Below are 142,591 nucleotides of genomic sequence, written 5' to 3' on the forward strand. Positions count from 1 at the left end.
ACAACCACAACTGGTAGAAGAAACCAGATTTACTGGCCGGGAACCAAACACAAGAAGGAGCACTTACATGTGTCATTAGATCTGACTCTGAATTGAAGTGAAGTTGTGGTGTCTTGTGTTTCCTCTTTTAAAATGAAGGGATGTGGGAGGAGTGCAGAGCAGATCGAGTGAGTAAGTTCATCCATCTAATTATATATGCAGCCTTATGGCTTCTGCTGCTACCATGAGGCGGTGATGATGGCAGTGACCGGCATATGATGTCAACAGGAGGGCTTAACCTTATTTATAAGGCTTTGCAAACCTTCAGGAGCAGAAACACTCCGGCAGAAGCCGACAAACCTTCCTCTCTCTTCAGAGGAACACCTCTAATGACAAGAGGAGTGAGGAAATTTTGATTTTCTTTACAACTCCTCATTGGATTCGTAATCAGAAGAATCAGAAGAAGACAGGAACTCTAAAACTGGTGAGTACAAAATGCAAAACAATTAATTGTTGTCATATGTGCACAGGAGGACGGAGACGACTTTGAACAGAGTAAAGAAACCAAGATGTTGGGTTTGTGCTTCTGTCTGCAGAGTAGTCCTTCATAGAAAGAAAATTCTGTCTTATCCACCACATTTCTGAACAGCAAATTGAGAACAGGGTTAGAGTTGAAGTTACGTTAATGTCCAAATCTTTGTATAGAACTATAGAATAGCTTTTAATAGAAAATAATATAATGCAAAAATGTATTTATGACTCTTATTTAGAAATGTATTATAAGCTAACATCTTCATATTTATTCACAGATCCATCCATTTTTAAACATATGACTAAAACTAAATGTAATCCTGCTCCTACCTGTAAATCTAGATCAGGTGGATGTTACATTTATTTGAAAGAGATGGCTCTGATGGCAAATTATCCTGGTCCAAAGAGAACAAAGCGTAATAAAAAACAATTAAAATCTGACCCAGAACCAATAACACTGATTATTGCCCCTGAGCCTGTCTGATAGGGTCAAGATTGGGTCTTTAAGAACTGAGAGAACCTGTTTGGACAAAGTTTTGAGTGTGTTGGCATGCTGAGGTGCCGTTTAAAGGACAAAAGACTGTACCGTACTTGGACAGAAATTTGAAACACTTAAATATTAGCATGGTTATTGTGTTTATTGGTGACTTTATTATCCATGTAGCTTTTTTTAATTTATTTTTCTAAGTACAAAACTGTGACACTGAGCATAGTAGGGACAATGAAGCATGTGTGCTTCATAACAGCTACCAGTCTGAATAGACTAGACAGCTAGTAACTATCAACTATATATGAAGTATAAATGTGGTCTGTGTGAGGAAGAGGTAGTGGTCATTTTGTGTATGAACATCTGTCAGAAATCATAGCTCATAATAAAGCAATATCTGATTTTACAAAACATGGCAGAAAGATAATGCAGGGTTTTGTGTTCATTGAGAAGAAATGCTGTCACCATCAGTTTAAACTATAAAATAGCTGTTAAATACAACGAGGATTTAAAATGATCCACCACTAAAGGAAAGACTGAAGGGAGTGGATTTTTTTTCTACTGTGCTCCGTCACAGTCCCACAGAGACTCGTGTCCTTTCTCATCCTGTGAATCAGAAAAAAAGAAAAAAATTTTAGCTTTTCTTCGAAGAATGACTCCTATCCGATTCTCATGTTATGCTTTTCCTGTCAGATTATTTATGTTTTACTGCACAACACTCCACTGTATGTGAATTCCAGGGAAAACCTGGTTTGCAACTAAAGGTGACTGGCACATGAGTCAAAGATATATTATTCCACTTCTGAGAAACTTGGAGTTTATTTTCTTACTTATTAACATTTTCAGACTTCCCACCAACCAGTAACCATAGCACACAGGAGAAACTTTTATATTACGACTGCATATTTCTGTTTCTATAAGATCTCTTTTACCAATGATGAAAAGTTTGAATTGCCTATGTGCATGTTTTGTGTTTTGGTGTTTTTCAGCGTGGTATTTCAAATGAAAAGTGAAGAGTCTTCTTTTAAATTATTTGGTTTGACATTATTTTCATACTTAGGTCAAGGACAGAAGAAAAGTAAAAAAAATAACCTCATCATTTAATTTCTGAAGCGGAGTTTTGAAATCTGAGCGTTGTGCCATCCACCTTGATTACAAAAGTGTGGATGTGATGAGATGGGTTGGTCTGTTTGTAAAACAGACCATTCATTGGCTAACAATTTGTCATTAGCCAATGAGCATCCTCCATTTTGAAAATCGGTATGACCAAGATCTATAAAATAGATTTTATATTTTGTTCAGTATGATCCAAACTGAGCGACAGTCCTTAAGTTTAGTAAGGTTCTAAGTCAGAGCTCTTTTCCTTATATACTGTACTTTGACAGGACCAGAAGTCTTTTTGCAGTGTTATGAGCAACATTAACGTGGAGACTGACTCAAAAGTTAAAAAAAAAAAACTGGTTATATTTTACTACTGTTAAAATAGTTGGTACCGCAAAGGCCATAAAGAGAAAAACTAGTGTACCTCTCCAAAGTCAGCCTGAGCTATGTCTTTATCCACGCCTCACCAGGTGTGGTTAACAAGCTTTATAGTTTAAGACAGATAGACAATAATATAAGAGAGAAAACCCCAACAATCATCTGCCCCAACCAATTGGGGAGCATACTAGCAACCAACTACAAATGGAGCCACTACTACAAAACTACTACAAAAGCCATTTCTACACAATAATCTCAACAAGAGTGGCTCAGCACCACAAAGTGTTATTTCCATTACCTGGCCAACAGCACTCACAAGTGATCCAACAAAAGTAGCTAGATTATCCACAGCACTAAAGGTAATAGCACAAAGCAATCACCTCATTATTTAGCATCCATCAACACTGGTGTACTAGATCTATAGACATGGCTACAACTACATACTATATGCTAATTCAACATAAGGCCCACCTGCTTCAGCCATAGGACCATAAATAATGCGTGGTCTCAACCTGATCTCTATTTCCTGCAGAGTTCAGTGCCACTGGTTTACTTTGAGCAACTCCCAAATACACCATCAACAAAAAACTTTACCTACCTACTCCTCAGTGGAGTACCAGGCTCAAGGAAACTTTAAACGAAAACTTGAGAGCAGGCAGCAGACCAGAGATGCAGTCTACCAAACTCTGAAGCATACCCCAGGAAAACCCCCAAACATGATAAACTTAAACAATAAAGGAAAACAACAAACAAGTGCTTTGATGCCTGAAACATATCGACTAATGAGAGTTTGCTCAATCACAGTGAACACTGTAACCATCACTCACCCACTAAAAAAAACAATTTTTTTAATCTTTTCAAAAATATCCAAAATAGAGTCCAAAATATCCTGGATGAGCCCCCATCTTATGTTATGATATAAACATGCCGCAATATAAACATAAGTACTGACATCAAAGTTTCAAAAAGCATAGGTTTTATTTTACATTTGCTAAAATAGTTTGTATTGCAAAGAGCATGAAGACAAAAACTGGTGTGTCTCTCCAAAGTCTGTATCAGACATGCCTTTATCAACACCTCAATGGTCAATTCAGCCCAGGCAACACCTGCAGACTCTTGCACAGCCACTGCAAAAAGAATAGGGGTTTCAGAGGGGTGTAACAGCAACCACAGCGTTCACCATCTGGTAGAATAGAAAGCAGGTTAAAGGCATTTCTGCACAGGCTTTACGTTTCTGACCTAGAAGCTGTGTCCATTCTTTATGCTCTTTGTGGTTTTTAGTGAGGTTATTATCTCATGTCTCTGTGGTGCTCATGATCGATCACCACACTGCATCACTAATGAGTTTGTTTTAATGAATTCTTGAGGTTTTTTTGGGTTGTTGTTTTTTTGTTTTCTCACCAAAATTTTACAGTTAGCCTGTTTTCTGTTTTGTGGGGGACGCTCATTCGCTGCTGGATCCTAATGTCTGAGAATTGCCGATAGTGATTCATCCTTCCTGTAATCCAAACTAAATACAAGCAGGTGGTCCTGTTATCATAGACATATTCAGAGACAGCACAGTTTGGTACTAAAGACTGCTTTAGAGAGTCAAATACCTTCAGTGTCTCCCTTTAAATGCTAATCTAATCACAAGCCTAAACCCATAAAGACTGTTTAGCAAGTCAAAACTGCTCAAAACCACTTTCTGTCCTCTCCATATTCTAATCCAGTTTGCTGGCAGTGCAGCACTAACCATAATCAGATCTAATTGAGTTTAGGGACTTGATTGCCTTGGTGGGATCCAAGAGTGACACACCAGCAGATTATGCACACCCATGTGGGGACATCTGCAAAATTCACCCTAAGAGCCTGAGAGGCAGACAGCAGGCGCCTTCCCCTGGTCTCTCCATGATGCTGGTGTTCGGAGCTCTATGCTGCTGTAACATTCATCCTGCTGAGAGTTAATGCCAGAGAACTGCAGGAATGACTTCTGCTGAGCGTTGCTCTTCCTCTTCAGTTACTTGTGCTGACGTATGATATCGTTTTTTTAAGTTGCTGGCTCCTGGTGGGAGTTTAGATGACACATCAGTGAAAACAGGCAGTTGGCTTCGATTAATAAAGCCAACTGAGGAACACAGCTCTCTTTGCCTACAACATTACCACTGCAGACTTCGTTCAAGCCTTTCTATCATTCACAGAACCACACAGACTACACCCATGCCATGTATTTTTATAAAACAGCACAACTCTGTAAAAACTATAAGAACTTATCAGTCCCGACACATATGAAACTATCCTGCATAAACTTTACATTAGTGCAGAGAAGTCATTATAAAAATATACACTATGCAAGAATGTAAACAAAACTTCACTTAATGTCTTTAGAATATTTCAGGATCCCGCTGTTACATAACGACAAAGAAAGTGGCAGTCTAGGGGATTATTAAAACCAACTGTGGAGGCTACTCGTTCCCAGTTAAAGAGCTAACGAACAGCAGCAACCCCACAGACATCCAGCGGGCAGGAAAAATAACTGAAAAAGAAGCAATTGCATTTTTTCACAAGGTTTATTCAAAAAAATTTAAAACGTAGATGATATAGAATAAATATTCTACCATCATTTCAATCTGATTAAAATCACTCTGTAGGGGTACTTTATGTAAAAAAAAAAAAAAAAACATGAGGAAAATTTCAACCTTCAACACAAGGGGGCAGATTTACCCAGTGTGGTTACACAACCCAACTACCTGTATATTCTTCTTTGTACGTTAAAAATTATTTTATTGCTCCTAATTTTCTAGATTGTTTTTCTACAAGCGCATATCATCCAAATATAATAGCAACATAGTAACGCTAATGATAACATTAGCTTGAGACAATCTGTTGAATGGAAATAGTCAAACATATCTATGTAGTTTAAAGTAGTAAAAGAATGTGTTGCTAATTTGAGTCTGTTGCACTTGTTCTTGTGATTTAAGTGTTGCTATCAGTTTGTGGAGAGTGGCTAGCTCTAACAGTGCTAGTCGCAGCAGCCTTCTTTCTTTTTTACGTCACCAGGTTATTTATTAGCTTACTGCGAAACAGTCTTCATACCAAGTCATTACTGTGCATGTGTTGTTTGTAATAATAAAATAGTAAATGTAAAAAATATCATAGATAATGAATAGTAAAATAGTAAAATTTTATGGAGCTTTTCTTCTTATGTCTGACATCACTGGCGGGCGGTGTTGACAGGTGTCTCTGGGTTGCAGTCCTGGTTACTGGTGGGTGGTGTAACATTACAGCTGGTGTTGTGCATTAATAACATATGAATAAGTTTGATTGAGTTATTTTTGTGCCGCTGTGTAATGTCGTGCAGCTGACTGGAACGAGTGTGTGTTTGTAATCATTCCACCTTGAAGTGAGGCATGAACACTCCTGTGAACAAGAGTTGGCCTCACACTCTGAACAGACGTGATGGCACTTGCGCGATGGTAGCTGGAAGACTCGCCCTAAATCACAAAGGAGTTTTCGCTGTGAGGAATGGAGGCCGCGGGGAAGGGTGATGGATGAAGATGAGTGAGCGATGATGAAGAGACCAGGAGTAGTCGCTACCTCTCCCTCGCTCAGGGGTGGCCTTCCCCTCGCTCTCATTTTGACCTCTGGCTTACCTCCTCCTCCTCGCGGCCCTGTCCTTGCTCAGTGGTGACATGTTTGACCTGAGGAATTCAGGAATGTACAGTTTGTATTTGGATGGACAGAAACTCTCAGCCTCCCACCCTCTTGTTTTACTCTCATTCACTTTATACAACCCACGCCCACCACAGGAACACATGCTCCACCACCGTGGTCCAACCACAAACAGTAATTCCTTGACTATGAGAGCTGCTGCAGACAGATTCCCAGAGTTTTCTACTCCCCACCCCAGCCTCATGACCAGCTGACACGATTGGAAATTCACTGCATGCTTATCAGAGTTTGGGTGGAAGGAAGTTGTTTTAAAGAGTCAGGAGAGCCACTGGGCTGCACCAAGGCCTGGTGTGAGATAAAGAAGGATTACTTTGAGCTGTGAACCATACAAAGCTACTCTAGCAGAGTCCAAATGTTTCCTCAGTGTTGTGGCAGGTTTTCTGTTGAGCATCTCCTTAGACACCCCTCACCTGACCGTGTTGTGACGACTTATAGGAGATGCAGGGGCTCTCAGGAGGGAGTCAGGGCCGTGGATGGGGGTGCACGCCAACAGTACATGGCTTTGTGTGTAGAATTGTTTTCAAAAGCAGAGAGGCAGGGGAGGCGGGGCGCCGTCGCACAGATTAAAAGCGGACATTTGTTTTGTGTATGTGGTGCTCTGCCAAAACCCAGCAATTTTCTGTGAATGTAAAACAGCTTTCCTGGCTCAGACCCCACAGGCTGCTTGCTGCCAGGAAAATACTTTTTCTTTCTTGTACCTGTTTACATGCAGGTAAAGTGGCTTTCACAGGCCAAAAGCACATGAGAGCTTTCTTTCCAGCCTCTGGAGGAGGAGTAGGGACATGGACATGTTCCCGCCACAGACCTATGGCATTCCTCTGTTTGTCCTCTGGTGTAAAGAGGATCTGCTGGACTTCGTGTTCCTGAATCAGCTCCAACCAGAGGAGCTCATAAACTGGAAGGAACTCGACTAATTTGCAGACAAACTGTGGGGAAAACGACTCCCCTGATTCCCTCTGGCATTAATCATTCACCATCAAATGTTGACTTGTTTTATACTGCGAGCAGTGACTGGGGAGGGAACAATGGATTCTGTTTATGATCACTAATGAATGAAAAGCGCAGCAGAAAGCTCTGTTGCATCACCGCGTCCAGGGCTCATGTTGGCAGCCTGCAGGTTTAACAAATAATGTGTTCATTGTGTGCTTCTCATGTTCATACAGTGACCTTTACAGTGAAGCTGCTATTTCTGGGTAAAAATCAAGGACGCATCAATAGACCACAGTCGCCAAGCCAAAATGTTTGAGATAATTGGGTAAATTGAAAACACAGCCTGACTCAACTGCACCAGTTGCCTTAGACTCAGAGTCCGTGCTGCAGGGAAGCCCTGATAAATATCTATATGTGCATGAAGGAGGAGCGCAGCTCTTCTGAAACTCCAGGAGGCTGTCAGTAATGTTAGCTAAACATTTTCAGAGCGCACAGTGGGCTAATCTTCACCTTTCATGCTGCTCTTTACGCTTAGAGGAGCTGATGAAGGCTCGGGTTAGCTGGTACACTGATTAAAGCTGTCCCAACATAAACCCAGGTCCAGCTCTTTAAATACAGACAGCCAGCCAAGACAGAGTCTGCATGTAACTCAAGGAGGGTCCAGCTAGGATGTTTTAGCTTTATTTATTCATATCTGTTTGGCTGGACAAGAGAAGAAACATCTAAGAGAGAAGGAGGAAGAAGGAGTGCAGGACAAACATCAGGAGTTACATAAACCAGCATCCATTTACTTTTCTGGCACATGCTCAGTGAGGTGTTTGTTGTGCAGAGAGCCTGAACACTGTCAAGTATTAGGCCATCTGTAAACAGGTCAGCATGGACGCTTCTGTCTCCAAAAAACAATCTAGTGGAGGCTAAAATGCTAACATTGAGATGTGAAAATGAAGCTTAGAAACCCTTGTGTTTTATCACAGTGGCTTCATGCAGTTTGGATGTCGACTTTAGAGAACTCACTATTATACCTCTCACACATGGATTGATCAGCTGATGGTCCAAATGCATCTCTGAGATCTTATCTGGATGTTTTCCTCTTTCTTATTGACAAGACTTTCAGATATCTTTCATCTGCTGTAGAAAGTCTTTTAGGCCTCACATTCTTTTTTTTGTCCTTCACTTGTCCAGTTTCCTCCCTTTTTTAACTGACACTTCACACTGTGCTGAGATATGCTAGGTTTTTAGCTAACAGCTCTTTGGGAATCACCTTGTTTATGCAAAAATAAAATTTTATGTCAAACTGTGTTATCGTTGGCATTTTTCACAGATTCGGCTACAGAAATGGGAAGAAACACTGTGTTTTTCTGATGCTAGTAACAACGAGCCTCAAGATACAATTTTAAATCTGTTCTTTGCTTAGTTGTCTGTGCTATGTAGACACAACACTGGTTTATCCCTTTAGTTAGGAGTCTTTTTATGCTTGAATTAGCCATAGGTCAGAGTTAATGGGCTTAACAACAACAACAAAAAAAATAATTCCTCTGAAAATGGTCAGTACAAGGACTGGACTTGAAATGAGTCGAAAAGCAGCCAGAGTCCAAAGAAGAACTGTGAAAGCCTGGGGAAGTAATGCTAAAGAAAAAAAAAATGAAATACACAAAGTCTGGCTCAAAGAAATAAAAAGAAATGAGGGGTGGCTTAAGACTTTTGCACAGTAGTGTAGATCATGTGGTTTTGATGCTGTTGGTGGATTCATGCTACAATGAAGGATAATTTATAAACTGTAATTATATCTAAGTGGAACTCCTGTTTGGGAATCGGTGCTAACATTCCTGAAGAGAAAGCCAAGAAATGTTTGTGTGCACTCAGACGTCAGTTGGCTGAAACGTCAGTAACATCAATCTCCTGTCTATTGTTTCTAATCATGCTTCGAACCTAGCGTTTCCATGGCGCTGGGTTAGAAAAACTTGTACAATTGCACATAAATCTCAGCTTCAAACATGCGAAAAGTTGATGCCACATGCTCGAGTAAACATTTTTTCCCACCAGTGATTTCCCCGCCACAGAGATAAGACCCGCTGAGTGTGCACTGGGCTGCGTTTTTCTGTGAGATCTGGTCTTAATTGTGGGAAGCGACAGCTGGAACACATTGCTGATATTTCAACGAGTGTCAGTCAGAGCAAGGTAGGGCGATGGCGCTGCTGCCCGCCGTGATTGTCTGACTTACTCTTGTTTGCTCTCACATATGTGGGGGTTAACTTAGGAAACTTGGGGGCTCCACTTGAAGCCAGAAGGTTGATGTATAGATTTGTATTCTGATCATCTAATGTTTACATACTGAGTAAAACAGGTCTGTTAGTTTTCTCAGCGATCAGAACATTGATGTGCTTCACTGAAAAACTGCACTGTTAATGTATTTCATAGATTAAATGATTTTATTTTTTTAAAAAGCAGCAGTTAAAAGTATAAATTCAGCTTACATCAGGTGTGTTATGCACATTTCTCAGACAAAATTAAATAAAACATGTAAATCCGGTGCTTTTGCAAGACATCGTTACTCAAAGCTGTTTTAAACAAATATGCCGTTCAATCCACAAACTATAAAAAATTTCTTCTGCTTTCAGGATGACGTGCCGCGTGTTTTAGCTGTAACTCCTCTGCCAAACCTTCAATAGAATTCAAAATTCATTGCTTCATTTTGGCTCATCAGATTTGAAATTGCTAATATGTCACAAATATTAACAGTTTTAATGGCTTGTCTTAAAGGTTGTTGTTAGAGCTTGAGTGGCAGTGTAGCCAATTCTCAGACTAGCTTAATGAGGTCATAATGTCTAAAAATCACAAAAAAAAGAAAAACTCTAATTCAACTAACTTAAGTTGTTAATAATAATAATAATCTCATATGTGGGACATGTATTTTGAAACATCAGTTTAAACTTCACTCTTGTGTTGCTTTAGCTCTTTTGCATGTCCGAAAATCTTAGAAGGCCTCTCACCTGAGTGCTGGCCAGGTGTGGTGGGTGGAGCTTCACCTTGCATACCAGGCTGCATAGCTCAGGGGTTAGAGCACTGGTCTTGTAAACCAGGGGTCGTGAGTTCACTGTAGCCTAACATTATGGAAAGTGTACTCACTGTTTCCTGGGTAGAAATCCTCTGTGGCTCCTTTATTGTTAACCTTGGTGACGCTTCGAAATGGAGTCTAGAAACTGCTAGGTGGCTATGTCCATCTTTCACATACAGTCTATCCATGGATTTACTATGAGTATTTTTTTTAGCATCATGATGGAAACCAGCTGCTTCAGTAGGCTTTAAAATACAGAAGTGTATTGTTTCCAGAGTGTAAGTCTCATATTTGCATGTTAGGTTTCTCCCGACTTATAAATCTGATCTGTTGTAATTAAACTGAATCATTTCTGTCAGCAGCTCCGTCCCCACACGTTGATCTCTACACCTGATTACAGGAATCTGATCTAATCTGATCTAATCACGTTAAATACGACTCAGCTGGAAACATTCCTCATGTGTGAGGATCAAACAGCCTCAGACCACCAAGACTGTCATCGCTCTTATGTAAGCTCGGCGTATGGAGCTAATGCAGAGCTACACTAGATACAGATGAATCTGAACTTTTCCAGGATTTTTATCTTTATTTTACGTAACTTTAAGGTTGTTAAACTTCCCTTTTCTACTCTTAAGAACAAGTCAGCCCATGAAATATTAGAATTAAAAGTTAATGAACTTTACAGTGAAATGTTATCAAAATGTATATAATTTAATTACATCCCATTTGCAAATTAAGATAGATGAAAGTACAGTTTTGCATACTTGTTAACGGAGACTCTATAGCGTCTCACTCACAACAATATGAAACAATAATGGACCGCTCGACTTTCTTCATAGTTTCAAAATGTCCTGATCTGCAGTGTGTTGATACACGTGATTTGTTTTCTGTGCACGTCCTCGCTGCACTGACAGGTAAGGGCTGAACCTGCCAGACCTCATCACCCTCCTTCGATTTTGTCCTCAGAGGCATCGTACCTGAGACAAACCACCTAACTCCTCGAGTCTAAAGGCCAGTGATGGCTCACGGTCGCTGCTGACACCCGCTGTCAGAGTGGATCGCTCATAAACCATCACCAAGTTTAGGCGCAGCGACGCTGCCATCGCCTGATATCACAGACTTCACCTTTGGTTTTACTGAACTGAATATTGAGATTTAAAAACGAATTACAGTCGAGCTGTGATCAGCACTGAAGAAAAGAAATAAAAAAAATACATGTTCTGCTTTAAGTTTTTCTGACTGGCTGCCCCTCACATGTGGAGGGTTTGAAGAATATGTGGTGGGCTCATGTGCCTCTCATGGCCTAACAAAGATATTCCTGCTATGATGTCATACAGAAAACCGGGTGATATTAAGAGCTTTGTGAGGGGTTGACATGATTTTTTTTATTATTTAATTAAAAAAATTAATCATTTAGTGATTAAATGATGCAGAGTAGGGTGTGGGCTGATTTTCCACTAAAATCCAAAAGGTGTGATGCTATTTTCTCAGTGTGCAACACATTAGCTTACATTAGACACAGAATATATACACTAGTGTCTGAAGTTATAAAAAGTTTCTTTTAAAAATGTGTTTAAATGTCATTCATGTTTTTTACATCACAACAATATCCTTGTTGTGATGATTTAGACCTTGATAACTGTGCAGTGACAGTGTGAAAGGCTGACATGCAGCTGCAGGAATGACTGACTTTAGTAAGTATGTGCTGCCGTCTGTGGCCTCAGACTCTGTGCTGTTGGCACTAACTGACCTCCGTAGATCCAGCTGTGGTTCTTGCTTTTGTTGCTGCTTGAGCGCCACCTTCCTGCCATGTTTCCTCCTCTGCTCCCCTCCCTGAAGGAGGCGTGAGGAGGTCCTCCTCTCTGTTAACAAGTCCTCCCCTTTCCCGTCTCTGACCTGCAGCAGCTCTCAGGCAGCATGCAACAAATGCTCCCATCAGAGCGACCTGCAGCACTGCAGTCGGGTTCACCTTTAACCGCTGTAGCTGCAGCTGGATGACCTCCCTGCTCACTCTATGAGGAGGCTTTAAACTGGGAACAAACCAAAGAGGAGCTGCTGGATGAGTTTTGGCTTGTTGGGATTGCTTTTCCCCCCCTAAAGGTGTCATCACCTGGATTTTCTCCTGAGACAGTTTGAGAAAGGACTCGTTTTCTGTGTTTTCTGTTTCTGTGCTGCTGTGGGAATGTAAGTTTCCTGTGAACTTTTCTTCTCGTGTTTGGGTTAAACTACTGTTTGGTGAAATAAGAGAGATGACTTTCTTGTTTCTTCTCTTTGCAGAAATAATGTTCTTCTCCAGGACGGTCCTGCAGCAGTGGTGCTTTGCTGTCTTCTTGCTCTGCTCTCCGGTGCCGCACTTTGGACGGCCGATTGATGCCCTGAGCAGCAGAATGTAAGTCTGGATTTCATTTTTGAGTCTTTTCATGTGTGTCCAGCAGCTCGCCTCATCATGGTGGGTGAGCTGCAGGCTGGAAAATGTGCTCGTTTGTGTTTAGTTAGCCTTCGCCCACCTGTATGTTTACCCAGAGCAGAGACCATCTCGGTGCGATAAACCCCTCCGACCTCCCTCGCTGTTTGGGAGTGAGTTGGATGAATAATGCTGATGTTCGGCTCGGCTTGGGACCAAACCAAACCTGCTCAGCTGTTTGATGCCAAGCAGAATAAATGCTCCTTCACGCTGCTCGGTCAGAATTTTAAACACACTTCAGGAGCTTTTTTTCCACTTTGGAAAGATCATATCGCTGAGATGGTTTTTGGATGTAAGCGTTGGGAGGATGCTCTGAGCCGACGCTGAAGGAGGAGGAGGAGAGCGGAGTGATTCAGAGCTCCGGGTTTTCCTTAACGGACTCCAGACGTTTCCCTTGCCGTGTGTGATATGTACCTAATGGGATTTTTGGGGGGACAGGGTTCACGCTACCTGGGTGGAAAGAAAAACAAGAGCGCAGTGAAGGGATCAAAAATCAGCCAGCGGTGGGAGCTATTGACCTCTGACCCTGTTTTCCGTAGACTCAATTGTAGTTCAGTATGTTTTCTTTAATATTAAAAAAATAAGTGCAGACGGTTTTCTTTGCAAGCTCCTTTGACTACGATGACCTGGATGACTGAGAACCTTCACAGAAAAAAAAAAAAATTTTCATGGTTTTTCATTTTTAATTTGTGCTTCTCAGGCACGTGAACGTGAACGTTTGGTATTCATGAAGCAGTTTTATGAAAGATAGGTCTCATTTTTTCTGTTAAGGAGTTACACGTTAACAAATGAATGATTGCACATTAATTTGTTTAAAGGTATTTCAAATTTTTAAAACTTAATACTATTTTGTTTTTACATCACCGGGTCAACATAATGACCTCTCGACTGCACTGACTTTATGTCCAAAGCATTTGTTGATTTTAGAGATATTAACAAAGTCAAACCGGAGCTTTTCTTTCTTGTAATACTGTTTTGAATCAGGAGATGGCGCCGTGATTAAATTTAAACTTTAACTGTTAAATTGGTCACCGAGTAAAAGCAAAAACTATTGGTGAAGCCAGAGCGCGACTAAAAAGGGAGCACATGTCTCAGCTAGCGCTGCCCCCTAGTGGTGAAAGTTTTAGTTAAAATCTGCAGCGAGTGATTTAAAAAAGTCCCTTTAAATCTGGAGCCAATAACAATCATAATAATAAAAATAATGATAATAATAATAATAACAATGACTGTCAGGATTTTGTGGTATTCTTCATTTTTTTCTGGGTGTCTTGTGGTGTGGTTGTTTTGGGCTAATGCAGGAATAATTCTAGTGTTTTGTTTGCCGGACAAAAAAAAGTTGTAAATTTCTTTTAAAAGGGGCCGTAACATCAGAAACATTCATCAGAATCAGAGCCGCCCGGTACTGTCAGCCATCAGGGCCGTGAATCATCTCTAACCACTCGCCGCTGCCTTTAGGAAACACTCGTCTTTCACTCGTCTCCCACAGAGAGAAACAATTAAGAGCCGGCAGGCTGAGGACGGGGGGCGCTGGAACGCTGCCACTGCAGGATGTCCCGGCCTGTTTTCCCGCTCCTCCTCCTCTCTGTGGAGTGTTTGATGTGACTGTTATTAAAGGTAAAACAGAACCAGATCGGCTTTCAAAGGCGGCGATTTACAGGAAATATCTGTATGCATATATAAACACAAGCTGCTGTTGAGGCCGCCTGTGTGTTCTGCTCTGGATATTTTTATTATTCAGCAGGAAAAGCTGAATGAGAAGCGGCAGCTCAGTCATCAGGCTTCACTTACTCAGTTTGCTGTATGAAGCAGGGGGTGGAGGAGGGCATCACGGGAACCTCCGGTATCTCCTGCTAAAGCTGTTTGTGTGCTCACACACCTGAAGTGTCTGGGCGGCGTTGGCGCTCAGCAGTGTGCAGCCTTCGACCTGTGTCCGCTGCTCTGTTAGTCTCAGAGACTCGCAGTAAAGCAACATTGCGGCGAAGCCTGAATCCCTCACAGCTTTGTAGATCTTTGATTTGTAAAACTTAACAAGTTTCAGCATTTTTGAGATTATACCTCTGTGCTGTAACAGGGGATCCATCCTCGAACTGAGACCGCAGGTAACCTAACCTGCGTCACCGTGTAACTCTAACTCTACGTTGCTGTAACAGATTCTTTGCCAGAGTTTTTGAATCAGTGAGAGAATACAAGTCAGTGCATATGAAGAGTAATTATCATAGCCTCAGTATAAGGACTCACACGTGTCAGCATAGCCCTGCATGGAGCTCACGGGAGATGCTGCAGTGGATGTGAGGTCAAAAACCTGAGGGGCAAAACAAGAGAAAGCAAGAGTCATAGATAAAAGCGCTGCATGAATGTGTGTGTGTGTGTGTGTGTGTGTGTGTGTGTGTGTGTGTGTGTGTGTGTGTGTGTGTGTCTTCGAGTGGTATGATGATCAGCTGAGGAAACAGGTCCATCTACCCTTACGCACCATGGAAAGCATAAATCCTGACGATGGTGTCAGTCAACTTCTAAACCTAAATCAGCTGTTACCCCGTGTTGCGTCACAGCAGCCTGCCATCACTGTGATTCGTCTTGAAAAAAGTGGATGAACTTTAGGAGAGAAACTTAACTAATGTTGTGGAGGTGAAATTGTGTAGGCTCTGCTTGGATTCAGCATGTTGGTGGTTTGATTAAACCAGCATGAAACTGCTTGTTAAAAAAATAAGATGGATCAAATTTTAAGCTTAAGCTGCTTTAAGATGAAAGCTGAGTTAAACGGGTGAGTTTTAAATATGTGCTCCCTGGTACAGGTGTTATGAAGGAGGAAATTATCCACAGACACACCGTGTCAGGCTGTAAACTCACTGCTGGAGCCTCTGCTGGACGTCAGAGGAACTCCAGCTTCATTTTTTAGGCCTTCGTTCTTCAAACTGTGGAGTTTTAACTGTGGCACTGCTGCAGTTGACACTAAACGATCGTAACGCTCATGGTGTTATTGCTGACTGAACTCCTCCGATGGGTTTTCAGCTAAAATCAGAGTCGATAGATTTATTATGACTCACTTTTTCAGTGTGGAGGAATGTGCAGCTTCATTTCAGAATCACAGCAGCTTTTTTTTTCTTTTTCCTCCACCACATTTAATTGGCACGAAGTGTTTGTGGCAGCAGTTTTTGTAATCCCTCAAGGGTCTGAGTGCCACGAATGTGCCGGTTAACATTCACGCTGATGAAGAGTGAAAGCGTTGGCTGCGCTCATGTTCATCTAAAAGGAGAGAAAACCCTCCTGGACCTCCTCGCAGGGCGGGGATCTTCTGTATCACTTTTAGAAGGCTTGGAAAGCAACGGCACGGCTGTGGTTTGATGAATCAGGTCATTTCTCTGCATGGATGCAACAGCGCTGTCCAAAAACAACTGGAGAGGAAAGACAGCAGCGAAACCTGTGTTCAAGAAATGCCGTCGAATTTATAAAGGAGAAGAAGGATACAGTTTCTCCGGCTGCTCCATTTCAAACTGTTTGCCTGTGCTGCCCTCTGCTGGTCAGTCAGGTCAACACTAAAATGCCAAAAGTATGTGGACAACAGGGAGCAACCCAAAATAATGCACATGTGTTTAGCTTCGTCAATAAGCCTGTAAAAACAAATATTAGACCAAATTTTTCAACAATAAAAATATTATTTTATTTTGCACGGTTCAGTTTGAAGTGCTTCCTGTGGTGTAGATGGTAACACTTTTGATTCCAGCCAGAGTCACAGGGTGTTTTTATTTAAGGAGAAACCTGCAGACATGAGCTCTGAAACATTTAAAAGGGCGTTGTTGTTTTTGTTTGATTAAAAAGCTTCATGTAAACAAACCTTCTTTCTTTCTTCTGTTCAGGAAACGCTCGGTGAGTCACGCTCAGCTGATGCACGACAAAGGCCGGATGATGATGGAACATGAGCGTGTTTTACTCCTGAAGGCGCTTTTGGACGAAGTCCACACGGCAGAGATCCGTGACCTCCCCATGCGGACCACAGGGGGAGGCGGGAGCAGCAGCGACGCCGGAGTCGGGATGCCGGGGGGCGGCCTGGGAATCAACCTCAGCACCACCGGCAGCACCCTGCACTCCAAACCCCCCGGAGGCACCAAGAACCTCCCCATCAGCTTCCGGCTGGAGGAGGAGGAGGGCACCAACCTGCCACAGGAGACCAACAAGTCGCAGACATACAAAGACGGCGTGAATAAAGTGTCGGGCAAAAAGAAGAAGAAATCGAGGGCTGGGAAGAGGAGGGAAGGGGAAAAGAGGAAGAGGAGGGCACGCTCTTTGGGGTGGAGGCTGGAGGATGAACTGGGTAGCGGACTCCACCTGGAGTGGAGGTCTCTGCTCGGCCTCCAGAGGGCGCTGCATTAAAACGCCGTCAGTCTCTGACGAAGGTGAGTCCAAACAGCTGACCTGGTTTTCAGAACATGATCACATGATTAGAGAGTTTTCAGAACACGCGTGTGCCGCATTACAGCCGCAGATACTGCAGAGTGCAGCAGTGCACTGACTCTGTGCTGTGTCAGTGTTGTGGAGCTGAGATGATGATGTCTGAAAAATAGGGCGGACAGTTAGAGCTCTGTAATTCACCCTGATTCACCTGTTTTTCTCCGTCTCTGTGTTGCAGAAACCTTCGGACGGTTGGAGTGGACTCCTAAATGCTCACATTACAGACTCTGTAACTGTGATTGTTTGGAAAGAAATTGGAAAATATTTATTATGTGTAAATATTCTAAATATAGCAGAGTAGATAGCAGAATATGATAAGAAAATAAACCTTATTGACGCTCCGCAGGGCGACAGATTTTACTCTTTGTGAATCCTTGCTTTTCCCTTTTTTAAATTCCAATTATGTTCAGTTTTTTGCATTAATTTATTTTGTCTGAATGGTGTATTTATTTGGTAAATGTATCAAGGTGCTGCTGACCTTCTATATTTTTGTACCGTAATGCACTTTAGATATATAAATATAAATATATATACCATTAATTTTGCTCATTGACTTGTGTTTGTGGGTGATTGAAATGAAGAAAAACGACGGTTGTCTCTCTGTGTTACCTTTCAGTCGGTCTGTCCAAGGTCCAGTTTATTTTTGTTTCTCTGCTGCTGTTTGTTCGATTGTTTTCAGTTTGTTGTCTTCGAACCGCTCTGCTTCTCACGGCCAAACATCACATGTGTACATAAACCAAACACGGCTTCATATTGTTGTTTTTGGCACTTGCACTGAGATAAACAGCCTGTACTGAATGGATTAAACATTTGACAGTATCTTTCTCTCAGCCTCTCGTGTCTTTGTTTCATTATTGCTAACACGTATCATTTTTCTCGACACCCACACTGAACAGCTCTATCTAATAAATGGTTCATTGTGGGCGTGGAGGAAAAATCACCTGTGGTGGATTAAACTTTAAAACTCGTCCTTATGGCTCATGAACTGTTTTTTACCTGTAATATCTTGTCTATGCTGTAAATAGTATTGTTCAACTTGGAATACTTCATTTTAATTTTACATCTCAGTTTAGTTCAGTTTTTCTGTACCTAACAAGTGGTTGATGAGCATATATGACCAATAGTTCACATCGCTCCCCAATGTGCCTTAAAAACCTTTTCTTAATGAGTAGCCATAGACAATGACAATATAGCTATGTAATACAGTTAGCATCATTCCCTGATCCCTGCTTGCCGAGGCAGACCCACTGAGGTTTTGGGATTAGGGTCTTATGTCAGACTACTGCTTGTGCCATGTGGACAGTTGTTAAACAGCTAACAGATCATCTGCAGAAGAATGGTTTATTTGAAGAGTTTCAGTCAGGTTTCAGAGCTCATTACAGCACAGAAACAGCTTTATTGACGGTTGCAAATGATCTTCTTATGGTCGCTGACAGTGGACTCATCTCTGTGCTTGTCCTGCTAAACCTCAGTGCCGCGTTCAGTACTGTTGACCATTGTCAGAGTTTTACCCCTGATACTGCTGAATAAACAGAAACTCACTCAGGAACGAGGTCACACAGAGCTTAAGTTTTCACTCGCGAGAGGGAAGCAGTTGTCTCCAGCCCACTTCAACTTCCTTCCTTCTGCAGGTTTTTTTTTTATTGTTTACACACATGAATATTCATAAAGCATGTTGCTGTGTTAACTAAGAGAAATTACTATATATGGTTACAAATTGTGTTGTGCAAGAGTGGTTATGTGATGTGAGTGCAGCCCTTACATGTTGTCGGTATCTTGTCCTGCCAGGTGGCTTCCTTCATTGAGTAGAGTCTGTTCTTCTCAAGGCTGCTTGTTCCCTTTTTGGAGGTCGTGCACATACTCATAGCTTTTTAAATGGCACCCTACAACACATACATTAAACCTAACAACCATAATATCCTAATAGAGCGATTATAGCATGCTGTAGGTATTGCAGGTGCTACGCTGCAGTGGGTTGTATCATATCTTTCTAACAGACTCCAATTTGTTCATGTAAATAGAGAGTCCTCTTCACACACTAAGGTTAATTATGGAGTTCCACAGGGTTACATGTTAGGACCAATTTAAACATGAACGATTGGTGATATAGACTCAGTATATCATGTATACAGTTATCCACAGAATAGGCTCCACAGGTGAAAAACTGCATAATCTAGGATTCAGGGAATCTCACACATGGACACACTGCACACAGAAAACTACAGACAGCTGTTAGCGTGCTATCTGGCACTGCACTCCTGTCAGCACTTTCGGAGTGCCATTTATCACACATACTGGCCTGATCCCTTTATTCCCTAACATTTGCATCCTGGGTTACTTATCAACACTACAATTACAACCCTCCTCGCTAATGTTATCTCCACATCTTTTGAATGTTTTAGAGAGGGACTCCAGGTTGGAGTGAGACAAAAAAATAAGTTATCATAGGGACCAGTAACTCACTATGACCCACTGATCAGGTAAGTATGGTCCTATTTGTATATTGCTGCATACTGTAGAAAAAAGGTAAAGCAGAACAAACGTCCCAGCCGTAAACCACCTTCACATTTGTTCTGGGCGACCTCTCCCAGCAGGCTGACCCCCTACAGGTATAACATTTGAGTCATCTCTGAATCATACCTTTCTGTGACATCAGTGAATCTCCCACTTCAACAACATAGTTACAGTTTAAACTGTTTTAGATTTGTGAATAAATGTGCAAATAAATTTTAATCTTAATAATGGGTTCCGAAGCAGTACCTAATGTCTAGTGATTATCCACCCTAACAACAAATGTGGAGAAGACGGCTGAGTTGAGAGAGCACAGAAAAGTGACTCGAACATAAACATAAAGAAACACATACACTGTAAATAGACAGTGAAGCTGCTAACCGCTGTGTGGGGGGTCCTCCTTTACACATTTACAACAAAATTATTTGTTCATCATTTAATTATTTTTTTTTTCTTTTTTTTGTGTCCCGTTTGAATCTTTAGCCATCAGAATTGTTGTCTTAAGGCCAAGAAAGATGCCAAGCGGATTTATTTTACCAAGTGGATCATCATGGCCTTGCCATATTGGTCCATTTGATTGACCTTTATTATAATTATGAATTTATTTTATTTTCAGTTGCTACAAACGGGACAGACATGACTGGGGGATAGGACAGGGAGAAAGAATGAAAGAAAGAGAGGGAGAGAAAGAAAACCAAAGGGGAGAAGAGACGGTGAGAAGGGGGGGAAGAAAGGAAAAAAAAACACCTGGGTCACCTGTATGGAGAAAAAAAACAGAAGAGAAAGCAAACAACAAAGAGCAACATAATAAAAAAAACGGCACCATCACAATAAACTAGCTAGCAGTAGATATCAGTAGATACTAAATAATAAACGATATTGTGCAGCACGCAAGATAGACAGCGCACAATGTGCTTTGAGGCAGCAGTCAAGAAAGCTGTAGTCCGCGTCTGTGAATACCCGTGTGTACACCTGTGTGCATACCTGTGTGGATCAGCATGCTTGCATTCCAAAGGTTTCTCCATGTAACGATCTGCTAAGGAGTGTGGGGGGGCCACAGCCCCGTCCTCCAGGGCGTGAAGCAGGTATGGAGGAGATCAAAACTCCAGACATCCAGAGGCCCCCAGAACACAAGAGACCAAGGAAGACCAACAGAGGGGCAGCCGCGCCACTGTCCCGGAAAGAGCTGAGGAGAGTCCCAGATGAGGGCTCACTCAGCAGCCGCGGAGCAGAAGCCAGGGGGAGTTGCAGTGACGCGCCCGTGAGCTCCGCCGGCAGCCAGCTGTGCCTGAGTGACCGAGCCCCAGGCCGAGAGGCCGGGGGCACCCCACCTCCAAAGTGGCCCGAGCGAGCCCCAGGCTCCAGGCCCCGATAAGCGGCCGCCAAGGAGTGAGCCGGTGTGTACCCGGACGCCCACCCCCAGACACAAAGAACCACCAACGCACCGACACCTGAGGGAGTCCCCCACTGGCAGGGGAAGTGGTGGTGGGTGGAGATAGGCCTCCATACCTTGGAGGGCCTGACATGTCCCCAGAGAGGTGGTGTCTGATACCCAACCTGACATATAGACACAGACATACAGGCACACACAGACACAAACATCCATTCCCACCCTCATGCTCTCATATGCACTTACTCCACACTCAACCAACGTGGAGACAGACATAAAGAGACGCTGTACACACGATCACACTCCCCAAGCGTACTCTACAAACCGGGTCTAGGTACCCTTGCCCCTGGAGGGGGGAACCGCACCCAGACCCAGGTGGTGTTACCCTTTTCCCTGCGGTGGGGAGAGGCAGACCGCCCCGACTCCGCAGCAGCAGGGAGGCCCCACACTCCAGACCGCAGTCGGACGGCCAACTCCTCCTAGCCCCCCCGCTCCAGCAGGCCGCAGAGAAGGGGGGTGAGAGAAGACTCCAAACCTCCCTCCACCCGCTCATTGTAGTGTTGATGCATGTGTGTTCTAAGGTGCAATTAAAACCCAGGAGGGCATGGAGCTACCTGCCAGAGAGCAGCAGGTAAGCGCATAGTCCCTCCTGCTAGCCCTCAATGTCTACGTGTATTTAAAATTGAGAGGTGGGCAACGATGCCAGGGGTGGGGTGTACACCCTGATGGTAATTTGGACTCCGTGTATCGTGCCCACCCCTAAGATCCTATACAGGGCTCTAGAGTGCGACCAATTTGGTCGCGAATGCGACCAAATTTTTCAGTGGTGCGACTAAAAATAAATATTTGGTCGCACAGGTGCGACCAACTGTTCCGGTAACAAAAAAAAAAATCTCTGTAACTCTCCGTGTGGTCAACAACAGACACACATTATGCCCCTATCGTGGACTAAACCAATCAGAGATAGTCAGGGGCGGGACCTCTCTGATTGGCCGTGGTCCAGTTGAAAGTGCAGGTGGAAGAGAGAGGTGAGTAGCTTGAATAAAGCGATATCAATTCATTAACGGATTCCACACAAAGACCTAAACACGGAGCGGACCCAACACATCAGAATCAGCTTCGTCTTTCTCGGCTTTCTCACCCGACGGCCTGAACACGGACACGCTGTCGGAGCTTAGCGATTCTTCGGGTCCGCGCTGTGTTTACGTCTTTTTGCGCTGATTCTGAGCTGCAGGTTTTGCCTCTCTCCAACCAAAATTCACCGAGCCTGCAGCAAAAGAAGCAGCAAACTGCGCTTCACATTTGATCAATGTCGTCATGAATTCCCTCTGACTTTTGCTGTTTTGCTTCCATCACGATAAAAATCACACTTCCTGCACAGCTCTCTCTCTCTCTGTACTTCAGGAACAGTTTCCCGTCTCAAATCTGTTTTCTGCATTATTCATTCGCTTATTACCCACCAGTCTAGCGTTGTTTACAGCGCTTTTTCTTTTTTCACTTAAATGACCTCGGACAAGAAAGCCTAATTTCTGCTGTTCAATACTGAAGGAATTTAAATGTCTTAAAATTATGCAAAATTACAGAATATTTTTAAGGTTATCTGCTATAAAAAGCCAGACCAGGAAAATCTCCTTCATGTTTTCCTGTGTTTTATTCTCAGTTACTTTCACACAAAGGCATCTGCTGTGATTTTCACAATTCTGATGAAGTCTCATGTGTATCAGTACTGATAAATGATCAGAATTATAATATTTCTGACTGTCTGAGGCTAAATTGAATCAAATCAGGACTTTGAGAACCGGAATTGAATGGATTATAGAAATCAGTGATGATACTCAGCCCTAGTGAGCAGCCTAGGCCTGAGAGAAGTGGATGTACTGTAGCTGTGTGTAATAAGAAAAGATGAAAAGAACTATTGATAACTTTTTTGTTAAGTTAAGGCCTGATCTGTCTGAAATTCATAGCCAGTGCTCTGACACGGTGCCATCAATATTTGAATGCTGAAAAAGCACAGTGTATCCAGAAAACACATTATATGCTGCAATAAATGCACTGCCCAAGTGTCCCCTCTCCCCACGGCCTTTCAGCAGCAGACAGCAGCAAACAGGTCGTCAGAGGAGGCCAAGATGATGATTAAGTTTTTAACATTTTCTACAATATTGACAAAGCACTTTAAGCACAAGTTTGTTAGTTAATAATTTAGAAATTAATATTGTCTGTATGGACTTCCCCCCCCAAAGAAAGTGCACATGTAAAACTGCGGTGTTAAGCGATGCGGTTGAAAAATTTGAGTGCGCCTAACTTTTGTGCCGGTACGCCTAAATTTTTAAAGTTAGGCGTACTAGTGCGCCCATGTCAAAAAGTTAGTCTAGAGCCCTGCTATATGTATGTGTAATGAGAGTGTGAGTAATGTGAATGTCTAAGTTGTGGGATAAAATTGAGGCAGAGGCAGCCAGAAGGGGACGGGGGGGGGTGGGGGGGTAGCCTCCTCTGCACCCTGGTGACATACCCCTACCCCAAGGCCCTGCATGTGTGGGTGGTTGTGGTGGAGCGGGAAGAGGGAGGCAGCTGGAGATGGGGAGGGAAGGACGGGAGGGGCAGGTTACCCCTCCCTGGGGCCAGCTCCCCCGCTGACCCCAGTAGGCACTCCCATACTCCGCGACCCGCCAGGGAAAGGGGGCCCAGGCCCATCCAGACCGGGGCCCAGCGCAGCAGCACCCCCCGGCCCCACAGAGCCCGGGACAGTCCACCCAACCCCACCACAGAGAAAACTGCACCACCCCACCATCCACTCATCTTCCAGACTACATGAGACAATAGATGCCCAGGCTGAGATCTTTCTCCACCTCTCCTGTATCTCCCCCTCCTGCAGAGAGTTCCTGAGGAGAGGAAAGCTCCTGCAAGGTGTGACAATCTCCCCCACCAGTTGAAGAGCCCCCCAGGTGGCTCGACGCACTGGCGGCACCCTGCGCCAGGGATGGGCCCCCATGCACCCACCCGCCCACAACCCCGGCAACACACAAACCAGGACCCGAGGCCCCGAGGCCCGGCCAGGGCCCCAGTCCAGAGACGGAGCGCCCCCAGAACCTCACGCCCATCCCGGACCCACCCAGGGGCAGACAGGCTACCAGGTCAGTAACCCACGTCCATCAGCACAGACCCTCCCCTAGCCCCGCTGCACGCAGCCACGAGGAAACAGTCACCCGAGAGCCAAAAGAGCCCCCACCCGGACATGACCGCTACCCCGGGTTGAGCCCCCCAAGGAAGATGCCTCCAGGGAACCCCCCGACGCCCTAAGCCTGTCCCTACCCCCACACCAATCACAACAGTGAGGGCGGGACCAAACTATGACCCCCCACCCCCACTAGGTGATGGAGCTGATCAAAGGAGCCCAGAGCAATTGATCTGATGTGGTGGCAGAGGCTGTATCAAGACTAATGTAATCTAATAGATAATTTCTATATTGGTTAGAATTAAGATTATTTTTATTTTTCCAGTTCATGAGGACTGTTTTCTTGGCTATGCATAGGGCAGTGAAAACCATATGGGCGATATTCTTTTCTGAAGTGACATTATCTAAGCTGCCCAACAAACACACTAAGGGGGAAGTTGGAATGTTACATTTCAGACACTTTGATAAGTCTTCACATATCTCGCACCAAAACTTCTGCACTGGTGGACAGAACCAGAGAGCGTGAATGTAATTGTCTGGTGTATTGCCTTGACAGTGTGAGCAGTTGTTGGAAGATGTAAAGCCCATCTTGAACATCCGATGACCTGTATAGTGCACTCTATGTAGTATTTTGTATTGTATTAATTGCAGACTGGGATTTTTAATCAATTTAAAGGTTTTTAAGCAAATCTGAGACCAGAAGTTTTGGTCTAAGCTGACTGATAAATCTGCTTCCCACTTTGCAATAGGAAGGGATATTGATTCATCTAATTTAGAAAGTGTTCTGTATATTTTAGATAATAATTTGGGGGATTTAAGAGTAAGGAAATGTGCCGCACTAGGTGGTGTTTGTAATTCAACTTGACTGAGGTTAAATTTCTTTTTTACTATGGATTTAATTTGTTGATATTCTAAAAATCTTTTCTTGTTGATCCCATATTGTGCAACTAGTCTGTCAAATGGAATAAATTCTGTTCCCTCTAACATATGTTCTAAGTATTTAATTCCTTTACAACTCCATTCTGGGAAATTAATCATATTACTGTTTTGTAATATGTCAGGGTTATTCCAGATAGGTGTACGTTTGCATGGGATTAATGAAGACTCCATTATTTTTAGAAACTCCCACCATGCTGTCAGAGAGAAGCTGATGTTGATACTTTTAAAGCATTCATGTCTTATGTTTGAGCTAATAAATGGTAGGTCTGAAATCTCTAGATCCTTGCATAGTGCCTGTTCAACATCTAGCCAGGGCTCATCTAAGAAGGTATGTTTTGACCATTCTGAGATGAACTCAAGCCTGTTGGCTAAGAAGTATTGGTGAAAATTAGGCAGATCTAATCCTCCTCTATCCTTGGTTCTTTGTAGCGTTTTTAAGCTGATACGCGGGGGTTTATCTTTCCAAAGGAATTTGGAAATATATGAATCCAGAGATCTGAACCAATCTTGTGATGGTTTGTTAGGGATCATCAAAAATAAGTAATTTATTTTTGGCAAGATCATCATTTTTATAGTGGCGACCCTTCCCATGAGTGATATGGGTACAGATTTCCATCTAGTCAGATCGCCTTCTACTTTCTTTAGAAGTGGGATGTGGTTTAATTTAGTTAAGTCTGAAAGCTTAGGAGAAACATTAATACCTAAATATTTAATATTTCCGGATTGCAGTGGGGCAGAGGAAGAATTATGGAAGGAGCAGTTAATGGGGAGAACTGTAGATTTTGGCCAGTTAATTGAATAATCTGAAACTCTTGAAAACCAGTTTATTAGAGTAATTACCTCAGAGAGGTTGGTTTGTGTGTTTTGCAGAAAAAGCAACACATCATCCGCATAGAGACTGATTTTATGTTCTATGTTCTTACATTTTATGCCCTTAATTGTTGTAGCCTGTCTAAATGCTGCTGCTAGAGGTTCGATAAAAATTGCAAAAAGTGAAGGGGAGAGTGGGCATCCCTGTCTGGTGCCCCTCAGGAGACAGAAGCTGGAGGATGTCTGGTCATTTGTTCTGATATGAGCTGTTGGGGAATTGTATAATATTCTTATCCAGTTTATGAAAGAGTTTCCAAAACCAAATTTGTGTAAAGTTGCGAATAAAAATTTCATCATTTAATTCAGCATAAAGGAATTTACGACTGGATCTAGTTTTCTATGTCTGGGTGAGCATTTAATCGGTGGACAACTTGGATGAGACAAAAAGTGGCTGTTATGACTAGTATGGTAAAGAGGCAAAAATAAGCTTCCACTGTCCAGACAAAGAAAATGACCAATGGGGAAACTACCAGTGGATATTTAATCAAAAAAAAGAAAAAACTGTTATCAGTGACTGGCAAATGAAGCCTTTACATATCAGACAGCATGTACCTTGTTACTCTTGTGACGGCCAGTGGGCTGGCCTTGTGTTTTGCTTTTTCTGTTACCTGTTTCTTGCAGGTAGGTGGAGCTGACCCAATTATTGATGCAGCACACCTGAGAGGCCAGTCCCAGTGTGTATAAAGACACCTTGACTGAACCAGCGGGGGCTGGCGTTGGCTCTGGCTCGCTCTGTCTGGCACCCATCATGTTCATTTGGAAGTTTCAGTTATGGCTGTAATGTCCTTTAAATTGTCTTTCAGTTGCTTTACCTTATTTTCATTAAATATGTCTTACAGCCTTTAAAAGCCTGTGTGTGGTCTCCCTCTTGATTGTCATTTCCTATGAGCCGGGTTGTGACACTCTGTATACTTACACGCTGTTAGCTCATGTTTTTTTAAATTGACACAGGAAATGATTAGCAGGGTTTAATGATGACAGAAAAAACATGTTCTAAAGTACAATTAAAAGGACTTAATTAGCTTCATATACATAAAAAGAATTTGTCTACATAATTTTTTCCTGCTGCAGGTAAAGCATTGATTTCTTACAGATGTGTTACAATAGTGAGTGAAAACTCATTATACATAATGCATTGTAGGCAATCAAAATCATCAGCTAATCCTGTAAACAGGAAGTGATGTCACGTCTCAATAACTAATAACATTTAGTGCATAATCACCCCCGTTGGAATACAGCTGTTAAAAGCAACCAATCGACACAACAACATCAAATGCCACACGGGTGTGGCATAGTGCATGGTGTTTGGGATGAATAAAGCTCTGTAATGTTGGAGTATCTTGGAGTAATATTTGCTAAAATCTGTAAACTGTAGTTGCCTGCAGTGTAGGAAAAAATAACTTTGCTTTCATCAAAGTGAAAAGCTTTCGTAGTAGTGAGGTATCACTTATAGAAGAATCACTTTTAGTTTTTTTGGTGCTTGTCTTAAACATTCATGGGTAAAAATATAATGAAGTACCGTATTTTCACGACCATAAGGCGCACTTAAAAGTCTTAGATTTTCTTCAAAAAGTACGGCGCGCCCTATAGCGCAGTGTGTTGTAAGGAGGACGTAGTAGAGAACACCATGAGAACGCTAAAGGGTGAAGTGTGGGCAGTGATCGTATATACCGGACAATCGCACATACCTGTCTAAAAGGACAGGTATGTGCATTATGCGGAACATCGTTGTTTTAACAACCCTGAAAATGGCAAAGAGACACGCTTACGAAGCACAGTTTAAATTGAAGGCCATCAGCTATGCGGAGGAACATGGAAATCGAGCAGTGGCGAGAGAATTTAAGATTAATGAATCGATGGTTCGCAAGTGGAGGAAGCTGGAAAACAAGCTCCGGCAGGTCAAGAAAACGCAGCTGAGTTTCCGCGGACATAAGGCGAGGTGGCCCGAGTTGGAGGAAAGACTCGAGCGGTGGATCATCGAGCAAAGAACGAGCGGGAGAAGCGTTTCGACGGTCACCATTCGGCTAAAAGCAGTTTCACTAGCTGAAGAGATGAACATTGAACATTTCCAAGGAGGTCCGTCTTGGTGCTTTCGTTTTATGAAACGGTGCCATTTTTCCATCCGGACCAGGACTACGGTAGCGCAGCAACTTCCAGCGGATTATAAGGAATAGCTGGCCATCTTCCACTCCTACTGCAGCAAACACATCGGCGACAAACACATCCAGCCCAGCCACATCACAAACATGGACGAGGTCCCGCTCACTTTTGACATCCCGGTGAGTCACACTGTGGAGAAGAAGGGGATGAGGACTTCGATGGGTTTGATTGATGATAAAAATGTGAGTACCAAACTCAGTTTTGCTCCTGCTTTATTTTTAAATACGCACACTTGTATGCTTGTGTGTTGTTGATGATGACGATTACTGGTAATAGAAATGTGAGTAAGGTACCGAACTCAGGTTTGCTCCCGCTTTATTTTTAAATACGCATACGGTACTTGTATGGGCCCTATGATCCAGTGCACCTTATGTGTGTGTTAAATACAGTAATGGCACACATAACTGAGACTGCGCCTTTTAGTACAGTGCGTCTTATGGTCGTGCAAATACGGTATTTAGTTTGACAGCAAGCAAATAAGTTTCCTGCCTGGTACAAAATGAAGAAGCTCCTGTTTTATTCATTTTCATATAAGTTTGAGTTCTTAAAATTCTTGACCATGCATCAGTGCAAATTTTTAGAGTTGATTCTTCTGAAATTGTCATTTGTGCAAAGTCACAAGCTGATAAAATGTTTATTCCATATTACGTTTTAGCCTTTGCATGTAGTAAGTAGTTTCTTCATAGTAGTTTTTCTGTTGCACAAAAGAAACCACAAGTTCCTGTTTTTATAAATTTAACAAGATTTTTACATGTTTGTTAAAAGTTCATGCCCTAAATGGAGTGACTGGAGATGTCAAAGGGTCGCGCCATGTATGGTATGACAGGAGATGGCACACATACACACACATGCTGATGTTGCGCGCAAATGCTTGCCTTGGATGTATGACTGCTTTCACCGAATAAAAGGAGCTGTAAGGGAAGTCAGTTTCGGAGTTGACTGAGTTCGGGTGAAGGGCTTATAACTCTAAGACCCTGATCGGGCTTCCCTTGCCGGCAAGTAAAAGACAAAAGCGCTGTGGTCTTGCTTTGTTCACAAGGATCGGTCTCTGAGACAGCGAGGTCTGTGAGTTTAGACCTAACATAAATCATATTCTGGAGCTGTATAACTAAGAGTCAGTTCAGCAGAGGACTAACGCACTCTTCACTCGGCCTGATGGTAAGTTAGTTTCTGTTTGTATTAGGATGGTGACATATTTGGTGTAGCACAGAATAACCTGTGAACTCAAGCCATGCTGCGATACTGCATTATGTTATTACCTGTAAAGACACTGCAGCCAGTAATAGTGAGATAATTCTGTTTTCTCCTAAAGGGAAGATGATGTATTAAAATGACTTTTTTGTTATTCTGTTTTTTCAGGACGTCCTTTGGATGATTGTCCTCACTGTTGGTCTGCTTGGCTCACATTGTGAGGGCACTATATCCTGTAAAAATGAAACTAATGGTGATGTAGACTGGTAAGACAACATCTGAGCTATTCATTCAGGTGTACTGAATTACACATTAGTAACTTTGGTCTTCAAGTGCTTCAAAGCTACGCTATGGTACCTTTTGCACCTGCGTTTCAACATAGTCATAGATGATGTTCAGACACTGCTACACTATTTTACACTGTTATTATCAGTTATTTTATATATTTCCATTTCATAAATAACTTCATTTGGGCAGTAAGACATAACGCATACCTAAAACTATGAAGACAACACACAATACTGTGACACTTGCCTCCTTTCTCCAGCCCTGCACATCTATTTTCATCACTCGTATTATTCTCACTTTATTGATCAAAAGAGGAAACAGGGAAAGAAAACACTTTGCAAAATTTCACAAGCTTCATCTCATTTTAGCATCATGGGGAAGCCAGTGGAAAATACTATTCATAAAAGGCCCTGTTATTCATAGTTAAAGGTTTTCAGTCATATCTCTGCTTACTCTACAGGTGCTTGTGAGACTCGGGTATAACAGAGTTTGTTATTTTCTTCTTCCATGCTCAGTTAAGCTTCTCATCATTTATTGTTATCTTTGAATTTACTGACTTGTCTCTGACATCACCAGGTTTATTTTGTACAAGAAGCCTGGTGGGTTTGATTATGTTTACATTGATTCAACCGACCAGAACCTTAAAAAGAATAACAAGCCTGTCAACAACCAAGCTGGTGTCCTGGCAAATACCCTGAAGCCCTACTTTGAAAAAGTGAGAATAACTCCATGAGTTTCTGTTATTAGTGTGTATGCACTTTGAGGAAAGACATAATTTATGTTATGTTTTTGTGGATTCTTTCCGGATGAGCAGTCGCCAGATTCTGCATTCATTGCATACAATGATCAAATGCCAAGTTGTAACGCACTACAACAATATGGCCACAGCAAAGGTGGGTAGAAATAATTTTTTAATAATAATAATAAAAATAACATAAGAAATACTAATAAAAACACACCTGATTTAAATGTGCTCTCCTTCACGCTCACCTCTGAGCATCAGAACCACAGCTTCTGTTATTCTCAGATCACTCAGCAAATGTTCTCTTCTTAATAATGACATGAGCTCTTTCATGTTCTTGTTCTGCAGGAGTTGTGATGATGGATAAGGATAATGTAGTCTGGCTTTTACACAGCACACCAAAATTCCCCGAAGGAGATGAAAGCAATAATTTCTATCCTGAAAGTGGGAAAAGGCACGCACAGATATTTATGTGTGTAACACTGCCCTCTGATAAGTCTGCACAAATAGGTAAGGCAGCATGTCCAAGGTAATTCTTCATGTCTAGAGTGTATGTGAAGTTTTAACACAGTAACATGTACGTCCCTCATTTTACTTTTTTTCAGCTCAGCATCTTAAAGACATCAATGCTCATATATTTAAAAAACACAATCCTGAAAAACTCCTGAAAAAAGATTCTTCCAACATAAAACGAACGCTGCCCTACCATGAGGACTTGTTGTCATCCGGTGGTTTGAAGTTTACACGCTTTGTTAAACAAATCTCCAAGAAAAGGGATCCTGAAGGTGAGATTTCTGCTTCATTCATTTAAGAAAAAAATCTTAAACACTGTGTCTTTTGTGAAATCATTGTGACTTTCTGTAGTTTCCCCACCAAAGTTCTGACTCTTATTTACAAGGTGTGAAACATCAAGCCCAACACAGTCCTTTATTTTAACTTCTCTAATGTTTTGGCCTGTGAAACATGAGCTGGGCGACGAGTAGATCTAACTTTACAGAGTAGTTCTGTTCAAAACTCACTTTATTTAGATTTTAACTCTAAAAATAACTCACATATAAAATTAAATAATGATCCTGGTATGAAAATGTTGTGGAAGCTGTAAAATAAATCCTGTGAACACACATGTTATGCTGTAAGTTTGTATTGCCATGGAGACCTTTCATTAAGGTGTTAGTGTGACCCAGCCTCAGTGCAGAGTTAGTGCAGGGGAGTGTAGCAGCAGGGATCATATGAGGTCTGATGTTTGTAAAAGAAATCATTAAATAAGAAGAGCTGGAACTTCCCAGAAACTCTCAGAAAGAGAAAGTAGAGTCAGGGTTGTTGTGAGCAACACTTTTCTCTTTTTTTTTTTTAAAATTCTGGCTTATTGTAACACTGTCTGGTGGTTTCCTGATGTTTGTCTTTACTTTGGCAGGAGATCTTTATGTCACCATTGCTGACACACTACAGACCAATTTATCCATCCAGACCTGGCGCAGTGACCCTGAAGAGAGTGGAAAACGTCCGCTTTTTAAAACTGGGGAAAAAAACGAACTAGTCACCATCATGTCAGTAAAAACTGACGCAGGTGAATGGAGTCATAAATGTGATCATTCCAAATGGTGTGTTTCTGACATTCAAAACTGGATGTGTGTTGGTGACTCAAACAGAGAACCATCCCAGTTCAAAAGGCCTGGTGGTGCACTGTGCATTAATAGCAAACCTGTGGCAGATGCATTTAGGCAAATTAAAAGGATTACTGGCACTGATAGCGTCACTAACAGTAACACTGACTGTAACAATAACAATGTTGCTAGTCCCCGTAAAAGACCAAGATCAGGTTAACTGCAGCAGACAGCCGTCTCGGTCTTGTTTTCTATCTATGTTCACCAGTTTTGAATTTATTGTAAATTTATTTTATCAAAGTGAAGCTGACTTGAATCTGGTGCTGACATCGTCACTCTTGTCAGTGTTATCTAATGTTTCTGTGAATAATATGAAATTAAAAACATTTGATGGATATTTCACAGTGTGGTTCTTTCACCCATGGAAACCATAGAAATAAATGACTTTGCATGAATCTGTCTTGTTTTTACTCTGAGGTCCTGTTTCTGTCTGATGACGTTTAAAAGTATTCAAACTAGCCCCTACACTCAGACATCTTTATTTTTATGGTTTAGTAGATTTTGATTTGCCAAACCAGGTTTTATATTGAGATTTTTCTTCTGTAACAGGTCTTCTTTATTACAAAACAACAACTTTGGCACTTTTATTATTTATTTGTAAAGAAATTATTTTCACAGTTCACTTATTCATTTTTTTACTACATTATTTGTTGGACTTTATGCAAATTAGTGCATATGTGATATTATAACTCGTTTTATAATAAATAAGAAGCACACAAATTAAAATATTAATGTAAATGATCGCCTGGGGAAATTAAGAGCTCATATCAGTTAAGTTTTCTTGTTTTGTCCCTTTTTTCCACTTCCACTAGGTGTTCTGTAACTTTACAGTTGATATTTGAAAGTAGAGTAACTACTAAGTAGATCTGTCTGTGTTGATGCTGAAAGATTTATAATCTGATTCTGACTGTAACTGTTAAGATGATTATTGTGCACGTGCCATTCAGGCCTTCTAACAGCAAAAGAAAGCATTGATACCGGTGGTACATACTGTCAGTATTTAGACGGTGACATGGGTTGTGTAATTTGGCCTCCTTACATCATCACAATTTTTTTTGACTCAAACACTGTGACCGGTGCAACCAATCAGAATGACTTCAGAGCGTGATCACTTTTTTATTCGTTTTATCCATTTGTAATTCATTCTTATGCTAAAAAACGCTCTCAGTATTTGGACAGTGACACATTTTTCTTTAACTTCAGAGCTCCAGCATCTCTAGTGTGAAGTAAATGATGGTCACTGTGTTAATGACACAAAAACACAAAGTTACAGTTTGGTCCAATAGTATTTAAAAAATTGCACAATTCTAAATTTTGTACAGCAACACAAAAATGTATTTTAAGTCCAATGCTCAATAATGATGGATGTGTAGCTTTTCAGCTCTAATCCAAAGGGTATAATCAGAGTACTGTACATAGTTTTTAGGAGTTACTAATATTCTTATAGAGTATCAGATTTTCAGAGGCTTCAAAGTCGTTGGACAATTTGAAGTCTAGAAGCTGTGGACATAACAAAGTGATGCTTTCCTCACTTGAGATGCTCAGACAGGTCTCTTTACCTGCAGTTTTGTCTGAATGAGCATGCTCTATTGGGTTTGAAGAATACCTCATTATTCTTCACTGACCAGTTTTACAGCATTTGATAATCAGTGACAGCATTTCCACTGCAGCCCTGCAGGCTGGATCTAACTGTTTCACAGCGCAGTAACCATGCTTTATTTCAGGCTAATGGTGCTGAACTTACAGAATAAAAATGTTTTACTGGATAAATACTACAATGATTAGAATAACCTTTGTTTGCACTACACAGTTTGAATTAAAAACACACACACACACATTAAAGATAATATGCATGTTCAGACATACAGACGCATGATCAGCTATGTGGTATCAGGTTCACTCCATCCATACAAATAGACACAAACTGAACTTTACCTCCGCTTAACTTACTTAACCGTAAACCTTCATCTGTCCATGTTCAGAGTGAGTGACAGCATTTTACAGTGTCAGAAAATAAGGGAATATTAGAAATGCACAGTGATAGGGACGAGCTGTCAGAGTGCTCACATAATGTTATCTTCATAAACATAATCGCAGTAACCGAAACAAATACTCAGAAAGTCTGCAGTAATCTTTAAATTCATGTAATCAATAATACTTTCATAAAATGAGACATCCAAAAATGTGCACACAATATGACACATTTAACGCGTGTGAAATGTTGAGCAGTGTGCAGAAGCTTTGGTCTTTGTCAGTGCCCTCAGACAGAACACCTCACACCCACGGTGCACAAATCCACAACGTGCACCACTCTACAATGTACATTTACACCAAATAATGTTGACCTTCGAAGCTTGTCTGTCAGATCAAATCCTTGTGACATCACGGTGGTTAACAGTGAGTTTTTATGGTTAGGTTAGAAAACAGCAACAGTGCTGCAGTTCCTGTATGAACTGAACAACTTTGAAAATCTAAGAAACAGTTAAGCTTCTCTCCTCGAAAGCTAAGAGGGACAGACTGAACATGCAGACTGAACGGACTTTGTCACACTGGAGCATGAAACGAGGAACAATCATCAATCAGGAACGATCATATAGCCCTGTCGTCTTATTTGCTGTGATTTAGTGTGCGATTGTGTCCACGGGCAGAATTTTTTCATCTGGAAGTGACCTCATTCTCAGATGTTTCACTGACTTGATCACAAAATCTCTCAAACTTTTCGCCCTTTCAAAACTAAAACAGCTGAGAGAGGTAAAGGTAAGACAAATACTAATGAAACAAATGCAGTTATGCACTTTTATTTTCATCTGCTTTGAAACATGGGTTTAAGAAAAGGCACAGGGCAGCACTGTGTCTACAACTGGTACGTGGCTGCACACAACTTGCACATAGCCCACATACCGCAAAGAATGACGGCCCTTTGGTGGCCCAGATCAGGTTTGCCAGAGCTAATCCACACATGAGCCAGCACAGGACCACCAGTGTGTCTGCAACTGGCCTTGTGCTGGCCCATCTGTGGGCCACCTCTGGCAAACCAGATCTGGGCTAGTTAATGTGAGATGCCAAAAAGTGAGAGGGAGACCTTTCAGTGATGCTTTTCAGAAATCGGAGAAACTCCCCACAAACATCCAGGTTTTGCTCTTTCAGCTGGGCTGAGCAGATGTGAATGTCTGACTGAAGGAACTAATGAAACAAGAAGTAGAAACCTCCTCAACAGGATCTACACTGAGCTCTACATCACAGAGGAACAGAGTGAGGGAGTTTATACCCAACATGAGGTGAGGCAGCTGGAGACAGCTTCCAAGATCCTCCATGACACTCCAATCAGGTGCCAGGACATCTTTAAAGCATTGCCTGACCAACAGAGACCCATCAGAGTGGTTCTGACAAACGGCATTGCTGGTGTTGGAAAGACTTTCTCAGTACTTTCTTTCTCACTTCCGGTATGATGGCGCCTGTGTTTGGCTCTGCCGCTGCCGGTTGTAGTTTGTCGCGCTCTACTACTGTTGTGTTGTTTTTTTCTGCTCTACTGTTCTCACTCAGTTTTAATGATGTATTTGCGGCCCTGGTGTATGATCGCCTGGCCTTGCTATCCATCCGATCCTCTATGATGCCACACGATGTCTCGTCGCCCTCCTCCATTAGCTGGATCCTCGTCAGGCGATTTCAGTGGCCCCTCTAGACCACGGAGAAGGAGAGGGAGAAGAGGAGGTATTCAGGTAAAGCTCAGGATGTACTGGCGGCGTGGTTTGGCTGGTAAGCGACGTCGAGCGTGCGTTGTCTCCTGTGTCCAGAAAAGCTCCATGGAGGGGGACTTGTTTTCCACGGCCTTGTTTGGATACGCTGGGCCCGGCTCTTTGAGACCCTGCCACCTCAGGAGGGTTTATCCAGACTCTTTTGCGGGCTGGCTTTTTCTTCCCTCGGTGAGTGGATTCTATGAGCGGGACGGCTCAAACCCTGTGTATTTACGTCCCTTAACTCGAGCCTCTGCAAATAACGAGGCTTCTAGCTCACTGAATATGGCGCTTTTTAACGCTTGATCTCTGTCTAATAAATCATTCTTGTTGAATGATTTTATATTATCTAAAAAACTCGATTTTTTATTCCTGACTGAGACCTGGCAGCGGGATGTAGACAACTCATCACTTGTTGAACTCTGCCCGGATGGCTATACTTTTATTACCCAGCCTCGGTTGTCTGATCGGGGTGGTGGGCTTGCCGTGGCTTTCCAGGACCGTTTCGCCTGCCGCTCCGTGAAAACTGGACTTTTTCGCTCGTTTGAGCTGCAGCTGCTTAAAATTGGTAACAAGGATCCTTTGTACTGTGCTGTGGTGTATCGTCCACCTGGATATAACAGGTTATTTTTATCGGAGCTCAGCGACTTCTTATCCGCTACTATGAAGCTGTCTAGAGTGCTTATAGTTGGGGACTTTAACATACACGTTGATGATGACTCCGACCTATTCACCAGAGACTTTATGAAAATTATTTTCATTTGACTCAGCATGTGTCCGGTCCTACACACAGCAAAGGCCACACACTGGACCTTGTTTTTACTTTGGGTTTAAAGGTCGTTGGTATTATATATAGAACATGTAGATATAATCTTTCATAACCCAATTGGATGTGTTTAGATTTTAAACCTGGAGCACAACATTACAACGTCCCAGTCACTGAGCTTTTCTCGAAAAAGGAAAAAGTCAATTTTATCCTTCTGTTACTGTGGACCACCATCTTCTCAGTTTTCTACACACTTGAAACACAAGCACATACTACCATGCTGCTGATCCCAAATCGAGTCTTGCACTTTAGAATCAATACATTATAAATGATTTTAACACTACTTCAGACAACATGTTTCTATCAATTATCACATATAAACGTTGTACATGTACAACATTTACATTGTAAAGCTACAATGAAATTTCCAGAAACCAAAGGAATATTTTTGGCTTACATTTTCAAATGTATTCTGTGACAACAAATAAAAACATAAAATTATTACCAAAAGAAAATGTAAAGATTTATTGATGGATGTTGTGTATATTCATAAATTGTATGAGTTAAAATTGTGAAATCAAGGAAGTAAACTGACTTAAGAGTCTCCAGTCTATAGTGTGGACTCTCCAAAGAAAACACGCATCTGTTTAATTCCTGAATTCTACAGACTGTTTTCACTCAAGTCCAGAAGCTTCAGATGGTAAGGATTGGACTTCAGAGCAGACACCAGAGCAGCACAACTGATCTCTGATAAACTGCAGTCAACCAGTCTGAATTGTGGGGGGAAAGAGATAAAAACAATGATGATCCTATCAGATGTGTTCAGGTTTTAAACATGTAGCTCACTTTACTATGTCCTAACCAATGAGCAAATACCTCTATTTCTGTGTTTTCTGTGCATTCATGTATATGTGTGTCTTTGTGTCTATTCAGAAAGATCAGTATTAATGATCAAACAGTGGATTAAATAGACAAAAAATATTTATTCCTTATTCATATATATTCCTTATTCCTTATTCAATACAAATATTTGTGTGTGTGTGTGTGTGTATATATATCCCCACAAACTGCATGCCTTTGGACGGTGGGAGGGAGCCGGAGTACCCATGCATACTTCACACAGAAAGACCCCGGCCTGATGGTGGAACTGAACTAAGGACCTTCTTGCTGTGCGGCAACAGTGCTAACCACCGTGCCTCCACACACACACACACACACACACACACACACACACACACACACACACACACACACACACACACACACACACACACACACACACACACACACACACACACACACACACACACACACACACACAGTGGTCCCTCGCTATAACGCGGTTCACCTTTCGCTGTTTACCGGATTTTTTTGTGTGCAATTTTGCATGCTTTTTTTTTCTTACAGCGCATTGTGTTCTGCATCCTGATTGGCTGTAGACCATTGTCAATCCATCTCGTGCCGTGTCTCCTGTACAGTACAGAATGTGTTCAGCTTGTCAAATTTACATAAATCTTTGATCGCTAGCAGTGACTCTGAAGTGCTGTACTGTAATTTTGTAGGTTTTCTGCCCAGCAAACACAACAATGTCGACAAAATGTTTTGCATCATCAAAGGCAAGCGCCATACCAACCGCAAACCTCGTTTACTTGCATTTGAGTTCATCTTTTCATTTCTTCACATCTTCTAGCAGCTTCAGAGTGTAGGGATTCATGCATTTTCATTTACACGACTGTTTTCTGAGGGGAGACACAAATCCCTTTTTGTGAGGACAACATCATAAAAGCATAGTCACAAAAATCACAGCATAAAAATCTGATAAATCAAACATGCAGGTGGATCACCTGCTGAGGTGAGCATCTCACAGCTGTTTCTTTTTCATTTGCATATTCTGAACCACAACAACTCTGCAGATTATTTCTGTGTATGACACTAAGACACTTGCAGTTATGTATGCATCAATTTGAATTGGTGTAAAGTCTGTGCTCATCACTGTGTTGTTTTGAATTTGAGCGCCACACAGTGGAATGTAGAACTGAGCCAACACAATTTTTGACTTAAAAGTAATGAAAACTAGTCATAAGAACAGCCTTTAGTAAATATTTTTCTTACGAATTCTTAAATTTTAAATGAATGTTTTTTTAATTAACAATTAAAAAAGATTTTTTCTTTTTTTTTTAACTTTTTTGTAAAAGTCAACAAAATTGCTCTAAAATATGTGAATGTTTGTGGTTATTGATCTACATTTTAATGGCAACATATAAGAAGTTTATATATTTTTTAATGATAATCCATGTGTATGTGTGGGGTTGTATTATGGCGATGTAGCCACTGGATGTGAGCGTTGAGCTACTAAATGTTAAAAACTGGCTGTGTGAAACTTTTATTTAAGAAAAAAAATAACCTCTTTTTATTTGTTTCATTCATTTATTCATTTGTCTGTAACTGTTTTGTTAAACTTTTTGTAGTCCTTTGTTTACTTCGTTGTTGCTTAGTAAAATGTTGCAAAATTGATTAGGACTAAATAAATAAATAAACTGCACTTGACCTGTCCAATTAAAAATTGTGAATCTATTTTAAATGCTATAAAAATGTAGTTTAAGAATAATTCTGAAACAATGAGTTATGCACAGTAATGCTATTAATACTAACAAGAAGAATAATTTATACGTTCATATTTTTATCGTTGTGTGTAACCTATGTCTGAGATAAAAGTTGTAATTTCTTGTTTTTACGTGACGGTGTTTTGCCGTTGAACTCCGGGCTTCGTTGTAATGTTTTGTCACGACTGCTGGGGGCAGTGAGGAGCCGTGTGGCCTGAGGACAGCCAGGATTTAGAGCGCAGAAGAAGAAGTCTGTGTTCCACGTGAGCTGGTCAGCATGGCACCTCCGGGAGGAATAAACAAACCGAAAACTGTAAGAAATCCTGTTTTTCCTTCTGTTAGTCGGTTGGAGCCGAGGGCACATTCAGGAAACAATAACGAGTCAGACAGATGTTAAAGTTTTGTTCACACCCCCCTACAGTTATAGTAATGAATCAGTCCTTTGAGACAGTTTCCTCTCCAGTATTGTCAGTTGCGGGAAGTCGAATATAGCCTTAAAACATTTTGAGGAATTGTTTTAAATGTGTTGGTGCAATCCCTTTGTTAGTGGAGCGCATTGTAACTTCAGGAAACTGGGACACCCTGTGGACGGCAAGTAAACTGCATCGATCGAAACGTCACGAGACAAACAACAGCTACAGCTCTAAGAAGAATAGATTATACAGTAACCGGAAGCAGCAAAGGTGCTCTAATGGCTTAAATTATTATTTTTATGGCTGTTAATTTCTAACATGGCAGATGCACAGCTGCAGGTTTTAAACTTTGAAGTAATCGTTAGTATGTTCAGGTCTTTCTTCCACAGCCTGGTGGAGAAATCCTTTTAAGCCATCAATGGACAGTTACGTTTTCCAAGCGGGTCACGTGAGAAACCGTGTCTGTTGTGGAGCTAAACTCAGTTCTGGTCAATGGTACTTTTCTCTCTTTATAAACTGACGCTGGTGTTACAATCAGTCTGTGAAAACAGTAAAAAGTGCAGTAAAACAACAACAACAACATGTTAAGATTATTTAAGCTAAACTGCCAGAAAAGTGAGCCCTGCTACAGGCTGGCGACTATTCCAGGTGTACCTCACCTCTCACCCTATGGTAGCTGTGATTGGCTCCAGCCCCCCTTCCAACCCCACGACCTGGAATTAGATAAGTGAAAGAATATGGATGAATGAATGCCAGGAATAAAAACAAAAAAACTATATGTGCTGTTGTTACTGTGTTCGTAGTTTGAATACTTCATCTGCAGTTTGCAGTTCTCTCACTGAAAAAAAAGAACTGATCATCTGTTTACGGCTTCATATGCATATTACTTGAGAGTTGTCTGCCATATTAAATGTGATACAACCACAAATCACTTGTGGAAGACTCACTCTACTGTGGCAACCATGTCCAGTGTCTATGATCAAGATCAGCGGTCCCCATTTACAGGAAAATGGAAAGTTTTTAAAACTCTGTTGGTTTCCAGTGTAGCTGCTAACACTTTAAACCTAACTTTGTGGTTTCAGTTTAAATCGTCTGCAAGACACATACTGATTTATTTACCACCTGCTTCAAGATTACATTAAATGCATCAATAACAAACTGTGGCTGTGTCTTGATTACATTGGGTTATGTACATCACTCTCTGCTGCAGATGTTTCATAAACACAACCTGTTGGGTCGTTTCTCTGTAGCTTTTCTTGTGTGATAAAGTGTGACTGAAGTAGATGGAGCTCAGTGAAAAGAAACACTTATTACTATGTCCTCAGAATGTCAACTCCAACTTTCAGAACAAAATATCCCACAGAGCATTTTTCGCCCAGTTCTCATCTACCCCTGATTTAGATTCTAACCGTCAGTTTCAGATCTGCATTGTCTCTGAGTTTAAGTTGTTTGAGTCAGCTAATTCAAAGAAAGCCTGGATATGTTTCAGCTGTTGTTGTTTGTTCCTTCATATCTGATGAGGAGCTCTAAACACTCGAGTGTTTCTGCCTTCCTTGAACGTGTCGTGGTTCTCTTGCAGGAGTTGGGGAAGAAGCTTTTCAAGCGCCGGCGAGTTCTGAGCCGTGAGAAGAGGAAGCGGCATCAGATCGTGGGAGCTGTGGTGGATGAAGGTCTCATCACCATCCATCACCTGAAGAAGAGAAGGTGAGTGTCAGCTGACCCCCTCCTTCCTCCACCTTCTCATGGCCGCAGCGCGTTGTGACATTTTCTGTCCCATCAGGACGAGTCCGAGAGCCAACATCACGCTGTCAGGGAAGAAGAAGAGGAAGCTGATTAAACAGCTGCAACACCAGCAGAAGGAGAAGGCCTCTATGGAAGGTAAAGAGTGCCAAACCTTCTGACTGACTCTCTCCTTAAGTGTTTTCAGCATCTCTCAGGTACTTCAGTCGGTGTTAGTGTGCGGCTCTGGTTTCCAGACCTGTGTGGTCCACTAAGCTTTAGACCTAAACATATGAAAGACCAGTTGGGATTGCTCCGTTTATTACTTTACATTAATTAATCTTATTTTGAATTTGGGCATGGATGAAAATTTACATACGCTCTGGGTGTTTATGGAAAAATTGGAAAAATGTAACATCCCAAGAACAAAACTCTCATGCAGTCATAAGATAACCTTAACAAATAGGTAAAGCATTTGGGATGCATTGTTTTTATTATTTCCAGTCTTCGTAATTTATCTCTTCTTGGAAAACTGCAGACTGTGGCAATGCAAAATTATGAAAGTTTTGACTTTTCATTGAAACTCAAATGCATATTGTCCACTCTGCCTCAAAGGCTTAAAGACATCCACGTGGCAACATTGAACGCTAGTCATAGCGCCACCTAATGGCAGCAAGACGTCAGTTTTAGCTGATTGATATGACATTATCACCAGTGTTGGGAAGGTTACTTTTAAAATGTATTCCACTACAGATTACAGAATACATGCCCCAAAATGTATTTTGTAATGTATTCCGTTACGTTACTCAATGAGAGTAACGTATTCTGAATACTTTGGATTATTTAATATATTATCATGCTTTTTATAACTACATTAATGTACTATTGCTGTGTGATTTATTACTAGTACTGAAGGTTACTCGCCAAACCAATACCAACTACATTTTTAAATCCTAATATAAAATGAGTAACAGTAGGTGGACATTAGGTAAGGCTGCACTTTTTGCAGCAATCTTGTATAGAAAACTATACGGCATCCATCCCACTTTGGATGGAGCAGCTCTCATTTCTAGAAATATGGACAAATTTATTAAACCCCCCAAAATATGACTATCCAGAGTTGGGACCAGGAAGCAGAGTTGCAGTCTTACACGCTTCTCTGCAGCTTCTCTCCTCCTGCTACCCCCCCAAAAACCCATCTTCATAGAGACTGTGTCGGCTCCCAAACAGACAAAAAACAAACTAAAAACCAGCAACAAACAACTTAAACATAAACAATTACAAAGAAAGAACAACAAAGTATCCACATCTGAACCAAAGAGTAAAACAGTGAAATGTGGATTATTAAATATTAGGTCTCTCTCCTCCAAGTCTCTGTTAGTACATGACTTAATAATTGATCAACAAATTGATTTACTCTACCTTACAGAAACCTGGTTGCAGCAGGATGATTATGTTAGTTTAAATGAATCAACACCCCGGAGTCATTCTAACTACCAGAAATCTCGAAGCACAAGCCGAGGGGGCGGTGTGGCAGCAATTTTTCACACCAACCTATTAATTAATGAAAGACCAAGACAGACTTTTAATTCATTTGAAAGCCTGATGCTTAGCCTCGTCCACCCCAGCTGTAAAACTCAGAAACCAGTCTTACTTGTTATCATCTATCGTCCACCTGGGCCTTACACAGAGTTTCTGTCTGATTTCTCAGACTTTATATCTAATTTAGTTCTGAGCTCAGATAAAATAATTATTGTGGGTGATTTTAACATCCATGTAGATGCTAAAAATGACAGCCTCAACATGGCATTTAATCTGTTATTAGACTCAATTGGCTTCTCTCAAAATGTAAAAGAACCCACCCACCACTTTAATCACACTCTAGATCTTGTTTTAACATATGGCATAGAAACTGAACATTTAACAGTGTTTCCTGCAAACCCTCTCCTGTCTGATCATTTCCTGATAACATTTACATTTACAATAATTGATTACACAGCGGTGGAGAGTAGACTTTATCAAAGTAGATGTCTTTCTGAAAGCACTGTAACTAAGTTTAAGAATATAATCCACCCACTGTTATCATCTTCAATGACCTGTACCAACATAGAGCAGAGCAGCTATCTGAACGCTACCCCAACAGAGGTCGATTATCTTGTTAATAATTTCACCTCCTCACTACATATGACTCTGGATACTGTAGCTCCTGTGAAAACTAAGGTCTCTAATCAGAAGTACCGGACTCCGTGGTATAATTCTCAAACACGTACCCTAAAGCAGATAACTCGTAATCTGGAGAGGAAATGGCGTGTCACAAATTTAGAGGATCATCATTTAGCCTGGAGAAATAGTTTGCTGCTTTATAAGAAAGCCCTCCGCAAAGCCAGAACATCTTACTATTCATCACTGATTGAAGAAAATAAGAACAACCCCAGATTTCTCTTCAGCACTGTAGCCAGGCTGACAAAAAGTCAGAGCTCTTTTGAGCCAACAATCCCTTTAATGTTAACTAGTAATGACTTCATGAACTTCTTCACAAATAAAATCTTTATCATTAGAGAAAAAATTACCAGTAATCATCCCACAGATGTAATATTATCTACAGCTACTCTTAGTACCATTGATGTTAAGTTAGACTCTTTTTCTCTAATTGATCTTTCTGAGTTAACTTCAATAATTACTTCCTCCAAACCATCAACGTGTCTTTTAGACCCCATTCCTACAAAACTGCTCAAAGAAGTCCTGCCATTAATTAATTCTTCGATCTTAAATATGATCAACCTATCTCTAATGATCGGCTATGTACCACAGGCCTTCAAGCTAGCTGTAGTTAAACCTTTACTCAAAAAGCCATCTCTAGACCCAGCAGTCTTAGCTAATTATAGGCCAATCTCCAACCTTCCTTTCATATCAAAAATCCTTGAAAGAGTAGTTGTCAAACAGCTAACAGATCATCTGCAGAGGAATGGTTTATTTGAAGAGTTTCAGTCAGGTTTCAGAGTTCATCACAGCACAGAAACAGCTTTAGTGAAGGTTACAAATGATCTTCTTATGGCCTCTGACAGTGGACTCATCTCTGTGCTTGTCCTGCTAGACCTTAGTGCAGCATTCGATACTGTCGACCATAATATCCTATTAGAGCGATTAGAACATGCTGTAGGTATTACAGGTACTGCACTGCAGTGGTTTGTATCATATCTATCTAATAGACTCCAATTTGTGCATGTAAATGGAGAGTCCTCTTCACACACTGAGGTTAATTATGGAGTTCCACAGGGTTCAGTGCTAGGACCAATTCTGTTTACATTATACATGCTTCCCTTAGGCAGCATCATTAGAAGACATAGCATACATTTTCACTGCTATGCAGATGACACCCAGCTCTATCTGTCCATGAAGCCAGATAACACACACCAATTAGTTAAACTGCAGGAATGTCTTAAAGACATAAAGACCTGGATGGCCGCTAACTTTCTGCTTCTTAATTCAGATAAAACTGAGGTTATTGTACTCGGCCCTGAAAAGCCTAGAAATATGGTATCTAACCAGATTCTTACTCTGGATGGCATTACCTTGGCCTCCAGTAACGCTGTGAGGAACCTTGGAGTCATTTTTGACCAGGACATGTCCTTCAATGCACATATTAAACAAATATGTAAGACTGCGTTCTTCCATTTGCGCAACATCTCTAAATTTAGAAATATCCTGTCTCAGAGTGACGCTGAAAAACTAGTTCATGCATTTATTACTTCCAGGCTGGACTACTGTAATTCATTATTATCAGGATGTCCAAAAAACTCACTGAAAAGCCTTCAGCTAATCCAAAATGCTGCAGCAAGAGTACTGACAGGGACTAGAAAGACAGAGCATATTTCTCCTGTTTTGGCTTCCCTTCATTGGCTTCCTGTTAAATCTAGAATTGAATTCAAAATCCTGCTCCTCACATACAAGGTCTTAAATAATCAGGCCCCATCTTATCTTAATGACCTTGTAGTACCATATCACCCTATTAGAGCACTTTGCTCTCGCTCTGCAGGCCTACTTGTTGTTCCTAGAGTTTTTAAAAGTAGAATGGGAGGGAGAGCCTTCAGCTTTCAGGCCCCTCTTCTGTGGAACCAGCTTCCAGTTTGGATTCAGGAGACAGACACTATCTCTACTTTTAAGATTAAGCTTAAAACTTTCCTTTTTGCTAAAGCATATAGTTAGGGCTGGACCAGGTGACCCTGAATCCTCCTTTAGTTATGCTGCAATAGACGTAGGCTGCCGGGGGATTCCCATGATGCATTTAGTTTTTCCTTTCCAGTCACCTTTCTCACTCACTATGTATTAACAGACCTCTCTGCATTGAATCATATCTGTTATTAACCTCTGTCTCTCTTCCACAGCATGTCTTTTATCCTGCCTTCCTTCTCTCACCCCAACCGGTTGCAGCAGATGGCCGCCCCTCCCTGAGCCTGGTTCTGCCGGAGGTTTCTTCCTGTTAAAAGGGAGTTTTTCCTTCCCACTGTTGCCAAAGTGCTTGCTCATAGGGGGTCATATGATTGTTGGGTTTTTCTCTGTATCTATGAAGCGCCTTGAGGCGACTTATGTTGTGATTTGGCGCTATATAAATAAAATTGAATTGAATTAAACTTATTGTTTCGGAGGAAAACACGAACACGGTGTACAGTCGAGTCTTAATAGCTTACTTACAACTGGGCTTGTCGGGCACTGTTTTTGGCTGCTGTGGTTATTGTTATATTTACATGCTTCCAGCTCCTGTTTCTGCTTGGTGACAACTCGTACTTTCGATTCTCCTTTTTCTCCCTCCCTCGCGCTCACAGACACATAACGGGTATGACAGTCCATTCTCCCTGCAGCACTACACTGCCCATGAGGCTACATTCTTTAGGGCTATGCCTTTAACACTCTGGCTATCACCTTCATATTAAATAATGTTTTGAATAATAATTACAAAAATATTTCTTCACGTCATTATGCTGGCGGCAAGTAAAGGTGACATGGGCCGTGAGACCCAGGCATTAGAGCCTCTTAATGCGTCTTTTGTTTGGGTCTCCACCGGCATGGAATTACCAAAAATAGAGAGGGCATAGCCTAACAGGTGAAATAGGACTGTACTGCTGTGTAATCCATTTATTTCAACAAAGTAACTGTATTCTGAATACCACCTTTTTAAATGGTAACTGTAACAGAATACAGTTACTCATATTTTGTATTTTAAGTACATAATGCCGGTACATGTATTATGTTACTCCCCAACACTGATTATCACTGTGTGTTCTACACGTTACATACTGACACAGATGATTAGAGAGTGAAGGTTGTTTTTTTTGGGGGGGGGTTAACACCACATAGTGGACACAGGAAATGATGCATTTGTCCATCATCCAGTTAGATTCCACATGTTCTGCATCAAAGCTGACTGATCATCAGCTGCATTTTGTGTTGTTTTTCAACTTCTGGTGTTTTATTGATACTTTTTTATGACACTAAAATAAAATTGCTCATCATTCGTCTCTCTGTAGTGGAATCAACAGCAGCACCACAGAAGAAGCACAACACCTCATCAGCTCAGACCAAGAAGAAGAACAAGAAGGCGTCCGGATGCCAGGACGATGTAGAGATGGTGGATGTTGAATGAAGATATGTCTGCACTATGAGTCCCTGCTCAGACGTCCATGCCGGCGCCTCAACTTTGAGACTAATGGACAATAAGGACGTCCGTCCTGTAGTTTGTTTCTGCAGAAGAAAAAACTACAACAGTTGACATGGAAGCCCCTTTCTGCCAAAAATGTTTCCCCTCAAATATTAATTGAGCTGCTTTTATTTTAGTTGTAAATAAATCTGAATTTGTTTGAGGCTCACACTGTTTTATTTTTATTTGATCTTTTGCAGATTCTTAACCAAAACAGCTTTAATCAATCATTTAAACAAAAAACTTGAGGTTATTCTAAGTTAAATTAGTATGTTAGTGAAAAGACCAAATGTCTTTCTATGGTGTAAAAGTTTTGTGAGAATTAAAAATGTAACTTCACTGGCAAAAATATGAAAAAATATGATATTGTTTTAAATTTACTATCTGAAGATATTTTTGTAATTTTTGACTAACCAAAGGCATTTTACACTTTCATTTTGTTATTTGGCAGAAATGGGTTTCCATATGTGATTGGGTTTTTATTTTATATCTCTGTTAGCGTCGCAGCACCTGCAGAGTTTGAGGGCAACATTTGGACCTGTGGTTGTTACAGCATTCATCTTGTAAGCTTGTTTAATTAAATGGGTCATGAGCTTTGACCTTTAACCTTCTGTTCCACCTAGTTCATTAAAATTTTATACATCATCAGAAGTTTCTATTCATTATTTAGATTATATAATAATTCAGATTTTTTTTAACCTTTCTTAGTTGTTGGTTCATAAATATTTGACTTATTATTTTCCTGACACAGTTTGGTAAACATTTGTGCTTGATGGGAACATCCAGGTTCAAATGTAAACTGCACATTAAAACTCATTTTGGCTCTTCAGCAGTTTATGTTGAAAGAAAATTTTGTTACAGTTTAACACAAACTATGTTCATTTTTGACACGTTATTCAAATAAAGACCTGATAAATCCTTGTTTAATTTTTGCTGACTTCTGTTTTTTTATTGGGAAATAACATCATAGGTTTCCATGCTTAAAGGTATTGTGCTTTGTTTTGTTTTTTTACGTATGTCACTATTTGTGTTTTCTGACATACTTTGATGAGCTTCCATATGTCAAGTCATGTTTTAATAAGTTTTTCTAGGTGGTTAATTCGGGTTTATTTTAAGAAATATTTTCTCTCATGAGTTCTATGAACTGTGTATAAAAATATATACAATTAAATGTTTTCAGAATTAATGAGCCTCCATAGTTCTGATATACTTTATTTATTTATTTATTGGAGAGTTGTTTATAAACGTTTTGTCTTTTTGACCTTTTAGTAAGTCCAAACATTTAGTCCAGTTAATTCTAGATGTTTGTGTTCATCATTGCGATTCAATTATTATCAAAGGGCTTTAATGGGTTTCCAAACTTATTAAAAATTAAATAATATTGTTTTAAATATTAATATGTCCCCATATTCTTAAGAAAGATAGATAATAAAATGTTTTCAGAAAGCTCCAGGGAGTTCTCATTATTTGTTTTTACTTATAGGGTTGTATTGCGCTTCCATTTAAGTCCATTCATCCATCCATTGTGTACCCCACCCCATAACAGCTGTAACTGGCACTAGCCCTCCACAACCAGGTATTTTTTTTTCTTTTATCTAATTTTTTTATTTTTGATCTTTAATGCACTTCCATGATTTTGATATTAGGTTCAGTTTTGTTTTACTTTTTCATTTTATTTGAAGGCTTCAAATAAGCTTACATTATCTATTTTTATTTACTATTTATACATCCCATTAGTTGTATTTTTTTCAGGGGGGTATATTGGGCTTCCGTATGTTTCAAAATTTGTTGTCCAGATTTTGACTTACTGCAATTGTTTTATTTATTATTTAAGTTCTAATGTCTTTATGGGCTTCCATAAATTCAGTCGAATTTACACCTATGTTGTTTTTGTAATGTTTTAGAGGCGTTAATGGTCTTCCATACATGTTGGAGGTTTTATAAACTATTGATCCGCTTCACGCTGGCATCCTTTCTCTCAGATGTTTTGTTCATGATCAGATTTAATTATTGATGAGGCTCCGTATGGAGCTCTTATATAAACTGTGTCTTTATTGAAACATCTGAAGCTCTTTGTGTCCGGTTTCTCCGGCTGTTTCTCTGATATTTTTCCGGCTTTTTGGAAGAACATCAGACGGCAGTGAGCCTCAGATTGGGGATGCAGGCTCCTTCCCTCCCCCTACCAGAGGACAAAGACTAAAATGGGTCAGACTCAGGAGACAAGCAGCAGATCCTCCGCACCAGCCATCATGTAACGTCCTCCATCCTCTGCAGGCGGAGAACAGCCGGGTTCGTTATTAAGACAACAGAAACGCGTCCTCTGCCTTCTTTTTGTTTGAGCATCATGTCCTGTCGGGACGGCTGAGGCTTCTTACTGGAACTAAGCTGGTTTGAACAAACACCGACTCATCACATCACATCGCACTGACCGCCGGAGGGACGATGGAGGCGGCGCCGAGGTAATCTGTGTCCCCGCTGACCGCTCAGGTAACAAAACGCATTTCGGCCGCTTCGTGTCCCAATTAGGCTCCATTACCGCACCAGTAAAACCAGTACAGGGCAGGTTTGAAGGGCAGGTGCTGTGTGCAGCAACACATTAGCTTCGTGCTAAGACTCCAGCTTATAGATGCGGTCATGTGTGCAGCGCATTTCATTTATTACACACTTTATTACAGATTTTTGGCCTTGAGCTCAGGCTCAGCCCGGGCAGGTGCTCTCAAGTTCTTATTATCCAAAAGGAGCTGAGAGAACAACAGCTGCAGTTCTTCTGACGTCCAGCAGGGGCTCCACAGAGTCAGTCCCCATAGACTCCCATGTTATAAATTGACGTTTATTTCCTCTCTTAATAACAGCTGGGATATCTGTGTGACGTCATCCTGTGTTCTGCTGTTGATGTGATGTATGGATGGAGTCAGTGCCTCAATCATAGATTTTATATAAAAGATGGAATAGCTGCTGGAGCTTGAGCTTTTTCACTGTCGCAGTTTTTGGCTCATGGGCTAATGACTTGTGATTGGCAAGTCTGATTCTAATAACAGGCAAAATTTACAAAAAGATCTTTGAGTTTTATTTAGTTAAACTTGAAACTATAGTCTGAAATCAGAAAAGTATCACAGAAGTCACAGTTTTGGCTTTTTATACTGTTAATAAGGTTCAGGTTTTAGATCTCTAAAATTGGACTTTTTTATTTATTCATTTTTCAGGTAGCAACTTTTAGCCATGCAGGTAATTTACACTTAGCCCTAAACTCACTTATTTAAACTCTGTTGAAGTTTAATGTCAGACTAAAGTTTATTACAGTGAACTAAGACTAAGAAGACATTAGTTAAAAATTAAAACTACTTCTTCTCCTTTTACTTTTTTTAATGCCCGAACAGCCCCTGAGTTGTCATGTTGTCAGAGTCATGAAACCGGCTCTGTGAGGTTATTACATCACTATTCTGCTTTTACATCAATGATGCATTTTGTTAAGCTCTGTGCTAGTTTTAGTTGATTACAGCCTTATTGTACACTATAAGCATAGTGAGTTATTTTCCTGATTTAGTGGTAAGATAACTCGACAGGTTGTGAAATTGTTGTTGATTTCTTTAGGCTTTTATGTGGACATGATAGTATGTGAGGAGGCTGTATATGACATGGAAGAATACACCCCATGACATTCTTATGTTTTTAATTAACTTTGTTGCAGATTTTACGAAATTAAAGACTAAATTAAAAAACATAAAATATATAGAGATTAAACTCACCTCTAACTCTGGTTTGTTAGAATTTCTCTTTCTAAAAAAAAAAAAAAAACTAATAAAATGATCACCATGACAGTCCTCCCAGATGTTACAGGAAAGGTTCATCCAAGCACCCATTAAAACGAGGACTAGCGAGATTATATACCACGTTCTGATGTGGATTTCTAAAAAGATGAAGTCATATTTGGAGTTAGTGAAGTCGAGTTAGTTGACATATAATGATGTGCTGCCTGGTGGCTACTTACAGACTCATGGTTAAGCTAGTATAACACATTAGCACAGGGAAGATGGAGAATGAGGGTTAAACTGCTGTGAGTAAAAGTTCATGCTGAGGGTTCCTGTTGAGTAGAGGACGATGCTGACATAAAAACAGGGTCATCATGTTGTCGTGAATAAGGAGCACTAATCTGTCTGATAGTGGCTCAGATAACAGCAGCTGTAAAGCTGATAGGAGAGCAGCCGTAGCAGAAAAACAGGCTAAAGTCCTGCTCTGTGGACTGTGGACCCACAGAGCTGCTGAGCATCTAAAGGAGGACTGTTCACATGGTCGGTGAGTTTCTGCTCTTAATTATTAAATACTCAAAACTCTTTATACAAACTAACATGTTAAGTAGGCTGTACATGGAAACAAGGTCCTCTTCATCTTCTGTACTTGTGCAATGGGAGCTGGATTTATTCCACCAAATCCAAATGATGATCTTTCAACTATATTTAAATTTTTGAGGACGTGGATGAGATCACAGTAAAGCAAATGTGGTAAAAAAGATGAGTGTAAATTTTGCTTATGTAGCCAAAAACACTGCGTTTTTAATGTGCTTAGCAGACACACCACAGAGAAGCATCCCAGCAGCAGCCTAAAGTCACGCCAGGTGTACTTTTTAATAGGCTCTGCATCAGGCTGCACGGAGCAGAAGTGGGCAGGAAGTGACAAACAGCAACTACAAAGTGAATTTGATGTGTTTTAGAAATAAATGCCCGCTTGCACATGACAAAAGTCAGTTGGAGACTCAATGCGAAAATGTGCACCTGGTTTACTTCCAGGATTCTCCACGAGACGCCTCAGGATGCTACAGGAAAAGTGCACACAGTATCATACTGTATAGAGTCTAATTCTAAACCTCCTCACCTGTAATGATCTTTCACATGAACATCAAGGCAGTGTGAAACAGAGGTTGAGGTTGGAGTGCACAGTGTAAGTGGTAATGGACGTGTTCTCAGAATCTTTCGATTACACCCCCCGTGAGTAAACGTGATAATCAGGATGTAGAACACTTTGTGACGTGAGATTAATGTTTACCTCATCACAGATAACACCTGAGTTAATAAGAGCTGTAAGGAGTAATATGTAATCACAGTCCTCTTTTCTACCATCTTAGCAGTATAGAAAAACTTAAATATGGTGAAATCCACCTTTAAGGGGCTTCTGATGTCCTCATCAGTCTAATCAGGGGCTCTCTAAGTTTTGATGACTTCATCGATTCGTAGATCCTTTGATTCTCTTGTGCAATATTATTTTTAAAAAGTGCTGCTAACATTTTTAGTGCTATGCAGCTGACACCCAGCTGTATTTAACCATGAAACAAATCAGCTAGTTAAATTACAGGCATGACTTAAAGGCCTGGATGACAAAACTGAGGTTATGGATGGAGTCCAGCAACACTGTCAGGAACCTCTGAGCCATTCTTAATCAAGACATATAGGACTGCTGTGTGGACATAAATTTTCTTTTTTTCTTTTTTTTGTGGGGGGGGAGGGGGGGGTAGCTTTTATTGCAGTAAAACAATGGCGAAAAGACAGGAACGCTACGACAACTACAAGACATGCAGCAAAAAGCCTTGGGGCACATTTAAACCCAGGTCTTTGCATTAGCCCCACAGGACATAGATCACCTGCTCTACCCAGTGAGCTAAACCATCGCTCACACTGGTCTGGTTAAACATTAACTGTAGATGAATGTGACATACAGTATTGGATGCAGGATGCACTTTAAAACCACTCATTGGAGATGGATCGGTTATACCCTTAAAGAATGTGATGCGGTGCGACAGGTGCATTTTATATTTGACCTGTTCTGTAAGCATCCACCTTTGAAATACACAGCTGAATGAACCTGAGCTACAACCATGTGGTGACTTGAAATAGCCTTATGAACATGTACCATTGCTGGAACAGGAAATATATATGCAGGATGTCAGGTGAAGCAGAATGGGCCCTCTTTAAGGATCTATGTCAGATTTTCAGTCACAACAATTTATGTAAAAGATTTTTGCACTTCTGTCTGTAAGCGTCAACCACTGGAGTGGAAAAATGAAACACTGAAAACATGATTCCTCTAATGCAGCGGTCCCCAACCTTTTTTGCGCCACGGACCGGTTTATGCCCGACAATATTTTCATGGACCGGCCTTTAAGGTGTCGCGGATAAATACAACAGAATAAAACTAGTACTGGTACCGAAAAAAAGAAAATTTATTCATAACACAAATGAAAAGACCCAGGAAAACCGAGTAAACGATAAAAACGATAACAAAATAATGCTGAAAACCGATAAAAACCCTGAAAACTATACATTTCACACCTGAGCCTCAACTCTCACGGACCGGTACGGACCGAGGCCCGGGGGTTGGGGACCGCTGCTCTAATGTTTAGCTCAGGCCCCAACAGTGCGTCAATCCCCAAAGACTCTCATATTAAATGTACAGCCTGCTGTGGTCTCTGTAGGTTTAAAGTTTCCATTATTAGAGGTGTGGCCTCTTTTCCTTTTCCTTAATTTTGATGCAGCGCTGGAATAGCTTTAGATTAGCGGTCTGAATGCTTCTTCCACCACATTTTTCTCTCTGATTCAAACATCTTTCTGACCTCGTTCAGTAGTAATCTAAAAAAAGAAGCTGCCCCGCCACCTCCTTCAGGAACAGCTTCCATTTTTAGGTTTCTATTTTCTCTCCACAGATCTAATTTTGCTCTCTTTGTGGTCCAAGACAGATCTGGGACTCTGAGACATCCTGACAAGGGTTTGAAGTCTCAGACAAAGTCCAAGAAAGACTTAATAAGATGTACTAAAAGGTTTGACTTAAAACAATGGTTCCAAAAAAATCCACCTGACGTTTCCTGCCCTTTTTTCTCGTTCAGTGTCATCTTGCCTCTGTTGTTCTGAGTGTTTGCTGTGAATAATATCATTGATTAAACTTTAATAACAGTGGGTTTGTGCTCTGCAGTTCATCTCTGTGGATTTCTGCTGTCCTGCTCTGCACACCGAGGCCTTTCTGATCTGAGTACGCCCACTGCAGCCATGACCCCTCCCACCTCTGAACGACCCTTGGGGACGCTCATGCTGTTCGTTTACGCTGCTTTCACATTCATAGTGATGATATCACTTCCCGTGTCAGCACTGGAACCGGAGACGTGTTTCTCCAGGCAGCACCAGAGCGCCATAGTCGACGTCAGGCTGTCGCTAAACAGACCGACAACAGCCATGGATGCCCGGGTGGTCCACTCTGAGCGGGATTGCGTCCTCGCCTGCTGCTCAGAGGAAGTCAAACCAGGTGAGCAGAGTGAATGGGGAACATGGGGGTCAAAGGTTATGTTTTTTAAAGATATGTTTAAAAAAAACTGTGTCTGAACCATGAAGCATGAAGCATGTAGCTAAAGTAAAAGCACTCATAAGTCTATCCATAATATTATTGGATAATACTAATCCAGTTAAAGCTTTAAAATAAATGGTATGGAGTATAAAGTAATGTACTGGCATCTAAAGTCTGGTTGAAGTGGAAGCAGCATAAAATAGAAATACTGTACTTCAGTAAGAAGTACAGCTTTAAAAAGCATTACTTAAGGAAATTTACAAAAGCCAGCAGCGTCTGTAGGGACCAATTATAAATGGTGGGCTGGTGCCACCCTATGCTCATTCCATCCATTTACACCCCTGCAAAATCATCACCAGGATCTATAGAAACAACAGCAATGACTGTATGTCCAAGATACCTTTGTATAGTGCTCAGGAAAGCCTGAGGACTGAGGTCACGCTGGCCCTGGTGGTGAAAGTTTTGGGTAATTTGTGCAGATTGTAAATTTAAATATTTACCTTCAAAACCAGACATAAGAAAAATCAAAGCTTCATTAAAGGGGAGCTGCTCTTCTTGTTTCGTCATGTATACCTAATTTAGTCAGAGAAAGTATAACCCAGGTTACTGGCTTTGACGGCCACATGTAACCATCTAAAGACTATATCTGGTTTTTGGTCAGTGTTTTTTTTTTTTCCTGTAACCATCGCTACCGTGGGATATATCACAGTTTCTCTATAGTAGGCTCATCAGTCTCAAAGGTCACAGCAGACCACTATAAGCCAAAAACTGTGACTCAAAAAAGTGAAAGGAAAAAACTAACTTTGTGTTTCTGAAGGTGCTAAATGCAACATGGTGGTTTTCAACGGGAACAAACACGCTGGTGATGAGAACTGCTTCCTGTTCCACTGTCAGATGGAGCAGGACTGTCCTTTAACGAAGGCTCAGGAGGGCATCAACACCTATGACATCTACAAAGGTACGTCAGATACTCATTGTAAACACAGAAAATGACTTTAATAATGATGATTAAATGCATGATGAACAAAGACATGAGTGACCCAGCTTTGCATACATTCAGCTTCGGATTCTTGAAGATTTTTAATAAGTAAATTTAAGCCAAAACTAGAAGTATTATTGATTAGTTTAGAAAATAGTTTTCATTTTTCACCGTAGGATCTTCACTTCATTATTATTAAAAAACAAAAACAAAAGCAAAATTAATGATAATGATATTATGTTGATACCTGTGGAAGATCAGTCACGTTCATCAATTACCCTCCCCACACACATTTTTGGCTGTGCGTTCTGTGTGGAGTTTGTATGGGTTTTCTCCAGGGCTTCCTCCCACAGTCCAAAGACATGCAATTAGTGGGGTTAGGTTAATCGGTGATTCTAAATCCGGTCTTTAAGTGATGTTGTGATGAATCCTGCTTCCGGGTCCAAACTACTCTGCGTTTAATAAGGCTGTTGTGTTTTTAACGTTTTAATTAGTGCTGTCAGTGTTAATCTTGTTAAAATGACGTTAACGCCATAACCCCATTAACGCAGCAAATCTCTGTTAGCGAGTTAACGCGGATCGTCCCGTGTGTGGGGCTGCACGGCGACAACGCATTAACACGTTTAGCTCGTTAACGTGTTAGTGCCATGCAACCCCACGCACGGGGCGATCCGTGCTAACTTGCTAACAGAGATTTGCTGCGTTAATGTGGTTATGGCGTTAGAGTCATTTTAACGAGATTAATGCTGTCAGCACTAGTTTTAATGCTTTCATCTTGTTCTATATAATCCCAAAAATGCCCCTAAAAACAGTCAGTGATCACTGTCAGCCTCTCAATTTTTATTACTGCTATTAATTTTAAAGCACAGTTTTTAAAACCTTGCGATGTAACTACAACCCAGTCAATGCAGCAGTATATTAATTACTAACCGCGTATTGTGGATGGATTATCTCAGTTGTTCTCCTGACTGAAGTTTGGTCCATTTACAGAATCCTGCCATGCGATTGCATTTATCCCTAACCATCGGGAACCCTCACGTTACCTTTTATTGAGTGGAAAAAAGTTAGTGTTCGTCCTCCAGCGTCAATGATTATATTATGCTAATATAGCTGTGTCGCTAGCGATCACCTAGTACATCATTATATACCAGCTAGTCAAGCTTCAGTAACCCAACAAAACATCCCTGCTGTTTACTTTCCTGTGATAGTAAAGGTGATAACAGAGCTGTACGTCTTAATTTGTTTTCAAAAATATCTCAGTCAGAACATGGTATATTCTATTTAGATGCTAACTCACTGCTAACTTCTAACTCCATTAAATTTCATAAATTCTATTTTCATGAATGCCTGGATGTTAAACTTAATTGTTACCCCTAGTAGAGCAGTAATGTTGATCATTTTATTACAGATGAAAGAATTTAGACAGTTTTTCAACTCTCAGTAATGCCGCAGTGATCGTTAGTCTTAGGGACCTGCAGCGTAGTTTGGGCCCAGACATAGCTAATGACGGCAGACTTAAAGACTTTAGGTGCAAATGTGATCACGACTGGTTGACTGTCTCTTCGTGTTAGCCCTTTGCATGTCTGGGATAGGCTCCAGACCCTGCCCCTGCAACCCTGAACTAGATAAGTGGAAGGGAATGGATGAATAATTAAACTCAAAATACAACTACATAGAGGTCCATAACCATAACATTAGCAAATAATATACAATGTTATCATATATGTGCATTATTGATGTCCTATTTTCAAATATCATGGTTATCATAAATATCTTCACCTGTATATAAAAGAATAATAATTTTAAATATTAATGTGTCAAATTTCCTGTATCATGAAAGATAATTAACAAGCACCTGAACAAACATTTTAAATGATGGGGTATATTTTATGTCATGGAGTTTTTTCCCCAGAGAGTTAACAGACAGTATGGTTCTTTCACAGAAGGCATGTAGTTAAGGCTCCAGTGAGATTTGAACTCACGACCCCTGGTTTACAAGACCAGTGCTCTAACCCCTGAGCTATGGAGCCCTATATGTCAGTGTGAGACACACCTGTAATATGTGACATACCACTAAACCCAAACCGTTCATGAATGGTTGTTACCAAATTGGATCAAATGTCAGTATAATTGTTTTTTAGCCTTCTAAAACTCACTTTTTCTTGTTTGTGTTGAATTTTGGATGATTGTGGATTTTTGCTGCCCCCTGCTGACCAAACAATTCTATACAAATCTTTAAGTTTATGTCTTTGTGTTTTCTTTCCTGCACAGGTTTACTTCATCCAACCACTGTGAGACCTCCCACCACTACCACCATCACAACCACCACCACACTGGCACCAACTACGCCAACAACTGCACAACCAACAACCCCAAAAAGTATAACAACAACAATGCCACCAACCACTATCACAATGACAACAACCACTACCACAACACAACCGACAACCACTACCTTACCATCAACCACAACCTCAACCCCTACCTCCACCTCCACCCCCACCCCCACACCTCCACCCATCATCATAATTGCCACAATGGCAGCAGTGACCTCATCACCCACCACTGCAAAAGCATCACCTCTTTCCACCACCTCCATAAAAAAGCCTAACAAAACCACCAAAAAGCAAACTAAAACCTCCAGGAAAGGAAAAATTCATCCTATCAGTATCACCACCACCCAGCCAACTCATACTTCAACTCCCACCACAACCCCAAACACCACCCCCACCACCACTCCAACCACCTCACTTCCTGTTGTAACAATGAACAAGGAGGCCAAATACAGAACTACCGAAAAACTTCAGCCAAACACTGAAACCACCACGACCACGACTACAACACTTCCAACCACCACAACACCTCTAACCACCACACTTTCAACTACCACAACTACCACAACAACCACAACCACACCTCCAACCACCACCACTACTATTCCGTCAACTACCACCACAAACCCCCCTACTCCTCCTTCAACAACCACTACCACAACAACAACTACCACCACCACCACCACTGAGGCGCCCACCACCAGGACAACGCCCGCGGCGACTCTTTTAATTGTCCCCAAAGGTGCTGTTCAGTCTGACCACATCCTCCAGAATTCAAGTGCTGCCAGAGGCAAAGGGATAGCAGCACATGGAGCAATGAAAAGCGGCATGGTGGCATTTGTGGTGCTGGTGCTTGCCATCCTCACAATGGCCCTCGCCATTGGAGGCCGCAAAGCAATGGAGTCTTTCGACAGACGCCACTACACGAGACTGGAACTCAATGATCTGCACTACGAGGTGTGACAAGGAAAACGTTACAAGGACGGAAGCCCAGAGGGGCAGTGAGATTTATTGAATTTATTCAATTAGTTTAATAGCACAAAGTTACATAATAATGGAGCACCTACATCACCTCCTGAAAGGTTTGTCATACTGTGGAGAACACTGGATTGTGATTGGCCGGAGAGTACACATAATATTTAGTTTCTTTGCATTTAAAACAGCTGTCACTTTTTGATCTTCTAAAAAATAGCGCACTGCTTTGCTAGCAACATTTTTTTCTGTTGTTTTTAACACCCAAACCACCAATGTTATGTAAAAGATAGACACAGATATTGATATTACCTGTTGGTTTGTGACCATTGCCATGTTGCTATTTTAAAACTGGAGGCAAGCTGAAAGAGAAACCAAGGGGTGCTGTGTGTTCATACTTTAGTAACTTTTTTCTAAGTAGAGAAATTATGGCCTCCATGCTGTTTCAGCTAGCACTATCTAAAACTCATGAGTGCCATTTCAATTAACATCTGAAAACAAAATTTCCTGCATATGTTTGGGTTTTGACAGAGATCATTTTAAAAAAGATTGGTCATAAGACCAATTTTGAGGAAAGAAAAACCCTGTAAAAGCTAAGCTAAGCTGGCTTAGCTAGCTGAACTTTATGTTTATAACAATAGTGAACAAACTCCGCCCATTCCAAATTTTCTAACAAAGAAGTCATTCAACAAACTCACCAGTCACATGATTTTTAAAGTCTTCACTGTTGATTATTTCAGCTTTATTCACCTTAAGTGACCATGTCCATCTTTTATATACAGTCAGTAGGTAAAGTACAAAGATGACAACCTCATTCCATTTCAGACTCCGCCTCCTTAAACTCATCACAGACCAATCATGGACTTCATACCTTAATTTTTCTGTTATTGGTGTTAACAAAAGAAAAAGATGGTAGACTTATATTGAAAAGTTCTCACAATGAAGACAAAATATCTCTTAATTTAAAAACTATTCTTAGAATTTATTTGAGGTGTTTTTGTTTTGTGAAAAAAAAATCAAACTTTGAGATATTTTTTGGGCTTTTATGTTTTTAGATTATTTGACTTCTCATGAGACAAATTCCTCAGTTGTTACTTGATCTTTTTAAGTCTTGTGCAACAAGTGATAGTGCAACTTTGAAGCAGCCTTCAGACTTTAGGCGGTAACACTGCCCTTCTGTGGCCTCTCAGATCACATAATGAACTCAGAGTTCTGCTGGGAAGCTCATTGGTCCAAAACTTCAGCTGACGATGGAACAAAGAACAAACAGCAATATTTTTACTCGTAGAAACTCAGGAAGCTTCTGAAGTGGACTGGCGAGAAGAAACTCTATACAAGCGGACTCTGATTCAGATTCTGGCCTTCTTCTGATTCGCCGTGGGGTCGCGGGGCCCTTTGTGTATACACCTGCATGTCTTCTTCCTCCCACACGCTTCAGCCATACGAGCCTGTGATTGCTTCTTAAATCACCTGACCGGTGTAGATGTCAGACTCACTCTCTCACTGTGGTGTTTTTGTATTTTGTATTTCACATGTGGATAAATATTCAAACGATGGATGCAATCCTTTGAAAATCGATGCACTATTGTATCCTGTTTTTTTGTTTTTTTTAATGACTATGATCTGCTGATTTTTTTTCATAAGTAAGAGGACACTTGCTGCGCACTATTTTCCTATAATGACGTTTGTATTGTACTGGATGTGCAGAAACGAGACTGCTATAGCGTCACTTCACCACCAGGTGGCAGCAGCAGCAGTCCGATAAACTGAAGCTGCACCAATAAGGCGTTTTCACTGATACTGCTCTGATTTTTACTTTGATTGTCTAATTAATAATTACATGGATGGTAATAGTTTGGTCTTGTTTTGTGAAGTGATGCTTTTGCATAAGTTTGAACTTTGATGTTTCGTTCTTGTAAGGATTAAAAAACTGTTGATTTTTGAAAAGTATCTGAGTCTGCAGATTTATTTTTGCTTGAGTGTGTTTGATTTTAAATAGAACCACTGTGATTTTTTATCGTCTGGGTGATCTACCAACAAATAATCAAAATTAATCTTGTAAAGTTGTTCCAAATTAAATAAAATTTCACATTTATCACAGCATCACATTTATTACTGTTCTGTATTAACCAAACTGGGAGCAGGTTCATTACAGCAACAAAAATAATCAGCCTGAGTCTGAGAAAAGTTTCCACCTGACCCATCTGTTTTTTAAATCTACAAAAACTTAAATATATGTCATGGAGCCATGCATGCTGGGATATAATGCATGCTTCATATAATGTGTATTTTCAGAGTAACTTGCTGTCACAGTTAAGATTTATCTAACTTGTATTATAAGTTTTTGAGTATTTTTACTTCTTTCAGGGCTGAAAAAAAACCCCACATTTCATCTCTGTTAAAAACTGCAAACAAACTCCCAAAGGTCTCAGCCTTATGTTAGTGCAGATTTCTCATAAACTTGAGTTTTTGGTCGATGCTGTTCTTGATCAAGCTTCTTTTCTATCATGTCCAGCTGAGCTCCAACTTTGGACAAATTCTTGGTGCAGGTTAAACAGTTGAGAATTGTTTGAGAATTCCTCAAAATTTCAAGTTTTTATATTTTCACTTTTCCAGATATATTTATGTATGCTGCACAAAAATTATTTTGAAGAAGGTTAAATGTTTTTTTATGATTTAGTGAAGAACAGTCATAAGCATTTCACAAGTTTCAAAGACTTTTATTGGCCATAAATATGGCACAGGGCTAATATGTATGCAAAAAGTTAGCGTTTACAGGGTCGACCCTTCTGTCTGTCAGTTTCTGGGCCCAAGATGGTGATCCTCCTGCTTTATCACGGTTCCAAGATTATCACTATTCGACTCAAAAACTAGCATAAAAAAATCCTCAGACTGATGATCTTCCAGGATGTCTTTTGTCTTGTGGTAACTAAGAGGCTTCGAGATCATCAAATAAACATTTTGGATCCTTGGCCAGGAAGCTTCCCAAACTTCACATCAAGAATCTTTGCTTAGCACTGTAATATTTACTATAGTGGACTTAAATCATATATTATACTGACTCTCCTGTAAGTGTTTGAAACTGGATTTCTTACCATTGTTCTTCACTAGATCACAAACACGTACAAAAAAAGCTAGATAAAAACTGAAACAGCAAAATGTATATAAAACACTAAATATGTGGCACTGCGAAAAACCTTTGGTCATGACTGCATAAAAATAAACTTTAATACTCTGTGTTTCTGCTTGTGGCCTTCATTGGGGCCATCATAAATATAACAAACATCATATACATCTAACCAGAAGCATACTTACCTTATTACCCTTTGAAATGTTGCCTGTAATGTGTTTTATGATGACCCTGATGAAGTCCACAACCTCAACATTTGTAGTAAAGCTGTTTATTATGCAACAGGTGCTTCAGAGCTGCTGTCAACAGCGCTTGGCAGAAAGTGATCATCTGCTCAGTTTCAGGAATGATTTTGACTCCTAAAGAATCGTGGCTAAAAGATGAGCCTGGCATCAAATGTAGATAAAAAAAGAGACCTTTGCTCTGACTTCAGGGAGCAGCCACTGATCACACATGCTGACGTGAGTCTTGAAAGTTTACCCAGAATGCACTTTTAAAGTTTTATTCAGTGAATTATCATTAAACAGATCAAACATCCATGGTTTCAAATTTTGTTCCTGTTGCTCTGAATCTAGATAATAACAATAAATTGGTGCAGTTTATTCAAGTAATGATTTATCTCATGATACTGAAGCTCAAATGATTCAAGTTTTTAACAGAGCTTAAATGAGTTTTTCAGCACTTGAAATTTCATTTGGATATTCGCCATACTTACAAAAGTATCATCAAGTCTAAACCCAATCCTATGAACTCAGTCACTGATCAAATAGTGTGATGTATATTGTGGTTGAACTCATGACAGGCACATGATCAGGTATGTGGTAGTTAATGTGCTAACAAGTTACCTCATATTCCTGAGACTGTGAGGCAGTTTTGCTGACCTGGTGATTAAACCCTGAAATTTTTTAAATGAGATGCTTTCCTTTCCTCTTAGCAGGACATTTGAGTCCCGTCCACCTTGCTTGTAATTTTACAGTCCTGCTTTCACTTCCACATCTCCCACAGATACATTCATTAGATAAGACGAGAGTGATCCACACTTTATTAAATCAGCAAGAGGTTTTAGAAAAGCTGTTACTCTGAAATAGGAAGTGTACTCTGTAATCCGAGGCCTCACATCCTCATTGAACTTTCTCCTTCTGAAAGCTTTTGAGAAATCTTGCATTTTCTGATGTTTGAAACCTGAAACTGGGGCTGATGTTTCATGAATAAAATCTCAATAATAATAATGATAATAATGATAAAGCAATAATAATATTGTAAAAAGTTATTATCAACAGAACACTGAGATGTAAAAATTATAAATCCCAGAGTAATTTTCTTGTTTATATGCTACTGCTGCTACTTTCATGAAATTAATAAAATTCAAAGTTGCTTTTGGGGCGACCACAGGTTATCTGCCTCCATCTTGGCCTATCCCTATCATTTTTCTCCATCACCTCTTCATGTACTTCATTCTGCCTGGCAGCTCCATGTCTATCCACTGTTTCTTGTCTGCTGTTGCCCATCTCAACCTTGCATCTCTAAGGCATAAAACATTAAAATGCAAATCAAAAATAGAAAAATGCAACATGTAAACTTTATAGGGTGTGAAGAAACTGAGAAAACCTGAAATCAGATGCTATAGGTAAAAAGTGTAAAATTCCAAAATTTAGAAAGAAAATTTAGAATCAAAAGTGCTGTAAAATCTATCACATTATGTAGGTTTATTTACAATATCAGATTTCACACTTTTTAATAATCCACATAATGGTTTTTTTGTGTGAAAATCAAATAAAAGTGTCAGATTCATCTATATCTGTGATTATGGTGGGTTTCTGGTGAAAATGTGTTTCTTCTGATGTTTTATGGCATTACATAGACTTGGATTTTTAAGACATGTTGTGATGCAGCGATTTAACAAACAAAGGTGATTAAAAGCTTTTTACCAAATGACTGAATTTGGTATAAAAAAGCAGATATAGTATATAATGATTTCCTGAGCCCCCCTTGCCTTGTGCCACCTGATGTAAAACCCCTGGAAACGCCCCTGCCGTTGGATGATATTGGGGCCCTGTTTTGTGGGGCCCCTGTCCGTGTGATAAAGTAGTCCCGCGGGAATGTGGGGTTAACGTCTGTGTTCGGGGGTGGGGTTCTGTGGGGGTTCGAAGTCGGTTCTGCGGGACGTTTCCGTGTTGTGAGCGTACCAGCGGCTGTGAGGCGGAACAACAATAGAAAGCCGGGCAGCGAGGTGGCGGTGGAGGCGGAGGCTGGAGAAGGGGGGCAGCTTCCTCACAGCGGAAGGAGACGACGGAGCTCCTGCAGGACAATGTGAGACACCGAGAGTTTATCCGACGCAGTTAGCGAGCAGCCAGCCGGGATGGAAGCGGGCACGGTGTAATGCGAACCGGAGCCGAACATCGACCTGAATATTCTGGGAAATCCGCTTTTTTTTTAGCCAAGGAAGCGGCCGCAGCAATGGGAATACTCCGCTGACAAGCCGCCGCGGCTGGGCCGAGAATCGGGAGAAAGATGGGTGTCGCGCTGCGGAGTCTGTTGTTGTGTAGTTTTTGTTTTCTCATACGAGGTGAGTTTGTGTCCACACTGTGACTTTTACCCACACGTCCCCTCGCGTAAAAGACGCGAAAAAGTGCTGTTAGCAGCCCAGGGGAGCTTTTTCCCTTCTCTGTGGATGTTTGGAGCTCGGCCTCCGGGTCGGATTTCTCCCGAGTGGAGCGAGCTAGCTTAGCCTGCTGCTGCTGGAGGAGAAACCACAAACAGCCCTGTTAGCTGGAAAATACCCCACCAGAGACTACTCACAGCACCGCCAGCTTCCCTTCCAGCGCACCCCTTTGTCTCGGGAATATGTATTTGGCGCAGTTGGTCGCTCCTGGTTGTGTTTTGTAACTTAAAAACAGGCTGGATCGGGCTCAACAGCAGTTAGCATAACAAATGCTAGGGAGCGAGCTGGTTAGCATCAGGGAGCTAATAGCTAATAAACCATCTACATGGAAAAATAACTTTATTGATAACAATGAACAGAATAAAGAAAAGCAAGGCCAATAAATGTACAGTATTACACACAAAACAGCAGCTACACGGCTGGACACGTGTGAGAAATGAATGTATTTGTATAAATCTGACAGTAAAGAAACAATAAAACTGCAAAAAAAAAAAAGAAAAAAAACCCCTCTAAACTCGGATTACAATGAAAGCGAACTGCTAGCTGGATCTAAAGGATGTAAAGAATGAGTCCGAGGCGGATCTCTTTAGAAAAGTAAACCGAATAAAGTAAATTCATGAAGGTGTCATCGCCATTAAAAATGCTCCGTTAAATTTAGTTTAGTGTTTGCTACACAGCACGGCTGTGCAATAGAGCAGAAATACTATATCACAGCAACTGAACAGGGCTAACTTTATTTGTGTAGTACATCTCACACTTACGATATCATACAGATCATCATCTTGGTCTGAGGAGCTCCTGATAATATCCAGTAAACACTAGAGGATGAAAAATAAAACCCATAAAGCCATCTTATGTAAAGAAAGTTTATAGGTCAGTGAGAGACATTCATTTATCATATCACATATTCATTACACAGATTTCAGTGTCAAACTGTTACCCAATAATTATGTGTGTTAAACATTTGTAAAACAAATATTTTTAAATATCAGGTTTATCTGCTATGTATTTAGTTATTTTCCCCATATTTTTGCTATCAAATTACACCAGAAATGGACAATCAGATAAATATTCAAAATGCTGTCTTTATCCTATATTTGGTAATTTCTTTTGTTGCAACAGTTTAAAAAACGGTGATGATAATAATGTCCTTAATGTATAATTTATTATATATTAAGGATAAAATGAGACCAAAGCACAAATGTAAGGTGTAAGTGTCTTTTAAATGAGCATTTCTGGATCTTCAGTACCAGAACAAATGCTTAACAGTTGGTTAAATTCAGATTGCAGCAAGAATTCAAAGTCCAACACTGAGTGGGATTAACAGATATAAGATTTGGAGCTGCATGTTTGTCAGTCTTTGTTGTGGAGACACTGGTGTTGTTATCACTTTGTGGGATGGTGATTGGGGCGTATTTGATTAGTTTTTATCTTGTTTCTTGTCTTCTATGACTTGTTTCTATAGACTCTGCATCTGGGATGAATGAACATTGATTCACTGTACATCAGGAATATAAAAGACAGAAAAAGTGGGAATTAAAATATATTTATTTGAAATAAACAAGTTGTACCAACGCAACGGAAAACACTCATTTAAACTCAGATTATTAATAAAGGCTATATATAAAAAATGTGATTAAAAGCAATTGATAATGAGCGAGGAATTATAGAAAAAAATTGCTAGAAAGACAATTTTCTGCGCAAGTTCTAGGCCAGCACTCACTATAAAGGACATGAATCTAATATTAATGTTTTTTTAATAACATCTTTAAAACATTATGAACAGAATAAAACTAAACTAAAGAACCTAAACTCGTTATAAAATGAGTTTAAGTTGAGGATTAAAAATATTAATGAAGCAATGACGTACGTAGATCACAGAGGCTTCAGAGTGTTCACGTTGCTCTTTGCTGTGCTGCGGTTCAGCACTAGAGCCAAGTTTAAAAAAGCTGGGTTTAACTAATCCCACCACCTGCACCTGCATTCTCGAGTTTCTTTTTCTGACTCACGACTTAAATGGGACGCGGTGGTAAGGCAGCCTGATGATTGGGTGGTTATTGATCAGATCATACACATACCGGAGTCATTATATATTCTGCCTGAAGTTTCTCCATCAATTCCCTTTTTGATTATTCATGAGTTTTGTTTAGGTTTCAGCTTCATTTAAACTTTATATTTAAATGTGAGTATGAATGAAAGAAAAACAGGGTAAGTAAAATTATTGCAGGTGACTCGTGCAAATCTCCACTATTGTGAAAATATGGCAACACATATGGGTACAGATCCTGTAAATAAGTCCAGCTCTTTGCTGAGTTAGAAGAGTTAAAATGATCATACAGTAACTTTTCACGGTCAAACCCATGAACTGATCAGACGAGCGTCTGTTCACTGTGTGGATGATGACCTCACCAAGCGGCTGAGATGTCGTAGTTCAGGTTGTCTGTTTAACTTTTTCTGCCAAGGATAATTTAAGTGCAGTTTTTTGACACCTCACTGTAAACCAGACATTCCCAAACTTCAGACCGCCCAGTTTGAGTTTAAAAATCTTTGTGGTTCTCCCAAACCTTCAATCGCAGCTCAGATCATCACATGCACTGAAAATGAAGGATTTTGTTTGTTCTTTCATTGATTCATTTTGATCTTCTGATTATTTTTCAAAAAGTCTGCCAGATCAAACGTGTTGAGCTACACGCTCTTAACCTCTTGAGAATAAGAGACGGCAGAAAGTCACTTTACTTAACAAATTAAGTTCTTTCCAACTGATGTTGCGATATAAGATGGGTTCAGGCTCAAAAGCAACTCAGAAAAGTAAGTCTAATAGTATTAAACCCCATTCGCTCAGTTTCTTTTTTAGACGTAAACTTATCAGATTGAAATTTGAGGCTGACAGTTTTGTCTTTACCTCACGCGTGGTTGCTCACAGTCCGTGTACTACCTGCAGCTTTCAGCTGTGTCTGCAGTGTCTTGATTATTTTGGGCTCTGATGTTGGACATTTGTCTCTATTTGTAGAACGATCAGTCAGTCAGTGAAGACGCGCTCAGCAGATTAATGGAGGTAAACATCAGCTCTGTGTGCAGTCAGCGAGTCCCAAGAGTCGGATTTCCTCATGTTTCCTCCTGGCGCGGTTCGGCTTGTAAGCAGCCTGGAGGGACCTGAAATTGAAGTTTTGATGTCTTGGTTCAGTAAATATTTGGAGAAGGAAACCCCCCTCCACCCCCACCCCCTTCGAGTGGAGTGAAAACAGGCCAGCAGGCAGCGGGTGCCGTGGGGCTCATGGTCGCCTCGATGTGTCAGATTGTGGGTTGGGCTCAGAGCCAGGATGCCGCTGAGAGTCTCTGGCTGCTCGTCAGCACGCCGTGTCATGCTTGGACTGCGCTGCTCGCTTTGAGAGCTCGTTCTGCTTCAGTCAGGTTGTTGAACAGAAAACATCAAGGCTAAAGGGGGAGGCATGGCTGCTGAGAAGATGGCGGGCCTCTTATTGGACCATATTTCCACAGCGTGGGTAACACTTTTACTGCTGCTGGGACAGAGCTGGTTCTGCATTAGTGTTTGTTGGGAACCAGTCCGCATTTCAAGAGGTTCAAGAGATGACTATCACAGAGCAGTGCTGTCTCAGATGTCATGGTGGACACAATGTGTGGGCTGGGTCTGCAGTCACTGGTGACGTTCTTAAAGAAGATCCTCCATAGCCGTGTTCTGCTGGTGTTGCATTTTTTTTTTTTTGCACAAACACCAACCGTTTTTGGTGGAGACATGCAGACAGTCCCACGTTTGGCACTGGATCCGGATCTTTTCCCAGATGCAGATCTGTAGTGCTGCTGGAGCTGCTTAAGAGTCCAGAGTCCAGTCTACATTTTTACAGTTTAAAAAGGATTATATAACAATTCTAGATGAAGTTTGGATAATTTCCATGGAAAGCAAATCATAGTGGAGATGACTGATGTATTTCTCCTGAAATCACTGATTCTAGTTGCTCTAACCTCATGCTCAGGTAGCACCTGACAGTTGGCACTGGGATCAATCAGAACCAGTTCTAGATTAAGCACCAGCATTGTGTTAAAGGAAAAGAAGCATGATTCAATTCAATTTTCAATTCGATTTATTTTATTTATTTATATAGCGCCAAATCACAACAGTCGCCTCAATGCACGTTATATTGTAAAGTAGACCCTAAAATAATACATTCAGAGAAAAAAACCCCAACAATTATGACCCCCTATGAGCAAGCACTTTGGCGCAGCGGGAAGGAAAAACTCCCTTTTAACCGGATGAATCCTCTGGCAGAACCAGGCTCATCTGCTGCGAACGGTTGTAGTGAGAGAAAGAAGACAGGATGACGGACATGCTGTGGAAGAAAGCCAGAGATTAATAACAAGTGTGATTCAGCAGAGAGGTCTATTAACACATGTTGAGTGAGAAAGGTGACTGAAAATGAAATACTCAATGCGTCATGGGAATCCCCCAGCAGCCTACACCTATTGCAGCATAACTAAGGGAGGATTCAGGGTCACCTGATCCAGCCCTAACTATATGCTTTAGCAAAAAGGCAAGTTTTAAGCCTAATCTTAAGAGCAGAGATAGTCTCTGTTTCCCAAATTCAAACTAGAAGCTGGTTTCACAGAAGAGGTGCCTGAAAACTGAAGGCTCTCTCTCCCATTCTACCTTTAAATATTCTAGGAATACAGCATGGCTGCTGCTTTCTGAAACATCTGTTGTTTACATCCAAACGGTGGAGGTTCAGGGCAGTTTCATGAGGCATTATGTTGTAAAACTATGTTTATGTCTTTGTTTTTTTGATTTGTGCAATCCTAATGATATTTCCGTGTCTTCCAGGTGAGCCTCTATTACTATATGCGAATAGGCGAGATCTTCGGCTCGTGGATGCGGCACATGAGAAGGCTAACGCCACGGTGGTGGTTGGAGGGTTGGAGGACGCCGCAGCTGTGGACTATGTCTTCTCCAAGGGCCTCATCTACTGGAGTGATGTGAGCGAGGAGGCCATCAAACGCACCTTCTTCAACCAGTCGGGGGCTAGTGCATTGGAGACGGTGGTATCAGGTCTGGCCTCCCCAGATGGACTGGCGTGTGATTGGTTAGGGAGTAAACTTTACTGGACAGACTCAGAAACCAATCGGATTGAAGTGGCTGAGCTGGACGGATCGTTGAGGAAGGTTCTGTTCTGGCAGGAGCTGGACCAGCCGAGAGCCATCGCCCTGGATCCAGAACGAGGGTGAGTCTGATCATCTGGCTGGTTTCCGGCCTGCAGGAGAAGAATGTCAGGATGTAGCTGGTGGTTTGGTTCCGAGTTGATCCTTGATCCATTTGAAGGTTACTGAGAGGTTTGGCAGATGATGTTACACTACTCTGATCTGCTTCTTTCCAGCTCTGTTTTTGTTCTTGGAGCTTTGTATGATTCCTAGTTCAAACTAATAATAATTTCTTCTGTCTGAAAAAGGCATTTTTGGTTCTTCCCCTTTAGGCCAAAATGTTAGCAGCTGGTCTTTGGGGGGGGGGGTTGGGTCAACACTTGAGGATTTTTTTTGTTATCTCTCTTTTGTGGGAGGGGGTGATTCATTGTCCTCTTGGGGAGGACATGTTGATAGTAGAGATGGTATGATACCACTTTTTTATGACCGATAACGATATCATAAATTTGGATATCTGCCGATACCGATATGAATCCGATATAGTGTTTTTCTTAATGAATAAAACTTTGTTGTTTTGTTTAATATCGTGCTGCATTTTGTGCAAATTCACACTCAAGTTTTAAAAAACAAAACACTAAAGCTATTGTGTTATACCTGTATGCAAAAAATACACTGCACCCAAAATATTTCATAGTTCAGCAGTACTGATCTATCTAATTTACTTAAACCTACACCATCATCCCTATTCTGGTAATTTAAAGAGTACTTAGTTACTTGCATAACAAAAAGCTCACAATTGTGCAGTCAAAATAGACGCTGAGCATAATAACAAAGAGACAGATTTCACAGCTGCACCACGTCTCTGAACAGGTGCCATTTGTGGTCCTTATACACACACAGTACGTATCACTCCGCGAGGCTCCTCCTCGGTAGCCGTAATCCTCCGACAATCCATCAAGCGGTGCAGCTCCGTAGCTTAGCAAAGTCATATTAGAACATTTTTTGACAGATTGCTGAGCGCTGTGTACCACATAAAATCTGTTCGCGGTCAGTAAGCACAACCAGAATTCATACATAAGGTGCACTGTCGATTTTTGAGAAAATGAAAGGATTTTAGGCCGTGCAGCCCCTCCGGGCTGCATGTCGTTGGCGCGGTTAGCTCGTTAGCGCGGTTAGCTCGCTAACACGTTGACGTCGCCCAGCCCCACGCACGGTAACTCGCTAACGGAGATTTTCCGCTTTCATCTTGTCATTGCCTGGAGGTGAAGCTATGGGGGAGGCGGAGTTGTGTTCAGTGAAGGAGAGGCGAGGCCGAGTAACGTTGCGTAGAGACAAAAGTGGACGAAAGAGAGGCAAACCTGCGGCTCCACAAGTATAATTATAACGTAACATAGACTATATCGATATAAACAATATTGTCACATCTTATATCTCGTATGAAAATATATCGATATTTTTTTAAAAACTCGATATATCGCCCAGCCCTACTTACTAGGGCATATTAGACTTCATAGTTACTATATACAGTGGGGCAAAAAAGTATTTAGTCAGCCACCGATTGTGCAAGTTCCCCCACTTAAAATGATGACAGAGGTCAGTAATTTGCACCAGAGGTACACTTCAACTGTGAGAGACAGAATGTGAAAAAAAAAAAAAATCCATGAATTCACATGGTAGGATTTGTAAAGAATTTATTTGTAAATTAGGGTGGAAAATAAGTATTTGGTCACCTCAAACAAGGAAAATCTCTGGCTCTCACAGACCTGTAACGTCTTCTGTAAGAAGCTTTTCTGTCCCCCACTCGTTACCTGTATGAATGGCACCTGTTTGAACTCATCATCTGTATAAAAGACACCTGTCCACAGCCTCAAACAGTCAGACTTCAAACTCCGCCATGGCCAAGACCAAAGAGCTTTCGAAGGACACCAGGAAAAGTATTGTAGACCTGCACCAGACTGGGAAGAGTGAATCTACAATAGGCAAGCAGCTTGGTGTGAAAAAAATCAACTGTGGGAGCAATCATCAGAAAATGGAAGACATACAAGACCACTGATAATCTCCCTCGATCTGGGGCTCCACGCAAGATCTCATCCCGTGGGGTCAAAATGATCATGAGAACGGTGAGCAAAGATCCCAGAACCACACGGGGGGACCTGGTGAATGACCTGCAGAGAGCTGGGACCAAAGTAACAAAGGTCACCATCAGTAACACACTACAACTCAACCCCCCGTGGCTCAGGGGGTTGGGAATCGCATCTGTAACCGGAAGGTCACCGGTTCGATCCCTGGGCTCTCTGTCCTGGTCGTTGTGTCCTTGGGCAAGACACTTTACCCTACCGCCTACTGGTGTTGGCCAGAGGGGCCGATGGCGCGATATGGCAGCCTCGCTTCTGTCAGTCTGCCCCAGGGCAGCTGTGGCTACAACTGTAGCTTGCCTCCACCAGTGTATGAATGTGAGAGTGAATGAATAGTGGTATTGTAAAGTGCTTTGGGTGCCTTGAAAAGCGCTATATAAATCCAATCCATTATCATTATTATTATTATTATTATTACAACGGCAGGGAATCAAATCCCGCAGTGCCAGACGTGTTCCGCTACTGAAGCCAGTGCATGTCCAGGCCCGTCTGAAGTTTGCCAGAGAGCACATGGATGATACAGCAGAGGATTGGGAGAATGTCATGTGGTCAGATGAAACCAAAGTAGAACTTTTTGGTATAAACTCAACTCGTCGTGTTTGGAGGACGAAGAATACGAAGTTGCATCCCAAGAACACCATACCTACTGTGAAGCATGGGGGTGGAAACATCATGCTATGGGGCTGTTTTTCTGCCAAGGGGACAGGACGACTGATCCGTGTTAAGGACAGAATGAATGGGGCCATGTATCGTGAGATTTTGAGCCAAAACCTCCTTCCATCAGTGAGAACTTTAATAATAATAATAATAATAATAATAATAATAATAATAATAATAATAATCGAGAACCTCAAAGCGCTTTACAATTCCACTATTCATTCACTCTCACATTCACACACTGGTGGAGGCAAGCTACAGTTGTAGCCACAGCTGCCCTGGGGCAGACTGACAGAAGCGAGGCTGCCATATCGCGCCATCGGCCCCTCTGGCCAACACCAGTAGGCAAGAAGGGTAAAGTGTCTTGCCCAAGGACACAACGACCCGGACAGAGAGCCCAGGGATCGAACCGGCGACCTTCCGGTTACAGATGCGATTCCCAACCCCCTGAGCCACGGTCACCCTACTTTGAAGATGAAACGAGGCTGGGTCTTCCAACATGACAATGATCCAAAACACACCGCCCGGGCAACAAAGGAGTGGCTCCGTAAGAAGCATTTGAAAGTCCTGGAGTGTCCTAGCCAGTCTCCAGACCTCAACCCCAGAGAAAATCTGTGGCGGGAGTTGAAAATCCGTGTTGCTTGGCGACAGCCCCAAAACACCACTGCTCTCAAGAAGATCTGCATGGAGGAATGGGCCAAAATACCAGCTACTGTGTGTGCAAACCTAGTAAAGACCTATAGTAAACGTTTGACCTCTGTTATTGCCAACAAAGGTTATGTTACAAAGTATTGAGTTGTATTTTTGTTATTGACCAAATACTTATTTTCCACCCTGATTTACGAATAAATTCTTTACAAATCCTACCATGTGGATTCATGGATTTTTTTTTTTTTCATATTCTGTCTCTCACAGTTGAAGTGTACCTCTGGTGCAAATTACTGACCTCTGTCATCATTTTAGGTGGGGGAACTTGCACAATCGGTGGCTGACTAAATACTTTTTTGCCCCACTGTACAGTAATTGACTTCTATTCATTTTACATCAAATTAAAACTTTGGGTGTCAGATAATTATTTATTAAAAGCTAGACATTTTAAATGAGAATAAGAAAGAAAAGTATGTCTTTGTGCCCCCTTTTCCCTGTTAATGCCCTATCGGCCCCCCTGGCTAAACTTTGCTAGATCCGCCCCTGCACAGTTACCAGCGTCAGCTACGTAGAAAAAGATCCTGGTGTAGAAAGTAATATTAAATAAATTCTAACAACAGCTTATCAAGCTTAAACGTGCTGCTGTTGTTCAGCCGCTGGTTTCCTCTTTCTGGTGCAAAGTGGACCAAAAACAAACAAAAGAGACTGACTCGCGACAGAAAAGCCGATCAGCTGATCATTAAGCAGTTTCATGATTGAAGTAGCAGCAGGAGAGGCAGTCGCTTGTTAAGCTTAACGCAGGAATGCTTTACATTCAGAGATGGACTTACACACTTGCTTTACTTCTCTCGGGATAACTTTGTCGGAGATGAAATGCCGGGTTGCTAGCGAAGCTCCAAATGCTATCCAGACCACCGACAGGTCCTGCATGCCACAGCCGCTCTATCACGTGATGCATACTGCTCCGACGTGCTAACGTTCTGAGGTGAGTTACGGCGTGTTGCAAGTTTTGTGAGGTGCTTTCGTGATATTTAATGGATCGGATTACATTTTTTATTTTTCTCCGATATCCGATCCAGTAATTTAGGTCAGTATCGGACCGATACCGATACGTAATATCGGATCGGTCCATCTCTAATTTAGAGCACAGAAGAAGTCCAAACATGGATGAACTAATTGCCAAATTGCACACTGGAGGAGAAGGCGCAGATAGAAATGGACTATTACCTCAGTGTGGAGGCTGTAGACGGAGAAGATGATCCACTGGCTTGGTGGAAAATGCATGAAAAACGTTTCACATTGATGTCACACATATAGCTGTGTATACCAGCCACAAGCACACTTTAGAACGCGTTTTCAGGACCGCTGGTAATATTGTTAAACAAATTGCTAAAACCTGATAAAGTAAATGTGCTTCTCCCTGTCAAATACATTTTGGTGTATTTATTTGAGATGCACCAAATAGCAGAAAAGACTTCACTTTACACCAGAGATGATTTTTTTTTTTTTTTTTTTTTTTTTTTTTTCCATGTTCCCTGGAAGAGACGTTTTGATTTTTGACTTATGTGTTGTTAGGTCGAGGTCGACAGAAAAACACTGGACCGGCCTGTTAACACGGCTTCAGTTGTCCTGTGCTATAATACGGTTCACCTTTTGCGGCCTCGCTGTTTCACAGATTTTTTTCATGTTCTTTTGCATGTTTTTTTTTTTTTTTTTTTTTTTTTTTTCTTACAGCACATTGTGTTCTGCGTCCTGATTGGCTGTAGACCAGCGGTCCCCAACCTTTTTTGCGCCACGGACCGGTTTATGCCCGACAATATTTTCATGGACCGGCCTTCAAGGTGTTGCGGATAAGTTCAAGTTCAAGTTCAAGTTCAACTTTATTGTCACTTCAACCATATACAGTTTAAAAATACACAGTGAGGCGAAACAACGTTCCTCCAGGAACCAAGGTGCTACAAGACAAGTTAGTGCAAAAAAAAAAAAAAAAAAAAATATAATATATCTAGTATAATATATCTATAATATATCTAGTATAAATACAATAAAATAAAACTAGTACCGGTACCGAAAAAAAAAGAAAATTTATTCATAACACACATGAAAAGACCAAGGAAAACCGAGTAAACGATAACAAAATAACGCTGAAAACCGATAAAAACCCTGAAAACCATACATTTCACGCCTGAGCCTCAACTCTCGCGGCCCGGTACCAAACGACTTACGAACCGGGGGTTGGGGACCACTGCTGTAGAAAGTTGGCTACTTGTTGGATTTCACCTATCGCGGGTTATTTTTAGAATGTAACTCCTGCTATAAACGAAGGACCACTGTATAGTGGAAAAAAATATGCCAGTTGCTCTTTTTTCCCTCCTCACCATTGTGGTTTTTTATTTAATTAAAATGTTTCGTTCTCTTTTTTTTTTTTTTTTAACATAGTCAAAACTGTGATCGACCATAGGCTGAGGCTATCGTCAGCCTATCGTCAATAGTTGCCCAACCTTATTATGTATCTCGATATATGTATATATATATATATATATATATATATATATATATATATATATATATATATATATATTATTTTACCCCATATGTAAGGGTTAAAAAGACAGTTCTTAGTCAAACCCAGGGCTCTAGACTAACTATTGCCATGGTTGCGCTGGTGCGCCTAACTTTTTTTTTTTTCTTTTCTTATGTGCACCAGCACAAGAGTTAGGCGCACCCAAATTTTTCAGCTGCATCGCTTAACATTGCACTTTCACATGTTCACTTTTTTTTTCTTTTTTTTTTTTTTAAATTGCTGTCCATACAGACAAGATTGATTTGTAAATGATTAACTAAGAATCTTGTCAAAACAAATTTCTTTATTTGGAGCGCAGTTCTACAGGAAAGATAAGCTATTGAAAAAGTGCTTGTGCTTAAAGTGCTTTGGCAATGTTAAACTTAATGAACTGCTTGCTGCTGCCTGCCCCTGAAAGGCAGTGGAGAGAGGGGGACAGTTGGGCAGTGCATTTATCGTGACATATAATGTGTTTTCTGGATACACTGTGTTTTTTAAGTATTTCAATTCAAAGTCACAAATGCAGTATTGCTGGCCATGGTCTTTCCACACTCACGATAGTAAATGCAGTGCATCATATTCTCAGCTTTACTCTATCTTAGCCAGGGAAACTGCTCAAGCCACTGTCTTTGAAATGTATACACTTTCCCCCTTTTACTTTCAGTGCGATCGGAGTCGATCGTTTGTGGCTCATTATCTGATGCCGTCTCCGGACCAGTGTTAGACATAACCTGAGAGGTTTATGGCTCCGTGTCAGAGGACTGGCTATGAATTTCAGATGGATCAGGCTTTACTTCACAAAAAAGTTATCAATCTTTCTTTTCATCTTTTCTTATTACCCACAGCTACATCCACTTCTCTCGGGCCTAGGCTACTCACTAGGGCTGGGTATCGTCACTGATTTCTATAATCCATTCGATTCTGATTCACAAGATCCCAATTCGATTCGGTCCCCGATTCGATTCCCTGTTCAATTCGATTCAGTTTTGAGTCACAAATATTATAATTCTGATCACTGATCAGTACTGACACTTGTGAGACTTCATCAGAAGTGTAAGCATCACAGCAGATGCCTCTTTGTCAAAGTAACTGAGGATAAAACACAGATAAACATGAAGGAGATTTTCCTAGCATGGCTTTTATAGCAGGTAACTGTCTTGAAAGTGCAGTAGAACAAAAACGGAAGAAAAGCATGAACTTTGAACATTACCTGATTTTGCTGAAGTAAACCAAAGCAAAGTTACATAGGCTTTATTAGAGACACAGCTGAGAGTTTTGCAATTTAGCTTCATTTTAAAAAGTTTACATTTCTTCTGCATTGAACAGCAGAATTGAGGCTTTCTTGTCAGAGGTCATTTTTGGGAAGGAAAAAAACCCAGCAGCAAACATTGCTGTAAACCAGGGGTGCCCAATCCCGGTCCTCGAGAGCTACTATCCTGCAGCTTTTAGATGCATCCCTACTCCAACACAGCTGAATCAAATGGTTTGATCTCTTCAGCATGCCATCATGTTTGGCAAAGGCCTGATAACAAGCCATTCATTTGATTCAGGTGTGTGGGAACAAGGATGCATCTAAAAGCTGCAGGACGGTAGCTCTCGAGGACCGGGATTGGGCACCCCTGCTGTAAACGTTAGACTAGTGGGTAATAAGCAAACAAATAATGCAGAAAACGGAGATTTGAGATGGGAAACTGTTCTTGAAGTGAGAGAGAGAGAGAGAGAGCTGTGCAGGAAGTGTGAGCTTTATCATGGTGGAAGCAAAACGGCAAAAGTAAGAGGGAATTGATGACGATGTTTATCAAATGTGAAGTGTAGTTTGGATCTTTTGTTGCTGGTTCAGTGAATTTTTGCTGGAGAGTGACAAAACCTGCAGCACCTAGTCACCTCTGTCTATCCCCCTGCACTGGCTGACAGGATATGTGGACCACGGCCAATCAGAGAGGTCTCCCCTGACTATCTCTGATTGGTTTAGACCACAATATGTGCATAATCTGTGGCTGTTGTTGAACACACACGGAGACAGAATTTTTTATTTATTTATTTATTTATTTATTTTTACTCGAATGCCTGGTCGCAACTAGGATTTTTATTATTATTATTATTATTTTTTTAGTCGCACCATTGAGAAATTAGGTCCCATGTGTGATCAAACCAAATTGGTTGCACTCTAGAGCCCTGAGAGCTACGTGTCCCAGATATCACAAAGGGACTTTTATTAACATACAGCTGTAGATGTATATCATCTAGTACTTTGTGCAAAAAATGGGATGGCGACCTTGTCTTTAGCGATATGATAGGCCCCTGCTTTAGTCATCCTACTTCTTACTTTTTCTCTCGTATGGCACAGCACGAGTATATGAGTTTTGCAAGATGGTTTGTTTCCAGGCAAGAGGCTGGGAAGACTTTGCGCTCTGGTATACAGCACGCACTTTCACACACTCTTCATACTGCACTTTTAGACATTGTTGTAAATGGTGGGAAAGATTAGTAGTGTGCAAACCTTTTGTCGGGACACTTTTTCTTCTTTTTCTTTTTAAGGATCATTTAAAAACTGGTGGATGTGAGTTTTTTTTTTCCTGTGTATTTCTATTTTTGGCACCCACTAAAGAGCAAAAGGAAAATGAAAAATACTAATAATCTGCTGATTTGTTAATTGTATAGTTATTTGCTTAAATGTAATCGACATTTTGTTTATCAGGTAGTCAGTCGTGGCAGGAAGAAGCAGATTTCTGTTAAATATGTTAAGCATCAGAGCCCCATTTGAGCCAGGAAGGACTCTGCTACTCCCAGGGTGTGAAATAATGTAGTTTTCTGAAAGTTTCATTTACCCACAAAGTGTCCTGCGTTGGCGTCGGTGAGACGGGGCTGTTGCCCTTGGACCGTCTCATTTTGCAATGTACAAGATTACAACTGTGGCCTAAACCCAAACCACAAGCCTTTCCTAAACCTAACCAGCAACTGAAAGTGGAAGTACAAAAAGATGAAGTGTAAAACACAAAGGTCCAAACGGGACACAGACTGTGGTCTTCAGGGTGATGTGCCTGTGAGTTTACTGCAGAATTTAATAAAAATAGAAAATAATAAAAATTATTTAACAAAAGCTTGTTTGGAAATAATTCCCACTTTAGTCTAAAACAGACGACAATTAGCAGTTTCTTGCTTGAAAGGTGATTTTTATTGATTTAAATTGTTAAAATGGGTTTTACGGCTCTTTCAAACTCTCCTGTGTTCCTGAAGTTTGATGTTTCTGCCTGAGCATCTTCCACCTGCTGATCCTAATTCATCGCCAAAGCTCGCGGCCTCGACACTGTCATGGCCAGCACTCACTCCTCTTCCTGTCCTTCATCATCTCTTTCCCTCTCCCAGTGCTGCCAGCGTCTTCCTCTTGGGAGAGGTTGGATTACGATGTAAATCCATTAGGGTGCAGATAAAAGAGGCCTGTAATGTATTCATTAGTTTTATTTAAATCCGGGCCCGTCGCGCTGCCTCTCACCGTCTTCCCTTCTCTTCTCTCTTGGGTTTCTATTCATGGAAACTCTTCCCGCTCGCTGTTTGATCCACCGCTGTGTTGGAGATAAAAGTCTCGCCGAGCCGCTGGCACATGCAGGAGGCTGATCCCTCTCTGATACTTCACTCTGAGCTCCACTCTTGTTTTTGTCTGGTTTGTTTTTGAGTTGTTTGTCTGATGAAACCGGGTTATTGGAGTGCTCTGCCAACAACTGTTCACTTTGCCTTTGGCTCCGAAGCCTCACCTGGATATTAACAGAAAACTACGAGTGTTCATCTGTTTATTTTCAGCGGTGTCAGAGCATTTCAAGATTCTTCAGAGCAGAGTTTACACTGTGTACCTGAGCTTCAGAGTAATGTTAGGGAAGATGACCTGGATATGATGAAGCTAACAGTGTCAGAAACATGCTGTGCCACCCAGTTACAGCTAACCGGCCGTTACTGTAACGACCCACGTGCTGACTGTTAGTTCTGACCATGAGTGAAGTTTGTTGTGCTCAGAGCTCTTCACTCGCTAATGTTTAGAGACCTACGTTTCTGAGGTTAGCTAGTGTTGCTCACTGATGATGCTAGCAGTAGAGGAGAGGCATCCTTTGGATTTTAAATTCATCCAGAGTCTTTCACATAAAAGTCTGCAGGCTGTTTGAGGCCTCCAGAGAGTCAAGGAACATCTCAGTTTTTAAGTTATGCTACAGTCTGTTCAAACATTGAATATCAAAAGCATTTAATCTGGGAAAAGGTTACCCAGCATGTTTAAAACCCAGAGTAATTTATAAAAGACTATTGCAGAATCCAGTGAACAGGACAGGTGATTATTTAAAAGTCTGTACACCTCGTTCACAGATGGTAATCGGCTGGTTTTGTGACTAAAACTGAATATTTTCCTTCATCCTCTTTCTGCTGCTGTGAACACAGACAGCCACATGTTGAGAAAACTGATCATGTCAAGATTTGATAACCAATGCCAGGTTAAAAACAGGTAAATGACAGCACACACCGACTGAATCTTTGAGCCAAGCTAGTGTATGCAGATGTTCTATTTTTGTCCACGTCTTGTGAACATAAAAAATATGGCCAAGTGCAGACAAACAAACATTTAATCAGAGGAAGTGAGGATCAACTGAAGCTCGTTTTTTCAGCTTTACTGTCTTGTGTTTTGAGAGAAAGCGGCAGAATTTGGTCCAGACAGAGGCTGAAACATGGAGGAAACGTGTTTTAAATGTTAAACATGGATGTGATCTGATTGATGACGCTCCCAACATGAGTGAGGAACACTTGGCAGGATGAAGAGCAGTGTTGAACAAAGCTGTGATTACGCTCCAGTAAAACAACGACAGCAGCTTCTGATTTAATCAGCCGCAGTCCCCACTGTGCGTCTCATTAGCTCGGCAGCAGCGCGCTCTGGGGCTCCTTCTCCAATGCAGTCGTCCCTGTTTTCTCTTGTTTTGTTTGGTTGCGTGCGTTTCACAAAGGCCCATTGTTGCCGCAGCAGCTGTTTTGTTTTTCCAGCGGTTACTAAGCCAGACGAAGGTACTGCAGCAGCAACACGCCAGCTCCACTCAGTCATGGATGAGGGGAGAAAATGTTGTTTCTGCAGAGAGGAGGTAGACCCCTCAGCCGTGAGCTTGTGGACAGATAAACTCCCTCCACATGTGATGGGCTGATGACTGCAATATAAAAATGATTATAGTAATTCTGAAGATTTAAAGAATATGAAGTGTTCCAGGATCTTTTAATTTTCCAACGTCTTTTAAGCAACCTCTATGATTTTTTTTTTTTTTTTTCCCCCCCCCCCCCCCCCCCCCCCCTAAAGCACCCCAAATTGCCAGAACTTTCATTTCCTGGGACCGCAGTTTAGGAATGTTCCAGCAAACCTTCAGCTCTTTGTTATCGGTATTTCTGCCTCAGTCTGAAGGTATGCAAAGATGCATTAAAACCTGTTGTCGAGTTATCTTGTGCCAAAATACGAACTGACACATTAAAATCTAGCTGGACTTGTACATCTTTTAGTTTTTGGCTAAGGACAGAATAAAGTCTGGGAAACCTTCTTTAAACTTCCTAACATGATGACGTCTCAAGCAGCTTGAAGTTTGGGAAGTTTCCAAGGAACTAAAAGTTGGATGTGTTAAGGATGAGGGCTGCACTAAAGTTCAGTGGACCATTTTAGGTTCTAGTTGGACTTGTTTTATCCCCAATTTTGTGACAGTACCAGTTCATGACAACACCAACAAAATATTAAGGTAGAAGCTTTTAAACTTCAGCTGGAATTGTTCATTGGCCCATATTTAAGTTTCCCCTGAGGCAGTTTTAGTTTGTGGTCCAAAGCAATACTTAAACTTGAACTAGATTTTGGTGTCAAGTATAAAAAAAAAAAAAGAATAAAGTTCCAGAAACCTGCTTGGGTTTAAACATGTCCTCCAGCACAGTGACCTTTGTTTCTAAAGCAGGAAAAAGTCAGATCTTGTACTTCCATAGACTAAAGATGGAAAGTTTCCAAGGAACCAAAAGGCTCTTTGAGATACTTATTTATCTGTGATTCTATCTCAGTTTAAAGCCTAGAAGACATTAGTTAGCTGATGCCTTAGAAAGCTGTTTCTGTATGTTAATGTCATGAGGCAAATGCTAAATGATGTTGTACACACTGTAATTTTGAAGTGGATGGTGTTGGATTGTAGCTGGACTTGTTTGTTGTTTCATCTGTAATTTTCCTGAGAAGCACTTTAAAACTGGTGCCTAACCTTGAACTAGTTTTTGGTAACGAAAAGGAAGTGAATCAAGTTGTATAACCTTTTTCTCTATTGACTATGTGCACGTTAGCATATGCTACTTCCGGTGCGGAACCTCCTGTGGGGAGCTTTGTTTCCGGTGTCCTATTCGCGCCTGGTTTACGGTCCAAAACAAGTTGAGCAAATGAATCAAGCAGCGATTTACATTTCTCTAGATGTCTTGGGCATTTACCCAATATATCTGTAAATGATGTTCATCGACTTGTCGATATTTTTCCCCCGCGCCTCAGAGCAAAAGAGAAAAGGGATTCAAATGTTATATTTCTCAGCTGTCCCTCGTTTATCGCGGGTGTTATGTTCTAAAAATAACCAGCGATAGGTGAAATCAAGTAGCCAAATTTATTTTTTGACGGTGCAAAACGTTTGGTGGACATACAGTACTGCACTTCAGAGTCACACTGCTAGCGATCGATGCAGCGATTCTGTACTGTACAGGAGAGACGTCACGGAGGAGATCGTCTGCAGCGATCAGGACACAATGTGACGTAAAAAAAACGTGCAAACTTGCACTAAAAAAATCCGTGAAACAGCGAGGTGAAAGGTGAACCGCGTTATAGCGAGGGACCACTGTAATTTTGAAGGTAAGTCACAACATACCCTTCGTAAATACTAATGTATAGAAACCGTTACCAGCAATCATTCATTTTTTGTGAGGCTTTTTTCACGGTTTGTTAACATGCTGTGTAGGTGTGTACTTGACTAGCTGATATCGACATAACTGGGGAAAGATCTGGTTTGACTATTCTTCACCTGTAGTTTGAATGCTGAACATTTGCCTGTTTAAATCATAAGACCAGTCACTATACAGAGATGTGCTTCTGAATGTGGACGATGTGTCTTCTGCTGCAGTGATGCAGTTCTGCTTGTGTTGAGTGATGTAAACAACTGATCGATCTAAACGCTTTAAACGTCAAAGTTGATCATTAGATTTTTTTATGACACAACAGCGGTGAGTGTTCCCACCTTCTGCTCTTTGTAACTTAACGCAATCTTTCCGTTTTCGAGTTTTGGACATGATTTTGGAGTATATCTTCGCAGTAGCGATTGACCGCAAAGTAAAGCTACCGGAAATGCACAACCCCACATCCGGTCTCAAACCAGGAAGTTAGCATTGTCTCGTGCACATAGTCAATTCATAGTTCCTCCATCAGATGATCTGTATTTCTAAGAAATGCAGAACTTTGACTTCCAGAGAATAAATGTGAACTTTCCAAGGAACTCTTATTCTCTTATTATATATCTCTCTCTTATAACTCTTATTTCAGTTTTGTGCTTTTACACCCCAGTCTGAAGCCCCTCAAAGAGGATTTGAAACCATCATCTCATCTTTAAACAAGTCAGACAGGCGACAGGCGGGTCCTTTTGTTTTTTGAAAAAAAAAAAAGAAAAAAAGTTCGCATCGAAGAAAAGGGCGCAAGACGTCTGGGCTCCAGCTTTGGTGATATTCTTGAAACGCTTTACCTGGCAATGTTATTCTACCTGCATCCGTCTTTTATTTACAGTTTTTGGGCATTAAAGATTGACTTCCTTACAGTCTGAAGATGTTGCAGTTGTCTTTGCTACTCTGTAATGCTAAAAACTGTACCCTGCAGGAATTCAGTTCACAGCTGCTTGTAAGAAGCTTCAAAGAGGGACATTTTTAGTGTTTGTAATAAAGTTTCTCTGGTGAAGTGAAGTAGCGAGTGTTTCTGCAGTCGGGTTCATTGTGTTGCAGCAACACAGTCTTTGAGGAAAACTGGTTCTTCAAATCCACAGTGGAACGCAGAGCTGGACTCGGTTCAACCGGGATGATTAATGCATCAGGTACCAAACACAATGCAGCTCTTGTGGTGAGGGGATGTGTTGTGTGCTCGGCATTTCACTGCAGCTTTTCTCTCCCCTCTCTGCCTGGCCGGGGCCTCATTGTTCAGGGAGGGAAAAACACACCCTGAATGTTTCAGAGCTCTGAAGTCCTACCTGCTGCTTCTGCTGCTGCTGCTGCTCGTGCCGTCTCAGGACACAGCTCTTCATTTGAAGAGATACTGAAACCCTTCGGTGCCGGCCTGTCACAGCCAACGGCTCATCTGGCCGCTTTGCTTTGCTTTGTTCGCAGTGAAACCCAACCAGCTGCTGCGTTTAAAGGCTGCTGGGCAGGCTATCAGTTCAAGCTTTTGTCTTGTCTGAATGGGATTACGTGGAGAGGCCCAGCAGCTCCGTTTTTGGGTCAGTTTTTCATTCAGAAACATGAAGTTACAGGATGTGACGGTACTTTCCTTTTATGGCTCACCTGTGTGTCAGTTTACTCATCAGACTGACTCACAGTGAAAGTGTTATCCCAAATATCCAGTTAATTGATGGGAATTAATGTATAAGCCTTAAAGCTGAGGGTGAAAAATCAGCTAGGCTAGTGTGTGATCAGTGGGCTTCTTTTCATCTTTCAGTCAATTAAATCACATCAAAGTGTGAATATATGCACTGTAAGTACTGTACACTGTACTATACACAAGTCCATCACATAGAAATTGGTCAACAGGGTGTTGGAGGCAACCAGAGGTTCCAGGAATAAATATGAAGCCGCAAGAATAATCCCACTTTCCTTTCTTTCGGCTTTGTTCTAGCTTTTTCTTATCACAGCCCCTTTGCTATACGATCACTCACACCTACAATTTGTTTCCTGGAAAATTGAGCTTCTCACAAACTCAAAGTAACGTCTGAGTGAGCTTCCTCTGTGAAGACTTTCAGGATCCGGTTACAGTTTTCAAACTTCAGAGGTTCTAACTCCAGCTGTGAGTTTTCCATCAGCCTCTTTGGATCTGCTGATGTTCGATTTCAGTTTGGCCCTGAGTCTAGGGATAAAGGGGTCTGTTCTGCTCTCCATCCCTGCCTGGGCTGTGGGGGGAGGTGGTTTGAGATTGAGGTGTGGGATCTGGGTAGAGGAAAAAGAGGCTGTCCAGCTGTGATGGTAATTAAGGCAAACAAAGAGGAGAATTAGCTGCACAGCAGGAAGCCCGCCTTCCTCATAACACCTCCACATGTGTGCTTCATGTGAGGAAGACATGGTTTTTAGAGCTGTTGGACTCTGGGAGAGCACATTAAAACAGTTTTTCTTTCACAAAGCAGCCTGAAACCACAAAAAAACACTGATTATTCAAAAAAAGAAACCGTTTAATCAGGGTTTGATGGTATTGTTCGTGATTTAATCGGCTGTGGTAGAGTTCATCTGATCTCAATCTTCAGCCCAACATTGGTCATAGGTGAGTCGACCTGGACTAAACCTGACAAGCAGTAAAAACAGTGGAAAACTTTAACGATGACAACAGCTACCTAAAAATAACAGAGGACACAATCACACACTGCATTATATTATATTACCAGAAACTTTCTAAAAAGTAGTATATTTAGATTTGGTACATGGTGTCACCCCTGGGTATCCCTTTTTCATCATATTGAGGCTTTACGAAAGAGAGAGAGTGGAAAAAGTTCAGCTTATTTGGACTGATGAAGAATATTCTGTGTTTGTATGTCTGAGGCTGGAAATCAAATACCAGCCCCCTGCCTGCAAACTGTGGTTTCTACAGGCCTTCAGGCCTGCTGACAGAGATCACACATCCAAATGTTTCAGGGACATCCAGCATCCATCATTCTGTTTATGTGAGCTCCACTCCCAAGAGTCTGTGTTCACTCAGCCGCACTACCAGATATTTACAATAAAACCTCTGAAGGACGTATCCTCGGTGGTTTCTAGATAATAGCATTTATCTGCAGCTGAGATGTTCCTGTAGTTTATTTAGAAACCCTGCACAGATTAATAACAGATAACAGCCAGTAGTTTGCGCACAGCAGTGGAGAATGATGTAATGCAGGGAGGGAAGATGTTTAGGTTCTCTAAAATTTATATTGCCTGACCATCAGTCTCATTTCATGAAAATGATGGTTTAAAATGAAAAAGTCAAAACTTGTAGGTTATGTTGCTGTGTGTAAAAACCCATCTTTTACTGCACAGCTGAGAGCTGTGCTGGTTCTGCAGTAGTTTGTGGAAAACGATGAGGTGCATGTGTGAATTTCACTTGTCTCTCAATGTGTGGGCACGCTGTTTAGTGTGGAGTGATTAGTGTTTCGTGTCTTTGTGATGGTCGTTTTTCTGTGTCTTCAGCTTCATGTACTGGACTGATTGGGGCGAGATCCCAAAGATTGAGCGGGCGGGCATGGACGGGACAAATCGCTCCATGATCATCGATAAGGAGATCTACTGGCCCAACGGGTTGACGCTGGACTACAGCCAGCAGAAACTGTACTGGGCCGACGCCAAGCACAGCTTCATCCACCGCTCCAACCTGGACGGCTCCTTCAGGTATATGCAGCGCCACCTTTAGGGTTTTTGAAGCTGGGTGATGAGTTTTTTCAAAACCGTAACATGCTGTGTGTTTTCAGGGAGGTGGTGGTTAAAGGTGAGCTGCCTCACCCGTTTGCCCTCACTCTGTTTGAGGACACGCTCTTCTGGACTGACTGGACCACCCACTCCATCCACTCATGCAGAAAGCAGACAGGAGGTGGCCAGCGTGTTGTCCACTCCAACATCTTTTCTCCCATGGACATCCACGTCTTCAGCACCAAGAGACAACCCACCGGTGAGTCCAGACAGTTTCATCCCCTCCGACATGTTCACTGACTCACTCGGGTAAGAATCTGAGCTTTGAAAAGAACAAACCAGGCCTCTCTGCAGATGTGTTTAACAGCTGCATGTTTCCTCGGTCTTCACTTGTCCTCATCTGTGATCAGACAGTCCTCTTTCAGGCTGTGGAGAGCACAGAGCCCTTCAGGTGTTGAACAGAGGCACATCCTTCCAACCAGATGTGAGAATATCCAACATGTGGAGTCTGTGAAGCTCCAGCTGCAGCAAACCTCATCGGATTTATGCACAAATGTTTTTGTTGGCTCTCTGATAAAGAATCTGAAACACAGTCAGATTCCTCGTCTTGTGTATTTTTATACTTGGGGTTAAATTATTCACAGGAAAAAAAAAAAAAAGCTCTAGAAAATCCTTTAAAAACCCCAACGAGGTGTTGTGGTTTGTGCAAACAATAGCTTGGCCGTGTTAATTCAAGCCAAACAACAGCAAAGTTTCCTCACTGAGAACATGTGGCACTAATTAAAAAGCCAAGCACTGACAGATTTGGTATCACTGTACTGTGAAAATGCTGTTTAGATTTCTGTTTTGTTCCTAAAAAGTCCTTGATTTGTTGTTGAAAAGTGCACAGGAACCTTGTTAGAGTCATTAAAACTATTTTCAGTGAAGATGATCTTATTAAAACATAAAAAGATAATTTAAAACAAGCGAGGTCTCTATATGTCAATTTCTTGTTTGTTTGTTTTTTTTAAAAGTGGACTTTTACGTATTCAAAATGAAAAACACATTTTTACTTTTAAATGATTACAAATGCCAAACAATTGCTTGTGTTATGTCACTGTAGCGACATGCAGACCACCCAAACACACAGTTCTCTGCCTGATGTTTATCCTTTAGTGTCTGATGTAAGAGCTGTCATCTGGAACACATGAATGATTTCCTGAGGGTCGTGCTGAGGGTAAAGTGCAGTTTTGAGGCTGTAACTTGAAGGTAACTGGATTTTTTTTTTCTTGTTTTTTTTCCTTTCGTGGCAGCAGTGAATACTCCTTGCTCCCTGAACAATGGAGGATGCTCCCACCTCTGCCTCCTCTCACCTGTCAGGCCTTTCTATCGCTGTGCCTGCCCCACTGGGGTCCAACTGCTGGAGGACGGCAAGACCTGCAGAGACGGTAAGAACGCTCTCCGCCTTCATTGTCTGTCGGTTCCTGACGCAATCTGTCAATTTTTAGCCGTTGTTTTTCAGGGTTTTGTTTTTTTTGTTGTTGTTTGTTTCTTTGTTTGTCTTTTACCTGAAGCATTTTAGTCTGGGTTTAATAGTAAAGTCAAAAGTTGGACTTTGACTAATAATAAAACAAAAACTGCAGACAAACATAAGGACAAAGAAATTGTGCTAGAGCTCAGCTACCTTAGATTGCAAAGGTGTTCCTAATGAGGTGGTTGGTGTATATTTAGGTCTATATAATCCAGAGAGTCAGATTAAACTCGCAAAATGTGCATTTTGGCTTCAGAAACACTCGAATGGAAACCGAAAAAGAGTCCAAATATTTCCTGAGGTGCGTCAGTGAGCAACGTCGATGCATGCAGATTATCTTTTATTTTCACCCAGAAAAAAGGGAAAAAGCACAAAATGCGAGCTTGTATAACTGTTTACAAGGATCCAGGCCGAGCACGCAGATTGGATTCATTAGTGTGTTTGAGCTTTTTGTTCCTGCTTGAAGAGAAGCCGGCAGATTTTCTGGTGCCAAACCTCATTAGCTTTTCCTCTAATTTAAAAACTCCTGATAATGTGCTCGCTCCCACTCTCCACCTCCTCCTCCTTCTCTTCTTCATCATAGTCATGTACAAGCAGAAGGTGGTGCTGGGCTGACCTGTTGTTGCTATGGTAATCCGCCTCCATGAGCGGGGCCGGCCGTTTGAACTGCAGCCCGACGTTTCCCCGCCCTCTGCCTCCTTTTATTTACATTTTCGGGTTCAGTAACCCTCGCCTGTAGAGCAATGGGAGTTTTGAAGGCGGGGAGGCCTTTGTGAGAGACGGGATCACATGATTCCCCTGCAGACAATGCCCCCTTTCACTGCTGGGGTTTAACCATTTCAGCCAAGGGGGGTGAGCTGAAGGGTCGATGTTTGTTACTTCTCTGAATGTTAAAGAAATGAAGTCAGGTGTTATATCAGGACTGCGAGTAAAAGTCCTTCACACAGAGCCCCAGGGTTCATTTCTGCTGTGCATGTTTTTAATTAGCTGTGTGCTAACAGAAAGAAAATCTTCACCAGGTGGATTCAGACCTGCAGTAATTCCCCTTCAGGGTTTACACTGCTCTTTATATGTAAGATATCAAAACCTTCAAATATCTTTTACATTTCTTTTAACTTTAAAGAAGGCAGACATAATGGTCTCAAACAAGGCTAAAGATTTTCACTGGACAGTTTTTACATTTCAGTTTTACTCAAGACCAAAATGATCACACTTAGTTTTAGTTCTCTGCAGTATTTGAGGTCTAAACTTGGTCCAGAGTGGATAAATTTTGTATGGGTCATATTTTCAGCTGTGGGCGGATTACCAAACGGCTTCATACTTGTTGAAAGCTGAGATGGAAAAATGGTTCAGGCTGCCACTGTAATGTGTTATTATTACGACACCATAGATGGTCTATAAAATTATCAGTAAGTATGTTGATAATTGCTGATCTCAATTTTTATGAATACTGTACTAGCCTAGGTGAAACTCTAATGCTGTGATATCTTCATTACTTTGAATCGGCATCTTTTTAAAGGTGATGCAGTAATGTAATTGTAAAAAAAACTTTGAGTGATGATGTTCTGACCCTGTTTCTAACCTATGTGTTCCTCCTCAGGTGCGACGGAGATGCTGCTGCTCGCCCGGCGAACTGACCTGAGGCGAATCTCTCTTGACATGCCAGACTTCACTGACATCATCCTGCAGGTGGACAACATCCGTCACGCCATTGCCATCGATTATGACCCGGTGGAGGGATACGTCTACTGGACCGATGACGATGTGAAGGCCATCCGCCGCTCCCTTCTGGATGGCAGTGACGCTCAGTTCGTGGTCACATCTCAAGTGGACCACCCTGACGGCATCGCCGTCGACTGGATCGCTCGGAACCTCTACTGGACCGACACTGGGACTGACCGCATCGAGGTGACCCGGCTCAATGGTACCATGCGCAAGATCCTGATCTCCGAGGACCTGGATGAGCCCAGAGCCATCGTTCTAGACCCCGTGGCTGGGTGAGTCTAACATCTGGAAGAAAATAAAGGAGAGAGTTTTGTGATCTGAATAAAGGCACAAAATATTTATAAGCATATGTCAGGATTTTAAAAATTCTCAGATGAGGCTTCAATCAAAGATTTCAAAGATCTGAATCTCATATTTGGAGTTATTGCAAACAAAACTTCAGAGTTTAATTCTGTGAAATCATTTTAAAACGTTCTTTGTAGAAGTTCAGGTGTTTGACTCCTTTAAACCAACAAGGTCAGGTTAAAGTTTTTTTCCCCTCCTGTTTTTCAGGTACATGTACTGGACCGACTGGGGTGATGTGCCGAAGATCGAGCGGGCCGACCTCGATGGGATGGAGAGAGTGGTGATGGTGAACACGTCTTTGGGTTGGCCCAACGGCCTCGCACTCGACTACGAAGAACGCAAAATCTACTGGGGAGACGCCAAGACGGACAAGATCGAGGTTTGTGTTTGAGCTCCAGATTTTACTTTGATGCTCAGAATTCTTTAGTCTTGGTGTCCTGATGGTTCTCTGATCTGCTATTCTTAAAAGTCAACCTTTATGATTTCAATCTTTTGTCAATTTTAAACAGGGTGGTGGGAACAGTTTTCACACAGGTTCTTTTAGTTTTTGTCAGCACAGAGCTTCAAGTCTTCTTATAGGGCCACTCGAAACACCACCAGCTGTCCTGTATGTAAAATAATCTGTGTTGGAGGCAGGCATGTCAAGCAAATATGTGAAAGACAAGGATATTGACTATGGACTGTTAGATCAATCCAGCCTTGTAGTTAGCAGTGCTTTTGTTCTGTTGGTTAATCTTAGCTGGTAAACAGCTGTTAGGTACATTACTGCTTTCTGTTGGTGGTAATGGTGCTTTACATGCAGGCACAGGTAAAACATGAGGAACATGGACTTCAGGTTAAACAGTTGAATAAATATTTCAGTTATTGTGAAATTATGATTCCTGTTTGTGATGTTGTAGATCTGAACATAAAATGACAGTGAAGTCGTTCTTCTCCTGACTCAACGCTCATTTTGGGCTGTTTTTTGGGTTTTGTTTGAAGCATCATTATAAATTTATAGAAATTAAAAATTTCAGTAATTTCAACCTGTCAAAAAAAAATCTAACTTCAGATTCTGCCATTAAGCCAGATTTTTGGTAATAGCCCAATATTCAAACCACCACAGCTGAACTGAACATGAAATCACCCTAAACTTGTGACGGTGAGCGACTCGTTCAAGGAACAGTACAAGCAAATATATAACGTTCAGAATAACGTTCACTGATTGCCCTTTTAAATAATCTGGTGCTGACGTTATTTTCTACTAAAAATATTCAGAGCATAAAAAAAGCACTAGACTCTAGTGCTTTTTTTTATGCTCTGAATGTTTTTCATTGTTCACTCTAGTGACTAGAGTGAACAATGAACATTAAAATGGTTTACAGTTTTATTTTCAAATGGCCTCCTGAAGGTTTGCTGATGTTTTATTGTTTTGTTTTTTTTCCTGTGAGAGGAAACGTTGCAACTGGACGGTCTCTTCAGCTCTCTGTTCGTCGCAGAGCTGTGAAACTTTGTGCTCATGGCAGCTGTGCTCGGTGTCGACCGTCCAGCTGGGTCTGAAAGTAAAAGTCTGATCTCTTTCTCTCTGCGGTTTGCATCCTCACGCCATGCTGTCATGTTTGTAGCTGATTTTATATCTCTGGTTTTCATCTGACCCCACCTGAACCCCTTCTTAAACCCCCCCCCCCTCAGAGATCATGTTGATGCCTGGCAGTGCCCCGGCAGAGGGGCCTCTGCCCCCCTCCCCCCCGGGTTTCTCCGAGGACCCAGTTTTTGCGGTGAGATCCCACATCTGGTTCCGATTGCGGCCTGCGCTCCAGCTGCGGTCGGCTCTGTTTAGAATAGACCCAGAATCTGAAACCGTCGCCGCGCTGCGGTCTCAACTCCCAAACCAGCGGAGACCTTTTGGCTGAGGCCGTCGGGCTGAGGATGGAAACTTCGTCTTATATTTATACACCACGTTCCTCCGAGGCCCAGTGTGTGGAGATGTTTTTGAAAGATGGCAGCCGGCCACGCAGGGGCTGTTCTGGGAGCAGCGAATCGCATTGCTCCACGCTGCACTGATAGGTGGAAGGACGCTATACAGATTACAGGCCTCACTGTTTTTTCTTTTCTGCAAATTCCTCACATATTTGTCTCTGTTGACACTTTGAGCCTCCCTGCATGTTTCAGAAATGATCTTATCGAGGTGAACTCCTCTTCATGTGTTCGCCTGTTTCACCAACACTGCTGCAGTTAAAAAAAAGAATTGCCTTTAAAAATGAGTCTTGGGTTCGATGTTTTGTTTTTCTTCCTCTCACTTTACTCTTTGTGCTTTGGTCTGCTGGCTCATGAAAATGTAAAGCTTTTATTTTTCATGGTTTAATTACACAAAGAACTTTTAACAGTGTATATAAGAGAATACAGGAAAAACTGCATTAACCTGCACGTACAGCTCAGAAGTTTAATGATATTAAAAAAACAATAACTGGGTTAAGTTAAATTTTCTCTGATAAAATATTTAGCTGAAGGATAAACACTTGAAACAGCTAAGTTATGAGTATGCAGGTTGAATTGGTGATTTAAAAGAGAAACAATTAGAAACAGTCGAACATAAATATTTAACTAATAGTAGCATATAGTTGGCTTTTGAATGTTAAACGTGCTGGATAAAAAGTTTAATTTATCTAATTTAACAAATGACTAGCTTAAAGTAAGCTAGTCAGGAGCTAAAGACAAGTGGCTTAGTGTATATCTTTTTATTTTCAAATAGCTGTACAGCACTTTGTTTGAAAGCACTTTATAAATAAAGTTATTATTATTGTTATTATTAAAAAGTTAAAAATATTTATGTATACATGAACAGATGAATCATTAAAGTCACAGATGGTTGAAATGTTAAGCTAAAAGTAATAAAGTCGTTTAGGTTGTTGGCTAAGTGTAATTAATGGTTAAATGAGCGGTGTTGAGGGTCCACATGGTTTCTGCAGTGACTCAGTCCTTATGCATCATGTTTGGTGGTGCTGATGGAGGTGTGTTGGAGCTCCTCTGATGGTGCGTCAGTGTGTGGAGGCTGTAACGTCAATTCAGTCTTTGTTTTAATCGATTGCAGCTTCATGTGTGAGTTTTTCTGTGCTTGTGTCCCGTGGAGTGGGTCTTTACAGCACTCTGTCCTGGTATTTGTCAAAGTGAGATGTCAAATTTTGTGTGAGAGCAGAAGAAGAAGAAGAGGAGGAAATGTGGCACCCATATGCTGCTGTTGTTTGTTTGCTCCGGCTGTTGCTTCTAATTAGTGGCTCTGCGATGTGCTGCCAGGACGCCTGAGCCCTTATGAGCATGCTCTGTATCCACAGTGAGTCTGCCCAACCCCCCATCTGTGCAGCACTGGCTAGAGGAAATGTTCTGTGATGGGACCTGGTCTGTTCTCTGCTCATCCCTTTGTTTTACAGGAACTTGGCGACTGCATGGACTTTCAGTTTATAGTTTGATGCTGGTTTAAACATACTGGAAATGCGGCAACCTGCATTGGAAGCAGGTTTATAAACTCTTCCTGCTGGTGTCAGCACTTTTAATACAGCAAACATCAAACTCTTATTCAAACCATAACAATTAATTTTTTTAATTTTATCCCCATTTTTCTTCCTCCTTTTTATCTTCTCCTTATTTTGTTTATATCTTCATTTTATTCTTTACTCTTTCTTATCTTCTGATTTGGAGGTTGGCTTCCTCTTTTTATTCTCACTTCTTCCTCTTTGTCTTTATGTACTTATTCCATTTTTCCACTTATTGGCTTTGTTTTCATACTCTTCCTTTATATTTCCTCTTTATTATGCTTTTCCTCTTCCCCTGATGTCTTCCTTCTCCTTCAGACTATAATTTCTTACCTTGTGTTTTCAGGTGATGAACATGGATGGGACGGGGCGACGGGTGCTGGTGGAGGACAAGCTTCCTCACATCTTTGGCTTCACCCTGCTTGGAGACTACATCTATTGGACAGACTGGCAGCGGCGCAGCATCGAGTGCGTGCACAAACGCACCGCAGTGAGAGAATTCATCATCGACCAGCTACCCGACCTCATGGGCCTCAAGGCCACGAATGTACATGAAGCTTTTGGTGAGTCCAGCTGATGATGGTCTGGTCTGCAGCAAATAAACCTCCCCATTTTCTCCCCAGATGCTAACTTTCTGCTTCACATGCTCAGGTACGAACCCGTGTGCGGATGATAATGGCGGCTGCAGTCACCTCTGTCTGTACAAGCCTCAGGGCGTGCAATGTGGCTGTCCCATCGGCCTGGAGCTTATTGCCGACATGAAGACCTGCATCGTCCCCGAGGCCTTCCTGCTCTTCTCTCGTCACACAGACATCCGCCGGATCTCCCTGGAGACCAACAGCAACAATGTTGCCATCCCGCTCACTGGTGTCAAGGAGGCTTCAGCACTCGACTTTGACGTCACCGACAATCGCATCTACTGGACCGACATCACTCTGAAGGTGGGACTCATTTTCACATACTTGTTTTTAGTCGTTCTCAGTTTTTTTTTTTTTTTGTTTTTTTTCTTTCTTCCTCACGTCGTCTGAATCTTTTCTTCTGTTAGTTTTTTTTCTTCTTTCTCTCTAACACTTCCTGGTGTGAGCAGAACCTTGGTTGTGAACTAGGGGTGGGTTTCAAAAATAAATTTTAGCGTGAATAAAGCTCTATCGATTCATTAAATCCTGAATCATTTTCTAAATATAAATGTATTTGCCAGAAACGCGAGAATTTGAGGTTAAAGCTCACAAAACGATTTCAACAACCACCAAACAGCTAAAACGGCAAATGAGAGCAGGTAAACGAATTCCACACAAAGATGTAAACAAAAAGCTCGGACCCTGCGCATCAGAATGTGTGAGATGTCGGCTTTCTCACCTGACGGCATGTACATGGACACGCCATCGGTGCAAAAAAAGACAGCTCACTGATTCTGAAGCTGCAGGTTTTGTCATTCTCCAACCAAAATTCACTGAACCAGCAGCAAAAGAAGATCAAAACTACACTTCACATTTGATGAACATTGTCATAAATTCCCTCTTACTTTTGCTGTTTTGCTTCCATCATGATAAAATCACACTTCCTGGGCAGTTCTCTCTAATTGTACTTCAAGAAGTGTTTCCCATCTCAAACCACTGTTTTCTGTATTATTTGCTTGCTTATTACGCACTAGTCTACCGTTGTTTACAGTGCTGTCGGTCACTTCTTTGTTTTGTTTTGTTTTCCAAAAATGACCTCCAACAAAAAAGCCTCATTTCTGCTTTTTAATACCAAAGAAATTAAAACTAAAATTCTGCCAAACTGCAAAACGCTTGGCTGGTTCTCTTAATAAAACCTCTGTAACTTTGCTCTGCTTCAGTAGCATCAGGTAATGTCCATATGTTGATTCTTGCTTTTCTTCAGTTTTTGATCTACAGCAGAATATTTTTAAGGTTATCTGCTATAAAAAGCCAGGCCAGGAAAATCTCCTTCATGATTTTCTGTGTTTTATCCTCATTTACTTTGACACAAAGGCATCTGCTGTGATGCTCACACCTCTGATGAAGTCTCTCAAGTCTCAGTACTGATAAATGATGATATTTCTGACTGTCTGAGTCAAAATCTAATCAAATCAAATCAATTCTAGAAATCAGTGAGGATACCCAGGCCTATTGTGAACTGCTGTTGTTTATCCAGTCTTTACTTTGACCTTTGACCTGTGCAGACCATCAGCCGGGCCTTCATGAACGGCAGCGCTCTGGAGCACGTGGTGGAATTTGGTCTGGATTATCCGGAGGGGATGGCGGTGGACTGGCTGGGAAAGAACCTGTACTGGGCTGACACTGGCACGAACCGCATTGAGGTAGCCAAACTGGACGGGCAGCACCGGCAGGTTCTGGTCTGGAAGGATCTGGACAGTCCCCGAGCTCTGGCTCTGGATCCGGCCGAAGGGTGAGAACCGCATGAAGCGGTCTGCAGGTCATGATGGTGGGTGTGGTTTGTGCTGACCTGTCTCCTCTCTGCAGGTACATGTACTGGACAGAGTGGGGGGGGAAGCCAAAGATCGACCGAGCGGCCATGGACGGGACAGGACGGATCACGCTGGTGGCCGATGTGGGGCGAGCCAATGGACTCACCATCGACTACGCAGAGCGCCGCCTGTACTGGACTGACCTGGACACAACGTTGATCGAGTCCTCCAACATGCTGGGTAATCTCTCAACCTCATAACTGCCAACCTAACCATTCAGCTCATGTTAGAGTAGCAGAGCGCACTTCGTGTTGTGTGACATAAACGATAGAAAGCATCAAAGTTTTTACTTCTTCGTCCCCTTTAGGTCTCGACCGTGAGGTGATTGCCGACGACCTCCCTCACCCGTTCGGTCTCACCCAGTATCAAGACTACATCTATTGGACAGACTGGAGCCAGCGCAGCATTGAGCGTGCCAACAAGACCAGCGGGCAGAACCGCACTGTCATCCAAGGTCACCTGGATTACGTCATGGACATCCTGGTGTTTCACTCGTCCAGACAGGGCGGCTGGAACGCCTGTGCCTCCACCAACGGTCACTGCTCCCACCTCTGCCTTGCTGTCCCTGTCAGCAGCTTCGTCTGCGGCTGCCCCGCCCACTTCTCCCTCAACTATGACAACAAGACCTGCAGCGGTGAGAAGACGCTTACACCCCTGCATGTATACAAACATCATGCAGAGTTATTTTGACACCTAGATTGAGAGAGAAATAAAATAACTGAAACGGCAAGCGTCATCTTTGACTTCTGTATGGTGGCCTTTATGGGACATCTCAGACTCAGCTGAAGTTTGAGCTTGATAGCTTGAGTTATCTTTGTTTACTGTTTCTGCCCCACAGAAGCTCTAAGAATTCTGTCTGACGTGTTTCTGTCTTTCAGCTCCCACATCCTTCCTGCTCTTCAGCCAGAAGACAGCGATCAACCGCATGGTGATTGATGAGCAGCAGAGCCCTGACATCATCCTGCCCATCCACAACCTGAGGAACGTCCGCGCCATCGACTACGACCCACTGGACAAGCAGCTGTACTGGATCGACTCCAAGCAAAATGTCATCCGCCGTGCTCAGGAGGACGGGAACCAGGTACTGCATCCATTAGAAAAACTGGAACCACTGCCGGTCCCTGGGGAGAAAATCCAGATTCTGGTGGTTTTAGTTAACAGTCAGATCAAAACTGCCAGAGGAACTGAAAGTGTTTTTGGACAGTTGGAGAGTCTGTTTCTATAAGAAACTTAAATTTGTCTCCTACATTCACATGAAAGAGATTCAAATATAGGTGTGTTGCTAATGTTGAGTAACCACTACCATAAGTTCGCTACAAATACTCCAATCACCGCACACACACATGAATCCGGTCTTTAAGTGACGGGGTATGAACCCTGCTTCTGGGTCCAAACTGCTGTTTATTAAGGCTGTTTTGTTTTTAACATGTTTTAATGTTTTGTATGTTGTTCTATTTAATCTAAACAAGCCCCTAAAAAGAAAAAAAAGTCAGTGATCACTGTGTACCACTACTCATTTTAAAGCACAGTTTTTAAAACCTTATGATATAGCTACAGCCCAGCCCGTGCAGCAGTATATTAATGACTAACCTCATATTGTGGATGGATTATCTCAGTAGTTCTCCTGACTGAAGTTTGGTCCGTTTACAGCATCCTGCCATGCGATTACATTTGTCTCTAACCATCGGGAACTCTCACGTTAACTTTTATCGAGTGGAAAAAGGTTCATCCTCCAGCTTCACTGTGTTTATGTTATGCTAACATAGCTGTGTCACTAGCCACCAGGTAGCACATCATTATATACCAGCTAGCTCAACTTTAGTAACGTCACTACTGTTTAGTTTTCTGGCTTCAATTATGTTGGAAGTGATAGCAGAGCTGTACATTTTGATTTTTTCACAAAACTCTGTCAGAACATGCTATATCATGTTTAGGTGGAAACTAGCGAGCCAACTCCCTGCTAACTTCTAACTCTGTTAAATTTGATAAATTCTGTTTTCATGGATGCCTGGATTTTACACTTAATTGTTACCCCTGGTAGAGCAGCACACTGATCCTTTTATCAAAGAAGAAAGAATTTAATCAGTTTGTAACTCTCAGTGATGCTGCAGTGTTCGTTTGACTTCAGGACCTGAAGCGGAGTTTGGACGTCAGACTTAAGGACCGGATAACCGGTGCCATAAAAGAAAACGACGGGCTCACTGGATATAAAATAAGGTCCCGTCTGAGCCCCATGAGCATTTTTCACTGCAATAATTGTAGTAAATGTGCAGAAGTCAATTTGACCTTCATACTGTTTTAAGCGCTGTTTCAGACCCAGAAAAGTCAAGATTTATTTCCTTTTAATATTATCAGTTTAATTTTAACATTTACGATTCATAACCTGATGAGTTCACCACATTTAAACAGAAATGGAGACAGTTTACATCCACTACGAGAAACAAGCTAACGACTAAATCTGGCTTTTGTTAAGCATTATTTTTTTGTATAATCAGCTCTGAGCATCATGGGATATATTGTAGTTTCAGTAAACTGCAACAGTTTAATGTCTTGACATTTTTCATGAATCTTCAACTTTGAACGTAAACAGAGAGATGAGACAGAAACCTTAAACCTGCAGTTTTCTCAGGGGGAGTTCAAGTCATTCCTAAATAAACATCGCAAACGACCTTAGTGACAGCATCTATAGAGAGGAGAGGGCCATGTGTGAGCATGTGCAAACGATATGTCGCCACTTTGATGTCGTTCTTGATGGAGGGTGTGCTGGTGTCATTTTGGACATTTTGTGCGTAAGTCTGTCCCGTATTCAGTAAGTGAAAATAAAATGAACAATAAAAGGTGAATCAAATGGACCATTATGGCAAGGCTGGGATGGTCAATTTGGTAAAGTAAATCCGTTGGGCATCTTTCTTTGCCTTTAGACAATAATTCTGATGGCAAAAGAGCCAAACGGGACAGGCAAAAAAAAAAAAAAAAAAAAGACATAAAACAAATAAATATGTAAAAAAAAAAGGACATTTTGTGCGTGTGGGCAGTAAAAACAACCTTCATTTGTCTCTTACAGATTAAACATTTCAAACTGCCCGTTTCTGGTTTGTTTTTCCAGAGCATGACAGTGGTGTCGGGCTCTCTGGGCGGACACAGTCAGGGTCTGCAGCTGTACGATCTCAGCATCGACATCTACAGCCGCTTCATCTACTGGACCAGCGAGGTCACCAACGTCATCAACGTCACCCGCATCGATGGCAGTAGAGTCGGTGTGGTGCTGCGGGAGGAGCACGACAAGCCGCGGGCCATTGTCGTCAACCCGGAGAGAGGGTCAGTACCACTGAGGCCTCACGCCAGTAATCGCCATCATTACATCATCATCATCATCATCAGGGCACTTTTTTCAGGCCAGTCAAAAATGACAAAACAAAAACAAATGTAAATGCACATCCCTGTCAGCATGGCCACATAGGCTCAAAAACACAACGTAATAAATATTATTAAATCCAAATCCAAATAACAGTATATTCATATATGAATATAAGTGACGATAAATACATTTTTTGTTCAAATGAGAGACTATGAGATGAGATAGCCTTTATTTGTCAGTTGCAGGTCTTTTGCCCACAACTGAGATGACAGACCATACAATACACAAACATCACATTGGGGAGACAGGTCAGGCTAGGTAGCGAGGAAAAAAACATCGAAATGTGTAACACAAAAGGATAATACAGGAATGAAATCTTTTAGATTTCTTCAGATTCTTGTGTTTTTTGTTGTGTATGAGTTGAATCTTTGTTTCTGGAAAGCATCAGGTTGCAGTGAGATGGACCTGTGGTGTCGGTTTAACACAGAAGTATAAATCAAACCCTGAACGTTTGTCTCTGGATCAAATATTATGATGTTATCATCTTGCCTAGCAACCACCTAACAACAGACAAAAACACCCAGTATTTGTAGCATGGGCATGTAATGGTAATAAACTGGAACAAATACTGTGGGGTACTTCATCTTCCTTGTTTACACCATCCCAGGCTGAAAAAAATCGTTATGGAAACTGAAATCTGTTCAGGATTCAACATTAAACAGCTGAGAAACACTTGAATGATAAACATTAACATGATTCCTGGTTGTAAATCAGCTCTTTCATCCTCCTGTGTTTCTGTAGTTAATCTGATTTAGATCCAGAAAATGTCACCTGACCCACCTGCAGGTCGTCTGTATGGCGGTGTGTGTGTGTGCACTCTGCCTTTAATCACTCTCTAATTTGTCCTCCATGTTTGTTCTGTCGGGCTGCTGCAGTTCACTGGCTCTGACTCGCTCGCTCGCTCTGAGCCATAATTGTAGGTTAGTTTCAGGCCTTGTGGTCGAGAGATGAAGTCTGCAGATGTTCTGGTTAACTTCAGAGCAGCGAGAGGGAGAACGTGTACAAACCTCCAGTCTTTGTCCTCACAGCCCGTACATTATGTCCCCACAGGTACATGTACTTCACCAATCTAATGGAGCGCTCCGCAAAGATCGAGCGGGCGGCGCTGGACGGTACAGAGCGTGAGGTGCTCTTCTTCAGCGGCCTGATGAAGCCCGTTGCTTTGGCCATCGATAACGAGGTGGGGAAGCTGTTTTGGGTCGACTCAGACCTGCGGCGCATCGAGAGCAGTGACCTCTCGGGTGAGTTGGGGCCGTCGGGTCCACTTCAGTGTCACCTGTCCAAATATTTTACTGTTTACTGCAGCTTGACCAGAGGCTCAGAGTTCGTCTTAAAAACTGAGTTTGGTGTTTTTCAGCTTTGAAGATATTAAAGGAATTTATTTAAAACTGGAGTTCATCCTGCTGCACATTCAAATCAAATCTGTTCCTGTGGATTCTGAACCTAATGCTCAGCAGTACGAACCTAAACAGGAAATAAACAAACCTCCATGAATGTCAGAAATCAGCGGAGGTGGGGGTTGGTGTGGAGACCGGCATTCCTGTGATTCTCCGGCGCCGCGTGCCGGCCGGCAGGAATGTAAACTGTTCAGTTCCTCAAATGTTTCCTCCTAAAGGAAACTCGGCCCTGCAGATTTTAGCTGCAGGAGGCCGTGAATCCTTTTTCTCTTGTGAATTTTGTGCCTCTGGGACTCCGCCTCGATGAGCAGATTTTCAGGCTGTTGACCTCGGTGTATCGCTCTCCATCCTCCCACCTCCCCTCTGCCTCACCCCTCAGTTTCTCTCCCGTTTCTTTGCTCCTGAAGTTTTTGCCCTACAACCTTGTTCTTTTTTTTTTTTTTTCTTTTTTTCTTTTTTTTCTTTCCCGGCACTTTTTTGAAATGATTTAGGAGCCAATCGCATCGTGATTGCGGACTCGAACATCCTGCAGCCCGTGGGCCTGACTGTTTTCGGGAACCACTTGTACTGGATCGACAAACAGCAGCAGATGATCGAACGCATCGACAAGACGACGAGGGAGGGACGGACCAAGATCCAGGCCCGCATCGCCTACTTAAGTGACATCCACGCAGTCCACGAGCTCGACATGAGGGAGTACAGTGAGTCCGCTTTACATGCACGATTTAACAGATCAAACTCAAACTGAAACCGCGCTCACCTGAGCTCTGCGATTTCCAGGTAAACATCCTTGTACGTGGGAGAACGGCGGCTGCTCTCACATCTGCATCGTGAAAGGAGATGGGACGACGCGCTGCTCATGTCCTGTTCACCTGGTGCTGCTGCCCGACGAGCTTTCATGTGGAGGTGAAGCATAAAATCATCAGCATTAATAAAGATTGCTCAAAGATTTGAGCAACCCTCCTCTCAGTAAAATAAAATAGATAGATAAGGGCTATTTGAGATAACGATATATATCGGATAGGAAAATGTCTATCATTTCAAATTAGCCTATTGTTTATTTTGTGGTGACACAAAATAAACTGTTTACGGCAATATTTTTTCATCATTTTGATGGTCACTGTAGAATTAATTTCTTAAAGTTCTCTCTTTCTCTTATATTTAATATAACCACACTACGGACGGACAAGCGACTGTTTTTGTGCGTTGTCGTTAGCAACAGCGACGATAAATGCACTGCGTGGCTCCGCTGTCCGCATGTTTATTTTCCACATAAACCTTTCACAATAAAGCTGTAGATCCTGTTGAGGTTTTTCAAAATAAACCGAATCACGTGAAAGAGTACGCAGAGTGTTTACAGACGAGAAGCACGTCATGTGCTAAAAAGTAAACATAAGAACAGGTTTTCCCCCGCAGCACGCCGTGTAATAAATACTCACAAAGAAAATTGCAGCTGTTTGAGCTTATGTAACACTCAACTCCAGGTGCACGACGCCCAGCTGAAAACACTTCATGCAAGTCGAGTTGCCCGAGAGTCACAGAATTTTAATAAATGTCTTATATCGGGATATGAAATTTTGGTCATATCGCACAGCCCTGATGTAGATATTGATAGATATGTGATATAGATATATATTCATATATTTGAATACAGTTTCAACGTTAATATAAGGTTTGACCAGTGTCTGCGTCGTCCTCAGAGCCGCCCACCTGTTCGCCGGAGCAGTTCTCCTGCACGTCGGGCGAGGTGGACTGCATCCCACAGGCCTGGCGCTGTGATGGTTATGCCGAGTGCGACGACGGCAGCGATGAGGAGGACTGTCCGGTCTGCTCCGACTCAGAGTTCCAGTGCGATAGCCGGCAGTGCATCGAACTGAGCCTTCGCTGCAATGGAGAGATCAACTGCCAGGACAAATCTGACGAGAACAAGTGTGAAGGTGAGCCGGGTAAGACAGAATCTTTGAGGCGGGATCGCCGCAAAGTAAAACTTTAATTCCTCAGCGATTTAATTTTCAAAGCTTGTGTGTGTGTACCTGTGAGAGTGTACAACATTTGTTTGATAATTTCTAAACGCTTCACTCCTGAAATAAAAGTCAAAGGAGCCACAGTGTTTAAATATCAGTGGCCCGACCACAAACGGCAGCTGTAACAAGTCTGTTGAGCGTCTTTTGCCTAAATGTTTGTCTGCAGTTCGGTGTCCCGCCGATCAGTTCACCTGCTTCAACGGCCAGTGTATTGGGAAGCACAAGAAGTGCGACCACAACATGGACTGCATGGACAACTCAGACGAGACGGGCTGCTGTGAGTCTGCAAACACAAACATCCAAAACATCCGAACAGTTTGATCCGGTTTATCTTTTTTAATCTGATCACTTGTGTTCTGACCTGCGGGAACATCTTAGCTGTGGTGCTTCTGTCAGACTTCAAATCACTGAAACAGAAAAACGTCTAACAGTTATGAATAAATACGTACGTGTACTACACCAAGAGTTAGGGTACACACATACCCACACAGGTTTACTGTACACCAAGAGTTAGTGTGTGTGTGTGTGTGACACCAAAGCTGAATCAGTTCTTTGTCTCCATCTTATATTAGTAAAATAATAACTAGAACTTATATTTCCATAGAAAATAAAAATAAAAAATCTTCTGTGAGTTCAGATCCAACTGAGGAGCCACCGCCGCCTCCTCACAACACCATCGGCTCCATCGTGGCCGTGGTCATGGCATTGTTTGTGGTGGGCGCCATCTACTTTGTGTGTCAGAGGGTCCTCTGTCCTCAGATGAAGGACGACGGCGAAACGGTCACCAACGACTTCGTGGTTCACGGGCCGTCGTCTGTGCCACTGGGATACGTGCCGCATCCGAGCTCACTGTCCAGCTCGCTGCCAGGTGATGATGTCATCCTGGGTCACACATGGCAAATTTTCCCCGCTGCTCTTCTCAAACTGACCAAAAATCTGAAATTCATGTTTTATTTAATAAATAGCTGCTGATTTTTGTGTATAAACCCATCGACAGGTATGTCCAGGGGGAAGTCTGTGATTGGCTCCCTCAGTATCATGGGTGGGAGCAGCGGCCCGCCCTATGATCGCGCTCACGTCACCGGGGCTTCATCCAGCAGCTCATCCAGCACAAAGGGAACGTACTTCCCACCGGTGAGAGACAAACACACGCTTACTCTCCCCACTTCCTTCTATAAGACTCTACCTGCTGTCCTTAGCTGGATCCATTGATTGATTGGAAACGTGACTGTGCTGTAAATTAGCCTAAACTAGCAAACGCTGCCCCCCACTATTTGTCTGAGGAACAACTCTTTGTTTTAGGTTTTGTTAAAGAATGAAACAGTGAAGTTATTAACAGTTATTTGTTTATTTTTTTTTTGTTTTCGGTTTGAGCTGAATGTAGATTTGGATTCATGCTGATTTAAAAAGCAGCTAACATTACAGTGTCTGAGTTATTTGAGCTTTCTCTTTTTAACACTGCACGTTAAGCCTCTCTCCTTGTGGACTCTCTGGTCCTGGGTCAAATTGGTAAATTTCTCTTATTTTTTTGGTTCGCAGATCCTGAACCCTCCTCCGTCTCCTGCCACGGTCCGCTCCCAATACACAGTGGAGTTCGGCTACTCCTCCAACAGCCCCTCCACGCACAGATCCTACAGGTCTGTATGCTTCTGTCTGTCAGGAACTTCCAAACAGCGTCTGCTGCAGTGAATTCCTGAAATCCCTGAAGTGCTCTGGTTGTGTATTCAGAGGATTCCAGAGTAATGGAGCTGGTTTGGAAATGTAATCAGAATTCCTGCCACACATGTGAATGTTTACCCCTCGGAGATGCCTTCAGGGACCCTCGGCCTTTTTTTTTTTTTTTTTTTTTTTTTGTGTGTCAATTTTTTCACGTGAGACCGAGTGTGTGTTAATATAGGAGGACATTTAGATTCTTGTGGAAAGAAGCTGCGTCTGCTACTTTTTCAGAGTCAGACATCTTCAAGTTAAGAATTCATATAAAGTAAAGAGGCATTAATGACTTCATGGAGCTTTCTCCCCAGTAGAATGCTTGCATAGCATAAACCTTTGAGGACATGGGGCGATCGTGGCTCAAGAGTTGGGAGTTCGCCTTGTAATCAGAAGGTTGCTGGTTCGAGCCCCGGCTTGGACAGTCTCGGTCGTTGTGTCCTTGGGCAAGACACTTCACCCGTTGCCTACTGGTGGTGGTCAGAGGGCCCGGTGGCGCCAGTGTCCGGCAGCCTCGCCTCTGTCAGTGCGCCCCAGGGTGGCTGTGGCTACAATGTAGCTGCCATCACCAGTGTGTGAATGTGTGGATGACTGGATATGTAAAGCACTTTGGGGACCTTAGGGACTAGTAAAGCGCTATATAAATACAGGCCATTTACCATTTTAAATCTATTTTTGTTTTTCTCTAATTCACACAGGCTCAGCTATATGTGTACACCCCTCCCAAATATTTGGTTCAGGTGCAAATTTTAACATTTAATCTGGTGCGTTTGGTGGCCATTAACAAGCATTTGGCATAATTCTGGCTGATATTCAGCAACAATTCTTGGTAGATTGGTTGGTTTCCAGGCCCGTCTTTTAAGCACAGTACACAAAAGGTGGAGGTGTTGGCCTCCTTCATGATTTCCAGAACTGCCGCTATGCTTGACCGTTGGTCCAATGTTCTTCACTCCTTCAAACACACCTTGTCATTGTGGCCCAACAGCTCAGTCTGCGTCTTGTCTCTGAAGTTCCGTCCTTCTTGAATGCCTCATGGGGGCATTTGACTCTTTCTCCACAAGTTGGAGCTGTTGCTCTGCTTTTCAAGCATGCAAAACACATGTGACCTTTGACCTCTCTACACCAAGTGAAAGAAGCAGAAAAAAGTGTTTTTTGTTCTCACTCTGCCGTTTCTCTTTTTCAGCTACCGGCCCTACACCTACCGCCACTTTGCCCCTCCCACCACCCCCTGCAGTACCGACGTGTGCGACAGCGACTACACTCCGGGACGCCGAGCGCCGCTCAAGTCCAGCGCCACCGCCAAGGGCTACACCAGCGACCTCAACTACGACTCAGAGCCTTTCCCGCCACCGCCGACGCCCCGCAGCCAGTACCTGTCTGCGGAGGAGAACTGTGAGAGCTGCCCGCCGTCGCCTTACACCGAGCGCAGCTACTCCCATCACCTCTATCCGCCGCCACCGTCGCCCTGCACGGACTCCTCATGAGCCAAATCCCCTGTGATCCCCCACCCCCTCCTCACAGCTCCACCCCCTCACTGTAAATAGCAATTGTGCATATATGAGGTAAAAAACGGGAAAGAGAGACTGATGTAACAGGAGGAGCGAGATGCAGGACGAAAAAGGGAAAAGTGAACCGGGAGCTACAGAACATTTGTACATTGAAAAGAGAAAAGCATATTTATATATTTTCTATACAGTGTTTACTGATAATGCCATAGAGGTTTGTATTAAGAAATTTGTACATTTTTTATGAAAAGGTTTTATTAAAATCATCACAAATATAAGTTGCCTTAAACCAGGAGAAAAGAGGCTGAAGGACACAAAGCACACAAATCAATGGGACGTTTAACTTATGATGCCAAATATAAAAAACATCGACAGCTACAGGGACAAGAAGAGCTCTGCCCGGAGGCTCCTCCCATCGCCGCGCTGCTCTGTAGTTACCATGTAAACTGGATGAGGAGCGGCTGGAGAGAATGTGGTACTGGGTCTTTGATTTGAACTTACCTCTCCTTCTTTTACTGAACGGTTCGTCTGTGTGGGTGTGAGTCATGTGCTGGATTGCGAATCCAGGACACTCGGTCTGAGCAATAAGGCACATATTTACCAATAAATCAAACCAGAAGCCACTGAGTATCGACGACGCTGCAGGGGTTCAAACAACTGTGGTCCAGTCTCTGAGAGCCCCAGAGACGACACGAGCGTGAATTCTTTTTTTTTTTCTGTTCTGTTTTGTTTGTTGGTTTTGTTTGTTTCTGTTTGTCACAAGGAACTTTTTTTTTTTAAGTGTCAAACACTGCAGAGAGTTTTGGCACAAACTCTAATGCGCTGCAAAGTACTGCATGAGGCCAAATACAAGCGTCAATGGGAAAACTACAGTCATGACAAGGATTTGACTTGGATGTCCTTGTGAGTTACTGCAGCTTCATATTTGCCCTCCACAAACTACATGGACACATATGTTTAACTACCTGCAGCGCAATACCTGCTATATTTTGCACTCTGCAAACTTCGTGTAAGGTCTGCATATTATATTCAGCAAATTTCAGCTCCATGGCTCTCACTGCAAACTGCTTGGTACTACACCATTAACCTACATGCAGTGCATTATAAACTACAGGTGTGAGCCCCTGTTACATTTTACTTACCGGTATAACAAACTTCCACTGGCACCCGTCGTGCTCACACTGACCTCCACGCAGTGCTTGACAAAAAAAAGAATCTTTTTTTCTTCTTTTCTTTTCCTTCTCATTTTCACATGTGCGCTCGTGTCTCTCCGGAGCCTCTGTAGACACGGCACAAACGCATTGAGGCAGCATGACTCACATCCTCAAACCTCTCCGTTGATGTTCAGACAGGATTTAAACCAAAACGTACGCTTGTGTTTTATGTTCTCATCGAAACGTTCTCATGCCCGACTGCAACTGAAGCGAGCCAAAGCTGCACAGTGGACGCAGGAGGCGCTCTTCAGTTTCCACTTCTGTTTTGGGTTTTTTTTTTTTTTTGTTGTTGTTGTTGTTTTTCCTCACGTGTGGAAGCAGCGTTCCCCTTCAAGAACACGATGTTGTGCCTGACCAGCTTCATATCCTTTTTTTATGTTGTTGTTACTTTGAGGAAAAACACACAAATGAAATCCAGTGCCCACTAAATGCTATATAGTATTTTTGTACCACATATTGTGTAGATAACGTATTTATAAGCTATATAGTAAATCATTGTAAATCCATTGAATTCTTGCAGTACTTTTCATTCCGTCTTTTTTTATATTGCCTCATTATATTTTTCTACAGAAAATCACTCCAAACTTACGGTGACAATCTCCCATCAGTCCAGTCGAAGAACATATCCAGGTTTTCTTGTCTGTTTAAAGTTGCTCTGATGTTTGAAGGACTGTTGTGCCAAATCTTTTTTTTTTTTTTTTTTTTTTTTTTTTTTTCTCTCTCTCTTCTCTGTCAAACAACGTGGAGGCAGATGTTGGGACCAGAGGAGAAACATGAGACGCTCGTGTCTGTTAGTCTATTTGTGTCTTTACGCTCTGAGTGAACTTCAATCTTTTTTTCATGAATCGTCAGAGAAGTTTCGTTTCCCTTCCTGCTTTTGTAGGAGATGAATAACACCAGCATGAATTTGAAGACAATCTGATGTTCTACACATTTTTTATTTTTTTAATGTCGGTCTTTAAGCCACTTTTCTGGCTTTTTATTCACCTTATTGTCGTCAGAATCCAAATACAGGGTGCAAGTGAAAACGTGACATTTTAACATTTTAATCAGAACCCCAAACCACTGGCAAGCAGAAACTTCAGTTCGTCTTGATACTTTTTTTGCTTGATAATTGTTTTGTTGTGTCCCACCCCCCCCATATCCTTTATTCATTAAAACAAAAACAAAAAAGTATTTAATCTTGGAGTTTGTATTAAAAAAAAAAAAAAAAGACATAAAGCCAGGACTTTGAGATTCAGGAGTCTGAGACTGAGGGCAAATTTTCAGTCACTGACAAAATTCGTATCATGTAGCGATAAAGTGATTTTATTCTGACGCGTCCTGTTGAGACTAGCTGAATTTCATATTTCCACTGAAGTTTTCTCATTTCATCACTGGATTTTTTAGAAACTGTCTTTATGATCTGAAGAAAGTAGAAAGATATTCTGGGGTCAAACGTCTACAGAGCCAGTGAAGTTCAGAGACATGTTACAGTTTAATGACTTCTCAATATATTAATCTGTGAGAACTGTTTTCCTCCTAATAAACACCCCTGCAATATGTTTTATGTTTAAGATATTTGTACAGATGCTTAGCTGCCACAGACAAAAGCAGCTTTTCTGGGTTTAAGGAACTTGATAAATGAATATAATCACATCATCTGCATATTAGCATTGGCGGGGGCAGATTCTATTCTCATCAATGCAATAACATTACCCAGTACAGTACTTTAATCTCAGATTTTTTTTCTTCCCCCTCTGGGTTTTGAGGCCCCTTTGCCTGTTTGTTGTTATCTTTAAAGAGCAGCAGTTTCTTTTAAGAAACTGTTACACTCCGGTTTTGTCCTATCCTAGTATTTTTAGCGGCCCACTCCCCCTCAACAATCTCGATATGTGTCCACATCTGTACGAGAGCTTCTTTGTTCTTTAGTTACAATGATCTGCTCTGGGAGAAGTTCTCATTTGCTCTCTGAGCTTTATCAAACTTTTTTTCTGTACAAACTATTGTAGCTGACTTACACTGTGTGAAGACAGATAAAGAAAAGATGACTGACACGAATCAAGAACTCATAGCATGAACCCTTGATTCGATAATCTGCAACGGCTCGGTCCTCTGTGTTCTCCTCTGATCGGCATTTGCTTCCATGAAGAGTTTGAGCTTATTAAAGTCTTTGTTGTGTCAAGTCTGTGATCTGGGAAGTCAAATGTGAAGAAAATACTGTTAAGAATTACTAAATCTACAAGCTTGACTGAAATTGGAGTCAAAACTTTTTCATATAATGGCAGGTTTAAGGATTTAAAAGGTACAAAAGAAACATTTGAGGGAATAAATGAGTTTACTGATTGGATGAGTCATTTGTCCTGATAAATATTACATGGAATTCCACTTGGTAAATAAAATTATTTGGATAAATCTGGGTTTAAAGAGATATAGCAGCTCTAGTTTGTTTGTTGTATTTGGGAGGAATTTACCAAGAAAACGTCCCTTCTGACTACCGTCAGGCTTTGCAGATCCAGGGACGTTTCTGTGCAGATTGCGAGGAATGTGGATGAAAATGGTTCCAGGAAGTAGAAATGTAAAAAGGTGTTTTAAAAAAAAACTATTAAAAGCACTTTTGTTAGTTTATTGGCGGGTCGACAGGAAAACTGTCGGGATCTGTTTTGATCTTGTGGTGCTTCATGGAGACGACCAACATTTGGTTCGTCATGTTCGTTTAAATTCCACTAACTGTACATTTTTTGTTGTTTTGTTTTGTTTTTTATATGATGACTGCTTTACCTGTAAACCAGATGGACCTGTACAGCCCATCCAGCTGCCACCATAAGCTGTTGTAACTCATCAAATGCTGTTTTTTTTCCTCTTTTTGTTAAATATAAAGTGAGTGAACTCTGCATCTGTGTCCTGATTCATGTTTAATAGGCAGAAATGCCAAAAACGTGGTTCTTTAGATTTGACAATACATCAAAATATGAAAAGGTACCTATAAATCACAGACTTAAGGCATTTGTTTTTAGTTGTAGTATTTTTTGCATCCTTAGCCTGATCATTAAGAACAGAAATAAAACCATGTTTACAAAACAAAAACTTTTATTGTGTTTAAAAGAAAATGGGAATACAACTGTCTACTGTAAGAAATGATAATCTGTGCAAGGCTGGACTGGGACAAAAAATCGGCCCGGGCATTTTGACTAGAGACCGGCCCACCAGGATAAAGATTGAAAATGTGACGTCATTCAGGGATAAAACCACAAAGGTTTCTGAGAACTTGTGGCAAGAGGTACTAGCGCGCGCAGGCTTTCAATTGAACTCCGTTACACAGCGATAAAAAGAAACCCAAAAAAAATGGCAAGAAGCTGTTGTATTATTAACTGCAATAGCCGGTCGCATGACAGCCACGGGAAGCCGACGGGTAAAGAGATCGTTGTTTTTTTATTTTTTTTTATCGGATTACATTGTTGAAGAGAATTTTTTTAAGCCATGTTTCCGAAGTAAGAGCCGACGGATGGTCTGGATATACCAAATATAACGTCTCAGAACACTCCAGCTCACATGTTAGTCTGCTCCAGGCATTCCCACAAAGGTCAGAGTTTTGTAGTAGTTAATACGTCATTTTTCTTAACATAATTGGTGATATAGGTTACAAGCAAGTCTGGCGCTGAACAGAAATTGTCGCGCTATGCTCCTTTATTTATTGTGCATAAATAGTGAATTGTCCTGACACAATATTGCGTTTCGCTTCTGTTATTACTAGGGATGTAAGAAAATATCGATACAACGAAATATCGCGATATTTCACGCAATGATACTGAATCGATATTTAAAATCAGTGTTATCGATTTTTTTTCATTGAAAAATAACATGCATTTACTGTTTATTTCTTTTGTATGTTGGAATTCAAACTCCGGCCACTGGTTTGCAGTTTTCACCGCCTTTACTATAACGTAAAAACGAGGTCTCGCGATAACTGTAGAAGCGTCTAGTTTGCCAAAAGAACGAAGTAGAACAGTCAGTGGACGTGTGTGATGCTAGCTAACTGATGACTGAAGAGGAGAGGATACAGCCGGCCCCCGCAGCTTTCAAAGCTGATGTGTGGACTTATTTTAGATTTAGGACAAAAGAAGGCAGTAAAGACTATGACAAGAGCTATGCAGTCTGTAAAATCTGCACCGCCAGAGTCAAATATTCCGGTAACACAACAAATTTACGAACACACGTGTCTAGACACCATAGCGACGTAGCGTCAAATGCTAATTTTAAAACGAAACGAGGTGATCCCTCTCAACGGACAATTGAAGAAGTTAACTTTTCGAAACTACCAGCAACTTCAACTCGTGCAACAAAAATAACGCAGTCAGTACTTGTTTTTATTTGCAAAGACATGCGCCCTCTGAGTGTTGTGGAGAATAAAGGATTTCGTAATATGATTAAAATGCTGGAGCCCCGTTACACCGTTCCTTCTCGACAACACATCACGGACATCGCTCTGCCAAAGTTGTACCAAGAAGTCAAAGCGACAGTGCTGGACTCTCTCAGCTCGGCTGAGACAGTTGCTCTGACATGCGACGCTTGGACTTCAAGAGCCACTGAATCGTACGTAACTGTTACAGCACATCACATAACGGACCAGTGGAACCTTCAGTCTCATGTACTACAAACCCGAGCCATGCATGACAGTCACACAGGTGAGCACATTGCAGCGTTACTAACTGACGCTGTGGCTGAATGGGGATTGAACGCAAAGGACCTTGTTGTTGTTACCGATAATGCACCAAACATGGCTCTCGCGGCTAGACTTGCAGGCATGACGCACATACAATGTTTTGCACACAGTCTGAATCTCGCCTCACAGAAAGCACTGAAAATACAATCCGTGGTGTGACTTCAGAATCAGAATCAGAATCAGAATACTTTATTGATCCCTGGGGGAAATTATTTTTTGTTACAGTGCTCCATTTTAAACCAACATTAAGACAAGACAGACAATACGCTAACTAAGAATAGTACAATATATACATATATATACATACATACATACATAAGTCACTTATAAATAAATATTTGGAAAAGAAACATGTGTAGTTGTAGCAGCAAACAGTGTGTTAAGTGGATGCGTTGTACAGGGAGATGGCCACAGGCAGGAATGATTTCCTGTGTCGTTCAGTGGTGCTTTTCGGTAATCTCAGTCTCTCACTGAACGAGCTCCTGTGACTGACCAACATGTCATGGAGTGGGTGGGAGGTGTTATCCAACATTGTCTTTATCTTGGACAGCATCCGCCTCTCCGACACCACCTTGAGGGAGTCCAGCTCCATCCCCACAACATTGCTGGCCTTACGGATCAGTTTATTAAGTCTGTTGGCATCTGCGACCCTCAGCCTGCTCCCCCAGCATGCAACAGCATAGAGGATCGCACTGGCCACCACAGACTCATAGAAAATCCTCAGCATTTTCTGGCAGATGTTGAAGGACCTCAGTCGCCTCAAAAAATAGAGACGACTCTGGCCCTTCCTGTAAAGTGCTGTGGTGTTTTTAGCCCAGTCCAGTTTATTGTCAATGTGTACTCCAAGGTATTTATAGTCCTCCACAATGTCAACACTGACCCCGTGGATTGAAACAGGGGTCAAGTGTTTCCTGGTCTTCCTGAAGTCCACGATCAGTTCCTTAGTCTTTGCCACGTTGAGCTGCAGATGATTCTGCTCACACCACGTGACAAAGGAGTCGACCACTGCCCGGTACTCTGTCTCATCATCCCTGCTGATGCATCCAACCACCGCAGAGTCATCAGAAAACTTCTGAAGATGGCAGGTCTCTGTGCAGTGGCTGAAGTCTGTGGTGTAGAGGGTGAAGAGGAAGGGGGAGAGGACAGTCCCCTGTGGTGCCCCTGTGTTGCTAATCACCTTGTCAGACACACACTGTGGGAGACGTACATATTGTGGTCTTCCTGTCAGGTAATCAACAATCCAGGACACCAGAGAAGCATCCACCTGCATCGCTGCTAACTTATCACCCAGGAGGGTCGGCCTGATGGTGTTGAAAGCACTGGAAAAGTCAAAAAACATGACCCTCACAGTGCTCGCCGGCTGGTCCAGATGGGTGTAGACACGATTGAGCAGGTAGATGATGGCGTCCTCTGTTCCGAGACGAGGCTGATAAGCGAACTGAAGGGGATCCAGATGTGGTCTTACTATGGGTCGCAGCTGGTCCAGGATGAGCCTTTCCAGGGTCTTCATGATGTGGGAGGTCAGTGCCACGGGCCTGTAATCCTGGGGGCCACTGGGACGAGGCGTCTTTGGTACAGGGACGAGGCATGATGTCTTCCACATCACCGGGACCCTCTGCAGACTCAGACTCAGCATAAACAGTTTATGAAAGACTCCACACAGCTGGGGGGCACAGGCCTTGAGGACAAGGGGACTCACTCCGTCTGGTCCAGCAGATTTGCCTGAGTGAAGTCTCCTCATTTGCATCTCAACCTGGTATTGAGTGAAGGTGATGGGTGGGGGAGGGGTGTCAGGAATCTCACAGGAGGCAACATGTGAAGAGAGAGGCTGGCACAGTGGTGTGGCTCTGGATTCCAGGCTGACTGCAGGTGAGGTTGTGGGGGTGTGAGCAGACACTGTGGTGTCGAATCTATTGAAAAACAGATTCAACTCGTCGGCTCTATTCTCACCTCCCTCAGCTCCCCTGCTTCTCGGGAGGATCCGACGTGTAACAGCCTTTTTCAGGCGCAGCACCACAGCCAGCAACCAGTTGAAGCAGAAACAGTGTCTCCTTCAGCTACCAGCTCACAGATTGATCATGGACATAATTACAAGATGGAACAGCTCCTATGATATGATAGAACGATTTTTAGAACAGCAACCAGCCATCTGTGCAGCTCTGCTTTCTGCAGAAATTTTCACATTGAGTGAATCTGACATCAGATGTGCAGAAGAAGTTGTCAGGGCACTCAAGCCTATGAAGGAAGCCACCCTGGTGATGTCACAGGAGAGTATGCCAACCCTGTCCATCATTGCTCCTCTTCATTCCAAGCTTGTGATGGGTGCACAAGAAAGTGTTGATGATACACCGACAGTAAGGGACATTAAGACTGCCATAGCAGAAGATCTGGGAAAGAGATATGTAAATGAGAGGGAGACACTATGGCTGGCATCAACTGTTGATCCTCGGTTTAAGGACCTGCCCTTCCTGTCTGAAGCAGAGACCAGTGAGACCTATTCCAGACTGTTGGACACTGTGGTGACTGTGATAAAGAAGGAAGAAAATGTAAGTAAATAAATTAATTTATTTGGAAAAATTAAACTGAAGTTATAAGCAAGTGAATAAAGTAAAAAGCAAAAAAATAAAAATGCATATTGATGACATTTGTCATCAAATATTAGTGAAAAACAGGGTGAAGCTTGGATTTGAATTTTGACTTTCTGACATTAATACTATTTGAATTTAATGTTTTTCAGCAGCAAAAGAATGAGGAGACTGACAAACAGGTGGAGGAAGAGAATGCCACAGAGGAGGCTCATCACCCACATATCAAAGACAACTTTGACTCCATCCCTCGGCCACCCCTAAAGAGACAGAGGACCTCATGTGCATTGGTGGACTTGCTCGGAGCTACGTTTGCCTCTACTAGTGACAATACTGCACCAAAATTAGAACATGATGTTGCTGCAGCTGAGATCAAGAGGTATAGAGATGAGACCCCTTTGCCTCTCACAGGAAATCCTCTCAGTTGGTGGAAGGACGATGAACAGGAATACCCTCAGCTATCCAAAGTAGCAAGGAGTTTCCTATGCATTCCTGGAACAAGTGTTTCTGCAGAGAGAGTTTTCTCCTCTGCAGGAGACATAGTAAATGCACAGAGAAGTGTCCTGAGAGCTGACCATGTCGATCAGCTTGTATTCCTGCACAAAAATCTGGAAATTGAAAAATAAACACTGAGAAAACACTACACATGTAAAATCTCTGATATGAGAATGTTTGGTATTTTGGTTGAGTCTCATAAGCACTTTTATTTAGATGAGTAAATTCCTTTTTTCAGGTTGTACTAAAAGTGTTCCATTGATGGACACTGCAGAGCTGTACTTTATTTTATTAACACTTAGTTGTAATAGCACTTTACATTTTTTGTTAATGTTTACTTGGATGGATTCTTCAAGCAATTTCATTTTTGATTTATATTTGTTTATGTTAAGGTCACATAAAAAGTACTTTGTTTTGATGCTCCAAAGAGCAGTTTTTGGATAAGTATTTTACACTCATGGTACTTAGAAAGACTTCAGTGTTACATGTTTACTTTTTTCATGTTAAAAAATACTTGATATTTCAGTAAAGTCGTTTTTGTTTGTTTATTTGACATGACTTCTAATAAGGCAGATGTTAATTTCTCCATTCATTTTGAACTTAGAGTGTTTTTGTTTCAGATGTTTCATGTCAAGCATTAAACAGTTTGGACTGTTTACTGTGAGTTTTCCTAATTAAATTTAGTCCTACTAAACACAAATATCGTCTGGCTTTTAGTATTGCAATATATCGTATCGTCTACCCTGTATTATGATACATATTGTATCGCCAGATTCTTGCCAATACACACCCCTAGTTATTACCATGGTACATTGACAAAAACATATACTTTTATTCACAGGATAAAACAGTTGTTTTGTATCACTAATTGTCCAGTGCGATTACAGCATACAATATTATTGTCACTGCTACATTTCTGTAATGCTACCAGAAATTATTTCCACTACTAATTAATTACTGCTGAGCTCAAAGGTTATATTAATAAACGGTTAACGAATGTGTATTTATGATGACGATTTGTGAGGCTGGTAAACTTACCTTTGTTTGTACAATGGTCTTTCGTTCTACACGGTGCATTTCAAGGTCCTGTACCCATCCGTCGGTAAACTGTACCTGGGCTTGTTGCAGTGACCTGAAGTTACTAAACTTCATGAGTGTATGCACTCACTCCAAGAACCGTATAATTATAAATCTGAGCGTGATGAAAGTTGGGCAGCACGCTAACGTATTTTGTCCACTCTGTGTTCTCGTAAGGGTCTGACCCTTTCACTCCTTTGATTTTTTCCTCGTATCTTTTCTTTGTCTTTTCGTCGAGTCTGTCTTTGTACGGACCGGCATTGTTCTCCTTTTGTTTTGTACATTCCTTTTTTGTGCGGCAAAGAAAAAACAAGAAGGTATTGGAACCGGAGAATGAACGTTTTGCGGAGCTGCAAATGCTTGCATTTGATGCGGTACTTGGATTGTTTTGCCACGAGTTCCCGGCATGCAATGCGCGAAAATCACGTGATTGCTAAACAAGGGGGAGGGTGCATCCGGCCTCCTCGGCTGTAATTGGTCCAGCCCAGAGTCGATCATGACCAATTGGCCAATCCAACACCTTTCATTATATATACCCTTACTAAAAAAAGCAAAAAAAAAAATCCATCGGCCTATACAAACAAAAAATCGCCAGCGGCCCCGGTATGCCCGATGGCCAGTCCAGCTATGGCTAGAGCTGAAGAGGATGATCACCCTTGGCCTTACATACAAAGGATGTTTCGCTTAAAAGCAGTACAAAAGAACAGCTATGTCTTCAGCGTCAGTGTCTTCAGTGAGAGCCAAAACAACAACTTTTCAGCGTGAAAAAACTCAGCTCGTGTAACCTGAGGAAATGGTAAGTTTTCTCTAAATATCTTTTAGCTGTGGTTAGCTGGATGTCAGTCTTATGTTACAGCAGCTGTGTCGAGCTCGAGCTGCGAGTCATATTTTTGGCACTACGTTGTAGTGAGATAAGTTTGTGGGTGTTTTGTGCAGCTTCAGCTGTCCTTTTAACTGCTTGCTGGTTAGCTAGCATGAGCTATAAGCTAACAGCTAGCCTGGTTAATAATGACGCCAGAGTTCCACGCACATGCAAACAGCCCGTCTCTACTGCTTTAACTGTTAAAACAGAAGGCAATACTCCGACTGACAGGGTTTATTATGTGAAACAGCAGCTTGTTTAGTTTAAACAGTCTGCATTAAGCTGGGCAAACACTGTGCGATTTTTTTCAGTCGCGTTATTCAGCACCTGCTCAAACTGTACAATTAAATCGCAGGGGTTAGAAGTTAATAGGTCACGATGCAGGGTCTCACACTATACGGCCTGATGCTCTGATGCGACCTGAGTGCTCAAACTGTGCATTCATAACATGAAGCTTATCATACAAAATCTGTCTCTCGTTCTCCCTCTCTGTCTTTCACTCACTCACAAAGGCGCACACACACACACACACCATCAACTTTGCTAAATTACTAATGAAAAACATTGACCAGGCAGCTGTGATTGAGCAGCAGTGTCCATCCAACTCTTTTCATGGTTGTTGTAGTCGAGATAATTTTGTGAGGATATGGAAGCGAAAAGTGAAAAGTATATTGTTCTAACAATATACCTTTCACGTTTGAACAATATAATATCACGTTATTACAATATATAGAATTATCTCGTTCGTACAATATAAATATTATATAGGCTACATCGCAGCTCCAGTCGCGCTTCCATCAGTCTTTCTCGTCTTTTCTCAGAGTAACAGCCAAACAAGGTTCAAGGTTCTTTATTTGCCACATGCATAGTTATACAAGTATAACACACAGTGAAATGTAGCCTGACACGCTCCTCGACATGTGCAAAAATGGAGGGGGGTAGAGGAAGAATATATATATATATCTCCATCTCCCCTTATCCTTCAAGCTCAGGTCCTCTACCAGAGGCCTGGGAGCTTGAGGGTCCTGCGCAGTATCTTAGCTGTTCCCAGGACTGCGCTCTTCTGGACAGAGATCTCCGATGTTATTCCCAGGATCTGCTGGAACCACTCGCCTAGCTTGGGAGTCACCGCACCTAGTGCTCCGATTACCACGGGGACCACCGTTACCTTCACCCTCCACATCCTCTTGAGCTCTTCTCTGAGCCCTTGGTATTTCTCCAGCTTCTCGTGTTCCTTCTTCCTGATATTGCTGTCATTCGGAACCGCTACATCGATCACTACGGTCGTCTTCTACTGTTTTTCTACCACCACTATGTCCGGTTGGTTAGCCACCACGATTTTGTCCGTCTGTATCTGGAAGTCCCACAGGATCTTAGCTCAGTCATTCTCCACCACCCTTGGGGGCATCTCCCATTTTGACCTCGGGACTTCCAGGTTATACTCGGCACAGATGTTCCTGTACACTATGCCGGCCACTTGGTTATGGCGTTCCATGTATGCCTTGCCTGCTAGCATCTTGCACCCTGTTGTTATGTGCTGGATTGTCTCTGGGGCATATTTACACAGCCTGCACCTGGGGTCTTGCCTGGTGTGATAGACCCCAGCCTCTATGGATCTTGTACTCAGAGCTTGTTCTTGTGCTGCCATGATTAGTGCCTCTGTGCTGTCTTTCAGTCCAGCTTTGTCCAGCCACTGGTAGGATTTTTGGATATCAGCCACCTCCTCTATCTGCCGGTGGTACATACCGTGCAGGGGCCTGTCCTTCCATGATGGTTCCTCGTCTCCCTCCTCTTTCTTGGGTTTCTGCTGCCTGAGGTATTCACTGAGCACTCGGTCAGTTGGGGCCATCTTTCCAATGTATTCTTGGATGTTCGTTGTCTCACCCTGGACTGTGGTGCTGACGCTCACCAGTCCCCAGCCCCCTTCCTTCCGCTTAGCGTACAGCCTCAGGGTGCTGGACTTGGGGTGAAACCCTCCATGCATGGTATGGAGCTTTCTTGTCTTTATGTCAGTGGCTTCTATCTCCTCCTTTGGCCAGCCTATTACCTGATCACGGGCGGGGCGTACGTGTTGATGGCCCGGATCTTGTTCTTACCATTCAGCTGACTCCTCAGGACTTGCCTGACCCTCTGCAGGTACTTGGTGGTTGCAGCTTTTCTAGCGGCCTCTTCATGGTTCCCATTCGCCTGCGGGATCCCCAGGTACTTGTAACTGTTCTCTATGTCTGCAATGTTGCCTTCTGGTAGTTCAATCCCCTCAGTTCTGACTACCTTCCCTCTCTTTGTTACCATTCGACTACACTTCTCCAGTCTGAACGACATTCCAATGTCATTGCTGTATAGCCTGGTAGTGTGGATCAGTGAATCGATGTCTCGTTCACTCTTGGCATACAGCTTGATGTCATCCATGTACAGGAGGTGGCTGACAACTGCTCCGTTCCGTAGTTGGTATCCGTAGTCAGTCTTGTTAATGATCTCACTGAGGGGTTTCAGGCCTATGCAGAACAGCAGTGGGGACAGAGCATCTCCTTGGTAGATCCCGCACTTGATGGTGACTTGTGCTATGGGCTTGGAGTTGGCCTCTAGTGTTGTACACCACATCCCCATTGAGTTCCTGATGAAGGCTCTTAGGGTTCCATTGATCTTGTACAATTCTAGGCATTCCAGTATCCAGCTGTGGGGCATTAAGTCATAGGCCTTCTTGTAATCAATCCAGGCAGTGCACAGGTTGGTCAGTCTGGTCTTGCAGTCTCGGCTGACTGTTCTGTCTACCAGTAGCTGGTGTTTTGCGCCTCTGGTATTCTTGCCAATTCCTTTCTGTGTCCCGCTCATGTATTGACCCATGTGCCTGTTCATCTTAGCCAATATGATGCCTGACAGGAGCTTCCATGTAGTGCTGAGGCAGGTTATTGGTCGGTAGTTGGAGGGGACCGGTCCTTGGGGATCAGGACAGTCCGACCTTCGGTTAGCCATTCCGAGTGTCTCTCGTTAACTAGCAGCTGGTTCATTTGTGCTGCCAGACGCTCGTGGAGTGCAGTCAGCTTCTTTAGCCACTAGGCGTGAACCATGTCGGGCCCTGGTGCTGTCCAACTCTTCATACTGGAGACCCTTTCTTGGATATCTGCCACTGTGATGGTTACTGGACCCTGTTCAGGGAGGTCGCTGTGGTCTGCCCTCAGATCCACTAGCCACTGAGCATTGCCTTTATGGGTTGCGTCCTTCTCCCATATGCTCTTCCAGTATTGCTCCGTCTCCAGCCTTGGTGGTGCTGTTCTCTTATTATTGTTCCCTTGCCACTGAGAGTACACCTTTGCTGGTTCTGTGGAGAACAGCTGGTTTATTCTCCTGCCTTCTATCTCTCTGGTGTACCTCCTCAAGCGGCTGGCCAAGGCTGTGAGTCTTTGCTTGGCAGTTTCCAAGGCCTCAGGTATGGACAGCTTGCTGTATTTCTTATGCACCTTCTTTGTCGCACCTTTCTGCAACTCCGATAGTTGGCTAACCTCCCTCCATGCTACTTTGATCTTGCCCTCTAGCCTCCTTCTCCATGGAGGGTACTGCCCCTTGTGGCTGTTCAACTTGTAGCCAAGCATCTCACTGATCACTGCTGCCGTATTGTAGATCAGCTTGTTAGTGTCGGTAATTGTGGTTGTAGGTATTGTCCGTAGTGCTGCATTAACATCATCTAGCAGACCTTCTGAGGGTACTTCACATAATCTTGGTAACCGGCTACGGGGGATCCAGGTTTCAAGCTTGGCCATGATCCTATTTTTCAGGTCAGTTCCTCTCGCCATCAACGATCCTTCTCCTATCGCACTTGGGGCTATGTACCCAATCTCGGGTGGGGGTGGCGTCCTGACTCCTCCTTGCCGTAGCATTTGTGCTGTACCTCGTCAATCTCTAGCTGTGAGAGCAGTCCCTTCTTTCGAATGTTGGAACACTGAGCTACTAGTTGTTTCGCCGTCATTGTGGATGTTGGGTATCGAAGAATCCATAGGTCCCTCATCCTATTCATATAGCCCCTTCCGCCGGGGTTACTTGCGTAGTAGCATTCCAACAACGCCCTGTTTTCGTCTCTTGCCCACCGATGCCTTCTTGTTCCAGTAGCCCACTTTTCATCAGGGTGCCCTGGTTCCTCAACACCTGACGCGGACCTTGTTGATCCGGGCGACGTCCGAGCCGGCATGCCTTCATATTTATCTGTCTCGCTCATATCTGTGGTAGGCTTGCTTAGCATAGGGGGTCTAACCTTAGGACCCTTACTGGATACAGACGCCCCCAGGCAGGAATCGAACTTGCGATCCTCTGTTCCAAAGGTGTGTAGTCTAACCACTGTGCCCGGGTCCTTGTTTTGAAGCGAGCTCAGCACATCATGTAATTCGTACAAAGCCATACCTGTGTCCGCTTGGGGTGGGGTGTAGACCACCGTGGCGATGACCGAGGTGAACTCACGGGGCAGATAGAAAGGGCGGCACTTAATGCTCAGGAACTCCAGATGTGGCGAGCAGCCGCTGGAAAGAGTAGAAATGCTCCTGGCATCACACCACTTTCAGTTTACCATGAAACACACTCCTCCACCTTTGGTTTTGTTCGACTCTGCCGTTCTGTCCGCGTGGAGCACAAAGAATGAATCCGACGGAGTTATGGCCTGGTCCGGCACGGTGGGGGTCAGCCATGTCTCCGTGAAGCACAGAATGTTGCAGTCCCTCATGTCACGTTGGAAGGTGACCCTTGCTCTTAGGTCATCGAGCTTGTTCTGCATGGATTGTACATTGGCCAGTAGGATACTGGGCAGTGGTGCGCGATGCGCCTGCTGTCTCAGTCTGTTTCTAATACCAGCACGTTTCCCCCGGCGCTTCTTTGTTCTGCGGCCCGTCCTCTGTTGTTCTCCGCGCCGCGTAGAATCTCTGGTGGCCAGGAAGGGTCGGGTTCAAAAGTGTCCAAGATTAGATGTGCAACCTTGGCACCGATGTTTACAAGTGATCCGCTGTCGTATACTATAAGACTAGAGGATTTTGGGATGTAAACCAGAGCAAAAAATAAGTAAAAAACAAGAAAAGTGGATAGTTGGAGCGGAGCGGTCAGGAAGGCGTCTGGACGTGGCCGCGCCATTCAGTATCCACAGGAGGATCTATTGGCGAGCACTGCTTAGCCTTGCATGCATTCTTATTTTAAACTTAATCTGGAATTCATTGTAAACTGTTTGTGCGGGATATGAATGACAAGATTTTGTTTTTCTACAAGAGTTAGTAAAAACCATCTCCAGTGTGATCAAATCTTCTTGCCAAACATCTGCAGCTTGGCAGTGTATACAGCACTATAATGCCCAGACCTAATTTTTTTTAAAACCATACATCTTTCCACAGGTCTCAACTTCATCAGACATCACCTAGACACAGAGCTGGATGAGGCCAGCGCAAACAGCAGCCTAACCGACTAAGATGATGGATCCATGGGGTCAGGAAAGCCAGAGGCAGGGGAGCTGGAGAGTTACCTTTCATGTCCATTCACTGGAGGTGTGGCTCTATTGCATGGCGTTCCTCACATCAAGAAGCTGTCGATCAAAATCAATACAGCTCTTCCTGCATCAGGAGCCTCTGAAAGACTTCTTAGTCATGCAGGACTCCTGCCTAACCCTAACTCCTCCCTAACCCCCCTCCTGTTCTCTGCCAAACGGTCACAGCTTCACAGCAAGAACCTTGAGAGCCAACTGCTGCTGAAGCTGAACCACCATTTCACTGACTGAAGAAACAATTTATGGTAAAGTGAGCCATACACATATGTACATCCACATACTGGAAATTTGTATTTCTTTTATAATTAGTTTTACTCTGATTTCAGTGTTTATTTGTTAGTGTAGTTTTTACATTTTTACATATTACATTGTGTTAATCCACTGTCCATACTTCGAGGGTATTTTAGTATACAAAGAACATTTTATAGTTTTGTTAGAATGTCTATTCCTGTGGAATTTTAGCACAGGTGTGTGTGTGTGTGTGTGTGTGTTTCCTGCTGTCCGCCCTGGGAATAAACTTTTCCTCATTATACCTGTTGCATCTCTGTGTCATTTGTTTCTGATTTACTTAATCCCTCCTTGTATTTAAAAGAACCACCCCTAGTATGACATTCTGGCGCATCAGCTGTAGTCTGTTATGTTGAAATTGCCTCGTTCTAATGTTTTCTCTGAGGCTGCTGTAAATGCGAATTAGAGCTGGGCGATATGAGATTTTTTCATATCACGATATGTTTTTTTCATTTCAGGCGATAACGATATCTATCACGATATAAGCCAAATAACTATATTTGTAAGATTTAAATGTGCCGTTGCTCACAAGTAAAATGTGAAATAATCAGCAGCTTGTTTTTAAATATTTATTTCCCATAATAAGTTCAACAGGGTAGATGTACTTAAGGAACATGAGACTTTTTCAGATAAATAAAGGCAAATATTGCAAACTACACAAAAGACAACCGCTAAAGCGTTTAAGTTTCAAAATAGAACAAATGAAACAGACTAAATTGTCAATTCCACTTAGAAACAAAATATTAATTCTAAAAATAAATCTTAGTTTGTTTTACAGAAGAACAGACAAAACTGACTAACTTTTGTCAGTATCAAATAAACTGAGAACTAAAAGGAAATTCTCAATCTCTCCTTGTTGTATAGCTTAGCTTTTCAAACAGTTTTAACAGTTACTTTAGTCTGACAAAAGCCGAATGACGAATTAGCGCTTCCAGTCAGAGACTGAGGCTACGTCCACACGTACACGGGTATTTTTGAAAACTGAGATTTTCCGTTTTCATTTTAAAAAATAATCCCGTCCACACATAAAGGCAGAAATGAAGGAAAACGCTGCTATGAACATGCCAAAGCAGCAGGTGGCGCTAGATTCCTAACCGTACCGAAATGTTGGCCAATCAGAAGTCTAGAAGCCTCGGTGGGAAAAAGTAAACAAAGCTGGGGCATAGAAGCAGAACCGAGTCGTATGTGTGGAGGGACAGTAACTGTGTGTATATGTAAGCATTTAAACACTGCAGAGAGTAGCATTAACAGTATTGTAGAAATTCATTTCACCGAAACAATAACGTGGCGCACAGTGTGACGCATGCACCAGTTTATTGTATTTCCAGACTTGCTTTCGGCACAATTTACAGTGCACGCTACTCTGTTTTTTGTCAGACTTGAAATAGCCGAAATACCTTCAAACTACGGAACTTCTATGGCTCTTCCGTTCGACAATCTCTCCGGCATTGGAACCATCATCTGTTTTCTCTTCGGTCACGCTCGGTTGATTTTTCTAGTCGGCACACTCATTTCCTCCATTATGCGCTGGCTCCATTACCCGCTGGCTGCTTCCCAAACAAACACACGTGCGGCTTGGCACTTGTGCTGTACGTAACAAGTCACGCGACGTGACGCTGCGGCTGTGATTGGTTCGGCTCTGCGCTACTGAATTTGGATCGGCTGACCTTTTTTTTTTTTTTTTTTTTTTTTTTTTTAAGAGAACAAGAGCGGCGAGGTCTATCGCGATAGCTTAATTTCTCTATCGAGTAAAAGTTATATCGCGATACATATCGTTATCGTTCTATCGCCCAGCTCTAATGCGAATATATTTACTGTGGGTTTTTCTTGAAAAAGCTTTACGTTGTGAAAAACTGAAATCTTGAAATTAGAATTGTTGTGCCTTATTTTGTGGAGCTTTTTACATATATTCCTTTTGAAAATACTAAAATTTGTATATTTATTTATTTTTGTTTGTCTGATAGCATTTAGTTATAAAATAAATCGGACATTTCAAACAGTTACTCGCTACTTACTCAGTACTTGAGTAGCCTTTTCACCAAATACTTTTTTACTCTTACTCGAGTAACTTTTTTGATGACTACTTTTCACTTTTACTTGAGTAATAATATTTTAAAGTAATGATACTCTTACTTGAGTACAATTTTTGGATACTTGACCCACCTCTGGCTGTAGGCTGTGTGACATCAACTTTTGATGTTTGAAACATCAACTGCAGCTCTTCATCATGCCACAGGATGGAGCTTTGGCACAAAACACCCACATAACCACTTCCCATAGTTCACAGTCACTGAAGAGGTGAACTAATGGGAACACCAAGTCAGTTGTGGAAAGAAGATAGAACGGACATGATAACTTTTAGTATTGAGTACATTTCAAGTCCACAGTGGAATAAATCACTGACAATCCTGAATACTGAAGTAAAAAAGAATGTTGAATCCCTCCTGAAACAAGAGTCTCTGTGTATTGATGAACATTCATGTATTTCTGAAATATCAGATGACTACCAACTACCAACAACAGCAGTTATCTTCACATCAATGCAGACACATGGTTACCAGAAGCTTCTGGCTGATCTAATTGGCTGACTATTTTTTGTCATCAGTTTCCATTCATTGCTTCACTGTGAAAACCAGCCAGTGAGGAGGAGCTTTACTTTAATACCAAATGTATTTAGCACAATACTGCTGAAATTCACATGGACTAAATTTAACCCTATACTGACCTCAAATCCTCTAGTGTGGACTTTTTACAAAAACAGCTGCTTTATATCTGGACTGCAGGTCCAGATGTTCCAGATGGGAGGGGCTGGACTTTAGAGCTGAGACCAGAGCAGCACACCTGATATCTGAAAACCTGAAGTCCCATGGTCTGAATGAAGAATACAATATTTAGGTGTCCACAGGTGTATAAAATCAGCACCCCGGCATGCAGACTGCTGCTACAAACATCTGTGAAAGAACGACTCGCTCTCAGGTGCTCAGTGAACTCCAGTGTGGTACCGTAATAGGATGTCACCTGTGCAACAGGTCCAGTCAGGAAATTTTCTCAGTCTCTTGTGCATGTTACTGTTGTTGGGCAGCAACAACATGTTCAAAAGATTGGTCTGTAACATACGGTGGCCCTGAGAGGCCAAACGGACTGCAACTTCAGAAAACACTTATTTATGTGCAAATGTTTAATAATGAAGAACATTAAAACATTACTGTTGGCCACATGCCAGCAAAGTTATGTGACATTAGCGATGTTTGTACGTACAGCGTTTACTTTGTTTCAAAGCCTTTAATTTATACGCCGTTTGATAGTCGACCTTAATCTTACAGAGAATCTGATGATTTTGCGGATAATTAAAGTCAGTCATATATCCACAAACACAACAGGCTGAAATTCAGTGATGCTGCTCGGTTTGCAGTCCTGAATATCACGGCACAAGCAGGATTCACTGCACTGTTAATGTTAGCTATGTTATATTGCTGCCTCTGTTCGGTGGTGTCGAGCCAAACGGACTTTAACGTGTGTTTGAACGAGCTGACGGTTCACTCGTTAAGCTGGAAGAAAGATGCTTTAATCACAGGAGTCACACATGTGTCCACTGTACCATCTGGGAACTCTTTTTGTTTAGCACTCGTAATAACACAAACACTAAATCCTCCTTCTCTTGTGCTCTTTTGTAGTAGTGTATACACCTGAGACTGTCACCTGTCTCTCTGTCCTGCACTCTCTCTCTTTTTCTTTGATTGTGGAATAAACGTATGAACATGTATTTATAAGTTACACTTGTGTTTGAATCCTGCAGCTTATCACACATTTGATTTCCATGTGTGACAACTGCAAGTGTCCAGAGTGAGGACAGGCTGAGGGACCCACTGCTGCACATCATCTGTGAGGCTTTGCACCCCTGATGATCCACCAGGACAAACTCAGCAGTGTGTGAGGAAGAGGAGGAGGAAGAGCCAGCAGTAGCTGACAGATGGAGAGAATAGACAGACTGTTCCCTGTTTGTGAAGGACTGATAGAAAAGTTTAGAATAACTAATGGTCTGTCCTGAATCAGTCTTATTAGGTAATGTTCAAATAATTTTATCATCCCAGTGTTTTCAGTGTGGGAGTGTCATGGTCCGGAGTCTGCGACTCCGTGTTTATGTTTAGTCTATTAGTATTCTGTGGTTTTAGTTACCTTGGGTGTTTGTATTCTTCTGTTCATGTTCCTTTGTTCTGTGTCCCCCAGTCTGTGTTTAGTTGGTGTGTTATGTCATTGCGTGTATGTGTTTCCTGTTTTATTGTGAAGGTCTGCGTCTTATGTGAGTGTTTTCAGTTTGCCTCCCTAGTCTCGTCACGATAATCACTCCCAGCTGTGTTCCCCACCTGCGTGTAATCTCCCTGTGTTCTCTGGGTGTATTTAAGTTGTGTCTTCTGTCATGGTAGTTGCTGGTTCGTCTGTGTTATTTCCCTTCCACCCTTCTGTGTTGATTCTCTGGTCATTCTCCCTGCATGTCACATTCGTATTCCGGTTAGTGTTTTATTTAGTTTTCCCAGTTTAGAGTTTTCACCGTTCTGTTCCTCGCCACCCTGTCTGTTGTACCTTTTAGTTGCCAATAAACTCACCCTCCACTTCAGCAGCCTGCAGTTTGGATCCATTATTATTCACACGGCTTGCCCCGGCAAACCGTGACAGTACGAACCAGCCACAACATGGATCCAGCAGACTTGCCCGGGGAGAGGGATCTGATGCAAGTCCAACGCCTGGTCGACTGGATAACCCACACCTCGAATACGAGAGCAAGGATCGTTGGGATAAATGGTATCGAGGCGATCCTCAACAGAAATCCCTATCTCCGCCAGGTCAGAGGATGTTTGGACTTATTGGCCAACTTGTATGAAGCCCGGGAGGCGGCGCAAGCTCGGGAACTGTCGGACTGGGTCCTGCAGCAACAAACTACAGCCACCCCGGAGCAGCCGCGTCTGCCTCACCTATCGGATGCGGTTTTTCCAGGCCCGTCGGAGCCCTCTGCGGGGAGGAAACGCCGATCGCGCCGCGGGCGCGCCACCCCACAGCTGGACGTTCGGACTTCTAATTCGCCGGCTGTGGTGAGTGAGGACTCTGTGTCTGTTCCAGACTTTGTGACTGTTCATTCAGGGGCTGTGTTTTGTGTGGCGGATGTCAACATGAGCTGCTTATCGCCTGTCCAGCCTCTCTCAGCTCAGTTAGCTCCCCGGCAGCCACTTTCAGCTCAGTCTCCAGTGTCACTTTCAGCTCAGTCTCCAGTGTCACTCTCAGCTCAGTCTCCTGTGCCTCCTTCAGCTCAGTCTCCTGTGCCCCCTTCAGCTCAGTCTCCTGTGCCCCCTTCAGCTCAGTCTCCAGTGTCCCCTTCAGCTCAGTCTCCAGTGTCCCCTTCAGCTCAGTCTCCAGTGTCCCCTTCAGCTCAGTCTCCAGTGTCCCCTTCAGCTCAGTCTCCAGTGTCCCCTTCAGCTCAGTCTCCAGTGTCCCCTGTAGCGCAGGCCCCAGTAGCTCCAGTGCCGCCTGTAGCGCAGGCCCCAGTAGCTCCAGTGCCCCCGCTACCCGTAGCTCTGGCTCCAGCAGTACCGGTTCCACTCATTCACTCCATGCAGGGAGAAAATTTAAGGTCCAGTCAGGGAGTTTCTCGCGCTTTAGCTGCTTCAGGCACCGTGCTGCACTCCAGGGCTTCCCCAGAGGCTAGGTCTCAGTCCCCAGCTGATTCTGGACCCCTGAAGATTAAGCAGCCCTCAGAGAACAACTCCGTGTCAGTGCTGTCTGAGCAGGGCCAGTGCTCAGCACAGCACCCATTGCCTTCATGTCTGCCAGAGGACTCCATGCCTGCTGGCTTTGTGATGGCTTCTGCTGGAGGGTCCAAGGGGCCCGTCCAGCCTTCGTCTCGTGTCTCCGCTGGAGGGTCCGAGGGACCGCTCCGGCCTTCGTCTCGTGTCTCCGCTGGAGGGTCCGAGGGGCCCGTCCGGCCTTCGTCCCCTGTCTCCGCTGGGGGGCCCGAGGAGCCCGTTCAGCCTCATGCCACGTCAGCTGGAGGGCCCGAGGGGCCCGTTCAGCCACCTGCTGCAGCTTCATCATCATCCTCGCCTGCTGCAGCTTCATCATCATCCTCGCCTGCTGCAGCATCATCATCATCATCCTCGCCTGCTGCAGCATCATCATCATCCTCACCGGCTGCAGCATCATCATCAGCCTCGTCTGGTCCAGCCTCGGAGCCTTCAGCCTCGTCTGGTCCAGCCTCATCCGAGTCTTCATCCTCGCCTGGTCCAGCTTCATCCGAGTCTTCATCCTCGCCTGGTCCAGCCTCTGCAGCCTCGCTTGGTCCGGATCACCATCGCCTGAGTGGCCGCCGTTGCCTTCCGCACGGCCGGCCCCCGGACCGCCATCGCCTGAGTGGCCGCCGTTGCCTTCCGCACGGCCGGCCCCCGGACCAGCGCTGTCGTCGCCGCCGTTGCCGTCCGCACGGCCGGCCTCCCGAACTGTATCCACGTCGCCGCCGTTGCCGTCCGCATGGTCGGCCCCCTGAACTGTATCCACGTCGCCGCCGTTGCCGTCCGCATGGTCGGCCCCCTGAACTCTTTTTGTCTTGGACTCCTGTGCTGTCGGCCTCCTGGCCGGCCCCCTGAACTCTTCTGTTTTGGACTCCTGTGCTGGCCGGCCCCCTGACCTCTTCTGTTTTGGACTCTGTTTTCCTGTGCTCTGGTGTGCTTTTCTTTTGGTTTTGGACTCGTGTTTTTGTTTTTTTGTCTTTTGACCTTCTGGTGCTCCTGTTTTGTTTTGCCCCGAGCCCTCCGTCCTGGACCCCCGCCGCCCGCCCTGGTCGGGTTGTTTTCTGTTTTTTCTGGCTGTTTTTTTTTTTTTTTGTTGGGCTGTCTGGGGCCAGCCTTTGTGGGGGGGGTCCTGTCATGGTCCGGAGTCTGCGACTCCGTGTTTATGTTTAGTCTATTAGTATTCTGTGGTTTTAGTTACCTTGGGTGTTTGTATTCTTCTGTTCATGTTCCTTTGTTCTGTGTCCCCCAGTCTGTGTTTAGTTGGTGTGTTATGTCATTGCGTGTATGTGTTTCCTGTTTTATTGTGAAGGTCTGCGTCTTATGTGAGTGTTTTCAGTTTGCCTCCCTAGTCTCGTCACGATAATCACTCCCAGCTGTGTTCCCCACCTGCGTGTAATCTCCCTGTGTTCTCTGGGTGTATTTAAGTTGTGTCTTCTGTCATGGTAGTTGCTGGTTCGTCTGTGTTATTTCCCTTCCACCCTTCTGTGTTGATTCTCTGGTCATTCTCCCTGCATGTCACGTTTGTATTCCGGTTAGTGTTTTATTTAGTTTTCCCAGTTTAGAGTTTTCACCGTTCTGTTCCTCGCCACCCTGTCTGTTGTACCTTTTAGTTGCCAATAAACTCACCCTCCACTTCAGCAGCCTGCAGTTTGGATCCATTATTATTCACACGGCTTGCCCCGGCAAACCGTGACAGGGAGAAAGTACTCAGGGCCTTCAAGTTACACACTATGAAAGGCAGAAACAAGTTTAATACTCAGAAACCTAAAGTATGTATCAGCAGCAGAATGGACCTAAAAATAAATGTTTGTTTCAGTTCTATGAAGCTTTGAGTATTTTGGATTAGTAGCACTGCTGTGTTTGTTGCATCATATTGCTGTAATTGTTTATATGCTTTATATATTCTGAGGTAAGTTGATCTACATCATATTCTATAAGGATGTTATGTGTTTATATACTTTCTGCCCAGTTTGGCCCATTTAGCAGAAGTCAGCCTGTTTAAGGCTCTGATATCTATTCTGTATGACTTAAAGCAGTTATGACATGGTATTATTTTCTCACCCAATAAAGGAATATTTAATATATCAGTCTACTCTTCATTCTATCAGAAACAGTTATCACAGCTCGTACATTTTGTTTTTACACATATGTAAGCATTGAGCCAAATTTAGTAATGCCAACATATTAAAAGAACAATATTTGTCTCTTATATATAATACATCTATAGATACACTGTCAAAGATACTTGTCTTTGAGTGAAGATTTAAGGTGATGGGAAATATAAATAAATGCAACTCTACTCTTTACTGAAGCTCAGTATTTGACACGGAGTTCAAAATCACTGCTGTAATAACTAATAATGATTAATATAATAACTATAATATTGGCCATATTATATTTACATTACCAAAGTGAGATGACTTTAGTCTCATGAACAACATTAGCTAATTGTTATTTACTAGCTAATCTTAAATGACTGTTCAGCACAGAAATGAAGCCCAACAATCATGTTTTACAGTCCTGTGGTCTCAGCCTCAGATCACACAAAGCTCATGTAGAAACAGATGTACAAAATATGTTCTCCTTCATTTCTGTCAAACAAAGCTGTATGAAACGTTTCCAGCTGTTAGTATCATGGTTGCTAAGCAACTTGGGCAGCGCGACGGAGGCCAGTCCGTCCCATTTCACAAGCCTACAAGCGTCGCACTTCCGGCCTCAGCAGTCTTTGAGTACGCGGCCCTCGAGGACCGTTAAGGCTGCGTAATTTAAGGCTGCAGACCCTGAATTGGGATAGAGCCATACATACATGTTTTGGTTCGTGCAACTGGTCCGTCGGGTTATTGTCTCCCCAGAAACATTTCCGTTGTGTTTTGTGTGCTTTTGCAGCGTTTTTCTTTTTGCAGGTGTTTTTCTTTTTGCAGTGTTTTTCTTTTTGAAGCGTTTTTCTTTTTGCAGCATTTTTCTTTTTGCAAGTGTTTTCTGAAGTTGCAGTCCGTTTGGCCTCTCAGGGCCACCGTAGTAACACACCCATACATTTGTAGAAAAACAATGGGACAGACAGTCTAAATTATTTGTTGATGATGTCATTTTGTTTATTGCATAATCAAACTGGTTACAGCATTCTCACATTATCAGTGTGTACAGTAAAAAAAACTAAAGCAGCAACATTCTTAGTGAAATTAAATGAACCCAATTTATGAAGTATTACAGTTTCATGTGTGAGAACAGTTTACATTTTGGATACAGGTTTTTCCAAATGCAGACCTTGTTGACTCTTTAATTTCTCTTTAATGAAATTATGGACTTAATTGGTAGATTGTTATGGCCCTGGCCATAATCTGTCTTGGTGGCTGTTTCTTTGTCTGTGTCTTTAAGTCTCTGCAGGTCCCTGATTGGATGAGCTGACGGCTGCTGATTGGCCCCCTGATCATATGGTTGCTTTAAAATCTGTCACCAGCAGTTGTCCCGGGGCAGCCACTGACAGCAGCAGCAGACCTGACCCTGGCCTCCAAAACCTGTGACATTTGTGCCTGTGACTTTTGCGACTTGCTGAGTTCTGTATATAGCGTGCACATTAGTTTTCACTGTAAATAGCACATTGTAAATAGCACTGGAACAGAAGGGGTGAGCTGCCTTATTGTTTTTCCTTCCACAGTTTTCTCAGTTAGGGAGTTAGGTGTAATGCTTGTCTTTTGTTTGGTTTTTGATTTCACATAGGGCTTTAGATAGCACCTCCTCCTGACTTAGCTTGTTTTGTTTGTTATTTTGGCCTTTGTTCACCCCGGAGCTTCATTTTTCAGTGTAGACAAATAAACCACCGTTCACTAAGAAATTGGTTTTCCCTCTGTGTATGGTTTTGGGGACCAGGGCGGGGTCAATCTTTTCAACTCTTATGTTGCGTTCCTGTACCCCTAGACTGGGGCGTAACAAGATCTATCTACTGTAACTGGAAAACTAAACAAAGAGTCGTTAATAGAGAAAATATTCTGGAGCTTAGAAAAGAAACTATTACATGACTTATTTGTAAGTGAGTCATTTCCCGACACCACTCCTGAATGTAGGGTTCCCCCACCCTACTGTTAACTTTACAGATTCTCACAGTCGTCTTCACCTCTTTGTGTCTGAGGGTTTGTGTTCATTCCTGAAGTGTGGAGGAAGATTTTTAGAGTTCCTAGACAGACTGAATCCTGGAGATTCTGCTCTGTCCTCCTTTTCATCCACATCGTCAGTTGGTCTGAGAGAGAAAACATCAAAGTTAAAGCTTTAAGGTAAATTTCAAAACTTAAATTTAATACTCACTGTAAAACTTTTTATTTGTCATTACATATTGCATTATTTTATAATTAAAACATGAGGAATTCCATTTTGCTATAGTAGCATGCACCCTACTGGCATTGCAGCATTATTCTGAGTGAGCCATTATTTTGGAGTACCGTCTCCAAATTGAAGGCCAAGTTTCATATAATGGGGGATGTCAGAAACACAGCACAAAATGGTTGTTCCAAAAAAGACAACCATTTCCTAAGCACTTAAGAACCGTAGGTGGTTTTCTACAGATTTGCACAGTCCAAACAGACTGTGCACAGCCAATCTCAGGTCTTATAGGGCTGCCAGTAGGCCAGCATGACTGCACTACACCATCAAGCACAAATTTCCTTACTGGGAATTAGTTTAATTTTAGCAGCTTCAGAATGTGAACTAACATTCAGTCATTAATTTCTTTTTGTTTTTATCTAAAATTCCAGCATAATGATGAACACATTATTAGAGATGGCACAATACCACTTTTTAACGTCCGATTCCGTTACCGATATCATAAATTTGGATATCTGCCGATACCGATATGAAGCTGATATAGTGTATTTTATAATCAATAAAACTTTTTTAAAAAAATATCTGCATTTTGTATAAGTTAATACTCGAGTTTTTAAAAAACAAAACACTAAAGCTATTCTGTTATACCTCTACTTAGTGGAAATATTAAACAAACAAACTAACAGGCCCTCTTCTCTGGGCCTGGACTCACATGTAAAGTCTTTGTCTCGTTCCTTTATTTAAAACTTTATTATTTAAACAGGCCTTCCGTTAATCAACACTTTTGAATTGTTTTGAATTTGCATTATTTATATTGTCTATTTTATTACTCAATGTTTTCTTTATTTTAACCTTTGTGTACAGCGCTTACTAAATAAACCTTACTTACTTACTAATAGGGTTGCCAACTCCCAGCAAAATGCTTAATTAACGTAATCGACTTTAATTTAATGCACGTGTAAAATAAATGCACAGAAATCAATTATTTTTGTAAAAATAATTAAATCGATTCAACATATTTCTTCAACAGAATTGCAGACTGCACAGATGGTAATATAAAGTAATATAGCTTACTAGGGTATATATTAGACTTAATAGTTACTATATACACTAATGGACTTCTATACATTTTACATCCGATGAAAACTTTGGAGGTAAGATTCAACAACAAACAAAACAACACACAAAACAAAACAATTCGAATAATTATTTATTAAAAACTAGACACTTTAAATGATAATAACAAAGAAAAGTATTTCTTTGAGCCCCCATTTCCCTGTTAAAGCCCTACCTGGCCCCCTGGCAAAACTTTGCTACACCCACACCTGCACAGTTACCAACTGCTAGGTATGTAGAAAGTAATATTAAATAAATTCTAACAACAGCTTATCAAGCTTAAACGTTTCTGGTGCAAAGTGGGCAATAAACAAACAAGAGAGACGGGACTCGTGACAGAAAAGCCAATCAGCTAGTCATTGATCAGTTCCATGATTGAAGTAGCAACAGGAGGGGGAGAGAAGGTTGTTAAGCTTACCATGGGAATGCTTTACAAACATTCAGTGATGAATTTACACACTTGGTTTACTTCTCATGGATATCTTTCTCGGAGATGAAATGCTGGTTTGATAGTGAGGCTCCAAATGCTCAACTAGACTGCGAACAGGTCTCACACGCCACAGCGGCTCTATCACGTGACGCATACTGCTCCGACGTGCTAAGGTCATGAGCTGGGTTACGACATGTCGCAAGTTTTGTCAGGTGCTTTTGTGATATTTAATGGATCGCATTACATTTTTTATTTCTCTCCGATATCCGATCCAGTAATTTAGGCCAGGATCAGACCGATACCGATACGTAATATCGGATCACCGACGCAAATGAATACAGAGCTCAACTGAGGGAGCTAAAGGTAATGCCATCAATCAATCGCCTAATCATAATACTAACTGCACCGATAAAATAGTATTATTGTGAACAAAAACATCTTTATAAAAACATTATTTTGATTTTGTTTTTAAATCTCACTTGTTACTACTAAATGTGATGCCATACTACTAATGACCTACTAATTTTAATTCAGGTGTGTTGCAGCACTTGATCTATAAAGTGAACATCAACCTCAATTTAAAAATAATAGGCTGTGGGGGCGCTTGTGTACACTGATGGAGTAGGACGCACTCTTCTCAGCTCCGCACTTTTCTTCTTTTTTTCCAACAATTTAACGCGACATCGTGCCTCTTTAATTAACTGGTCAACAGCACTACTGCTTTGCATCGACTACGATAAATACTGGACGACATGCCGCCTAAAAAAGATGCAACACACTGCCAGAAAGCAGTAGCTGAAAATTCTGCGAGCACCGACGCCATATTAGCAGCTATCGCTAGCCTAAAAACCTCTATGGAGACCCGCCTTGACACAATTGAGTGTACTTTGTCTATGCTCCAGGCAGATATCCGGTCATCTGAACAGCGTCTAGATCAGGGCTGCCCAATCCCAGTCCTCGAGAGCTACTATCCTGCAGCTTTTGGATACATCCCTACTCCAACACAGCTGAATCAAATGGTTTGATTACCTCTTCAGCATGCCATCATGTTTGGCAAAGGCCTGATAACAAGCCATTCATTTGATTCGGGTGTGTGGGAACAAGGATGCATCTAAAAGCTGCAGGACGGTAGCTCTCGAGGACCGGGATTGGGCACCCCTGGTCTAGATGTTATCGATGAGTCGCTTACTACAATGGACAGCCGTGTTTGTATGCTTGAAGCTACATGCAAGGAACTAAAGGCAGCCACCAATAACCTGCGTGGCAAGCTAGGCCAGATGGAGACGCGCTCATGTCGGGCCAACATTAGGATTGTTGGAGTGAAGGAAGGTGCTGAGGGCGGTAAGCCTGCGGACTTTGTTTCATCCCTGCTGCTGGATGTGTTGGGGAAAGACAACTTTATTAAGCCGATAAAAGTGGAGAGGGCACACTGCACCCTTAGACCAAAACCAACGGCTGGCCAGTGAACGAGGGCTATCATAGCCCAGTTGCATCATGAGAAAGACGTGTGGCATGTCCTGCGTCTGGCACGCCAACGTGCACCGTTGAGCTGCGATGGAGAGAATTTGTCCATCTTCCCTGACTACACTGCGAAGGTCCTTGCACAGGCCTTCAATACGGTCAGGAAAAAGCTTAGTGCCTCCGGAGTGACGTGCAGTCTGCGCTACCCGGCCCAGCTTCGGGTAGTTCACAACAACATCACTAACACCTTCAAGTCTCCTGCTGAAGCTGAACGTTTTGCGGACTCACTGTAATCGTGACCTGGTAATATATTTGTTCATGTTGTTGATGCGGCTGTATTTTTGAACATTCTCACTCTTCTCTTCCTACAGTGAGAGTCGCGATTCGTTCAATCATTTTTTGAATGCTTCTGTGGTGCTAGCTTTCTATCATTGTTGTTTGTTTTTTTTGCTACGACGTCTTAAAACTTTTCTCTATTGTGAAGTACTGAGAACGTTTACATTATAACTTTGGTTATACACAAGTCATTTTATACAGGGAGTGCAGAATTATTAGGCAAATGAGTATTTTGTCCACATCATCCTCTTCATGCATGTTGTCTTACTCCAAGCTTTATAGGCTCGAAAGCCTACTACCAATTAAGCATATTAGGTGATGTGCATCTCTGTAATGAGAAGGGGTGTGGTCTAATGACATCAACACCCTATATCAGGTGTGCATAATTATTAGGCAACGTCCTTTCCTTTGGCAAAATGGGTCAAAAGAAGGACTTGACAGGCTCAGAAAAGTCAAAAATAGTGAGATATCTTGCAGAGGGATGCAGCAGTCTCAAAATTGCAAAGCTTCTGAAGCATGATCATCGAACAATCAAGCGTTTCATTCAAAATAGTTAACAGGGTCGCAAGAAGCGTATGGAAAAACCAAGGCGCAAAATAACTGCCCATGAACTGAGAAAAGTCAAGCGTTCAGCTGCCAAGATGCCACTTGCCACCAGTTTGGCCATATTTCAGAGCTGCAACATCACTGGAGTGCCCAAAAGCACAAGGTGTGCAATACTCAGACACATGGCCATGGTAAGAAAGGCTGAAAGACGACCACCACTGAACAAGACACACAAGCTGAAACATCAAGACTGGGCCAAGAAATATCTCAAGACTGATTTTTCTAAGGTTTTATGGACTGATGAAATGAGAGTGAGTCTTGATGGGCCAGATGGATGGGCCCGTGGCTGGATTGGTAAAGGGCAGAGAGCTCCAGTCCGACTCAGACGCCAGCAAGGTGGAGGTGGAGTACTGGTTTGGGCTGGTATCATCAAAGATGAGCTTGTGGGGCCTTTTCGGGTTGAGGATGGAGTCAAGCTCAACTCCCAGTCCTACTGCCAGTTTCTGGAAGACACCTTCTTCAAGCAGTGGTACAGGAAGAAGTCTGCATCCTTCAAGAAAAACATGATTTTCATGCAGGACAATGCTCCATCACATGCGTCCAAGTACTCCACAGCGTGGCTGGCAAGAAAGGGTATAAAAGAAGAAAAACTAATGACATGGCCACCTTGTTCACCTGATCTGAACCCCATTGAGAACCTGTGGTCCATCATCAAATGTGAGATTTACAAGGAGGGAAAACAGTACACCTCTCTGAACAGTGTCTGGGAGGCTGTGGTTGCTGCTGCACGCAATGTTGATGGTGAACAGATCAAAACACTGATAGAATCCATGGATGGCAGGCTTTTGAGTGTCCTTGCAAAGAAAGGTGGCTATATTGGTTGCTGATTTGTTTTTGTTTTGTTTTTGAATGTCAGAAATGTATATTTGTGAATGTGGAGATGTTATATTGGTTTCACTGGTACAAATAAATAATTGAAATGGGTATATATTTGTTTTTTGTTAAGTTGCCTAATAATTATGCACAGTAATAGTCACCTGCACACACAGATATCCCCCTAAAATAGCTAAAACTAAAAACAAACTAAAAACTACTTCCAAAAACATTCAGCTTTGATATTAATGAGTTTTTTGGGTTCATTGTGAACATGGTTGTTGTTCAATAATAAAATTATTCCTCAAAAATACAACTTGCCTAATAATTCTGCACTCCCTGTATGTTTGTGTCTTTTTTTCTTTTTTTTTACCCAATCAGTCGATTTATGGGTGTAACCAAGGCTGGACTGGGACAAAAAATCGGCCCGGGCATTTTGACTAGAGACCGGCCCACCAGGATAAAGATTGAAAATGTGACGTCATTCAGGGGTAAAACCGCAAAGGATTCTGGGAACTTGTGGCAAGAGGTACTAGCGCACGCAGGCTTTCAATTGAACTCCGTTACACAGCGATAAAAAGAAACACAAAAAATGGCAAGAAGCTGTTGTATTATTAACTGCAACAGCCGGTCGCATGACAGCCACGGGAAGCTGATCGTTTTTTTTTAATCGGTTTACGTCGTTGAAGAGAAATGTTTTAAGCCATGTTTCCGAAGTAAGACCTGACGGATGGTCTGGATATACCAAATATAACGTCTCAGAACACTCCAGCTCACATGTTAGTCTGCTCCAAGCATTCCCACAAAGGTCAGAGTTTTTTAGTCGTTAATACGTCATTTTTCTTAACATAATTGGTGATATAGGTTACAAGCAAGTCTGGCGCTGAACAGAAATTGTCGCGCTATGCTCCTTTGTTTATTGTGCATAAATAGTAAATTGTCCTGACAAAATATTGCGTTTCGCTTCTGTTATTACCATGGTACATTGACAAAAACATATACTTTTATTCACAGGGTAAAACAGTTGTTTTGTATCACTAATTGTCCAGTGTGATTACAACATACAATATTATTGTCACTGCTACATTTCTGTGATGAACCAGAAATTATTTCCACTACTAATTAATTACCGTTGAGCTCAAAGGTTATATTAATAAATGGTTAACGAATGTGTATTTATGACGACGATTTGTGAGACTGGTAAACTTACCTTTGTTCGTACCATGGTCTTTACTTTCTACACGGTGCATTTCAAGGTCCTGTACCCATCCGTCAGTAAACTGTACCTGGGCTTGTTGCAGTGACCTGAAGTTACTAAACTTCATGAGTGTATGCACTCACTCCAAGAACCGTGTAATTATAAATATGAGCGTGGTGAAAGTTGGGCAGCACGCTAACGTCTTTTGTCCCTCTGTGTTCTCGTAAGGGTCTGACCCTTTCACACCTTTGATTTTTTCCTCGTATCTTTTCTTTGTCTTTTCATCGAGTCTGTCTTTGTACGGACCGGCATTGTTCTCCTTTTGTTTTGTACATTCCTTTTTTGTGCGGCAAAGAAAAAACAAGAAGGTATTGGAACCGGAGAATGAACGTTTTGCGGTGCTGCAAATGCTTGCATTTGATGCGGTACTTGGATTGTTTTGCCACGAGTTCCCGGCATGCAATGCGTGAAAATCACATGATTGCTAAACAAGGGGGCGGGTGCATTCGGCCTCCTCGGCTGTAATTGGTCCAGCCCAGAGTCGATCATGACCAATTGGCCAATCCAACACCTTTCATTATATATACCCTTCCTTAAAAAAAAAAAAAAAAATCCATCGGCCCATAAAAACAAAAAATCGCCAGCGGCCCACCGGGCAAATGCCCGGTATGCCCGATGGCCAGTCCAGCTATGGGTGTAACTATTGTTTTGATTAATGGAGTCTGGTGCGGAGCTGCTATACACGAAGGATGTTTTTTTCTCTTTTTCTTTTTTGTTTTTTTGTGCTCCTCTTCCCGGCAGTCCCCTTAATGCACGCTGGGATGGGCCACAGTGGTTCTTGTTCTTTTTTGCGGCCTTTTTGTTTTTGGGGGGTGGGTTTCAGTGTTCTTGTTGTTAATTTTGTTTTATGTTTACATCCTGGAATTTCAAGGGCTTAGGCAGAGCTTTGAAACGTGGGAAGGTTATGTCACATTTGAAGCATTTATCTTCTGATAGAATTTTTCTTCAGGAAACTCATATTCACTCCAATGAACAGAGATGTTTAAGAGCAAATTGGGTGTCGAAGGTTTACTGGTCCACTTTCACATCTAAGGCCAGAGGTGTTGCTATACTCATACGGAAAACCACTCCATTTATATTTGGATCCGTCGTTACTGATCCGGATGGGAGATTTGTTTTGGTCTCTGGGTCCATTAACTCTTTTCCACTGGTCTTGCTAAATATCTATGCCCCTAATTTTGACTGTCCTGACTTCTTTTCCAAAATATTTGACCTAATTTCTGAATATAATATGTCTAATATAATTGGTGGCGATTTTAACTGCTATTTTGATCCTGTTTTAGATAGATTGTCTACAAAAATAGCCCTCACTACTAGATCCACGGCAGTTTTGAACAATCTGGTAAAATCACACAACATGGTAGACGTTTGGAGGCTTCAGCATCCAAATGACAGGCAATATTCCTTTTTTTCACCTGTACATCGTAGCTTTACCAGAATAGATTACTTTGTTACAGATTCTAGACTATTACCCAGTATTATCAGCTCTGCTTATCATCAGATCTTGATTTCTGACCATGCCCCACTTACCATGAAAATAGATTTTAATTTAAAGCCTTGAATTTTCAATTGGAAATTCCATTCTACCCTTCTGTCAAACAAAAACTTCTTAAAACATAACGACAACGGTGAGGTCTCTGATTCCACTCTTTGGGAATCTTTTAAGGCAGCATTGCGTGGCAAGATCATCTCCTTTCAAACATTTTCGAAAAGAACTAGATTAAATCGTCTGTCCCAAATTGAGTCTGAATTATCAACATTAGAGGAGGCACTTCGCCAATCTGATACTGAGGACATATCTAATGCTAATCTAAAACTAAAACTCGAATACAATCATATTTTGGGAACCCAAGTCGGTAGCGATATTATTAAATTGAAACAAAGACACTTTGAGTTGGGAGATAAACCCCATAAATTACTTGCCAGACAATTAAAAGATGTGCAAGCCTATCGCACCATACACAAAATTGCCTCCTCTACCGGTGAATTAATTACTGATCCTAAGCTGATTAACGACAGATTTGTTGAGTTTTTCAGCACACTGTACTCTTCTAAATCAAACACCACTGACTCTGAGCTTTTTAGCTTTCTTAACTCTCTGAGTATTCCAACCCTTACAGAATCTGCCACCCAAGCACTTGAAGCTGACTTCAGCATCACAGAAGTCAAAGCTGCTATAGTTTCTTTCCCTAGCTGTAAAGGCTGCGGACCGGATGGGTTCAACATAGAATTTTATAAAGCCCATATTGATATAATCGCTCCACTTTTACTCAGAATGGTGAACTGCTCTATTGCACAGGGCTCTTTCCCTGATAGCATATATGATACCCACGTTTGTCTTCTCCCTAAGAAGGACAGAGACTACAACGAAGCATCTTGTAAATGGTGACGCGCTCCCACAATGCATTGCGGTGTGACGTCAACTCCAAAGCCCTATAGGCTGTGCGAAATTTTGCACTTATAGTATAGCATGTGTAAGTCTCTAACACCAAATCAAACTTGCATGTCAATTTTCAATTTACCAAAATGGAAATGAGGTTTTATGGTTCACGCAAACTATGTTTATGCTATTACAAATATATATATTTTTACCTTTTTATATATTTTCTTTGTGGCAAAAATGCTGACAAAATATACCTACACTAAATGTGTGTAGAAAAATATTGCTAAGCGCACCATGGACTAACTCTTCTCTACTGACCTTAATAAACTGTAGTTTCACGAGATCAGACAGCTGCTTCTTATCTGAATCATGCAGGTTGTTTTTACTCAGGTCTAGATGTGTCAGGTGAGAAGGGTTGGCCTTCAGAGCAGAGACCAGAGTAGCACAGCTGGTATTTGATAAATTACAGCTCTCCAATCTGAATAAAGCAAGCAGATAAAATCACTGATAATTCATTCAGATGATTTCACGTTTTAAATGCGCAGCTCAGGATTACTGCAATCAAAAAATCAATCAGCTTCTGTGAAATGAGTAGTGACTATTCATTCTGTTATCGTGGATCATAATCATCTCAGCTACACACATGCAAAGGTCAGCATGACATTCAAACACATATTCATATCAACAGACATCATGCTGGTGACCTCTGTCAAGTCTCTTACAGGATTACACGATCAGTATGATATAAATATGTTAAACATATAAAAATATGTGTTTTAATGTCGCTTTCTTTGTGTGTGTGTCTCCTTCATTATCTTAAATAAATCAAATTTTCCTTATTTGAAAACAAAGTAAATTTCGGAAAAGAAAAATGAAAATATAATTAAAAGAAAAATTTACAGCTTGATGGATGGAAGTAGAGTGCTTGGGAAATAAACAGATGTGTAAAGACTTGTTTAAAACAAAGCATTATATTGTTTATTAGGCAAATAAACTAAATGATTAAATACTCAGTATTTGCATACAAATAATAACTAAAAAACTATTTTGTATTTCTTGTTTTGGCATTCCTGCTGGCATTCTTTTCCTGCACATGTCTCTTTTGTTAGGGAGTTCCAGATAGTTTCTAGCTGTTTCCAAATTTGATTCCACTATATCCCAAAGCTTCCAATAAGATACAAGTCAGGACTTCATCATGAGATATTTCATACTGAATTTCATGTTTTTCTTTACCCAAGTTCGAGCAGGCACATTGGACTTCTGTAACATTATTGTAATTATAAGTAACAGACTCTAAATTAACTCACATCAGAGTCTCAAGTGTACACTTTGGACTCTCCAGAAAACCACAGAGCTGTATGATCCCTGAATCCTGCAGATTGTTGTCACTCAGGTCTAGATGTTTCAAGTGAGAGGGGTTGGACTTCAAAGCAGAGACTAGAGCAGCACAGCTGATCTCTGACAACCTGCAGTTTTTCAATCTGAATAAAGGAAAAAACAGATAAAGTCATTAATAATTCAAATAGCTGCTTATTATTTCATTTCCATGACCATTGATGACCTATATTGGACAGCAATAGACTCCTTTGTAAGGAGATTAATTT

At 42.0% G+C, this 142,591-nt stretch overlaps 7 protein-coding genes, 1 long non-coding RNA gene and 1 other non-coding gene across 16 annotated transcripts in view; 6 read left to right on the forward strand and 3 right to left on the reverse strand.

The window, feature by feature from the left end:
- The first annotated feature begins 319 nt into the window (after positions 1–319).
- On the forward strand, positions 320–17,903 carry pthlha (parathyroid hormone-like hormone a). Of its 2 annotated transcripts, none has more exons than XM_085251653.1 (4): positions 320–463; positions 12,450–12,561; positions 16,491–17,027; positions 17,261–17,903. In XM_085251653.1, exons 2-3 carry the CDS (start codon positions 12,455–12,457, stop codon positions 17,002–17,004), a joined length of 621 nt encoding a protein of 206 aa, XP_085107779.1. In that variant the 5' UTR covers positions 320–463; positions 12,450–12,454; the 3' UTR covers positions 17,005–17,027; positions 17,261–17,903. The 2 variants fall into 2 exon arrangements, with proteins under 2 accessions (XP_085107779.1, XP_085107778.1); XM_085251652.1 differs by lacking the exon at positions 320–463 and adding an exon at positions 12,082–12,356.
- Positions 17,904–29,489: 11,586 nt separating this feature from the next.
- On the forward strand, positions 29,490–32,197 carry LOC146555346 (deoxyribonuclease-2-beta-like). Its single transcript, XM_085250862.1, has 6 exons — positions 29,490–29,581; positions 30,180–30,318; positions 30,418–30,496; positions 30,694–30,855; positions 30,951–31,130; positions 31,760–32,197. The coding sequence occupies exons 1-6, from the start codon at positions 29,496–29,498 to the stop codon at positions 32,167–32,169; spliced, it is 1,056 nt and encodes a 351-aa protein (XP_085106988.1). The 5' UTR covers positions 29,490–29,495; the 3' UTR covers positions 32,170–32,197.
- A 7,120-nt stretch (positions 32,198–39,317) lies between these two features.
- c4h11orf98 (chromosome 4 C11orf98 homolog) lies at positions 39,318–47,866 on the forward strand. Of its 2 annotated transcripts, XR_014889099.1 has the most exons (5): positions 39,318–39,425; positions 41,105–41,229; positions 41,306–41,403; positions 45,630–46,078; positions 46,770–47,866. XR_014889099.1 is itself a non-coding variant. In XM_085250861.1 (4 exons), exons 1-4 carry the CDS (start codon positions 39,390–39,392, stop codon positions 46,883–46,885), a joined length of 375 nt encoding a protein of 124 aa, XP_085106987.1. In that variant the 5' UTR covers positions 39,319–39,389; the 3' UTR covers positions 46,886–47,866. The 2 variants fall into 2 exon arrangements, 1 of the variants encoding a protein (XP_085106987.1); XM_085250861.1 differs by lacking the exon at positions 45,630–46,078 and having other exon boundaries at positions 39,319–39,425.
- A 564-nt stretch (positions 47,867–48,430) lies between these two features.
- Positions 48,431–60,496, forward strand: mansc1 (MANSC domain containing 1). Of its 3 annotated transcripts, none has more exons than XM_085250839.1 (4): positions 48,431–49,398; positions 53,897–54,223; positions 55,080–55,220; positions 57,513–60,496. In XM_085250839.1, exons 2-4 carry the CDS (start codon positions 53,971–53,973, stop codon positions 58,535–58,537), a joined length of 1,419 nt encoding a protein of 472 aa, XP_085106965.1. In that variant the 5' UTR covers positions 48,431–49,398; positions 53,897–53,970; the 3' UTR covers positions 58,538–60,496. The 3 variants fall into 3 exon arrangements, with proteins under 3 accessions (XP_085106965.1, XP_085106964.1, XP_085106963.1); XM_085250838.1 differs by having other exon boundaries at positions 48,434–49,426; XM_085250837.1 differs by lacking the exon at positions 48,431–49,398 and adding an exon at positions 49,439–51,232.
- Positions 57,199–57,271, reverse strand: trnat-ugu (transfer RNA threonine (anticodon UGU)). Its single transcript has one exon. It is a non-coding gene; the product is annotated as a tRNA-Thr (tRNA).
- Positions 60,497–63,936: 3,440 nt separating the features above from the next.
- On the forward strand, positions 63,937–109,845 carry lrp6 (low density lipoprotein receptor-related protein 6). Of its 4 annotated transcripts, none has more exons than XM_085250816.1 (23): positions 63,937–64,242; positions 69,173–69,569; positions 85,915–86,112; positions 86,193–86,389; positions 87,423–87,557; positions 89,241–89,637; positions 89,918–90,089; positions 93,566–93,782; positions 93,871–94,160; positions 95,402–95,628; positions 95,703–95,887; positions 96,015–96,341; positions 96,586–96,788; positions 98,814–99,025; positions 100,176–100,366; positions 101,014–101,223; positions 101,303–101,428; positions 102,223–102,468; positions 102,713–102,823; positions 103,184–103,414; positions 103,544–103,680; positions 104,086–104,183; positions 105,437–109,845. In XM_085250816.1, the coding sequence occupies exons 1-23, from the start codon at positions 64,188–64,190 to the stop codon at positions 105,735–105,737; spliced, it is 4,863 nt and encodes a 1,620-aa protein (XP_085106942.1). In that variant the 5' UTR covers positions 63,937–64,187; the 3' UTR covers positions 105,738–109,845. The 4 variants fall into 4 exon arrangements, with proteins under 4 accessions (XP_085106942.1, XP_085106944.1, XP_085106943.1 ...); XM_085250818.1 differs by having other exon boundaries at positions 102,223–102,459; XM_085250817.1 differs by having other exon boundaries at positions 87,426–87,557.
- LOC146555351 (uncharacterized) lies at positions 89,551–105,727 on the reverse strand. Its single transcript, XR_014889101.1, has 3 exons — positions 102,233–105,727; positions 101,283–101,415; positions 89,551–89,650 (listed from the first exon to the last, which is right to left on the reverse strand). It is a non-coding gene; the product is annotated as an uncharacterized LOC146555351 (long non-coding RNA).
- An 838-nt stretch (positions 109,846–110,683) lies between the features above and the next one.
- On the forward strand, positions 110,684–111,833 carry LOC146555352 (E3 SUMO-protein ligase ZBED1-like). Its single transcript, XM_085252841.1, has one exon. It carries the CDS (start codon positions 110,991–110,993, stop codon positions 111,831–111,833), a length of 843 nt encoding a protein of 280 aa, XP_085108967.1. The 5' UTR covers positions 110,684–110,990.
- A 20,555-nt stretch (positions 111,834–132,388) lies between these two features.
- The window catches only part of LOC146555353 (protein NLRC3-like), a 26,094-nt gene continuing 15,891 nt past the window's right edge, over positions 132,389–142,591 (reverse strand). The window contains exons 4-6 of the mRNA XM_085250822.1: positions 142,295–142,468; positions 141,306–141,465; positions 132,389–132,504 (exon numbers count right to left, since the gene is read on the reverse strand). Coding sequence (XP_085106948.1) covers positions 132,496–132,504; positions 141,306–141,465; positions 142,295–142,468 — 343 coding nt within the window. The 3' untranslated portion in view covers positions 132,389–132,495. The remainder of the gene's footprint in view (positions 132,505–141,305; positions 141,466–142,294; positions 142,469–142,591) is intronic.

This window comes from Mchenga conophoros, linkage group LG17, assembly GCF_057382185.1.
Source record: "Mchenga conophoros isolate Kocher_MC1m ecotype Shallow Benthic linkage group LG17, M_conophoros_male_GT1.1, whole genome shotgun sequence".
Classification (NCBI taxonomy): domain Eukaryota; kingdom Metazoa; phylum Chordata; class Actinopteri; order Cichliformes; family Cichlidae; genus Mchenga; species Mchenga conophoros.

What these genes read in the sequence shown, in the direction of transcription:
- pthlha (XM_085251653.1), top strand. Translation starts at nt 12,455, where the DNA reads ATGTTCTTCTCCAGGACGGTCCTGCAGCAGTGGTGCTTTGCTGTCTTC. An exon ending in GATGCCCTGAGCAGCAGAAT is followed by an intron (nt 12,562 to 16,490) that starts GTAAGTCTGGAT and finishes TCTTCTGTTCAG; the next exon opens with GAAACGCTCGGTGAGTCACG.
- LOC146555346 (XM_085250862.1), top strand. Translation starts at nt 29,496, where the DNA reads ATGATTGTCCTCACTGTTGGTCTGCTTGGCTCACATTGTGAGGGCACT. An exon ending in ACTAATGGTGATGTAGACTG is followed by an intron (nt 29,582 to 30,179) that starts GTAAGACAACAT and finishes TGACATCACCAG; the next exon opens with GTTTATTTTGTACAAGAAGC. An exon ending in TGATAAGTCTGCACAAATAG is followed by an intron (nt 30,856 to 30,950) that starts GTAAGGCAGCAT and finishes ACTTTTTTTCAG; the next exon opens with CTCAGCATCTTAAAGACATC.
- c4h11orf98 (XM_085250861.1), top strand. Translation starts at nt 39,390, where the DNA reads ATGGCACCTCCGGGAGGAATAAACAAACCGAAAACT. An exon ending in GAATAAACAAACCGAAAACT is followed by an intron (nt 39,426 to 41,104) that starts GTAAGAAATCCT and finishes GTTCTCTTGCAG; the next exon opens with GAGTTGGGGAAGAAGCTTTT. An exon ending in GGAGAAGGCCTCTATGGAAG is followed by an intron (nt 41,404 to 46,769) that starts GTAAAGAGTGCC and finishes GTCTCTCTGTAG; the next exon opens with TGGAATCAACAGCAGCACCA.
- mansc1 (XM_085250837.1), top strand. An exon ending in CTCAGAGGAAGTCAAACCAG is followed by an intron (nt 54,224 to 55,079) that starts GTGAGCAGAGTG and finishes GTGTTTCTGAAG; the next exon opens with GTGCTAAATGCAACATGGTG. An exon ending in CACCTATGACATCTACAAAG is followed by an intron (nt 55,221 to 57,512) that starts GTACGTCAGATA and finishes TTTCCTGCACAG; the next exon opens with GTTTACTTCATCCAACCACT.
- lrp6 (XM_085250816.1), top strand. Translation starts at nt 64,188, where the DNA reads ATGGGTGTCGCGCTGCGGAGTCTGTTGTTGTGTAGTTTTTGTTTTCTC. An exon ending in CGGCAAGACCTGCAGAGACG is followed by an intron (nt 87,558 to 89,240) that starts GTAAGAACGCTC and finishes GTTCCTCCTCAG; the next exon opens with GTGCGACGGAGATGCTGCTG. An exon ending in CGACGAGCTTTCATGTGGAG is followed by an intron (nt 101,429 to 102,222) that starts GTGAAGCATAAA and finishes CGTCGTCCTCAG; the next exon opens with AGCCGCCCACCTGTTCGCCG.
- LOC146555352 (XM_085252841.1), top strand. Translation starts at nt 110,991, where the DNA reads ATGACTGAAGAGGAGAGGATACAGCCGGCCCCCGCAGCTTTCAAAGCT.